The 140,619-nt window shown below is 52.8% G+C and overlaps 3 protein-coding genes and 1 long non-coding RNA gene across 11 annotated transcripts; 1 reads left to right on the top strand and 3 right to left on the bottom strand.

The window, feature by feature from the left end:
• Window positions 1-2,168: 2,168 nt before the first annotated feature.
• On the bottom strand, window positions 2,169-63,989 carry EDA (ectodysplasin A). Of its 8 annotated transcripts, XR_005255040.1 has the most exons (9): window positions 63,618-63,989; window positions 28,031-28,136; window positions 11,510-11,539; window positions 8,293-8,472; window positions 7,396-7,430; window positions 7,242-7,293; window positions 4,854-4,942; window positions 3,794-4,761; window positions 3,304-3,439 (listed from the first exon to the last, which is right to left on the bottom strand). XR_005255040.1 is itself a non-coding variant. In XM_038122819.1 (8 exons), the coding sequence occupies exons 1-8, from the start codon at window positions 63,891-63,893 to the stop codon at window positions 3,188-3,190; spliced, it is 1,011 nt and encodes a 336-aa protein (XP_037978747.1). In that variant the 5' UTR covers window positions 63,894-63,989; the 3' UTR covers window positions 2,169-3,187. The 8 variants fall into 8 exon arrangements, 7 of the variants coding, with proteins under 7 accessions (XP_037978747.1, XP_037978745.1, XP_037978744.1 ...); XM_038122819.1 differs by lacking the exon at window positions 3,794-4,761 and having other exon boundaries at window positions 2,169-3,439; window positions 4,854-4,933; XM_038122817.1 differs by lacking the exon at window positions 3,794-4,761 and having other exon boundaries at window positions 2,169-3,439; window positions 4,818-4,933.
• Window positions 63,990-74,098: 10,109 nt separating this feature from the next.
• LOC119695008 (SAP30-binding protein-like) lies at window positions 74,099-77,191 on the top strand. The gene is given in 2 exon segments (XM_038122772.1): window positions 74,099-76,864; window positions 76,866-77,191. Coding segments are annotated over 2 exon segments (801 nt in total). The 5' UTR covers window positions 74,099-76,354; the 3' UTR covers window positions 77,157-77,191.
• A 5,155-nt stretch (window positions 77,192-82,346) lies between these two features.
• FAM155B (family with sequence similarity 155 member B) lies at window positions 82,347-101,666 on the bottom strand. The gene is made up of 3 exons (XM_038122771.1): window positions 100,792-101,666; window positions 83,282-83,453; window positions 82,347-82,787 (listed from the first exon to the last, which is right to left on the bottom strand). The coding sequence occupies exons 1-3, from the start codon at window positions 101,569-101,571 to the stop codon at window positions 82,378-82,380; spliced, it is 1,362 nt and encodes a 453-aa protein (XP_037978699.1). The 5' UTR covers window positions 101,572-101,666; the 3' UTR covers window positions 82,347-82,377.
• A 30,938-nt stretch (window positions 101,667-132,604) lies between these two features.
• Window positions 132,605-133,276, bottom strand: LOC119712849. Its single transcript, XR_005259884.1, has 2 exons — window positions 133,035-133,276; window positions 132,605-132,790 (listed from the first exon to the last, which is right to left on the bottom strand). It is a non-coding gene; the product is annotated as an uncharacterized LOC119712849 (long non-coding RNA).
• Between the last annotated feature and the right edge of the window lie 7,343 nt (window positions 133,277-140,619).

The following is a 140,619-nucleotide window of genomic DNA, read 5'->3' on the forward strand; positions in this document are numbered from 1 at the left end:
TAGCCTGTGCTTCCTGGCCTTCCTGCCCTCCATGGAGCTCCAGGGCTCCAGCAGGATCTGTTGGAGAGATTCCCTGCTCCCCCCAAGGCTTTTGTGGGAGAAGTCTCCAAAGGATGTGAGGAATGAACAGCAGGACTGAGGTGTGGAGGAAGCAGGGGCAGAACCACCTGCCCAGGTCACATCTGGGCTCTGGGTGATGGGCTCCAGCCTGGCTGTTTGGGAGCAGAAGGATACCTGGTTATCCAAGTCCATCGGCTCTGCCCTTCCTTCCCTGCATTCCCAGGACATTGGGAAGGTGACTCCTGAGCAGCTCTGATCCCAGTGAGGGGACCATGCCTCTCCCACCCCTGAAGGATGGAGCTGTCCCCTCACAAAGCACAGCCAACGCTCTGCCGTGGCTGTACAGACCTTCCATGGGAGCTCCTGGTGTGGCTGGGGAGGGACATCCCACCGGGAACACCGAGCAGGAAAAAGCTGTATTTGCCAAGGCCACCTGCAGCCAGCTCCAAGTCCATGTCTCCAACTCACACTTTGGTTAGCGTGAGCACCAGAAAAAGCCTGTTAGCACGTTCCATTAAGGAATTGCTCCCTCCTGCCCTCCTCCTGCCCCCCAAGCACGCACCAGGAAGAACTTCCATGCAGGAATTGCTCTCTCCTGCTCTCCTCCAACATCCCGAGCACACCACAGAGGACAGCAACAGTGGCCTTTTACAGAGCAAAGGGATTCTCCCTCTGCCTCCCCCTGCCCACAGCCATGGAGCACATCCCAGATCCTGCCAGCGGGGGACAAGGAATGCAAACTCCATCCCCAGCTCTCCCAGCCCCCTGTTATTTATGGCTGCCCCCAGCCTTGCTGCTCGGGCCTGTTCTAAAGCAATCCTGTTAACGATTTGCTTCATGTTCTCACTGTACACAGTTGTCCCGCTTCATTCTTGTCACAGGAACATGTCCCTCTTAATCCATTTGAAAGGAAAGAAAACCACAAAGCCCAGTGAAGAGCCCCCAAGGCTCTTGCCCGTCCCACATGTCGAGGCTGAAGGGAGGAGAAGCCACTAAAAAGCCAGAGCAGTCCATTTGTCACGCAGTTGTTTCCCGAAGTGCACGGCTCCTGTGAATAGCGAGGCCGCGGCCAACGCCGCTGCCCCGAGGAATTTTTGTCTCCCAATAACTGCAACACTTGGCAAGGGACATCACTCGCTAGGGCTGGAGCCAGGAATGCTCCAGGCAGGGCGGAGGACCCTCCGTGGCCACAACACAGCGCTGGGACACGTCCCTCCCACACCCTGCAGGTGACCATGAGCCACCTCTGCATGCAGCTAGCACCAAGACCATGGAATCACAGGATTGGGCTGGGAGGGATCCTACGGAACAAACAGTTCCACGCCCTGCCATGGGCAGGGACAGCTTCCACTTGTCCAGGTTGCTCCAAGCCCTGTCCAAGTTGGCCTTGGACACTTGGATCCACAGCTTCTCTGGGCACCCTGTGCCAGGGCCTCATCACCATCACAGGGAAGGATTCCTTCCCAATGTCCCATCTATCCCTGCCCTCTGGCAGTGGGGAGCCATTTGCCCTTGTCCTGTCACTCCAGGCCCTTGTGCAAAGGCCCTCTCCAGCTCTCCTGGAGCCCCTTGAGGCACTGAGGTCCCCAAAACCTTCCCTGCTCCAGGCTGAAGATGTCACTTTGGGATTTGTCCCGTTTCTACACAAGCTGCAACTTCACTCCCCTCCTGAAAGCACAAACAGGCTCTGGAAAGAAACACAGGGAAACAAAACCCCAACCACGCTGAGCAAGTGTGAGCCAAGGGCTGAGACAACAGAGCAATTTGTGCCTCTTATGGCTCAGAGCATCTTATGGCTTTAGGTCTCCCCAGCTGAGGGGAGGTAACGGGACAGAGTTGCTCAAGAAGCCAAAAGAAACAATAGTGTCCCAGCTCCTCTATTAGTCACCAGAAATCAAGTTATGACTAGACTCAGCACGGCTCAGAGAAAAGAAAAAGTGGTGACCTCATGCTGGACCGGATTTTAAAATCCCATTTTTTTTCCTTCGCTAAAGTCTCCATCACCACTTATTTTAGGTAGAAGGGTGCCAAAAGGAAAGGGGTGGGGGGAGGAAGGCTAAAAACCACATCTAAAAGCAGGACAGTTGCTATTAAAACAGAAAAAAAAATTTCCTGTTTGAATATTTTATTCTTAAACATAACAAACTTCCTCCGAGTGTTGTCACAAGTACTTGTGGCTGCTCTACGTGGCTCGGTGAAGCCTGTAGAAATGTGTTCTGGTTTGCAAAATATTAATTAAAAAGAACAAAACAAACCTCCCCCCCCCAAAAAAATGAAACAAAACAAAAAACAAAAAAAAAACCAAAATACCCCCAACCCAACTCAACTTGCTGTAACAGCAGCAGTACTTGAAGGCAGCCCCCGCTGGGGCAAGGTTACCTCTGGGGTAAGGGCAGGAGCTGAAAGGAGCAGAGGCCTGGACCCGGGAATCAGCGTTTTCTTTGGGATTTGGTGGTTTCTGGAATGTGGAGGCAGTTTCCTATCTGCTAAGCCTGCTCTAGTTATTCCTCTTCCTCTCGCACTTCCTGCTTTTGCTTCCAAGCTCTAGGTCGAGGCACTTTTCCTCCTCCTCCTGAGGATGAATGTAAACACCACTGACCCTGTCTCACGCACCTCCCCTCGCCCCCCGGCCCTTCCAGCTCCCCCTGGGAAGGCAGGAAGCCAGAACCCCCTTCCTGGCTGTCGTGAGCGTGCACATGCAGGAGCCTGGCTGGGATTTTGGGACAGGACAGGGATTTCGGGACAGGAGTCCGTGTCCTCCCCGCTCCCTCCTGGGATGCTCTCGCCAGTGCCAACATCCGAGCAGAGCCCCCAGCTCTCCCAGCAAGCCTCGTGTGAAGGTCACAGAGCAGAGTATCAGTGCAGTAATACTTGAAATACTGAGACAAGGCACACCCAACAGCCTTTCCTCCTCACAACGCTCTCCCCACCAGCTTTTTGGTTTGATCCGAGTCTCCCCGCGAGTCACAGAGGACAATTGTGCTTCCTGCATTCACATATAGGAATAAATAGCTCTGGATCAGTTTCCTTTATGGCCGGATTACAGAACCCCTGAAATACTGATACGCTTTATGAACAGCAGCACTGGGCAGTTCCGTGGGTGTCCTTGGCCACGCCAAGTTCCTCTCTAGGATGCGGGTGCATCTCCCAGGCGGATGGCCCCAAAGAAAGTCGTGTGCTTGCTCATGTTGATGGAGATGTCAGCATGGACCATCTTCACGGCGATCTTCTGCCTGGCCTTGAGCAGGCACACCCCGGCCGTGTAGCAGGTGTTGAAGTTGGTCTTGCCGGTCTCGATGCTCCGAGTGCATTGCAGAAAGGGCTTCTCGTCCACCACCACCTCGTAGCTGGCAAAGTCGGTGAAGTTGATGTAGTAGACCTGACGTGAAGCAGGGAGGAGAAAGGTCTCAGCGAGGGGGTTGGGGTGTGGGGAGCAAGTGCAGTGTCCTGGGGGTGTGTGCAGCCCCTGCTGGCCCCGACACCTGCACTCACAGGTGACTTGTGCGAGGCAGGGAGAGCCCCAAACCAACCAGGAACCTCTTTTACTCCGCTTCAGACTGACCCAAGCATGCAAAAACCCCCGAATCCATGTGCCTAAGGCTGAGCTACCCTCCTGCTTATTCCAGGGAAGTGACACACCTGCACAGAGCCATGCAGGACCCCCTGCGTGCTACAACAGCTTCTCACCCCACACACAGACACACGCATTCGACTGAAGGCCTCTTGCACTTACCTGGCCAGTCCTGCTTCCTGGCGCCAGGAGCCTCCTTTAGTGGTGACATCAGAACTGCCCTAAGGTGGCCTGGGAGCTGCCTCCTGGGGAACTGGACTCGGTGCTTGCACAGGCACGAGCTATTACAGGGAAAAGGCTCCCCCAACCTCCACAGCTTGGAAGGAAATCACCTCACAGTGCTTCTACTGACTGAACTCCCTGACTTCTTCCAAGGCCCTGTGACTCTACTTGTCCTCACTTAACCCTCTCCCACACTCTGATTCCAAAGAGCTGCAGGAGGAAGACCTGTCCAAGGAGAAGTCAGTCTCAGGGAGCTGCTTCTTCCTGAGAAAGGAAATCCAGCCCTTTTGGAGGCAGGAGCTGCCTGAGCACTGAATCCCTTTTTTTTCCTTGATGGACCACAAACGATGAGGCTTCACTGGCCCACCACTGTGGCCAGCAATCAGCATCAAGCACTTGGGAAACAATTATACTTTGACCCATGTGGAGTTATATTTTCTGTCCCCATCCAAACCGGACATTTGTCACCAATTCCATGGAAGAGCACCTGACATCCACGACCCACTTCATCGCAGAGCTGGTTCTGGGGAGGAGCTACACGGAGCAGGGGGAGGCAAACCTGGGCTGGAATCTGGCCAAACCACCTGGGCTGGGAGTCCTGTGCTTCCAGAGTGACACAGCTCCAAAATAACCACAAACGACCAGAGTTCGGGTCTTTTAAAGCACTGAGCTCAGCGTCCTGCCTGCAGGGAGGTTTGGAAGGGCCAGGACATGGATAAGAGGGATAACCCCGGGACTGGCGGGTGTGGGGTGTGCTTTCAGTGACTAATGCCTGGCGGGCGGTGTCCTGGCGGTGACAGGGGTGTGACACTCCTCCCCACACCCCTCCTGAGCTGAAGCGGTTGCAGCTCCACACAAGCTGCTGGCATTTGGCTGTTGTCTGGAGCCCTCTCGTGGTTCATGCAAGGCTTCCACCGGAACACAAGAATAGGAGGAGTTAGCCTAGGACCGTACTCACTTCTACCTGACTATAGATGAAGTATGTGCCGTCCACCAGTACCTCCAGCTCCCCACTGCGGGCATGCAGCTTAAACACCTTGGGGTTCAGAGTGATGCGAGACCAGTCATTGAGGACTCCACCTGAAAGATCTCAGTATGAGAAAACGGCGGTCACTCAGTACCCGTCAGGAGGAAAAGCGCAGGAGCAACACAAACACAGTCACAGCACCACGGGGAGCAGGGAATTCACGGGGGATCCCAGGATTTCACACTAGGGAGTGGGAGCAGGGACTCCTCTCTAGCTCTGAGCACACCATGGGGCTACCTGTTCCTCCAACCCTGTGTTCTCAGCTCCAAACACAGCACAGGGCCTGTTGTGCTCTGCTCATCCCAGGGCTGGGCATGGGATGCCCACGCATCCTCCTGACCCTGCAGCTAAGCTGGTTTGATCCCTGTTCCCCACTGTGTCCATGGGAATGGTCATCACAGAACCATCATGGAATGGTTTGCGTGGGAAAGGACCTTAAAATTCATCCCACTCCACCCCCTGCCATGGGCTGGGACACCTTCCCCTAGCCCAGGTTGCTCCAAGCCCTGTCCAACCTGGCCTTGGACACTTCCAGGGATGGGGCAGCCACAGCTTCTCTGAGCACCCTGTGCCAGGGCCTCTCCATCCTCACAAGGAAGGATTTCTTCCCAATCTCCCATCTAAATCTAGCTCCTTTCAGCTTAAAGCCATTCCTTCTTGTCCTGTCACTTCAAGCCCTGGTCCAAAATCCTTCTCCAGCTCTCTTGGAGTCCCTGTAGGCACTGGAAGAGGTTCCCTGGAGCTTTTTCTTCTCCAGGCAAATGGAGGCCAGCTTTGGGTCACATGATTGATTTTAATTCTGGTGTTCCTTGACTTCACCATTCCTGACTTTGTAATTGGGATAGTTTGAACAAAACCTTTGCCTTTACAACTCCTAAGGTTTTTAAAAGCCAGAATAACAACAAAGTAGGAAATCACATCATATCTCACAACACAGCAATCCCTGACTGGGGTCCCTCAATATAGGGATTTATGGATCCACCACCCAGCCCTTTGGGATTACTGGGATAACCCAGGGACAGACTTTGCTATGAGCCCCAAACTGAGCCAATCTCTGTAGGTGCCTCAGTTTATCAAATCCCACTCTTTTCCTCCCAGTCTCCATCTACCTCTCCTCTCCCTGCTGGATGGGCCTTTCACTTAAGAACTGGACTCGATGATCCTTGTGGGTCCCTTCCAGCTCAGAATATTCTGTGCATCAGCTGGAGCTCGCCAGGCTGGCAGCTGGACAGCATTCCTGGCTCCCAGCTCTGGATTGTTCCCGAGCAGCAGGGAAGGACACTCACAGGGCATTCCCGCTCTTAGAGAGCAGCGTTCCCTCTGGAAACCCTCAGCATCCCCAGTAATGAAGGGATAATTGCTTTCTGAACGTAAGCAAACAGCAGCTTTTCCCTCACATTGTTCCTGGGAACGGACGGTTTCCTTTTAATTTTGGGGAGCTGCAAGCACAAAACCCTGTCCATGAGAAATTCCAGCTGCCAGTGCTCACAGGGAAAGCTGCCTTCCCACAGAAGCAGTGGCCAGCCCTCCCCATCCCACGCGTGAGGCAGGAATTCATGGACAGGGATCCTGCAGCCCCTTCCCGCTGCCCCCACCCTCGGGAGTCCCTCCCAGTCTGGGATTGGGGTAAGGATGGATGGATGTTGTCCCTGGCGGGCTGCACGTGGGGACTCAGGGAAGGGACAAGCCAGCTCCTCTCCAGCACAGCCAGAGCAGGGAGGCAGGAGGTGATGAATGAGCCCCAGCTGTTGGCAGGGAGAGCAGGAACTTGAGGAGAATTTGGATGGGGATCCGGGAAGGAGGAGGAGGAGAGCAAGGAGCTGCCTGTGGATGGGAAGTGGCTCGGCAGGATCTGGGATTAAAGGCTGTTGGTGGGGACAGAGGTGCTCAGGGGATCCCAGGAAGAGCAGGTGGCTGGACAACACCTCTCACAGTGTCCTCTCACCACTGGGCCTTCCCTGCCTTAAATTCCTGGGAAACTGGAGGAAAATGGGCAAATGGGGAAGAGACAGGACAAGGAGCCACTGAGGGCTTAAAATAGAATGAGGGGAGAAAAGGCCTGGTCATGGAGGGGCTGGGGGGCACAAGATGTACCTGGAGGTCAGGGAGAGGGAGATTCAGTGGGACAGAATTCCTGCGGTGTGCAGGGCAGGGATAATCTGGGAGATAAACAGGAGCTCAGGGGAAATGGAGGAGACTGCACACAAGACTCTTCCTGGGCACTCTGGGCAGGGGTATTGGAGGGCAGGGATGGGCAGGGATCATCCTGGAGCTGTGCCAGGGGATGGACTGGGATCCAGGATCTCTAGGGGTGCAGGAGGGGCTCCTTCCCAGTACCCCCAATTATCAAGAGATCCTTACCATTCTTCACTTGGATTGCTGAGCCTTGGCCTTGGAGATGGACCACAGCTGGCTGCAAGGGAGAGCATAGGGATCGGGGATTAACGGGAAGCACCGTGCCAGTCCACAAAAATGCCCCCCAAAGCTGGGTTTTTCCATGGAAAGATCAACCCACCTGGATGTCTCTGGAGCTGGCCTTGTCTGTGGCACCTGCAAAAGGCAATTCCACATCATCGGGGAGGAAGGTTGAGTGAAAAATCCCATAAAAAAACTTGTTTTATCCCAAAATAACCCTTAAACCCCCTTATAAATAACTTTTTACCCCAAAATAACACTGAAGCCCTACATAAATCACTTTTCTTACTCCATAATAACCACTAAACCTCTGTTTTAACAGGAGGAGGGATATGGGGAGCAGGTAATATTAAGATATATAAAACATACATATTAAATATTAAAAAAATATTTAAAAACACACAAGAAAAAAATACTCATCCTAAAATATATAAAACATACATATTAAATAGCAAAAAATATTTTAAAACACATAAGGAAAAAAAGACTCATCCTATATTTCCCTAGTTTATTCCTGGCATTTCTGTCCAACCATCGAAATTCTTTATTATTCAACAGGTTTCCACCAGAAGGAAAAATTGCACGACCCATTCCCTGATCCACAGCAGGAATAAAACCTCTTGGCTGCCAAGATGCCAAGTTTCCCTCTGCAGGTCATCCATTCCATCTCCCTTCCCTGGGAGCCAAATCCTAATTAAGGAGGAGACGCCTGTGGCAGCACAGCACGGAGCTGAGGGGCTCCTGCTGCTCCTGGCCATTCAGAGCCACAGAACCCCAGAAATTCGGCATGGTTTGGGCTGGAAGGAACCTTAAAGCCCAGCGAGCTCCACCCCTGCCATGGACACCTTCCACAGGTTGCTCCAAGCCCTGTCCCAGTTGGCCCAGGACAGTCCAGTCCTGCTCCAGGCCTTTGTGCCATGGCATCGGGGCACTCCGGTGACATCCCCGGCATTCCCGCCCGCCCAGCCCGGAGCAGAGGGCACGGATGGATCCTTACCTGAGGGGCCCTGCACGCCGGGGGGTCCCTGAGGGCCCGGTGGGCCAGGGGGGCCGGGAGGGCCCATGACGGTCGTGCCTGGAATCCCGGGGATGCCGGGAATGCCGGGGGGACCCTGCGGCCCGGGAGGCCCCGGTGGCCCTTGGGGACCATTGGGCCCTGGAGGACCAGCCTTTTTACCTGGAAAACACAAGGAGAGGTGTCACACGGGGCTGTGGGGTGGGTTTGGAGCTGCAGGAAATGGGAGGCTGGGGATGGATCGCTCCAGGCTCAGGACAGCTGCGGTGGGGGTGCCATGGCTCCACACCGTGAGGACAACGCTGCCAGCAGGGCAGGACCAGGTCACCACCCTGCAGGCTCCTTCCTGTTGGGAATTACACTGAAATGAGGCACAGGAACGCTCCAGGGACTCTCAAGGGATGGAGGCTCAGGGGGGCTCTTCCCACAGCTCCGGTCACTCTGCTGTCGGCATGGGGTCAGCCCTCAAGTCCCATGCCCCGGGGCTGGTCCCATCCCTATGGACCCGGGATGATCTCTGGGTGCAGCCAGGATGTCCCACAGCACGTTCCAATGCACCCAGACATGGCTGGGCTGTTCTGGTCCACATGAACCACTCTGCAGTTGCTCCATTTGCTGGGTTTCGATGGAAAACAGGGATAATCTTTCCTACCTGTTGCACATTAGGACTGGGAGATGATCCCCATGGCTTGGTCTCCTCCAGAGGGCAGTTCAGAGCTGAGCTCCAGCTCTTCCCCAGTATTGCTGGAGGAGCCCCTGTGCTGCTTGTGCCTCAAAATAATTCAATATTTTGGGCTTTGGATGGAGGCAGGGTCTTGGGAAGGACTAACCCCATCCAGGGGATGGAAACACGGGGGAATTGTTACAATCACAGATCCCTGACTGGTTTGGGTTGGGAAGGACCTTAAAGCCCATCCAGTCCCACACCCTGACATGCGCAGGGACACCTCCCACCATCCCAGGCTGCTCCAAGCCCTGTCCAAGCTGGCCTTGGACACTTCCAGGGATAGGGCAGCCACAGTTTCCCTGGACAATCTGTTCCAGTATTTTACCAGCCTTGTGGTAAAAATCTTCCTCCCTACCACGATCCTCAAACACCTCACACATCCCAAGGAAGAGAAATGACATAACCACAGCAGGCATGACTCCTACATACAGAGAGTGGGATGAAACAAACTCTGCAGGGAAAGCCTGGTCTCTGCTCTCCTGATTTTCCATGTTCCTGACAAAAACGATGTTCTTTTGATGTAGTTTTTAAAATGCCACTTTGGAACAGCTTTTCTGCCAAGGAACATAAACAGAGCAAAATCGCTTCAATTGCTGCCACAAGGTCCCCAGTAGGACAGAATTAAATTCGTATTTAGATGACAGCAGCAGTTGGGATATGAAATTATAGTTGTTGGAATAGTTTCTGAGTACATTTATGTACTTGTTTCTTTACTAATATCCTTCCTTGTAATAGACAGAAGTGTGAGGAAAAATCCATCTGTTTTAGCACAGGACTGGGAATCTCTGGATGGCCACTAGCCAGGAGCAAGGGCACAAGGACATCAGGGTGGGACAACTGCGGGCATAATTTAAATGTGCAGAAAATGAAGTTAAAATAAGTAGGGGTGAGTAAAGCCACACTGGTATCCTACAAAAAGTGGGAAAAGGCTTCAAGAACAAATCTCCACAGCAATATTTCTCTCCAAATCAGCAGCCATGACTTCCTACCTGAGCTGGCCACAATCCAGACCTCCTCTAATCCAGTACTTCTCTTCAGGATGATGCCCTGCTTTGGAAATGATCACCTTGAACAACACCCATTTTCCCAACACCAAACTCCTCTCACTGGCATCCCTCCAATCCAGGCCATCCCAAGGGAGGACTGCAGACAGGGAGTTGGGAATGCTGCTGCTGCTGTCACTCCAGGCTTCCCTTCCCAAGAGGGATGCACATCACAGCTGGTTTAACTCATCTGCCTCCGAAATCTGCTCTGCTACTCAGGGAGCTGCTGCTTGAGCAGCGACACAATCGCTCATCCCAGCCACACATTTCTGTGCCTTTCCCTCCTTCAAGGCATTTCAACCACTTTTCTGCATTAACAAACCTCACAAGACAAAATATATTCCATGTATCAACTGATAGCTTCCTTATCAGGTCTCCAAGGAGGGTCCCAGCACCCAAATCCCAGCCTGCCAAGTCTCCCATGTCCGTACCCATGCGCTCTGAAACCCAGAGCAGGCAGAAGCAGGGAGTTCTCCATAATCCTCACTCATCAAACAATGAACTGGAACTCTAAAAAGAATTAAATGTGACAATACCATAAAATTAAGCTACTTTATACAGCTGTATGCAATCCAGCTCCATGAGATCCCCCTGCCCCTCTGGAATTGCTCCGGAGGCTGCAGCCATCAGTTGTTATTTGTTGGGCTTATTGAACGCGGGTCGAGCTTTGTTAGGACAAACTTCTCCAACAGAAAATTTTACGCTGCTTCTCGGAGTAAATACAAATGAAGTTGCTAAGTGTGGCCTGTTCCCACCTCTCGGCTGTGGCTCTGGAGTTTGCATCCAAAGATTAAAGCCATTTGATGTGCTACTGCAGTAGTAGAGACATGGAAAACGTGACTGCTCGGATCCTTGGACTCGCTCAAACTCCTGGAAGTAAATGTGGGAGCCCATGTGTGGGACTCAAAGTGTTCCCAGCAGTGCTACAGGAACAAGGATGGCATCAGGAATCCCCCAAACAGGGCTGCCTGAATAGCCCAAATCCCAACAATCCACTGCAAACGGCCTGAGGAACATCACAAAACCCACAAAACCTTGAGGGCTGAGCGACACTCAGAAAGGGGCTCATAAAATGCTGATCTGGAGGTTAAAACAAGGAAAAGCAGAATGGAAAATGTGTTCATGCTGAGTTTGGTGGGTCTGAAGGAGAATCCAAGCTGCAAGTTGGCAGGATTGGGATGAAAGCCAAGGCTGGCAAACAGCAACAGCTCCTGGTGTTTGGTACTGACTCAACTCAACTCTTCAACTGGAGAATCTTCAGGATTACTTCTGCACAACATAATTAACTTCTTTCAGTGTTTAAGGAAGTTTTAAGGGTGTCATTCCAGCCTTTCCTGGAGAGGGAAGCTGCCATTGGTTTCTCCTTCATGTTGGCTGAGTAGAATTCACAAAGCACAGAAAGGAAAATTCAGTTAAAACTCAAACTTACCCTTTTTCTTGTTTTTCACTGAGCTTGGACCTACAAAGGGGAAAAAAGAAAGAAAATTAGTGAAATTCAGTGATCATTTCATCAGAGAAAATCCCCATTGCCATTTTATTTTCTAAGTGGACAATGGATGTATTTGTGGCCCATGCAGCAGCACAGGAATGGTCTCAGCTGAGACCAGTAACCCAAATTTCAGAGCATCACAGAGTGGTTGGGGTTTGAAGGGACCTTTAAAGATCATCTGGTCCAACCCCCTGCTGACTCCTTGTGAGCCAAGTTGTTTAAAAATAAGAACAAAACACTAAAAAACCACAAAAGCAAAGAATTATTCTGAACTGGCTGTTTGAAACAATGGGAACCCAAACCTCCCGAGCACGGAGAGAAAATATTTACAGTGAAGCTGAGAAATGACAGGACTTTGTAAGCAGAGGCTGAAGTGTGAAACATGTTCCACTGCTTCCCCAAGAATTCATCATGTATGGGAATTAACTGCAAAAATCCCCAAATACTCCCTTGCTATTCATCAGGGAAATCCCTGTAAAACCTGGGGTTTAGCACAGCAATGACTGAAATCACCTTTAGCTGAGATAAAATTATAACCAATTGAAAGTAATGAGGTTGCTTTGAGTCTGACGGGGTGGGGAAAGGTAAATTCCCAACAGAAAAACCATTTTCCTATGGATAGGTAGAGGAAAGACAGGGAAAGGATGAGAGAAATTACCCATCAACCTTACTGATGCCTTTCCAACAGGAATATTGATTTTCCCACATTGTGCTGTTGGGTCATGGGAAAATGATGGTACAATCTACAAAAGGCATTATCTATAAATGGGAGATAATATCATTTATACAATTTAAGGGAGAAATTCCTCCCTGTGAGGGTCTGGCACAGGCTGCCCAGAGAAGCTGTGGCTGCCCCAAACCCTGAAGTGTCCAAGGCCAGGCTGGACAGGGCTTGGAGCAACCTGGGATAGTGGAAGGTGTCCCTGCCCATGGAGATGAATGAGCTTTAAGGTCCTTCCATCTATATGATAATTTCTGCTAATTCACTATTTAAAATAATATTTTTATACTATCTTTTTATAACATTCACAGGTTGGACAACACATGGATTCCTATCAATGCCATCCCAGTATACCACTAGGAAGCCACACCAAATTGCAAAACCTTTTAGGCTGTACAACCAGGCTCCCGATTCTGCACTTCTGAGACCCACCAGTCCTCACTGCAGCCACCAGCCACTGAGGAACATTAGAAGAGGAAAAAAAATCCCATTTAAAGATCCCAGCCCATCCCAACCCAGCGAGACGCGAGCGGCTGTGCCTCGGCAGCCCTCGGAGTCACGAGAGTTTATTTCATGTTCCATAGATCCCACCATTAGCACCAGAACCAGAGTGAAAGTACAAATAGCTGTGGCCAGCCAGACACATTTGGGCTGGCTGGATCCAATTAGCTTCAAAGATGACTGGGAGGAATGAGAACCACATGGGATGTCAATGTTCGCAGTCTATATTACAACACACGCATCTGTTCCAGGCACGACAGAGAGAGATGTTATGGATCTGCAAGTGGAGCTTTCGACAGACACAAAAGTATTCCTGACACGAGGGGGGAAAAAAACCCAGGATTATTAAGCTTGGGAGCTTCTGAGTCTCGCTGGGGTTTGCATCTGTTCGCCTCCCGAAAGCAGGGGGGGATCGTTTAATTGGAGCGCAGAGCTGAAGCTTCTGATACAGCAGAATTTCCCTTGGTTCTGCTCAAAACGGGAAGTTCATGAGCTACTGCTCCATTTAGGCTAAAACGGTAATAAATTACTGGGTCTAAGCTGAGTGCCACCAAAATTTCAGATCAATATTCTTCTCGGGTGCTGAGGTGTTGAGGCATAAGTCTTGAAAACCTGGCTTGATGGATGTTGTCCCAATGTTGATATGCAGAGGAGAAAAATGGTAATTAAAAAATCCTCCCTGCCAGGGTTTTCAGAGGTCACAACCCAATAGTTAAACATTAGGCTTGTTAAAATATTTTCAAATACTTTTCAAAATATTTAAGCTTATTAAATGCAGTGGTTGAACACACAAATAATATCATTATCATATAATGGATACCCCATCCCCTGGAAGTGTCCAAGGCCAGGTTGGATGGGGCTTGGAGGAACCTGGCATAGGGGAAGGTGTCCCTGTCAATGGCAGGGGAATGAGATGAGTGTTAAGGTCCTTCCCACCCAAACCAGTCTGGGATCCCGTGATATATCTGACCCACTGGTTACCTCTAAACTGATGGTTAAATACCTACAAGTTATGCAAACTTAAGACTTTCCCACACTGCCAATCCCACCTCCCCATCCCACTCCTCCCAAGGAGAAGCTGTAGGACTCAAAGCCTGTTACCTGACCCACATTTATTTACTGTAGTTTTACGCATTATTTATGTAGTTTTGATTCCAAGGATGGCCTAAGAGAAAACTCCGTTTTTTTCCCACTCCAAGATGTGGATCACAGGTGTATCCATTCTGTTCCTTCACTGTTCTGGAATATGAAAAACCAAGTTACAGGATATCTCCTGCTGCTCAAGAGTCTACAGACCTGCTACCTTCATGGAGAAGGAAACTCATTTGACTTGAAGAACTTCTCACTGATCAATACCTCCCACACCTGATTTCAGGGACTTTGCCGTGCTGCAGTTGAGGAATTATTCCAGTCCCAATGGGATCTGAGAGCAACCCAACCTCTCAGCTGTTCCCTGGCACCTCTTTTCCCTTCTTTGCAAGTGTGCACCTTTATGAGAGCACCTTTCTGCTCCTCATGAATCCCTTTCCATACCCATCTGGAAGGTCCCAGAGATCCAGGCGGTCCCAGCTGAATGTGACAGCCACCCAAGCACAGTTATTCTTCCTGACTTCTGTCCTTCTTGCCACTAATCCCATCTCTCCCTTTCCACATGCTGCCTGTTCTCCTTTGAGGTCAAACCAGGCCCAGACCTCGGGAAGTCCATCCACTTCTGCTTTTCCCATATTTCAACTCGAATTAAATACATGTTTAAACTCTGATCCCTCCTTGAAGGAGCCATCAGCTCTGTTCACCCCCTTGTTTAGGGGGAGGGAAGTTGGCCAGAACTGTTGATACAGAAAAGGATTGGGAGAGCAGGACAGGCTGGAGGGCTTTGAAGGATAATAAGCATGGAATGAGATTCAGTCATACAAAATATACAGTCCTATAAAATATATATATATATATATATGGGAAATAATAAAGTGTTCTGGTGGATGCTGGAGGACACCTGCACGTGCTCAGCTGCTGCTGCTCAGCCAGGCAAGGCAGAAACACAACCCTAAAATGGGAATAACTCTGGCAAACATGGGGAAATCCTGCGGCCACTTAGCGAAGGGTTGAGGAAATCCTGGGAACAGCAAAGTCAATCTGGATCATCTGATACAGAAAGATGAATTGAAACTAGAGGAATTCCACAGAAAGGCTCCTGGAAGGGGCAAGAAGTGGGCAAGTGAGCTTGCCTTGGTGGCCACCAGCACTGGGAAAGGGGTGAGAACACCACTGGGAAAAGAAGGAGAAGACCTGGAGGGCTTCAAGAACAGCGCTGGCACATCCAAACTGCTCCCCAAGACTATGGAGCTGGGAATGAGAAGGCTTCCAAGGGGAAGCACAGGTCTGGAGGGGAGCTCCTGGCTCAGAGTGAGCCTTCCTGTGTCAAAGGCCATGGCTGGAAAGTCTCCCCAAAGTCTGCCAGTTACTTTGGAATGTAACTTTTGGTAATATTTTTGCCTAACCACCAAAGCCATCGCTACTGGAAACATTGCAGCTACCTGATCTGCTCCTACCACTGATATTCCCTTTCCCCGGACCTCCTGTAGGAAAGTCTCCCAAAAGTCTGCCAGTTCCTTTGGAATGTAACTTTTGGTAATATTTTTGCCTAACCACCAAAGCCATCGCTACTGGAAACATTGCAGCTACCTGATCTGCTCCTACCACTGATATTCCCTTTCCCCAGATCTCCTGTAGGAAAAGCCCCTGACTCTGCTGCAGTAACTCAGACCAGCTGAATCCCTCATCACAGGACAGGATTCCCCCAGGAAAGATGGGAGCAGGAATGCTGCACACTGGACACCCTGGCTGTGAGCAGCACTGCAGAGCTAGACCCCTCCAAAAGCTGATTTTTCACAACTGCTGGGAAAATATAAGAGGAGGACATCAGAAAAGGAGGGAATGTCAAGCCTGCAGGACGGGTAAACCTAGAGGGAAAGGCACAAGCAGGAAAGATGTCTCTACATGATGACAAAAGACCTCAACCCAAACAGAGCCACCACAAGTGGAAGGCTCCAAGCCATTCCAAGCCGCTCCAAACAATTCCAAGCCCCTTCTAGCAGAAGCACTTTGGGTTCTGATACAAACATCTCACTTGAAGCTGAGGGAAACCCTTGCAAGAGATGAGTTTTTGGTGTGCAAACCCCCAGCTGTGGCCCAGCCAACAGCAGAAGACATCTCCCCATGCTTCAGGGAGCAGGTTCCAGCCCCAGCTCCTGCAGCCATACCATCTGCTGGATCAATTCCAAGGCCTTCAGAAAAATCCCAGATGGTGATGCAACTCAAGGATATTACATGTGACATGTTTGCTCTCAGCAAGATTAATAGAGTTGACTTTGCCCCCCCCTCCAATCTCTCCTTCTGCACGCTACACACTGCTATGATTTACTCTAAATACAGAAATATCCCAAACTTCTTTAGGACATCTGCTGATATAAATAGGATATTAAAAAACCCCTGCATTCCCTTATTAGCTGTGTGTGTGGATTAACAAGAAATAGTTTAAATTCCTGCCAAACAGTTCCAACTGGTTTTATGGACGGGAACAGATCTTTGTAATTATGCTGATTTTATATCAAACCTATAAAAAGTTGACCATTATAGGAATCAGCCAAACAAAGGATACACCTAAAGAGGTGCTGAATGTGCTGGAATTCCCAGTTGCCAAGAGCAGAAAAAAGCCATGGAATGCCACAACCATGTTTTAGCAGCATCATTTGATCAAGGATACAACACCAAGTGATGTCTTTGAGGTGTTCATGCAGTTTGGGAAAGGTACATGGCAGCAGCCACCAGTTTTGGGTATCCATCCATCCATCCATCCATCCATCCATCCATCCATCCATCGGTGACTGTGCCAACCTGTTTTCAGCATTCATTTGGAATTATTGATCCTTCTCCTATTTTCCAGCACTGAGTTACTATGGAACATCCTCAATCTTCTTCCCTAAGTGTGACACTGGTTTGGGGACATGTAAGACCAGGTAATTCAACTGAGACACCTCTGTGTTTCCATGTCTGCTCCACCCTGGGAGATGAAAGGATGGAGGTACTGAGGAATCATCCTCATCCCAGGTTGCAGATTAGAGACAAAATCATGGTGATTAACGAGATATCAGCATCATCCAGAAACACCACATCACTTCTCACTCTTCCATAAAATAAACATTAAATCATTAAGTCACAGAATCATGGAATGGTTTGGGTTGGAAGGGACCTTAATGCTCATCCAGTGCTACTCCTTACTCATAGAACACCTTCCACTAGCCCAGGTTGCTCCAAGCCCTGTTCCACCTTGGCCTTGGACAATTCCCAGGAAGGGGCAGCCACAGCTCCCCTGAAATCAATTCCAACCCGTCACCAATCACACAGGGAAGAATTCCTTCCACATGTCCAAAAACTGCCCCTCTTTCAGTCTGCACCCATTTCTCCCTGTCCTGTCACTACTGTTCCCAATGACGAGTCCCCCTCTGGCCTCCTTGTAGGTCCTTTCAAACACTGGAAGTGCTGGAGTGCCCATCCCTGGAGGTGCCCAAGGAAGGCCTGGATGTGGCATTCAGCGCCCTGGGTTGGTGACAAGGTGGGGATCAGTCACAGCTTGGACTGGATGATCCTGGAGGGCTTTTCCAACCTCAAGGACTCTGGGTGAAGTCCTACCCATCAACCAACCCCTCTAGCCCTATTTGACCAATACCAAAGGTGGGAAGAGCAGCTTGGGTGTTCCTTGAGATTCCAGGTGATGATGAACCTCCTGCCATCTGGGATGTCAGTTTTCCCAATGAAGAAGAAACCTCCAGAACTCAGCAGATGCCTTTCCAGCACTGGTGCAGCGACATTCACTTCATTCTCATGGGCAGAAGAAATGTAAAGCTTTTCAAATATTTTTAAGTGTGGGGTTATTAATGCCAGATTCCAGTGGATTGGGGAAAGCTCCCAACACATGCCTAATCTAGAACATGTGGTTTCGGGGGAGGTTTGGAACCAATATGTTTTCAACATTTTCAGGAAATTTGGTCTATCCAGATGAAAGCTTCTTGGACCCTACTGAACTATCAGTCAGCGATACAAACACTGAAACAAGAGGAATATTTTCCCTTTTCCCTGAAAAAGAAAGTGCTTCTTTACCAACTCCAGAGAAAGCAATGGGTCTGCTGAAGAGCAGCTTAGGGATTATTGCTGCAGAATATTTAGAGAATATGATAAATGATAAATCTAGGAAAACATCCCAGAAGTAAATCACATCCTGTGCTACTCCAGAATTCTGGCGCATCTTCCCAAGGTGGCTTTTTGATGAGGAAGAGGGATCCTCTGCTGAGAGTGAAGGAAAAGTGCTGCCCACACAGGAACCCAAGCCGGGGGTGTGAACTAGAACTAACTTCAACAAATCTGAATACAGAGAATAGGTTTGGTAAGGGAATGGGGAGGTAACTCATGACACAAAGTAGGGAAGGATGAAACAGCACTGTGGGATGTGTGAGTCCATAGCACAGAGCCCAGGGCATTCCAGCTTTCCTCAGCCACCACTTTTCCTTCTCTCCCTGCTTTTGTTTCAACCTTGTTTTAAAACTCTTTAAAATTCACATGGGAACACAGCCACCCTTAATGGTCTTTGCCTGGTTACACCTTAAATCAAGATGTTCCTCAACAGCACGCCATAAGCCAGAGCTCCCTCCCTGTCCTTCATCCAGAGGGATCTCAGTCCCATGCCATTCCCAGAGTCACCAGAGGGCCATCACAGCCTGCTCCACCTGCACCACACAAGCCCTGAATTTCAGGAGTCTTTGCTTTGTGTTGCCCTGTCCCACTGTGGAGTGAGAGGCTGCTGAGTCCCCAGAAATGGCTTGGGGACAGTGGCATTCATGACTCTCTAGCCCTGTGCAGGACTGCCCCAGCCCAAAGCCGGTCTCCACCAGCTTGGGAGATCAAGGACAGTTTGCAGCTCATTTTGGACTCTTCTGAGGCACTCCCTTGGCTCCATCCAATTTTTGAGGCAATTCTTCATCTCTTTGATGGACTTTCCATGTGCCTCCAGGGGAAGTGTCCTGCACCGAGGTCACTTCTGGGGCTGCTTGGCCACAGGGCGTGAGAAGAGCTCGTGCCCCGGCACCAAGGGCTGGGAATCATCTCTCATGTGGTGCCTTAGGGATGAGAGTGGCCTTTGCTGCCTTCCTGCTCCTTTCCTCACATTCCACCAAAGGACAAACCTCCATCCATGTGTCATCCAGATGAGCAGATGCTGCTCCAGGAGCTCCATGGATCAGTAGCCTGCTCCCTCCCCATTCCTCTGATCCCAAACACCAGCCCCCAGTTCAAGCTCATCGGGCTGAAAACAAACGGAGGGAAGTCACAGCTCATCCCTGGAATCCCTGGAGAGACACGAGATGCCAGAGAGCCACAATCTCTCTTCTCAAACAGCTTCAGACCACGTAAGATCTCATCAGGAACAGGGTTTTTTTTGCTGTTGAGAAAGTTTTTTTCCCTCCTGCCAGTACTCAGAGTTTTTTGCTTGGCTTGACAAAACCCAGGACTCCTTGGGGAATCATTTGGTGAAGCTCCTAAGGGCAGTTAAACCCAAATTTACAGATAATGCCAATAGTGGCAGTAGGTTGTGATGTAGTTTACCTTGGTCTTTAATCACATCCAAGGGAAAAAAATCTGATTACTGCAGATGATCAGAGTCAAAGCGTGAACAGGAGACAGACCTAAGGGACAACCACTCATCAACCTGATTTTTGCTCCAGGTAAAGGTCAAAAGGAAAGGACAAAAGGAGCAGGATGAATTAGTTGTGCTCATGCATTCCACAGGTTTTTCCACCTTCAAGAGAATAATGAATTCAAAGGGCACCAGGTGCTGTCTGAAGGGAGGTGCTGGAGCAGGTAGAGCCCCACCAGCACTGTGTATCTCCCTCCTAAGGGCTTTTTGGCATGAGGAAAAATACAAGTGCAGGATTGTAGGAGAACCAGGATGGAACAGCACCTGTCCTTTAGAGGTCTGTCACCTCTGCTGTTGTCACCTCTGTCACAGTGCTGGTCTCATTTAGGAGGAGAGGCTGGATCCAGTCACCTCCTGGGGTCCTTTCCACCCTACAAACTCAACTCTGCTCTCCAAGAGCCAGAGCTCAGCTGAAAATCCCTCCTCCCTTCCTTGAGCAAGGCAGACGTGTCCCTGCTCACTGCAATGGGAATTTCCAAGGCTTTACAGGACACAAGGAACAACCAAGGTGATTTATCTCCTCCATCCCATCCAGATCCACTGTAGGAACAATGGCAAGGCACCAGGACAGGCTGCTGGCACCAGAAGGCTCTAAAAAAACAGCCCCAGCCTCTGAGTAGGTGCAAGAACACCACAGCACAAATGTGGTCACGAGCAAAGACAAAATCCTGCTCCCAATTAACTCCAGAGCCACTGTTGCTGGCAAAATCCTCCTGCACTGCCTCCTCAGAAACACAAAAAGCCAATCAAACAGAAATCTCCACCCTCCTCAGCCCTGCTCCCACATCACCAGTCCCAGCCAAGTTCCTGGGGTTCACACCAGAACCTGTGGCCATCATATTTCATTTTCCACCCTCTGGCTGGCTCTGGAAGGAGGATGTGATGTGCCTTTTGTTTCCCTTCAGGCATTTCGGTTGGATTCCAAGCGCAGAGCTGACAAAGAACATTCCCAGTTCTAATTCGAGGATCCCAAGGCTTTTTTTGGCTGCTGGCTGGAGTCACCAGGCTGATTTTCTATCCACCACTGCACCCTCTTGCTTCCTTTATCAATCCCACATATTTAAATCCAACAATTTGAAGCGTAGCGTCACAGCTGTGTTTTTATTTTGTTTGTTTTATTCGGTTGTTGCCTAACACAAAACACTCTGACATTTTCAGTCACATCCCACTAAGATAAACAACGAACATATGTCATGAATTCCAGCAGAAATGATTCCCAAGTGGGGCAGCAGCAAGGTTGGAAGTGGGAGTACGAGAGGCTCTCCCGAATTGTTTGCTGGATGTTTGAAATGAGCTCTTCCCGTGGTTATCCATAAGGAATCGAGGGCAGGTGGGAGGAAACCTCTCAGACAGTCTCATCCCTGCAGAACTTGATGCGTTTTTCCTCCTCCCATCCATAATCCTGCCTAATTGGATGGAAAACCTCCATGGCATTGAGCAGCTGCCTGAGAACTGATGGATTAATTACACGGAAAAACGCAGGGTCTATATCCAAGGATCTGCCCGTATGCATCCACACCTACTTGCAGCTGGATCAATCCAAGAACAAGGGAAAAGGAGGGAAAGAACAGGGGAAGAAGGGGGAAAAAGAAGGAAACCCAAGAGAGACCTCATCGCTCTTGTGAGGATTGGATGAATTTGATAAGAGGGAAAAAGAAGGGAAAAAAGTGGGGAAAAAGGAAACCCAGGAGTTTCCACTCTTTGGAAACTCAAGTGAAGTCCCTGCAGCAGCTGGGACACAGGGAATGGGCTCAGCCAACCCTTGCATTTATCCATTGAAAGCAATTAAGGCACTTCCCCAAATCCTGCTGGAATTAGTGGGATCAGATATGACTCCAACAATGTCTCCATACATCACGGCCAACAAAGCCCTCATGAAAACATTCAACCCCAGCCTCATTCACAGCTTTTTCCCCAAGGAATTCCTCACTGGAGCTCTGCAGCTCTGGGCTGGTGCAGCTGCTCTGTGACAGCCGAGAGGGTTCCAGTGAGTGCCCAGAGAGGGCACAGTGGGGACAATCACAACTGCCACCACCAGAGCAGCAGCTCCAGGTTTGGCTGCCCACAGAATCCCAGAATAGTAGGAAGGAACCTCTGGAGATCATCCAGTCCTAGGCAGGGTCACCCTTTGGAGCAGGTGACACAGGAACATGTCCCTGTGGGTTTGGGATGTCTCCAGGGTTTGGGATGACTCCACACCCTCCCTGGGAAGCTGTTCCAGGGCTCTACCCTCTCCATGGAAAGCAGCTCTTCCTCGTGTTGAGGTGGGACTCCTTGTGTTGTAGTTTATTGTCCTGGAGCCTGGCACTATCCTCTGACACCCTTTGGAGATATTTGTATGGATTATGAGATACCCAGACAGAAAAACAAGCTTATTCATTCCAAAATCTGCAGGAGGAGGATCCTTGCTGCTGGCAAGGGCAGCACCTGACGGGGGGCTCAGGTGGATCTGATCCAGTTCCACAACAATTCCTCCACTTGGAGCGACCAGACAGGCCTGGAGCACGTGCTGAGCCTGCAGAACCTCCCTGGCTGAGGGTTTATCCACTGAAATCAAAGCTGAGCTGCAAATCCGCCAGCAGGGAGACAATGGAGCCTCTCATGCTGTGAGAAGGGAGCAGCAGCTTCCAGAGGAGTCCGGCATTTCCAGCGCTCGGTGCAGCTCAGCTGCACTCACGGCTCAGCTGCAGCCACATTCCTGCCCCTCTGGAACATCTGTTCTCCTCTCATTAGTGCTGGCCCTGTTTTGTAACACAAGGAACTCTGTGAGACTCCTGAGGCTCAGTGTGTGACCCGGGGCGTTCCGAAAAGCCCCGGCTCTCAGGAGTGGAATTCAGACGGAATCACCAGTCACTTCCAATAACGTCGCTGGCTGCTCAGAGTGCAGCTGGAAAAGGAGCTGAGCTCTGGTCAAGTTTGAGCACAGCCCCTGGGAGCTCAGAATCCACCCACAAGTGCAGGCAGGGCAAGTGTCTGAAAGTGCCACCGAGGTGACAATGACCAGAGAATTCCTTCTCATCCTCAGCAAAGCCAAACCTCCCAGTGGCCACCCTGCAGCCTCAACCAGGGAAGGACAAACACTCCCAGAGCAGCTCCAGGGATGGATCAGATCAGCAGCACCTCATCACAGCTTTGTACTTCCAAATAATGAAGCAGAGTTCCTTCTGGAACAATCCAGATCCCAACTGGAAGGGCTGCTGAAGAAGCCAGGGGGCAAAGGGAGGTTGTGGATGGGTCTGGACACACCAACCATTATTGCACTGTGATCCCTGTGAGCCAGGATAATTCCTCACCCTGGACACCACACAACTGAGCTTGGGCCTCTCCCAGCTTTTCCTATTTAACATCCAACTGGGACAGCAACATCGCAGAGCTCAGGGAGGAACTCTGGACTTCAGCACAATCACAGAATCATAAACTGGTTTTGCTTGGAAGGGACCTTAAAGCTCTTCCCATTCCACCCCCTGCCATGGGCAGGGACAACTTCCACTATCCCAGGCTGTTCCCAGCTCTGTCCACCCTGGCCTTGGACACTTCCAGGAGCATCCACAGCTTCTCTGCACAACCTGTGCCAGGGCTGGAACAGAGCTGGAACCAGCACCTAGACACCACTCTGGGTTTTTAGGGACAAGAGCAAAACAGATTCCTGTTATCATAAGCCAGGGAATAACACAGAGATAAGGATATGTAAATAAGCTGCAGCCTTAATTTTGTCACAGTAATAACAAACACTGACAGCAACATCCCAGGAAAGAGATGAGTTTATCCCCAAAGATTAAAACATCACATTATTCCAAATTTCTCCCATTTAGGGGGAAATCACAGAGAAATTCTGGGGGAAATCAGTAAGAACAAGCACTTTGTGGTGAGCCTTTCCTTCTGGGGCAGTCTCCTGTGCTCCAGGATCCAGGAAATGTCCAGTATTTACTGCGTGCTCATCACCATGGTTTCGGAGCACAATAAGGCTCTATCGCCCTGCATCCATCTGTGTTTCTGGGAATGCCGGGGCTTTGGGAATTGTACGGGGCCAACACAAAGGCACCCATTGTTCTGGAGGCAGAGGGACGAACCTGCCCTTTCCACAGGAGAGGAAGCCAGCAGGAAAAGTTGCTATTGTGAGCTGGATGTTAAAAAAAGTGTGGAAACAAAGTCCGATTGCATCGTCAGTGCTGCTGGGTCGGGAAAGGGGGATGGCTGGGACAGGGCACCTGTGGGACTGGGGGCTGCCCGGGGGGAGCCACAGACACACTGGCATCAGCTACCTGCTAAACCATCCCAAAAACTTCCAAAATCCATCCTAAACACACCCTAAATGCCAGGCTGGCATCAGCTACCTGCTAAACCATCCCAAAAACTTCCAAAATCCATCCTAAACACATCCTAAAAACCAGGCTGGCATCAGCTCCTGCTAAATCATCCCAAAAACTTCCAAAATCCATCCTAAACACATCCTAAAAGCCAGGTTGGCATCAGCTACCTGCTAAATCATCCAGGAATCATCCTAAACTCATCGTAAAAACCAGGCTCTGGCATCAGCTGCCTACTAAACCACCCAGAAACCATCCTAAAAGCCAGGCTGGCATCAGCTACTTGCTAAACCATCCAGAAAACATGCAGATTCTACCCTAAACCAACCCTAAAATCACCCTAAAACCACTCTAAAAGCCAGGCTCTGGCATCAGCTACCTGCTAAACCATCCAAAACCGACCCAAAAACCATTGTAAGACCATTCTAAACCTCTTCAAAACCAACCCTAAAACCATCCTAAAACCACTGTGAAATCACCCTAAAACCACCAAGCAAATCCTAAGAGGGGGAAACTGGACCCACGTAGCTGGAGCATCACTTCCAAAGCTCCAGGTAGGAGCAGGGATGGGGAAGAGCTTTAAATCCCCCAGAATTTAATTTTCCTTTCAACCCAAAGCCATTTGCAGTGCTGGAGTTCTCCTCCAGGACTTTCCTCGGCAGGAAGAACTGCCAAAGTAGTAGGAACCAAATTGTTGTCAGCTTAAGGCCAGCCATCTGCTCAGCCTCTTCCCAGCTGCCATGCTCCCAATCAAAGCCTGGAGAACAATCCCTGATGTTTCTCACCAAGTTCAATATGAAAAAAAATCTAGGAAGGAAAAAAAAAAACCCAACAAACCAACAACCCCAAACCCAAAATGCAAAAAAAACCCAGAAACCAGGAAAGCAGCCCGGCAGGGATCTAACTGGGAACAGAGATGAAAGTAGGAGAAAAAGAAACTATTTTATTTGTTTAAAACAATGTTTTTTAAAGAGTCCTATTGACATCTGCTTTGTAAATGCTCTGTCATTATTTATAACCTCCAGAGCACGGAATTGTCTCTGGAGTTACAACCATGCTACTCCCAGATTTTGGCTTTGTTAGCAAAGAGCCAGCAGCATTTTTACTGGCACTCTGGGAATAGAGATCTAACATTTCATACCCAGTTTATTTAAAAGTGGACTAATTTAACATCCTTGATGGTTCCTTTTAGCACAACTGTTGCTAATTAGCAGCTCCAGAATGATTTGTTCATCTGGGAGCAGCAGCAGTTCCACGGCAGCATAAATACACCAGGGCAAAAGGGAAGGAGGGGGAAAGGAGAAAACAGGGAAGAGGCATTGGAGAGGGGCAGGTTTTGGAGAATCAAAGGAAAAGAAGCAACAGGTGGAGATGGGAACACTGAGGAGAAAAGAGGCAGAAAAAACAGAGTGCAAAGGGATAATCCTGGGCCTTGAGAAGCTGGAAAAATTGGTGGCAGTTTTTAAAGCGGTGCAAAAGTTGGGTCTGGTGGCATGGACTGCAAAGTGGCTTCAGGATGATGATCCCAGGACTGGGACAGGCACCAGCCCCCCGTGATCCCATGGGATGCCCCAGGGCTGAGGGGATGCAGGGACAAGGAGAGGGACCTTGGCCAGGACACGACCTCAGCTGCTTTAAGTGGCCCCAGGGCACCATGGGTGCAGGGCCACAACCCAAAATTAAGCAAACCCAACCATAAAACATGTCAGGGGTCAGAAGGCTGAAACCAGAGTCCTCCAAGGAGGAGCCCCTGAAATTCCAGAGTCCTGTTGGAAAGTGACAGGATCCAACTGATGGCTTTGCACACAATTTTCCTTGGATTTTTGAACAAAGAGGCACCAAAGCAGCTTTGTTACTCCCATGTCCCATCCCTGTGGCTCCGTGCTCTGGGCACAGCCAGGACCATCACCCTCCCCTGGCTGCACAGAACCAGTTCTGCCCTGTCCCAGAATCACTTCTTTCCCAGCAAAAGGCTTGAAAGCAAATCCTCCAAAAAGAAAAAGCTTTTGGGAAAGGAACCATGTTCTCCCTGATGTTTAGAAATCATCCAAGCCAGCCTGTTGCTGGTACCAGGATGAGCAGGACTGGAAGAGCTGGGAAGGGTCGGAGCAGCCTCCCTCCAGCCCCAGCCTCCATGCTCAGATCACTTTGGTCTTTCCCTGCATGTGTAAAAGCACTTGAAAGTTCATAAAATTAATTCCAGACAAATATTAGCGAGGCATCAAGTGGAAAGCACATCTCCTTCCTTCTGGGAATTTATAGTTCAGCCACTTTTATCTTTGGGAGGCTCTTTGGAGATCAAAGATTTGATCAACTTTCCCTTTGCGAAACTCACGAAGAAAACGGTGTTATCAGGACCATGACATGATTTTATTTATTAGTTTAATGATTCATTGCCCTGCTCTGACAGCAAGATTCCTTCACAAAGGTCTAAAACAAACAGCCTGAGCTCCCCAAGGCCGTGGCTCTGTTTGTTTCTCGATTTTATGGTTGTTACAAGGTCAAGCCCTGCCCTGACAGCTCCCACGTGTTAAGTGCAGCTCTAAAACCACCACAGCCAAACGTGGGGCAACCACTTGCCAAAGCCAGACGGACACAACCTGTCACTCTGGCAGTTTTTTCCCATCTCCACCACCTGTGGGGTCAAAATGCCTCATTTTCAAAAAGACAGAGGTAAGAATCACAGGATCAGTGGGGCTGGAAAAGGCCTCTGAGACCACCGAGTCCAACCTGCGACCGATCCCAGCCCAGAGTGCCATGTCTGGGTGTTCTTTGGACACCTCCAGGGATGGGCACTCCAAACCTCCCTGGGCAGCCCCTTCCAGTGCCTCACCACCTTTTCCAGGAAGAAATTCCTCCTGATGTCCAACCCGACCCTCCCCTGGAACAGCTTGAAGACATTCCTTCCTGTCCTGTCCCTGTTCCCTGGGAGCAGACCAGACATCCCCTGGCTGCTCCCTCTGGTCAGGGAGTTCTGCAGAGCCAGAAGGGTCCCCCTGAGCCTCCTCTTCTCCAGGCTGAGCCCCCTTCCCAGTTCCATTCCCCTCCCAGGACTAGATAAGGGTGGAAGTGCTCTGCACTTCTGGATTGACTCAATGAGCATCCAGGGAGCATCAGGGAAATCAGGGAACGGAATGCCAGTGATGAAAGGACAACACTGGGCACAAGGATGATGGGCAAAACCCTCCTCAGACACCAACCTTCAGCCTCCCTATCTCTCCTCAGCAGCTCTCTGCACATCTGGCAAGGCAGAAGCAGCCTGAGGGATGAAGTTAATCCCTCCCAACATCTGCCAGCAGCGCTCCATCAACTCCGCTCGCCTCCAGTGGGAACTTGCTACTAGACAAGCAACTGGTGAAGACACTGAGATAGATTTCAAGGAGACTGGGAAAAGGACTGGGATGCTGCCTGAGCCATGTGAGTACCAGAGCGACACCAGCTCCAAAACTGAGGGCCCACATGGGGCTGGAATCACTCAGGGAGTCTGTACCAAATGCATCAGACTTGTCAGCATTCTGGGCAAGAGGAATCCAGGGAGTTTCACCAAGCTCTTTCTTGGAGCAGAGCCACAGGGAAATGCTTTTCCACTGGGAAACTGCAAAGGTTTCAGGGGAGATGGGAAATTCACAGAGCTGGACTGGAACACTAATGATGATAACGGAGAAAGGACTTGGGCACAGAACCTTTCCAGAATCCAGTCCTTTCTCTGCTCCTATAAAAGGGGATCTGTTCTTTCCTGCAATATGGAAGCAGGAGAGCTCTTTCACGAGTTCATGCTCCTGTCATTGAGTGATGACAAACACAAAGAAAGAAGGAACCTTTCTGCTCTTCTAATCCAAGCTTTGTACAACTTTGTCTTCCCTTCACATGGGCTTTGGCCCCACCTGAGACTCCATAGCAACTCAAAACTCCCTTAAAGCAGTCACCAGTTTGGGATGTAGATATTCCCAGCTGTTTGTTGGATTGTGAAAAGCTCCTTGATGATTTTTAGTAAAGCTGGGTGTGCAGGACAACAAATAAGGGCAAACAATTACAAATTAAAGCCTTAAACAAGCACAGTTCTGGGAGTCAAGGATGGAATTCCTAAGCAGCATTAATTCACACAAGTCCTACAGCTGCAGAAATCAGAACTCCTGGAATTCCTCATCTGGGAGGGGACCAAAATCAATGAGAAGCTGAGCAGGACTCACCGTCGGGCCCTTCGCTGCCTTTACTCCTTTTATTCCGACGGACGCGTCTCCCTTCTTCTCCAACGTGCAGCTTCTCCTCGGGGTGGAAGAAGTTCAGCAAGGCCAGCTGTAAGGAGAGGGACAAGTTTAAGCATCTTTGCACAGCCGGTTCAGCCAAGCAGAGAGATTGGAACCTAAATGCCAAATCCTTTCCAGCAGGGATGAGCGGGAGAGACGAGGATGCGAGATGGCTGCTCATAGATCTCAGCTCATCCCAAGTCCCCTTGGAAGCAGTCTAGGACTTGGGAAAACTCTGCCTGAGGGGTTTCAGCACGGAGAATCCTTCCCCCAGAGATGGGGGACTGCAGGCTGCAGGGCTGCAGGGAGACCTATGGCTGGAAATAATCAAACAACTCAAAGGCCGATGCGATAATTCCTAATTTTTCTCTGCAAAACTTGCGCAATCCTGGATCTCCTTCTCCAGCATTACTCACTGCCAGTAAGTTTTGCCTCTCTCAAACTCTTCTCTGCAAGCCTCATTAGCTACTGAGATTCAAAGGTCTTCAGGGACCTTTAAATCCAACCCAATATACCACATAAATTAACACTTTAAACCTACAGCAACATTTGTAACACGAGATTTGCCAGGAGGCAAAAATTTTATGTAGCGACCTCTTATTCAGGAAAAAATTACTGCTGCCCTAAAAAGTCTTTAACAGATCAACATCCCGACCCAGAAATTGGAGTTTGGGGTGAGAAACCAGAATCCCAGCTACCCCCGGGTGCAGCAGTTCATCACCAGCGGCATTTTCCTGTTATTTCCACTTCATAAAAAAGGGAAGTCAAAGATCAATTAGGGACCAAACACCTTCTGTGTGTTACTGCATCCAACAGCCAGGGCTGCTCCGACTAGGATGGGGTTTTCTCGCTCGAGAAACCCGAGCTGCTTATTTCAGCTGTAAATACACAGCAAAACAAAACCACAGCCCGAGACAAGAACCAGGAGGCTTCAAAAAGCAGCCCCAAAGGTTATCGAACCCATCATTGTTCTGAGAACAAAACCTGGGGCATCAAAAGCATCTTTGAAAGAGCAGAGAAGAACAAACACCTCCCCTGAATTGCCGGGCTCGTTAAGCTCCAGCCCATAAAAGTCCCTATCAAGAGCAATAATCGCACAAGGCCCTTGGCTTTTCACAAGCCCCAGGGCTCTCACCTCCCCTCTCCCTCCCATTCCCAAGGTATTCCCTAGCACAGCTCCCCTCCCAGCCTCAGCATCCCAGTCCTTCACTCAGATTTTACCTCTGCATTTTGCTTTACTCCAACAAGCTCGGCTGCAGACTCACAAACTGAAATGTTTGGAAACCCCTTAGTTTCCAAAGAAGAACCCCCAAAGCATTTCTCAAATTCCCAATCTGTTGCTATTTCCTTCTGCCCCTGGGCAGGCAGGTCTGCAAAATTCCTGGGTGTTTGTCACTTCGATGATGTCGTGGCTGAAAGGACCCTGGAACGCTGTGGGATGACACAGGATCAGCTTCCCAAAATCCCACTACTGGGCTTTTAAACGTCCCTAAAAGGCAACAGTGAGTAAAGCTTACCTGCCTGAGGAAGGCCACTTACAGAGCTGGATGGACAACTGAAGGCTGTGGTTTACAACAAGGAATAAGGGATGAGAACAATTCCCAAAGCACCACATTCCCAACCTCCCACATCCCACTGCACTGGCACAGGTGTGGAACACTGGAGCAGGATGCTGCTGCAGGCACCACCAGCACCTTTCCTGACACACCACAGCACAGCCAGGGATGAGAAAAAGTGAATTTCTCTTTAAACCCCTTATTTAACTCATGTTGAGACATTGCAGAACTAATTGAAGGAATAAATTGCATTATAATTTGGGTTAAAGTGTCAATGAAATCCTCAGCGTGGCTTTGGAATGCTGCTATTGCCTGGATCATTCCTGGATTTTACAGAACAGGGTAACAGAGGCTGTAATAGAAACAGAGGCTGTTCCTCCAGGCTGAACAACCCCAACTCCACTGCTCTGCTCCAGGTTTTAATCTGATGTCACTTATCACTGACCACTCAGAAAAACACTGAATTTTGGCTAAAAGTAATCTGTCCATTAAACTCTGTATTTCTAGTCAGAAAGAGAAATGTCAGCGAGGGTGAATGACTGAATCACACCTTTAACTTAGAAAACAAACCCATGAAAGTAGCTAGAGACACTAATTGTGAACACAGCGGCTGCTGCTTTGGGACACCCGCCACGAAACCGTGTTTTCCAGGAGCAGTGACACACCCAACCTGGGAACGGCCACAACCCGTGTGAGCAGAGAGAGGGGCCCATCCCCAGGGTGGACCTTCCACAGTGCTGTGAATTATGGAAGCAACAACAGCACTGACCCTCCAGTGACTGGCACGGAGGGATCAGGGGTCCTGCTCGGGATGGAGGGAACGCTCAGATCTCTGGGAAGGTCAGGGGCAGCGAAGGGTGACCAAGTCTCTTGCAGCCACCCAAGCTCCCAAAGGCCAAGTGCCTCTCAGGGGATTCAAGGGCCCCGTTGTTCCAGGGCTGCAGCTGCCCGAGGTCGGGGGATGCTCGGCCATGAAGGGCCCGTCTGTGTCCGGCTCGGAGTCGCGGCCGGCTCCGCGCGGGTGCTTTTTCCATTCACCACCCCCGAGACAGCAGTGATATACTGGGAAGAAATTCCTGCCTGTCAGTCCCTGGCATAGGTTGCCCAGAGAAGCTGTGGCGCCCCTGGATCTCTGGAAGCACCCAAGGCCAGGTTGGACATTGGGGTTTGGAACAACCTGGGATAGTGGAAGGTGTCCCTGACATGGCAAGGGGTGGAACAAAATCATCTTTAAGGCACCTTCCTTCCTCTGCATCAACCCTGGGCTCATAGGGCTGTGCCACCTTCTGGGGAATTCTAAAAGGATTTCTTACCCAGTCCATGATTTCACTGAAACTCCTCATCCTTGAAGTCACAGAGAGCTGATTCTCTCAGCCTGAGCACTTTTAGAGACAGAGAGCTTTTCGGGAGTCAAGCACACACGGCTTCTTTTTTGGGAGCAGGTATCTTCCCTGCACAGTCCAAAGAATCCCCATTTCCCTCCTCCTCCACGCTAAAGCCCTCAAATCACCCTTAATTTTAGAAACACCGTGGGTTTAATCAAGAGAATCACTATAGGATGCAAAAAGGTCAAAAAGCCAACACAGGAAAAATCTCAGGGGAAGGCATTCCTCAAAATAACCTGGGAAACAATAGCACAGGCACCGCTCGCCGGAGGGAATCGGATCTGCCTCGGTTTCTCTGGGCAAAATAAAGCAAAACAAAGGCACACAGAGCTGGTTTTCCCTGCAGAACCTGCCTGGGAACATTGGACAAAGCTGCTGGAGGATGGATGTCAAGGGAGCACAGGGGGAACTGCCAAAATAACAGGGCCTCTGAAACTCATTTGTAGGATGGACATTCCACACTCCATGCTAGTAAGGATAAAGAAAGGTATTATAATTTTTCATTAAATATTATTTGTCTTGTCACCCCAGGCCCTGGTCAAAAGTCCCTTGAAGAGCCACTGGACACCAAGGGAATGTATTTCCAATGGTCAAACAGCTTCAAAGGAAGAAAAGCAGAAAAGTATAACTCACCCCATGCAATTATGCACAAAGGGTGGATTTTTCCTTAGGCTAAGTTGGTAGGAAGAACAAGTGTATTCTTCTTGCAGAAGGGAAAAACACCCAAACCTTTAGGTGTACAAGGCCTTTTGGGTGAAAAGTGAAAAAAACCAAAAGATTTTTCTGCCTCTAACAGCTCCCACTTCCTCCTGACAAAGCAAGTCCAGCTAAAGATCTCATCCAGAAGCCACAGCGCAATGTCTTAAAGCACCTCAGAAAAAAAGCATGAACTCACCCTCTTGCACGAGTGTTTAACGGGATTGCTAAAGTCAAATTCCCTCTTCCTCTGCAGTTTGGGAGATCTGCAGAGTGAGGAGCCTAAGAACCAGCCCAGGCTCTGCAGCAGCATTCTCTGCAAGCAATATTGTTGTTTTTCTGGTGCTCTCAAGTTCAGCCTGTGGTTCAGAGGAGCAGCTACTTGAATATCAGCCCCATTGTCCTCCAGAGCTTTGCCTCTGGTCACACGTGGTGAAAAAAAAAAAAAAAAAAAAAAAAGATCAAGTAGATAATTTATATTCCACCAGCTCGGAAAGAAGCTCGAGGAGTAGCTTTGCTTTATTGAAAAGAAACCCCATCCCACATATTTTAAGAATTGTTTTTGTCATCATTTCTTGCTCCTCATAAAAATGCAAGGAGCAAACGAGGGAACAATTCCCATTTCAACGTGACAGAACTTTGACACCGCGTCTTGTCTGCAGGACAAGCCACAGCCCTGCCTGCAAAACTCGTGGAATATGATCAACACCATGAGGGGAGGACCAGAGATGGAGAGAGCAGAGATGGTACAACCTCCCCTACCCACCTTCCTCCCCAAACCTGGTACTCCCAGCTGGCTGTGGGAATCCTTGCCAGGGCTCTGGAGTAGGCTCCACACGATAACAAACCCCTTGCCTCAGCTTTTGCTGTGTGAAGCTCCAGTTTGGTCCTCACCTTCAAGAAGCCCAGAACTCCTCTGGTCCCTGTTGCTTCATCTCTGTCATCCTTCCCTCCCAACTCCAGGCACATTCCTGCTCTTTCCAGCTGTTCATCCTGAAGCCCAGGATCCCAAAGGCACAATCCTTCACCCTGGAGTTGATACAAAATCCCAACTCTTCCTCATTCCAATCTGCACTCAAGGATTCTCACTGGTTTTCAGACACGACAGGGAACTTCCAAAGCATTTTCCACCCAAAGCTGTTCTATCATCCCAAACCACCAGTGATGCTTATCCAGGCAGGAAGTCTGGCTGGGAGGAGGGACTGAGCTCTGGCCTAGGCAGGAGCTGTAACAGAGCCACCTCCCTCCCAGCACTTGTGAGGAGCTTCACAAAAATGACAGCCAAGGAGGCAAGGGAGCGTTTGACCACTAGAACAGAGAGATGACCTTGGACTTGGAGATGGACCATGGAATGCCATGGCCTGGGGGCACAGCACCTGCCAGAGGGCAGGAACTCCCCTCTCAGCACATCTACACACTAAACATGTCACCAGTGCTTTTGGGAACAGGATTTGAGATGCTGCCAACATGCTGAGCACTGGGTCCAAATCCTCTCCCAAGGACTGTGCAGTCCCAGTTTGGAGAAGGCCAGGGAATGACACTCAGGTCTTCCAAGCACTCCAGTAACAGACACCGAATGAAGACCAATGGAAGAGGAGGGAACAGGTTTTCCCAGGATTTATTGGTATTTTACATTCATTACCCAGGAAAGCCACAGTGTTTTGCAGGAAAGAACCCTAAATCCAACTGCCAGTTCTCAATCCAAGCCAAAGCGATGGACATAGGGAATTACCTGCCTTCAGAACAATTAAAACACCTTATAAACTTCTCTTCAGATCCAAACCCTTCCCAAAACCTTCCCTCTCTCTTCCTCCTTTCCATGTGGAACTGGGCTTTAAGCAGATCTATGACAGCAGTGATCACATCCTGCAACTCCAAGTCCAAACAGGAATTTCCTCCTTTCCTCTAATCCAAACCTTCCTCAGCTCAAACTCAGCTTAGTTCAGTAAGCAGCATCCCAAATACTCACATTTCCACCACTGACCCAACTGAACACACCACTTGATTTTTACTTTCAATCAGCTCAGGGAACCTGGAGCAAATGCAGGTAAACCCGGCAGGTAAGGACAGGGCAGAGGGGCAGGCAGGTGGATTTGCTCCTCATGGGAGGAGTGAAGTGTACCTTTGGAAAAGGAAGGTTCCAGCATTCCTTGAGACAGAGAGAATAACCTCTGGAACCCTCAGAAACACTTTCTGTCCTAAACTTCCACAGAAAATTGGTTTCAGTGCAAAATGGAACCAGGTCTACAGTCCAAATCCCTGGATTCCACACACCCCACAACTTTCCCTGACTCAATCACCAAAATCGCCAAATTTGACCCCAAACCAGCCCCACCTCAACCCTGGAAGACCACAATTTGTTAAACGAGGCTGTTTATCCATGCACTTGTCTAAGACGCCTTTCCCTGGAGCTGCCTTGTGCTGGAGGGGAGCTGGTGGCTCCCACAAGGACTGTGATGGGGGGACAATGCCACGGAGGTGGACACGGCTCCAGCTGAGCGACGGCTGAGGCTTCCCATTCCTTGCACCTGCTGGCACTGAAGGGAAAGCTCAAACACAACCCAGATGTGAGCAGAACAAGGTCAAAGCTGAGTTTAACACTGCACATGAAGACACCTGCAGTGAATTTTTTACTGGTAGCAGGAATAAGAGATTCCTGCTTCAGGCTCCAGGTCCGGCACAGCAGAGCCACGGGAAGTTCCTTGCTGGGAACAGGCTGATTAAATGCTGAGAGGGATCAATGTCAGCAAGGTAAGGAACTTAAATCAGTTCCTTTTGCCTCCCAAGGAAATCAAATTTAGCTGTGAAGCAGCGCCAGGCAGGGATCTGCTGTCTATTAGCAGGAATTCTCAGTTTTTCACATTTTAATTAGCTTTTGTAGCCCTTTTCAGGCCAATTTTCAGCCAGCTGGGCTACGCCCCCCTCCAGATGGAGGTCATGGGTTCTTCTCCTGCATTCCAACAGCAATTCCTTCCTTATTTGAGCAGTTATATTCCCAAAATATTAATGCATTTTATAAAACACAGCAGACACTTATTTGGGGGAACCCAACCCTCAGCAATTCCGTATCAGCCACAGCTCCTCTTACATCCTCCAGATGCACCATTGCTCTTGCTTCTCATGATCTGAAGCTTCTCCAGCACATCCAGGACAACATGAGGTCAACAGCACAATCCTCCTCAAGCCAGAATCCCTCTTAAAAATATTCCCCAAATAAGGAGCTGCTCCAGCAAAGAGCTTCAGGGCCCTGCTGCTTCCCTTGCAGCACTTCTGTTCCCTGCAAAATAAAGAACTGGGCTCTCTCCAGCCTGGATTCACCCTTGGGGCTCCTCCTTAGGAGAAAAACTCCTTTTGCCAGGTTTGAAAACACTTTTAGGAATACCTGGAAGGTCCCGCTAGTCATGGCAGGAACAATGACCTCAGCTGCTTCCACAGCCAACACAACATGGACCATAACGTGCACAGGGACCATTCCCAGAGGATGCTCTGGATCACCTCCACTGAAGGTGCTTCTTTGCCACCCAGCTCCTTCAACTCCTACCAATTCCAGATGTTTGTCAAGAAACAGGAGCACTGAAATCCCAACATCTGGGAAGAGCAGCTGATTCAATGAACAGTCCCCTTTTTGAACCTGTCTCCAAAGCAGAGAAACACTCCAGGCGGCCAAGCCACCTCTTCCTGCAGGAAGTGACCAACCAGATTCTGCTCTGGAGCTTTCCATTGGGAATGTGGCTGCAGGATCCAAATCTATGGCATTTTTCAGTTCTCTGGTGTTTGGCCTATTATCTCCATTCTACATAACCCCATTGCCCAGAGTGGGACAGCTGCAGCAAAGAATTGGTTTGGATTCACTGATGGAGATGGATCCATATGGGAGAAAGTTACAGGAGAACATCTGTCAGACACTGGAGCTGATGAACTTCATTCTGCCCTTGCTCTCAGACAACCCCTCCTATTGGGTTTTGGGGGGGAAATCTTCAAAAATCTTCATAATTTTTAAATATTTCTGCTGTTCAGATAATTGAGCTGTTTAAGGAAGTGTCCAAGGCCAGGTTGGACAGGGCTTGGAACATCCTGGTCTATTGGAAGGTGTCCCTGCCCATGGAAAAGGGGTGGATTGAGATGAGCTTTGAGGTCTCTTCCAGGACAAACCATCCTGGGATTTCATAATTCTATGCTAAAGTTTTAAAAACATTTTTTCCTTGTTCCATAACAAATCCAAGACTTCCTGTCTGAGAGCATTTTTTTCCCTTTTCAGCATAAGGGCTTTAAAATCCTCTTTTCTCAATCTGAATGTCAAATTTGGCCTTCGGTGGGGATTAATTTTTGTGACGTTTTATTGGAAGAAGAAGAACGGAAGGGAAAGAAACAGGAGGAGGGAATCAAGTAGTCCAAATTGAATTGAATTAAAATGAAAACAAGTCTGCTGAAAATATAACACCCCCAAAATAATGCATCCATGAAACAGTGTGGATAAACATCCCACTGCAGCAACTGGGAAATAATCCAGTTATTACCCAGCCATCCACATCAAGGGTGAAGGTTTTAATGGCAATTCCCACACCTGCAAGGATGCATGGAATTGTGGTGGGAGACAGTGACTGCCTGGTTAATTCTATACAATAATCTGCTCAAATAAATTACGCTCTGTTGCCTAATTAATCAGATCCCCTGCAATTAACGTCAAGGAGCCAATGACCTCATGCAGACAGGATTAAGAGCTCTGCAAGGCTCCGTTCCGGGCACAGCCAGGGGAACAAGTCCCCGCAAGGCAGGGCTGGGTGCAGTGCCAGAGATGCTCCTTCATGCAGGAATTGCAAAACTCCAGATCCTACAGGGACTCCTTGGAAGCCAACTGGACACAGCATGGAAATGGGGGGAAGAGGGAATGTCCCCTCACGCCCTGGGTCCAGGGAGAACCAAGGGGCTTCTCAGCACTGGAGAAGCTGCCTCCAGATAAACAACCTGCTTCCCAAAAATTGGATTATAGAGACATGGAATGGTTTGGGCTGGAAGAGACCTTCAAGAGTATTTGGCCCACCCCTCCATGGGCAGGGACACCTTCCACTAGTCCAGGTTGCTCCAAGCCTCATCCAACCAGGCCTTGAATATTTCTAGGGTTGGGGTATCTACCTCTGTTCTGGGCACCCTGTGCCAGTGGTGGAAAAAACCACTTTTATTATAAAAAACCTCAAATTCTACTGCTGTTTAGTCCCCTCCTAGCCTGGCTTCCCCTGCCTGTGTGAGCTCAGCAGCAGGAATTGTCTCCTCTGGAAGTGAGGACACCTGGAGCAGCTCCCACAGCCATGGCACCCACCGAAACCACCGGCATGAGGGGAAAAGAACACCCCAGCACTTCTGGGATGGACCCCTCCAGAAGCAAACCTGTGGCAGCCTGACCCACCTGCCAGCTGTGCCATCTCCTCACCCTTGGAATGTGCTCTGGGATATGTGAGCAGCTGAGGGAGTCAGAGGAGGCACATGGGATCCCTGGTGGCTCCGTGGAGTGCCTGGAGTGGTGCCGTGGGATCAACCGTGAGCACCGGGCTGGCTCTGCCCCACCATGGCCTGTGCACTGGAACAGCACAACCCTGAGCTACGAGGGATGGGCTGAATCAGAAACACCACGATGTGCTGTGGAAACTCTGGGAAAAGGAGCTGGGAGGAGCTCAGGAATGTGATCCTTCCAAGCTGCTATCTCACAGCCAGTCCCTGCACTGTGCGCGCTCCAGGCCCAGCTTTGGGGCCACCAAACCCAGCTCCACTTGCTGCTGCAAGCACCAGACAGTTCCTAATCAGAACAATATTCCCCCACTCCGTCTCCACATGGCAACAGCTCCGTTTTCCATCCAAACAACCCATCCCAAGCCCCCACGGCCTGGCCAGTGAGCGCGAGCAGCTGGCACGGCACGAGCAAGTGGATCGTGAAGCTGCGCACGGGAATTCCATCATCTTCCCAGCAAACAAACCTCAACTACGGCACTCCCGGGGCTCTGGCTGCGGGTGGGAGCCACGGCAGCCCCAGAGCAGAGGCAGAGGTGTGAGTTTGTGCAAGCCAAGCCTTTCTGAGGCGGGCTTTGAAGTGCAGAGCCCGACGCACATCTTCAAACAGCGCCCGAGGCTGCACAGCAGCATCGGCTCAGCGGCTCCCGCCATGCGCCGCAGCCCATCCAGATGTTTCCAGCCAAGCAGCCAGGCCAGCTGCTGCACAGCTGCCTCGTGTCGGGCTGGGGCAGCTCTTGGGAGGGAGCAGCGCTAGCTCAACATCCCCTATGACATGTTCTGACTCTGTGAGGCTGAAGGAAAAAGGTTTTGTGCTGGCTGAGTTGTTTGTTGAGAGGAGTTTAAGTAAGTAATAAAGGATTTCATATTTCAGCTCCTGGATGGTGCTCATGCCTCTGCAGCAGATGGTTCTCCATCCTATGGTAAAACTGAGGCACTGGGAGGTTAAAAGAACCCAGAAGGTTAAAAAAACTGGAAGCTTAAAAAAAAAGTGGAGACAGAAAAAGAATTTCATGGGCAGGTCTGTCCATACCCAGTGGCTAAAATGAGGCTCAACTGGCTTGGACTATCTGGAGCTGGCCAGCAGCTTTTGACCCTGGAAAAGAGACAATTCCAGCAGCAAAGGGTGGGGAATTCAAGACCATAGGATCCCAGATTGGTTTGGGTTGGAGGGACCTTAAAGCTCATCGTGTTCTACCCCTTGCCATGGGGGCACCAGATCAGGCAGCTCCAAGCCCCATCCAGCCTGGCCTTGGACACTTCCAGGGCTGGGGCAGCCACAGATTCTTTGGGTAACCTGTGCCAGGGCCTCACCACCCTCACAGCCAGGAATTGCTTCCAAATATCCCATCTAACCCTGCCCTCTGGCAGTGGGAAGCCATTCCTTGTCCTGGCACTCCAGGTCCCACTCCAAAGCCACTCTCCAGAGTCCCACAAAACTACAGCACACAACTTGGGGTGACACATGAGCTGGAGGGGCACTCCACACACTCACCAGTAACAGGAAATGCTGCTGTGGTGAAGGAAAATTAGGAAAACAACCCCCTCCTGCAGCCAGGGACTGTTTTCCTACTTCTCTGTGCGAGACAAGCAGTGACATCGCTTGGGGCTCAGCATAAGAAAAAAAAATAAAATACTGTTTACAGAGAGAATTTTGCAACCTCTCCAAATGTCATCCTGGGTCATATTTTGCCCATGATGGGGACACAAAACCTGAGGAAAACTCCAAAGGCTGTGGAGCCCCGGGGTGCTCCCTGTGGCTCCTGCCTGGACATGGAGAGGCATCACCACGTGCTGGAGAAGGACCCACAAACCTTCTGAAGGCTTGAAACTGAAGAAGGATGGAAAATGCTTAACTTTTGCCAGGAAAAAGTATCAAATATATCCTCCTAGGATTTTTCAGACAGCTTGGTTTGGGTTTGTTTGTTGTATTATTTTGTTGGTTTTTTTTCTAAAGCTGAAACTGGTTTCCTAAATCATCTTGGACAGACAAACAACCAGAGACATCACACAATTCAATACCCAAACAAAGATGAGTCCACTGGTCAACTTTTGCTACAAATTGAGTGGATCAAACCCTTTATTTTTCAATAATGACCAGCCATGCTGCCTGCAGAGCGCCGGAAGGTCAAGGGCAGGATCTGGCTAAAATCCCATTCCTGAGGAGCAACAACACCAGGCACCAGCTGGAGCCACCACTGTGGGATTCCCCGGGGGTGATCAGGTTCAGGATTTTTATTCCCCTGACCCCTGGGATCAGCCAAGCTGGGAAAGGCTCCCACAAACCAGCTCCAAACGAGAGGGATATTTTACCATAACCTTAAATAAACAAGAGCAGAGGAGAGAGAGGAGATGCTGCTGGGAACTACAAAGGGGAACTGTAAACACAACAGCAGATAAAGCAGATGGATGTTTGAAACAACCATTGCACTGGAGAAAACACATGGGATCCGTCCCCAAGCCCGCAGGGAATGAATTTACTGCAGCCAGAAACCACGTGCTGCAGTCAAATTTCCATTTATAACCATTACCTGCTAAGCCTGAAAAACCCACAAATAAAATCCAGGGCAGCAGAAATTTGTAACGTTGCAACAGGAAAAAGCAAATGACTGAGGATCCCATGTGGAGAGAAGGATACTGGGAATGCTGCTGCAGGGAGCTCGGGGTGCCCAAGGGCAGAAATGCATCTGGTGGTTTTAATTCCCAGAGAACTCGGACATCCAGCACCCAAAGGAGAGGGAAATGCTTGGTCTGGATCACATCAGCCTCAGTTCTGACTCTCCTTTTCTTTCTCCAGCAGAGAAAACAATTTGATTTTTATTATTAGCCTGGAGAGGTGCAGGGTGGAGGTGGGCAGTGAGTGAGCAGAGCAGGAACCAGCCTCTGGTGAGAGATCTTCTGGAAGTAGCAAAGCACAGAAACTACCAATAAAACAGCCTTATAAAGTGGATTATTTGGGAATGACACCACCATTTAACGATGGTATTTTGGTAGCAGCACCTTCACCTACAGCTTGTGGCTGAATTTTTTAATTTAATGAATTAAACCATGGCCAGGGAGGCAGGAGGAGAATGTATTGCTTTGGACAACAGTCAAATAACAGAAGCACACACTGGACTAATTGAGACACACTTGGCACTACTGGAATACACCAGACTCCCAAAAAAAACCCATTCCCCACTTCTCTTTGCTCTGCCTACACATGGCAGCTCCTCACACAGGGCTGGGATTAAAGGGGGAACATTTCACCAGTGTGGGAAAGGGATCCTGAGGTACATGTGTGATCCTAAAGAAATTCAGGGAATTAATGAGCAGCCTCCCCTCCTTCCCAGATGCTCCCATATATCACTGGGCATGGAGAGCACAGAGTCAGACAACTTTATGCAGCAAGGTCACCTTTCAAAAGGAGAAGCCACCCAAGGCCTCTTTCAACTTTTAGAGTGGAAGAAAAAAAGAGAAAAGGAGAAAGAACATCTGAAAGGGATGAAAACCCCCAAAATTCACCTCACTGCTAAAAAACAACTCCCCGTGGCCTGAGCGTGCAGAGCCGCCAGCACCCCCTGAACCTGCTTCCTTGTGGGATGCCAAAAGAGCTGTCAGTCTTGCATTCCCAGAGGAGAGGAGGGATTCCTGAACCAGCTGTCTGTGTGCAGACAGCTCCAGCAGCAAGTCCCAACACCTTCCCCTCCGGCCCTGCTTTCTGGCCTCACCCACAGCCGTCAGGGGCTCTTTGTCAGGCCCCAAGTGTTGACAAATCCTGTTCTGCACAGCTCCCCACCACGGGAAGCAACAAAAGGCTGGGCTGTGCTCCTGTGGATTAGCTGCTCTCATCCCTCTAGCCAGGAGCTGTGCCTGTTCCGTGTATTCACCAGGGTAATTCCTTAGCCAGGCGTGAGGCAGAAAACCCAAGGAAAGACAACAAACAGCGGCTGCTCGTCCCACCCCGCGCTCCACCAGAGGCACCAGGAGAGCAAAAGTGGTCTTCGCTTCAAGCACAGCCTCAAGCTGTGCCAGGGGAGGTGCAGGCTGGACAGCAGGAGGAATTCCTGCATGGAAAGGGTGGCCAGGCATTGAAGGGGCTGCCCAGGGAGGTGTGGAGTGCCCATCCCTGGAGGTGTCCAAGGAACACCTGGATGTGGCTCCAGGTTGGACTGGATGATCTTGGAGGGCTTTTCCAACCTCAGTGGTTCTGTGTGATAGGTGAAAAAGCAGCACTTACTGCAAGCAGAACACTCTGGGCAGGGAATGTGTGAGCAGGCAGCAGTAGAAGCTGCTCCTCCACCTTTTTCTTTGTTTGGCACCTCCAGCACCTTTCCTGAAGCCTCAGCTTTGCTGCAGCTAAAGCTCCATCCATGTTCCAGCATCTCCTCTTGACACCAATGCCAGCTCACGTCTTTTAGCAGCAGTTATTCACTGACAAGCAGATTTTGAGACATGTCTCACGTGGCACTGGAGTCTTTCCACCAGCAGTCAGGGCAGCCAGCTCTTCCCATCACAACCAGACCCAGGGAAAAGTGACCCAGGGAAAAGGGAAATGTACTGGCACAACCTGGTCACAAACACTCAAAGCCTAGAGTGCAAGATCATGTCTCCCCAGGAGCACTATGAAGAATCCCAGAATCCCAGACTGGTTTGGGTTGGGAGGGAAATTAAAGTTCATCCAGTTCTACCCCTGCCATGGGCAGACACCTCCCACTAGCCCAGGTTGCTCCAAGCCTCATCCAATGTGGCCTTGGACACTTCCAGGGATGAGGCAGCCACAGCCTCTGAGGCTCTGTGTCCATGGAGATGTCCATGGGCTAAGGATGGACAGTGCCCCTACCCCAAAAACCCAATGTATGTACACAATACATAAATGTAAATACGAACAGCAGCCTCTTTACCAACACTGGTACAAAACCAATATAAAACCAGTTCATCCCCAGAGCAAGACTCCACTTTCCCATCAGCAACACACACAACCCCCCAACACAAACACAACCAGATCTGGGGCCATCACTCAAGCCTGGCTGATGAATAATGTTGGGAATAATCCCTTTAATAGCAGCTCTGCTCCCCGTTTCCCTCCTGGCCCTGCCCAGACACGCTCCCAGGCTGAGCTGCTCCCCCGGGCTCTGATGTGGAGACACCGAATCCCACACTCACAGGATGGTTTGGGGTGAAAAGGGACCCATTTGGGGTCACCTTTGTCACGGGGCACATCACTGACCGGCGATAGCCAGCCAAAATTTCGGTGTCCATTGCCTGAGCCAAAAAACCTCACTCCTGTCCCCACCAAATTTCAACATCATTCTCAATGTGTCATTTCCAAAGAAAAGGAGAGGCTAGAGGAACTGACAGTAAATACAGGGAGGATCTGTTCTTAAAAAACACTGCTAGAAAAAACAAATTTCCAGTTCAAGTCCTGTGCCTCCGACACGTAAGAGCAGCTTATCATGTTACGAAAACCCTCTAATTTGAAGTGAAAAAACCCTAAACCACACAATTATCAAACTGCAGGCATTAAATCCTGTGTCTTCCCTAATTTCACAACTCTCCTTTTGTTAATCACTGATTAACACTGCAAACCCCAGCAGAGGGCCCTACCTGGCCCTTTACACTACAAAGCAACTGAGAATAGAGGGGAAAAGCTTTTTTCCTTCTCCAGAATCTCCAGTTTGGGTATAACAAATCCCTCCTAAACCAGCAAAGTGTGCTGGCACAGCAAGATGGTCCTTCTTACCAGTTTATCCCAAAGTCAAATAACTCATGCTAAATTAATTCTTATTTTCTGTCGAGCCAATGCTCAGAACCTGCAGCACCCAGTGGCTGAAGGGCTGGATTTCTCCTGGCAAACCAATCCAAATAATCATATAGAGAATAAAAACAGACCTAAACAAGACAAAAACCTCGTGGATCCTTTAACTTCTGGAGGTTTAGTAGGGAAAGAGTGAGAAGCAACCAGTGGAGCAATAGGAGCCAGAGGTAAAAATAAAAAAGCTTAAAAAGAGAGAATACACCAACATGGAGAACTCCAACATGGAGAACTCCCTGCTGCAGCAACAGAAATTCATTAATTAATCTTAGTTTGTGCATGACCTAGCCAAGAAAATGTGATTTCCAGCACTGCTCCTCGAGGTGTTGGTGCATGCCAGCTTTATTTATTTTAAAAAGTTGCTTTTAGTTCACTTATCTCAGTTTTTCCGTGTCCTCTACAGACACAGGTCCTTGGTGGTGGTTTTCACCCTGATCCAGGAGGGATTTCAGGAGGAAATCAAGGAGGGAAAGCCACTATAAGTTTATCAAACTGCCCAGGAGCTGGCAAAGACCTGAAGTTTTCAATCTGCTCCATCATTACCCCAATTTTCATGCTACAAACCTTTGGGACAGACCTTTTTAAGCTTCAAAACCTAACCTACTGGGAAATATCCTCTACAGCAACATCTCACTGAAGACATTTCGGACAAATCCCTTGGGATGGAGAACAGGAACCTGAGGATGACCCTCCAAACCCCAACTCAGCACCTCAAAGATCCAGGGAGAGGCACAGATGTGCTGAACTCTGCCTGTTAGTCAGAAAGCAATCAGAATTCCTGCTGGATCAGCTCCCGAGGACCCACAGGCTGTAAATCCCGGCAGCCCCGACCCCAGGGAACACGTGCTCCCCCCAACTGATGCCTCCAGCAGCTCAAGCCCAGCTCCTGCACCACGCCAAGCCCTGGTCCCAGACGCTACAAATTAGTTCTGACTATAGAAATCCCAGCCATAACGCTAAACCCAAAATTCCAAACAATAGAAGGGAATCTAAACCTCACCCAGAGACCATTTGCTCACAATATAGTTTTTTATAACGTTTGCCGCATAAATCACAGCAGAAGTGGCCTGGGTTTGATGATTTCATTTGAGGGTGGACATGGAGACGCCTCTTTTAGTGTCATAAAAGACTTTTCCAGAGCCACCTTGAGTGCTCTGCAGCAGGAGGGGATGTACCGCCACAGGAGCCCCTGGAAAACGCCTCCAGCCCTTCAGGAATGCCTGGGACACAGCACAATTCCCAACCCCTTCACCCATGGATCAGCCTCAGACTGATTTTCCAAACCATCACAGAATAATCCTGGAATGAGTTGGGTTGACAGGGACCTTAAAGCTCATCTCATTCTGCTCCTTTCTCCACCTTCCACTATCCAAGGGTGCTCCAAAGCCTTGTCCAACCCGCCCTTGGACAATTCTAGGGAACACTCCTGTCAATCTGCCTCCACCCCAACCCCACAGTGCCTCCAAAATATTTGCCAGAGCATGGAAAAATGGAACAGATGGACAGCAAAGGCACCATGCTGCCTGCACATGTGCTGCCAGCAGCGGCTGATGCAGGATTTCGGGATACCTCTCCCACCCAGAACAGTTGAGTTTCCCTTCAGCAGCCTTGTCCCAGTGAAATCCCAGCTTTCCCCCGAGCTGCTCCGGCAGACTGGGACGCCTTTTTTTCATTAAATCCCTCCTTCCAAGTTGAGAGCTTTTCCTAAATTTAATTTGAGTGAATCACTTTCTTGCCAAAGGAAAAAAACAAATCAAAGGTTTATTCTGATGCTATTGAATTCAATGCCTGTAAATTTAATTTCTATCTGTACTTTTGTTTAAACATTTTATGGTGTTAATTACAACAAACCATGCAAATTAGGCTGCCAGTGGAATAAAAGGCCTGTTCTAACAGATAATAAATAGCTCTCAACCATAAGCTCATTAAGATGCTGTTCAAGTGCGTGCTCCGACTCCCAGGTTGAGATCAAAATCTGCATCCTAAAAACAGGAGGATCTTTGGGGCAGCACAAGCTGCTGGCACGGAATATTGCATTCTTTCCAAAGGAAGATGCTGGAGCAAGAGGATGGTCTGAAATCCAAACCCTCAGTGTCTCGTTTGGGGCTCCAACAGAGCTATTTTAAACAGGTACCATGAATCCTACACATTATTCCTGCTTATCCATGAGAATTTAAATGTCAAGCTTGGTGCAAATTAATTATTTCTTTGGTTGAATCATTGATATCCTCCAAGCCCTGCTGCCCTGACCCCCTTCCTTAAATCCACAGGGAAAACTAGCTGAAGTGTCAGACACATTCCTGGCAGTCCCTGCAGGGGAAGCTCAGCACCTTTCTGGTCTTCCACAAGGCTCCATTTTCACCACCTCAAAGGAGGCTGGAGCCTAACACAGAGCAAGGGAGGGATAGAGAGATCTGAAATGGCTCTATCTTTACAAAACCTGGGAGAGATTCCATGGACACAGAGTGAAGTTCTCCCTGCCAGCTGCAGGTCAGCCTCAGGACACGCAGGATTTTGAGGACATCTGGTTGATCCTCCCCTTGTGATCCAAGAGCCTGGGAGAGAGGAAGGTTTCCTGCCTGTCTTGTGGGCCTGATATGCTGCTGACACTGAGACAGAGAGGAGTTACCACTTCCAACTGGGAGCAGGTGATCCACTGACAGGAATTCCAGCAGCCAATATCCCAGGGAAAAAATGTGTGCCTATGTGTGGCACGTGGACACCTGCACATCCCACAGGGATGTGGGAATGTCCTCCCACCCAAGGGGCAGCTCTGAGCCCTCACCCTGCAGGGAGATGGCTGCAGCCACAACCAGGGAGGGATGGTGAGATCTGGAAAGGAATGGAAGTATGGACAGTGAGCCAAGGAAAGCTTTTCTTCACAGGGAATGTAAACAACGTGGTCTGTGCTCCGGACCTCGCCATCCTTAACTGGGATCCATCACCAAACTGGCCAAGCACCAAGATCCTGCCAGTGCTCCTTCCCTCCTGCCTTTTGGAAGGACACCAGCCCCAATGCCAGATGCAATTGTCCCCCTGATCCTCATGGGATGCAGCCCCAGCCTGAGGAATGTCCCTTTCCTCTGGGCTCATCCAGAGACGAGGATGTGGAACATCTCCACACTGACAGCTCCCAACATCACAATCCCCATCCCACTTTCTGCTGGAGACAGGGTGTGCCTGCAGCCCAGCTCAGCAAGGACAAACAGCTTTGATGCTCAGTTTGCTCCTACAGGGAATCATCCCCCCTCACCAACTGGGAATTGAAGTAGTTAAAAACACCAACCATGAATCCAACGAGTTTATCCTTAACACCACCCCTGGCTGTTCTATGGATTCATGTCCTACCCAAGGAAAAAGATGGATTTACCACAGAGAGGAGACCACCACCCGCAGCCCCTTCAGGCACCACCTCCCTGCTTTCCTCAGCAGAGCAATCCTGGGCAGAGCACCTCCAGCCACAGATGTTCCAACCACACATCTGGCACATCAATGGCTTTCCTCCATCCCTCTGCATGGACAGCGACTCCTTGATCTCCTGATTTAATATGGATTTCAAAACAAAGCACAGGCAGGTGTTTCCCTCCACAGTTGGGTTTTTGGCTCTGTTTGAAAGGCCAGAAGAGCTCAGAGAGCTTTAGGCAGAGCTCTGGCTGGAGGTGGTGGCTCAGGGCTGTGCTCAGGAGATCCAAATGGAAAATGTTGGCTCAGCCAACTCTGCCACTTTGGCCATGGAGGTCCTCAGCACCAACATCTCCCCACTTATGAATGGGGTGAAATTCCCCAAACCAACCATCTCCTGCTGCTCTTCAGGGCTTTTTCTGTGTCCAGAGAGGAGAACAGAGCTGGGAAAGAGTCTGAAGCACCAGGAGCAGCTGAGGGAGCTGGGAAAAGGCTCAGTCTGGAGAAAAGGAGACTCTGGGGGCATCTTCTGGCTCAGCACAACTCCCTGACAGGAGGGGACAGCCGGGGGGTCGGGCTCTGCTCCCAGGGAACAGGGACAGGAGGAGAGGGAACAGCCTCAGGCTGGGCCAAGGCAGATTTAGTTGGATATTAGGGAAAATTTCGTATGGAAAGGATTGTCCAGTCCCGGCACAGGGGTGGAGCCTGTGCCTCTCCATCCCTGCAGGGGTTTAAAAGCCATGTGGATGTGGCACTTGGGGATGTGGGCTAGTGGTGGCCTTGGCAGTGCTGGGAAAGGGTTGGACTCAATGATTCCAGAGGGCTTGTCCAACCTGAATGATCCTGGGATTGTCTGGAACAGAAAATGAGGCCAAATCCAAGGAAAAAGGGGTTCTTTGAAGGGGAGGTGGGTGCACAGAGCAGCACTGGGCCCTTTCAGGACCACTCAGAGGTCTGGAGAAGGTTGTGTCAGATCAAGCCAAGGGTGCATGGAGGGGTGAGATGCCTCCAGCTCCCATTCTGGAAACATAAGCCTCATTTATCCTTCCTGGAAAAGAATGGGCAGCCCCAGAGAGGTCTGGTAGGTTGGAGCTATAAAAGAGACAGGCAAAACATAGCCAAGAAGGAATTTTCCATTCAGCATTAATTAGTTTCCATTAACACCCAATTCCACGGCTCACTTTTAGAAGAAAAGCTCTTTTGTTCCAATTCCAGGGGCTGAAAAGGGCAATGAAGGGCTGAAAATGCTATTCCCAGAGAAACAAGAAGCATCAGGGTTTGTATTCCTGATATTCCTGGGATTTGAAGATGTAGGGAAGTCACTTAAATGCAGAGCTGGGTCTCCTCCTGCCAAGTAATTCTGTCATCAATATAGGAAATTCCAGAGAAAAGCAGCAGCTGCATGAGCATCTTCAGTACTAAACTCTTTCCATAGTTTAGGATAATTATTTGGAAAGAATCCTGGAATGGTTTGGGTTGGAAGGGACCTTAAAGCCCATCCCTTATCATGGGCAGGGACGCCTTCCACCAGACCAAGTTGCTCCAAGGCCTGTCCAATCTGGCCTTGGACACTTCCAGGGATATAAAATGAACGTTCCATACTTGGAACAAGGAAGGAAATCCAGTAGGATCAGATTAATAAGGAAATAACCAGAAAGGTGACTCTGCCCATCTTCACTAAAGACCAACACTCCAAAAAATTAAATTAAACAAGTGCTGAGGCTTTCCTCTCCTCATTTCAAACCTTTTAATGCAGGATTTGAGAGTTTTTCAGGGATTTCCAGCTACATGCAGTGCAGGGGATGGGAGTCTCCATTTCCAACTGAAGTGGCAGTAGCCAAGCCTGGGCAGGAATAAAGAGGAGCAGGGAATGCTCATCCCATTTCCCAGGCAGCTCACACAGGGCATTGCAGTAACACAGAGCTCAGAGCCCCTCGTGTGCCCTCCAAGAGCCTGAAGACAACGTGGGGCTGGAAGAGCCAAATCCTCAACCCCTGGGTGCCCCCCTTCCCTCCTCAGGGCTGGGGATGTCCCACTGGGAAGGCAGCTCAGGAAGGACTGGGACACACCAGGAAGGTTTCCACAGCCCAGGCACATCCAGCAGTTCCCACTCCCTCCAAACCCTGGCATGGGGGGCACCCCAACCCCTGGGCACCCCTGGAAAGCCACCAGGCACCACATTCCCTGCTCTGCTCCCTCCAGCTTGGCAGGTCCCACATATCCATGCTCCACTACACAGCCCAAAATCTGCTTTGCTAGGGGTTTTAGGTTGGGGTTTTTTTGGTTTTGGGTTTTTTCTTTTTTTTTTTTTTTTTAATTTTAATACTATGTTTAAAGTTGTATATTGTTCCAAAGTTTCCTTGTTTCATGTCATTGTTTGTTACTGTGCTTGAAAGTTGGCACATATTTGTTCAATTAAAGATTTATTTGCACTATTTGTTGAATAAAGATTATTCTTGCTAAAAGCTAAATAAAGTTTCATAAAAACTCACACGTCCCATAAACAAAATACAATGTCCTTTCCAAAAAAGCGTTGCACAAAACATTTCAAAATCACTCAATTCATTAGACAATAAATCCACACACAAAATAACCAGGCCTTGCCAGAATACATCATAAAATCTCATTACAACACTTTCAGGCCGGGGCTTCAAAGCAGGAACACAAAGGCTCCACCAACCCCTCAGCCTTGAAAAATCGCTGGCGGCGTGGCCGGAGCGAGTCCCTGGCACCTCCCGAAAGCTTTGGCACCTCCAGCAGCACCCATGGGTGCCAATTCCCTGCCCCCCGGCCACTCTGGGTGGCTCCGGGCCAGCAGGGCCATTGTGGTCAGAGTGGGGATCCCGGGCATCACATCCCAGCTCTCCCAAACCACGGGAGCAGATGGAGAGCAGGGCTTCCCAAATCAGCACCACACGAGCCCCTCTGGGCACTGCAGCAACAGGAGGAGTTTCCAAACCCACGGATCCGTCCAGATCCCAGCACAATATCCAGGCTGGGGATGGGATGTTTTGAGGTGAGAAATAAGTCCTTGAAGCCTGAGCTGAGGTTTGGGGCAGAGAGTGATGTTACAACGCACTTAGGGAATCCCAGCCATGGACGAGCATCCCCAGACTCAGAAATGCTTCCAAAGGAAAATGGCAGCCCCGGGGGTTTGGTTGACCTGGCCAAATGTCAGCCCTGACCATGGCAAAGGCAACGGCAGCACCGGCCTTTGTCACCCCAAGGGCATCTCAGCCTGGCACACAAGAGGACAGTGGCACTGCTGCTATCACCATCACCAAAATTAGCATCATGCAATATCCTGAGTTGGAAGGGCCCCCATGGATCAACAGTCACCCCAACAATTCCACCCTCTGCATCCGTGGGAGTGTTATCCAAACCCTCCTGGAGTTCTGGCAGCCTTGAGGCCCTGGCTATTCCCTGGGGAGGCTGTTCAGTGCCAAAACACCCTCTGGGGAAAGAACCTTTTCCTAAAATCCAGCCTAAAGCAGTTTCAAGTAAACCTTCTCTGCCGCCAAAACAACGCTGTGGCATCACACACAATCCCTGACCCTGAGCAATCCCAGTCTGTGAAAAGCTGTGAAAAACTGGCATTTTCATTTACAGCTCCACAACACCTTGACTCTTCCCTCAGCCAGAATCTGGAAGTTGGAGAGGTTCTGGGGTTTGTTTCCCTGGCTTTCAGTGCCAAGGGCTCTCAGAGAGCAATGGCCATGCACCGGCTGTGCTCCCTGCAGCACAAATCCCAAACTTTATGGATGCACTTACCCACTCCCCTCTGAGCAACAGCTGTCCATGTGGATTTGGTTAGTTGGGAGCAGCTACTCCACAGCAGCACTGGAAGAAGCCCCCAGTGCCCAGGAGCCCTCAGCAAATCCCAAAAGAAAGGGATGATGGAGCATGAAGGTGACGGCAGTGCCCCAGCCTGGCCTGGCTGGGTGTGACAGAGCACCCAGGCTCTGCTGAGCAAGGGAAACTCTGGAATAACACTAGGAAGACCCTGCTGAGAGAAGGATGAGGCTGTGGAATTGCTTTCCAAGAAAAATGGAAGCAGAGCTGGCTCTGCTGCCTGAACAGCGCAGGGAATTAAGGAAAGGACCAGAAAGGGGGTGGAATGAGATGATCAGCAAGGCCCCTTTTGACCCAAACCATTCCGTGGCTCCACAACAATAGAGACTACAGCACAGATGCCCCATCTCCTGAAAACCCAGGACATATTTTCCACCTGGAAAAGCTCCTTGACTTCATTATAATCAGCTGCTAAAGCTCAGGACACAGGAGGAAGGACGGGGACAAAGGCGCCCGAAGGACAAAGACCCTTGAAATGGGTCTTGGTGAGAAGATCCGAGGCACACAAAGGCTCACAGGGTTAAAACTCTGCTTTTTCCTGCCTCTTCAAGCACATAATCACTTGCTTTAGTTGCTAGAGACGCCTCTCTCCCAGTTCTTGGGGAATATATTGTCTCAGCAGGCAGAGGGGGATGAACTCATCGTGGTTTCCCAATCCTGACCAGGGGCTCTGCGAGCTACTGGCAATACATATAATAAGTTATTATGCAAATAAAAACTGGACCCGGCCAAGGGAAATATGCTGGCTCTTCAAGTCCCATCTGCATCCCAGCAAGGATCTCAATGAACTTTAAAATCCTTATTGTCACCACAATGGGCAATATTATATTCTAGTTTGGATCTGTTCCTTCGGAGCATTAGCTCTCATTTGGAGATATTTTTAGATTTTCCTATCCCACTCCTCATTATGAAACACTGAGCTGCAGATTGATTTATTTCTTAAAAGCAAGTTGCTGTTTTCCCAATAACAGATTTAACAAATTTGTTCCACCTGTTCAGCTATGCTTCCAATGTCTTTTTTGTGGTTTCATTGAAGTTTTTTTTAATCCAAACCTCAAAGCCTCTAAACTCAGCATTAAAAGACAAGCTCAGCATCATCACTACCACTCACAATTCAAATGCTGCTCCAAATTACTGCAAGCTTTCATTTGTAAGTCGATACAGACACCAAGATTATGGAGCTTAATGGCTGTGGGCACAAACACACACTCTTCCAAGGGCATTCTCCTACTGGAAATCCTGCCTAGCTGGAGCAGGGACTCGCTGCCTCATCCCCTCCATGTTCCTCCCTCACCCCAGCTGACCCCAGCCCCCAATGGCAAACAGAGCTACTGAAACAGAAATTAAGTCATCCTATATATTAAATAAGTCTATGTTCACCAGAGCCCCTCCAGCCCAGTGTTTTCCATCGTTTTATGGAAGAAGCTGTGGTTGCCCCATCTCTGGAAAGGTCCAAGGCCAGGCTGGAGCAACCTGGGATAGCGGAAGGTGTTCCTGCCATGGGAAGGGGGTGGTCCCATCATGACCCACCCCACTGCTTCTAAGAACAGTTCATTTGCTTGAACAACCTCTTTTTGTGCAGCCTTAATTCACAACTGACCATGTGAGAAGTCTCAAAAGAACAATTTTTAGCTTTCCCGAACCATTCCTCAGCAAATATTTTAGGAGCAGCAATTCAGGGCAGCAATTTCCTGGTGGGTGATGGGAGTGCACAGGTGTGCACAAGAGCTGGCCAAAAATTCTGCTTCATTTATGCGCAAATGGTTCTGTTGTGGAGATTTCAGAGGGGAAAGAAGAAAACAAGGATCCTGTATGAAATAACCCGTGTTCTTCCAATCTGAGTATGTCAGCACCGAGCAACGACAGTGGAAGCCTGAGAAAGATCATGGAATCATTGAGGTTGAAAAAGCCCTCTGAGATGAGGGTCCAACCACTCCTCCAGCAATGCCAAGGCCACCACTGACCATGTCCCCAGGTGTCACATCCAGCTACAGGGATGGGGACTCCACCACTGCTGTGCCAGGGCTGGACAACCCATTCCATGCAAGGTGTCCCTTAACACCTCTTGGCCAACAAAGCCCAACCCCTCTGATCTTCTGCAGATGCAGCAATCAGCACCTCCTGAGCAGCCTGACAGGCTCCTCTTCCCCATGGACACCAACCCTGGCAGATCTTGGTGGGAAAGCCCACAAGGAGCCCAAAGGCAGCCCACCCCAATGAGCAATTCCCGATCTCCGAAGCGAGCGGCACAATGCACTGGATGTAAAGATAAATTGAGTCACTCCTCATCCTCCTGCAGCTCCAGCTGCCCCACACATCTCCACTGGCTCTCCAACAGAGCTCCCTAAATCACTCACCCTGTGGGGTGAAGCCCTGGCTACACCAAGCCCAGCTGAACCAACCAACCTAAAAGCCACCACAACAGAAGCTGCCGGGGACACAGGACCAACAGGGCATCACAGAGAACATGGCCAATCTCTTCCATCTCTAAACCACCATAAATCTTCCCCACAGAAGTTCAAGATCTTCAAACCCAGAGAAGTGGCCTTAAAAAAAAACCCCAAACATCCAAGCAATGGCCCTGGGTTTTGTTCCATCTCAGGCGCCCGTCAGGCTGACACGTCCCGACACGAGAGCCCCGGGGCCAAAAGGGACACGGGGACATCCAGCTCAGCCACGGCTCCTCCTGCTCTCAGACCTCTCCCTGGAGCACAACTGCCTCCACAACCAACCTCTTTATCAGCAGGAACGTTTCAGTGTTTCAGTCGGGTCCCTTTCGGGGTAAGAGCAAAAGTAAAATCCAGGGAAGGCGGATTTCTGGAGCAGCAATAACTCCAGCTCTGTTCTGGGGACGTCAGGCATATTTCATGGGAAGATGTCAGCTCCTCACATTTAATGCTGACACTGTCATTTGCCCTTCAGCGAGAAGAAAGGCATGTAAGCAACACAAACCAAACTGAAATTTCCCCATTGCAAAGCATTCCTGCCAGGAATCACAATCCCAGTGTCATGTTTCTTATGCCCTTCCTTCCACAATAGCCCTCGAAGGCCACACTTCCAAAATTTTATTGCTCAGAATTCCTCATGCCACAGTTCACAGAGCATCCTGGACACCCTCTGGACCAGTTTCAGGCCAGTGCCTTTCTATATCAGAGTGAAATCAAAGGGAGCAGCTGGACCAGGACCAACTTAACAACTTTATTCCAAATTTTTTGTGTCAAAATCCCTCTGTTTCTCACAAATGCAGTTTTGCTTCACTCTCCAAACACACACAACCAGGACAGAGGGACTGGTGGATGAACACGTGACACAATACCCTCACAGAACCATTTATTCTCATTTAATCCCTATTTAATAATAGTTCAGACCAATCCAGCCCCAGCACAAGGGGAGCCCAGCTGGGCTGAGGGCTGAGATGACTTTTGGGGTCTCAGGAAGGGCTGCCCCTTCCAAAGTCAATTTTTACTGCCCAACCCAAACATTTTCCTTTAGCTGTTTCTAACTCCCTCTTCACCAGCCTCTAAGAGCCTCACAGAAGTTAGAAGTTAAAACCTTTCCAATCCCAGGGTTTTTAAAACTCTGATTCAGGCACTATCTCACCACATTTGGCCTCGCTCCAATTAACCCCTAAATGCCAAGGAGTCAAACAAAAAGCAAAAATCATTTGTTATCTCCAAGCTGCATCTGCTGACAAACCCTGCAGTGGGGTTTTTGTTGCTATTGTTCTCCAGGTTTGGGCTTTTTGAGCCCTTCATGATAAGAAAATTGTTCGGTAAATATGTCAGGAGCCCTTCCCTGTCAGCCGTCATCGCCTCAGGGTGTGTGATTGCTGCTCACAGACATCAAAATTTTTGCTATTTGCCAGATTTCAGAAAGCAAACGTGGATCCCCTGGGAGATACCTGGCTCTGCTCGTGCACCAACAGCAGGAATTTTTAACTCCTTCAGTACCTGATCCAGCTTGAAGCCACATGGGATCTTCAGAGGGATCTGGCTGAAGGGTAGCTGCCTCAAACACCCCATGAAGCCTTTTAGCAGGATCATAATTTATAAATTAGGGTTTCTGTATCTTCAGAGATGGAGAAAAAAGGATTTTGAGTCAGAAGAACCCAACAGAGAAGCTCATGGTCAGCAAGTGGGGGGCACACCAGCCCAGGGGTCCCTGGGGGTCTTCTCCTGAACCTATCAGGAACCTATCTCCTGAACCTACACAAAACCAGGCTCAGAAAACCTCTTTTCTGTAATATTCCAAAATCCCCCTGGGTCCAACATTTAGGTACCAGAGGAGAAGAACTTGAGTTAATCTCAGCTTCATGTGACCCTCAGCCTCACCTCAGCAATGGGACTGCAGAGGGACCCCACAGCCCTCGTGTGAGGTGCTGCTGCCTGGAGCGGGGTGAGGACGGACAGAACTTTCATATCACTTCCCAACAGCCCAGTTATTCCAGAAAGCAGGAGAAAAGCTGCCTGGCAGCATAGGGAGGAAAGAGTTGACAGCTCCTTGCTGCATCCAGCGTCATTTTCCTTGGCAAATCCAGGCTGTTGTTGGAAACACACGCCAGACGCCGGGATCGGAGCTGAGCCTGCAGGAGCAGCACTTGGGATTTAACACTTGAAGACCTCAACTTCCCAGAGCTCCTCCTGCAGCTCCATCCCAGCCAGGACAGGGACACAGCACATCTGGAATTGTCCAAGCCCTGCAGCCACGCAGGGGAGTGTGAACGACCTGCCCAGAACCTGTGCTTGAAGTCAAATCCTGCCTTTATTGGGAATGTGCTGGCTCCCAGCATCCCTGGCAGTGGCACAGAGATTCTCCTGCCCCTCTGCTGCTGAGCCTAAAATAACAACCAGCCCCTGGGGACACAGGAGAGATGCACTGGACTGAGCCCAGAGTGCTGGATTCCATGCAGAGGATGCAGGGATTACACCAGACAGCACTCCTGCAGGTGCTGAGCATGGAGGCTCTCCCATCTCCCAAGCAAAATCCACCCTGCCAGCAAGAGGTTGAGTTTTTCTCTTGGTTTCAGTATCTCACCAGGCACAGAGGCCAAGCTTAGCGGAGCCAGGATTAGTGTTGAGCTCCCAAGGCTCAGCTGAAGCCTTCAGCTCAAGGACTTTTCCTGCACGCATTCCCTTTCCAGTGAATGAAGAACAGAATGGATTGGGTGGGAAGGGACCTTAAAGCCCATCCAGTGCCACCCCTGCCACAGGCAGGGACACCTTCCACTAGCCCAGGTGACTCCAAGCCCCATCCAACCTGGCTTTGGACACTTCCAGGGGTGGAACAGCCACAGAATCTGTGCCAGGGCCTCACCTCCCTCACAGGGAAAAATTCCTTCCCAATATCCAATCTAAATCAACCCTCTAAGTTTAAACCCATCACCTCTTGCCCTTCCACCATCAAGTCCTGCACAGTGCAGGAATCTCTCCAGGAGCCGTGTTCTGAGCCAAAACAACTCCTGTCAACCCCAGGCTGGCAATTAAGATTTTATATTCCTTTAAAATGGACAATTGCCAGCTTTCAACTTTGCCTTCCTGCCCCCCCAAGGAAAAAAAAAATCCCCTTTTGACCTTAGAAATCTGCCAGAATTTACTCTGAGGGCAGGTGGAGGTAATTCCTGCTGGGCTTCCCTCGCCTTGGGATGGGATCTCCCCCCTTCCCAGCAAGAGTTAACACCCCAGACAGACAGAGCAAGCACCAACAAGCCCATCCACAGCCCCAAGGCAGCCAACTACTCATTGAGTTCATTATCACTCAAAAGATACAAACAGCTGCAGTAGAAAACCCAGCTCTTCATCCTGCTCTCGAAATGCACCTCATCAGCTGCACATCCAGCGATTCCCTGTCTGATCCCATTTTTCTGTCATAGGTTATGTTTTATGGGAAAACGTGAGGAATTCAAGTTTTCCAGGCAGAGCCTTCCTGCAGCCCCGGGAACAGCAGCAACTGCAGTAAAAAATTAAAATAACCCCCTGATTTTTCAGTCTAAGCTGTTCCATCCTCTTGGGTTGGCAACAGTTCCAGCTGCCAGCTTTAAATGCCTTATCCTATTTTCCTATCCCATGGGGAAATTAGAATAAAGTGCTGGTTAAGGGAACCAGTAGCTCAGCAACTTGTTTGCAAAGTTGAAGGAAATAATTGCTCTGAAATGATTTCCTGCATTAATTTCACTGAGCCTGGCACGTGGAGAAGACTGGAAGGATCACAAAGGTCTGTTTAGGTCATTTAGTGCCTGCCCCACATCCCTGGCCCCACACTTCCCTGAGAAACCCAGGGAAAGCTGCTGCTCCCTCATGGATCACAAAATATAAGGAAGAATTCAAAGATTTAGTTATTAGCAGAAAATAGAAATTTTATTATCAAATAAGAATGAGATTAAAAAATCTGATTTTTTTTTTTTTCTGGACAGGGCATTCTGATCTTCTCGACTCTCTGGGAAGGAATGTCAGAATTATCCAGTTAAAACAAGAATTGGAAAAGGGAGAAGAGACAACTGGGAAGATGCCCTGAGAAGCTGCCCCATCCCTGGAAGTGTCCAAGACCAGGCTAGAGCAATCTGGGGCAGTGGAAGGAGTCCCTGCCCATGGCAGGGAATGGGATGGGATGAGCTTTAAGGTCCCTTCCCACCCAAACCACGCTGGGATTCTGGGATTAAGCAGCACAATGGGGTCTGTCTGACACAGCATCTCCCCAAGCCTCCCACCTGCAGATCATTTACAACCACGGAGCCTGTACCTGCTCCCAGGTGGATTTGACTTTCAGCCCAGCTCAGGGAACACCTTCCCTGTCTCCCCCCTCCCTTTGTGCCTCGGGAGAGGCTGAAAGCCCAGAGGTGACAGGAATTGCAAAGAGGGATTAAAGGACAAAGGCAGCACTCAGGGACAGCACCCCGCTGGCCTGGCACACAGGGATTTAACCCTGCTGTCCCACAGGGATGGGATTTAACCCCTGGGACACCGGCACTGCCCGGGAGGGGAGCCAGGAGGGCTCTGAGCTCCCAGGGGCCATGCAAGAGGCAGCTCTGGCAGGAGGCAACTCTTCCCTGGTCCTCTCCTCTTGCCTCCTGGGAGCATCCAGCAGCTTCCAGCCATTGTGGCCACTGTCCTGCCACACCACGCAGTGACCACAGCTCCACACAGCACAAACAACCCCTGTCTTGTCCACCACGGCAAAGCTACGTCGCACAACAGCCACTGCCAGGAAGCCACCAAGCTACAGGCCACCACGGCAAAGCCACGGAACGTGGACCCTCCTCATGGACATAAACCCACACAACATGGAACATGGACCCTCACACAACGGAACAGACACCGTCCCCATGGACATGGACCCTCACATGATGGACATGGACCATCCCCATGGACATGGGCCCTCACACCATGGAACACAAGCCATCTCCATGGACATGGGCCCTCACACCATGGAACACAGGCCATCCCCATGGACATGGGCCCTCACATGATGGGCATGGACCATCTCCATGGACATGGACCCTCACACCATGGAACACAGGCCATCCCCATGGACATGGACCCTCATACCATGGAACACAGGCCATCCCCATGGACATGGACCCTCACATGATGGACATAGACCCTCACACCATGGAACACAGACCATCCCCATGGACATGGGCCCTCACACCATGGAACACAGACCATCCCCATGGACATAGACCCTCACACCATGGAACACAGGCCATCCCCATGGACATGGGCCCTCACATGATGGACATAGACCCTCACACCATGGAACACAGACCATCCCCATGGACATGGGCCCTCACACCATGGAACACAGACCATCCCCATGGACATGGGCCCTCACACCATAAGGGTGTGATCACAGATGATTTCCCACACCACACAAACCCTCCCCATGGACACAGACTCTCACCACATGATGCCACCTCATGTCACACACTGCCCGCAGCTGCAAAGCCACACAACTCAACCTCACACCATGCAGTGAACCCCGATCCTGATGGGATCCTCCCAGTTCAGCAGATTCTGGGATTCCACTGCAAGAGCCACCCCCAAGGAGTGCATCTCAGCTCCATCCCCAGAGCTGAGGTGCAGCCAGGCAGGAGGATGCTGACAATTCCATTTGGAAGGTGTTATAGGGCTAGCACCCCATCAATAGGGTCCTGCATCATTAGGACTTTGCACTTATAACAGCGTTTCATTGGGGCTTAGGGAAAGAGCTCTTTTCATCCACACCCATCTGGGAGTGATTATTCCTGCTGTAGTAGCATCCAGGCCCGACTGGCATCGGCACCATTAGCACACAAACCCAGAGTTTAACGAGAGAGCACTTACCACTGAAACCACCCCATAAAGGCACTTAGCCACGTTAAAATTGCAGCCAAATCTCCCACTTAACCACGGTAAAACTGCAGCCAAATCTCCCACTACACCACGGTAAAAATCACACCAAACCTCCCTGGGATTCCACGCTTGTGCACAATGGATCCTGACAGATTACTCCTCTTCAGGGGCTTCCCACTCACTCACTGCACAGAGTTTACTCAGTGCTTCACATCCCCCAAACCCCTCGCAGACCCGTACCTTCTGCAGCCAGACACCTCTAAAAATAACATCCTCCCCAAGTGTTGAAAGATATTAAAATATAAAGCCATTAACATATAATAAGACTGGAATGAGAGCTCCGCATGCTCTGAAGCTCTCAGGGTTTGGCTTCCAGTCAAGAAAAATATATTGGATTAGTCTGAGAGCAAAATTAGGCTGGTGTGCAGTTTAATTAGCATTACAAGACACTACATGTGTATGGGAGAGCAGGGAAGATTTATGTTATTATGTGGTAAGAAAAATAATGTTAAAAGGTTAAAATAATATGGGGTTGATATGGCACTATTTACTCTGGGGTTAAGGGGAAGATAACTTTGGAATGCCACTGCATGTTGTTAAAATCCCAAGTTCAAGGATTTGCCAGGGAACTCATTGAAAAATTGTGGAAAAACCCTGCAATCTGGTCATGGGTCAGTCAAACACTGACTCTGGCAACAATATTCTCCATCAAGGAACTCAGTTAATGCTGATAAAACAGCCTGGTCCTCAGACAAAGTCACAGTTTTTCTCCTTCATGGAATGAGCAGAAAATAGAAAATGAAACCCCACATCAGCAGTGGAGGAGGCCGGGGCGGGGGGCAGAAGGAAAGGCACCCTTGCAACATCATAAATCTGGGAATAAGGACTTTGGGAAGGTCCTGATGGAGTTGAAGGTGTCCCTGCCTGTGGCAGAGATTGGACTCGATGGCCTTGAGAGGTCCCTTCCACCTCACCTTCTGTGATTCCACAGTTCCCAGGGACCAGCCAAGCTGTTCCCACCCAGCCAAAGGTTTCTTCTCAGACAGGAATTCACCCCACAGCACCTGCAGGGATGCACCTCCAGCCCTTGGGGAAGAGCTCCCACTGGATTTAATTTCCCAAAGGATGCAACACCTCCCGCAGCCACTGCCACGCTCCTGCCACTCTGCAGCATCTCAACAGGAGGAGTTCTGGATCCAGGCCAGATTATGAATATTCCATGCACAGGCACAGCAGCGGGAATAGAGAATTCGAGTTGTGAATGAAGGTAACCAGAGCCTGACATTTGCCACAGAGCTCTGCAGGCTCCCTTTATTGCCCTCTGAGAGCTTCTTCCAGCTCCAAGCAGGACCACAAAGTGGAAATTGAGGGAAAACCCACAGTGAGGGCACATCCCTAATCACCATCTTCCCTCTGCACACAACCCAGCCTTTCCCTAACCCGGGACCAGAGCCACGAAATCCCAACACACAGGCCCTGAGTGGGATTGAAAGGTCAGAGCCCACAGGACCTGTGCTGAGGCTGCTTCCAGAGGAGGCTGGAGAAGCATTTCCAACAGGAGCTCTGCTCGAAGCTTTCAGCACATTGGGCAGGTTTCAGCTGGGATGCAGGAGCCAGACACAGGATGAAGACGCTTGGATGAGCTGCAGGTATGCTCAGGGTGGGAGAAGCCTCTGGAGCAGCTTCCACACCTTTAACGCCTTTGTGCCAACCACGCCAAGAGCTGCCTCTTACTCTGGAGCCAGAATTAACCAAAAAAAGGGAAAAATAACTGCAATTTCACACTGGTGAGGGAAAAGAAAGGAAGAAATCCTTCCCTGTGAGGGTGGGGAGGCCCTGGCACAGGGTGCCCAGAGAAGCTATGGCTGCCCCTGGATCCCTGGGTGTGTCCAAGGCCAGGCTGGACAGGGCTTGGAGCAGCCTGGGCTGGTGGAAGGTGCCCCTGCCTGTGGCAGGGGGTGGAACTGAATGAGCATTAAGGTCCCTTCCAGCCCAAACCACTCCATGAAAGCAAGGATCAGGAATACGGATGCGGGCACTGCTCCAAAGCGGGAACATCCCTTGTGAAAAAGGTGCGAAGTGGAGACTGAGATCAGACACCTTGGCACCGGGAAGGTGAAATGCCAGTAAGCAAATTGCTGCTCAGCACATTTTTTTGAATGACTCAGCACCTCCTCTCCCTCCCCCCCACCAGCTGCAAGCGCCTCCACAATTAGTTTGACAAAACCGATGGCTTTTGATCCCATTCCCAGGCTTTGGAATTTTTTATCCACATCTTGGGATACTCTCAGGGCACACATTTCACCCAGCATTGGCCAAAAAACAAGTTTTGGCAGAAATGTGGCAGAACATGGATTTGGCTGGAGAAAAAGCACGGGAATGATGCTCTGCACTACTCAGATATTGCAAGGATGATTTTTTGACAGCAAAATACAATTTAACTTAGGCACAAAATCCTATAAAGGGACACAGTGCCCTGATGTGGATCTCCAGAAGCAGAGCCCGCCTGACAGAATCCCTCTCCCATCCCACAGCACACCCATCCAGAGGGATTATTCGGATTTTATACCGCCAGCCAAGGCTCCACCGCTCCCCAAACCCTCTCTCACACCTCTGTGCCACTGAAGAGTCAATGAATTAAAGCAGCTCTAACAAACTCCTCATCTCGCAGCCAATGCGGTGATGCAACACCCGGCGGGTTCTGGGACAAAGATGTGGAACTACAATGCCTCAACCTCTGCCATGAAAATCTGCCCTTCTATCCCAAATGAGTTACATATTTGGATACCCTGTGAGATAGGGAAGTGGGGCGTTATAGAGCTGCCAAATCTCACTCCTGTCATGAGGTCATTTCTGGCACAGGGCCAGGTGAGGTTTCGGGCCAAAATCTCAGCGCTGACCATCGCTCCCCGTCCTTCCCCCCATGCTCCTCTTCCTCCTGCCTCAGGTCAGAAAGGGGGGGGGGGAATAAAATAATTTAAAAATAAAGAAAAAAGGGTCAGGAAGGGGAGTGTCTTTTGGGTTTAAATCAGTTTGTACAATCACAACACACACAGCACTCGGCCTCTTCACTGAGGAGACCTCAGCAGCTGAAGGATGTTTGAGGCTCACAGCACTGTGGTCATTGGTCCCCCCCAAATGAACTCTGACCATGGTCCTCAGGAGAGAAATGTCATTGATCACATCTCTTGAATTAATTATTTAGTAATTTCAGCCCACTTTATGCAAGCATCACATGTATGGGATCAAACTTTGGGTTTATCAGCAGTGCAGCTTGGAAGGACTGCTGGGAACCCCAAAGCTGGACAATAACTTTCTAAATAAAGCTGTTTGCAAACCCTTCATTTCACTGCTTTAATCACGGAAGGGATGCACTCACAGCACCCCAGGACACCCAAAGCGCTTGTTTTCAGCTGCAAGGCAGAAAAATCAGCAAGAAACGGGCGAGCAGCACCGCTACAAATCCCATAAATCACACGTTGTCACAGCAGCCGTCCCAACTGGAGCGGCTTGGGACGCTGAGCCTTCCTTCCCCATGCCCCTACTACCAGCAACCTTCCTCTGCAACCCAACTGCTTCAATGCACCCCTAAGAATATTTCAACTCAAGCCTGACAGGCCAGATGTAGAATAAAGAAATAAATAATAGCGTTACCTTATCTGGAGTCCGTCAGCTGCAGCGAGCGACGCTCGGAGCTCCGTCCGCATCCAGAGACAAATTATCTAACGCTGTAATTTATGAATGCCTCAAGTATTTGCCCTGGTATTTCATTATACACTCGCTGGAAAGAAGAGCTCGAAAGACTAAACAGATCCAGCACGATAACACGAAAGGCACTCCAGCCGCGCGCTATTCCAAGGCAACCCAGGAATCCCAGCACGACATCAAACCGCTCCGGCTCGCTCTGTGTTGACACTGCTCGAGGGGCAGCGAGGGCAGAGCGATGACCCGGGAGCTCGGCTTCCCTCCGCTTCAACGCCGGGCTTGGATTTCTTATGGGAAGCTGCGGGAGCCAGGCAGCGAAGGAAGCGCAAGCCCGGCGCTCCCGGGGGCAGCCGAGGCCGGCGCGGCGGAACGGCTCCCGCTGCCAAGTGGGAGGAAGAGCTCCAAACTCGCCGCTTTATCAAAGCTATTTTTGTCCTTCCCCCCACACACTGATAACCAGCAAGGCGAGGACCGCCGGGGTGCCGAGGAAGGGCTTGGCATCTTCCCCGAAACCCCGCTGCGACTCCGCGCCAAAGCCACCCGGCACCTTGGGGGAGCGGGCCATCCGCTCGGGAGGCTCGGAGGGGAGGAAACTCCTTCCTCCAGCTTATCCTGCTCGCAGCGAGGTTTCGTGCCTGGAAAAAATGAGCTAAGTTTGCGAGAGGAGGCCCCAGCTCCGCTCCGGCTCTCCCAGAGGCTCTCGGGACAGGCGACCCCCCCCAAGGGCTGGGGACACCGGCGGGGACAACCGGGAGGCTGCTGCCCACCTGTCCTGCACAGGCTGAGCAGCTGCTGCGGGGGGACACCGAGGCATCGCCCAAAAGATGATGCACCTGGGCTGGGAGAGAAGCAATCACGAACGCAGCTCAGGAGGAGGGAGGGGAGCGAGCGGAGGCCGGGCGGGACCGGGACCCAGAGTGCCCGGCGGGTGCGGGGCCGAGCCGTGCGGGGCTCCCCGGCAGCAGCACCCCGCGCCCGGGGGCACCCCGCAAGGACCGGGGCAGAGCCGCTGCCCCCGGCCGAGGCTGGGCTATCGGGACACACGGCGGGTCTGTCGCGACAGGGAAACTGCGAGCGGCAGGTGGAACACAGGCGGCCCCGCAGCCCGTCACCCCCAGCCCAGACGAGCTCCCCCCGCACTTCACCCCCGGCACCGCGACTCGGGGCTTTCGCCCGTTTATCCACCGAACTCCCCCGAGGGGCCGTTCCGGAGCGCCCCGGGGCGCGGCACCCGAGCGCGGGGATGGAGCCGGGGGATGGCCCCGAGCAGCGCGGAGCCCCCGCGGTCCCCCCGCCCCCGGCCGGACCCACCTGCTGGCGCCGCTCCGCGCCCTCGGCCGCGCGCTGCGGGCGGCCCCCGGCCGGGGCTCCGGGCGCTGCCGCCGTCCCGTCCCGGCGCGGCGGGGCCGCGGGCTGCGGGCCGCGGTCGCGGCGGAGCTCGGAGCGCAGCTCCAGGTAACAGCCCAGCGTCAGGACGTGCAGCGCCAGCGACAGCGCGAAGAAGCCGAGGAAGAGCCGCCAGCTGCCGCCGCCGCCGCAGGCGCAGCCGCGGGGAGCCGGCGCCGCCGCCCTGCGCTCCGCGCCCATGGTGCGCTCGGGCGGAGCGGCGCGGAGCGGCCCCAGCGCTGCTGCTCCCGGGGCGCGCCGGGCACCGCGGGCTGCGCGGCCGGGCCGCCAGCGCCCCGCCAGGGGGCGGGGCCGGGCCGCCTGAGGGGCGGGGCCCGGCGGGGAGGGGCGGGGCTCGGCCGCGGCAGCGCCGCCTCAGCGTCCGGCCGGGGGGCGGGGCCCGGGCAGCGGCGGCGGCATTGAGGGGCGGGGATATGCAAATTAGAGGGAGGGGTCAGAGTGGCTGGAGCCGCGCCCCGCTGCGATCCCGATCCCGATCCCTTATCCCTGATTTCCATCCCTGTCCCGGTACGGACAGGAACGGTGATGGGTGGGCCCGTGCCCAGTGCGGTTCAGGAGGGCCCAGTCCCGCTTCCAGTCCCAATCCCAGTCCTGATCCAAGTCCCAGTCCCCGCCGACATCCCCATCCCCAGCCCCATCCCGGTACGGATGGACCCGATCCCGGCCCCGGTGACCGCAGTCCCGCCAGTCGCTGTCCCCGCAGCCGGCGGAGGATTCCTGGCAGCGGGCGCCACCGATCCCCGGGCAGGGACAGCGCTGTCACCGCTCTGCCGGGGGCACGGCCGAGCGCGGGGTGCCCAGGGCTGTGTGAGTGCTCTCCAGCTCTTTAAAGGGTGATTGTCACTGCTGGAAACTAATGGAAGCCTGGGAAAGAGTGAACCAGGGAGAGGAGTGGATTGGGAGAGGGAAGCACGGTGTCGAATCACACCTGGTTGGGTTCGGAAGGAGCTTAAAGCTCATCGGAAGGAGTTGGCAAAGCCTGTGCTGGCTCTATTTCCAATCAGGGGGTTTAATTGATAGCGAGAGGGATAATGAGATGATTAAGGTGCTGTGTGATGCTCACAGGCTGCCAGGAAATTTGAATTGAGAAATTAGAGATGTTCTGAACAAACTCGAGAGGTGGCCTGAAGAGAATAGGATGTGATTTGGGAAAGTAAAAGGGAAAAAGGAATTAAATACGAGGTGTTAATGGCCGCAGAGGAGGTGGCACTGCAGAGGAGGATTCCCGCTGGTTTTGGAGCATCACATGAAGCAGAGCAGGTCAGCAGCGCTGGGAGATGTCAGAGCCACCTCCAGGAAGGGCCAGCACCAAGGACTGTCCCCAGCACACCCCTGGGATGGGTCCTGGTGAGCCCCCCTGGGTGGGCTCCGAGAGCTGGGTGGTCCCGGGCCAGGTCTGAGCTCCCAGACCTGGGGGCAGGGTGAGTTTCCCACGAGGCTGTCCCTTCCATGAGAAACCCTTAAGAGTCCTGGAACACATCGTCTGGGCATTTGTGGGGTCTTCATGCCACAGATCACAGCCAGAAAGAATCCCACGGTGGCCTTGTCCTGCCTTTGGGGAGGAGGACGACCTTTTCCAGCCCTTCCTGGCCTTGTTTTCCTGCAGTGGGGTTTTTTTCCCCTACAAGTCCTGTGTCGTAGACATGAAATTCCATGAGAGTATCTGTTTTCATTTAAGAAAGAAATGTTTCCCTAATATTTGGGAAGAGCAAAACTGGAAGCATCAAGCGCTGCCAACCCCAACAACTGAGGAGCAAAAAGCAAACACAAATGAACCCTCTGTTCAAAACCCTGTAATTATTTCAGGAACATTTATAATTATTTGAGTGCTCAGTGTTGTTACTGGTTTTCATAAAATCACAGAATACCCCAAGCTGGAAGGGACCTGTAAGGATCATCAAGACCAACTCCTGCGCCACCAAAATCCTGTTTCTCAAGATGAAAATCCCAATCCAAATCCTACATGGATCTACCCACACTTGCAGCAGCCTCATCCCACTTTCCAGAGTCATTTAGGTTGCTTTGAAGGTGAATTTTAGAGGTCAGGTCAGCCTGGGGCTGGGTCAGGGGGAAGAGGTGAGCTCTCCATTACTGCCTTGATCTCATCAGGGGTTTAGGCCAAATCCTCAGACTGAGGGATTTCTGCCTCCTGGGGCTGACCAGCGTCCCAGTGATTAAAAAGGAATCCCATGTAATGATGAAATTAAAGCATAATTCGTAAGTGGGATCCTCACACCCAGACCAGTCAAGCCCCACAGCCCGTTTCCAGTTTCTCCAGGATTTTGTTTTGATTCCTCTTGTTCTGAGCATTCCCTCCTCTTCCTCTGCCATCCCTGAAAAACTTCATCACGTGCATGAAGAACCTCACAGGTTTAAGCTGTTCCTTGTCTCCTGCCTGTGCTCCAGGAGTCCTGGTCCAGGAGAAGCAGGAGCCAGAGGGTGGGGAAGATGCAGAAGGGACAGGGATCCCTGATGCTCTGGATGGGGAAATAAAGAGCAGTTGAGGGGGTGCTGGGGAGGGTGGGCAGAGGCTGCAGAGGAGGAGAACACACAGGGGAAGTGTCTGGAGTGACTTTTTCTCTTGATTTCCAAACTTGCTGGGTTTTTTCCAGCATTGCCTTCCCATCCCAGCAGGATTTAACCACAGGTGGGAGGAAGCTGCTGCAGCTCAGGAGCTCTCCCTTCCCTTTGGAATGGGTACATCTCTGCACAGCACAGGTGGCAGGTCTGAGTGCCCCTCTCCATGTGAATTCCACAGATCAGGGAATCTCTGAGTGATGTAAAGCAGCTTTGAGCCCATTTCCCATTTACATTTTGGCAGCAGCTGCAATTCCTGCAGCGGCTGCAGAGTCAGTTTAATATGTGTGACCTAAAAGCTTTGGAATTCCTGACTTTCTTTTGAGGAAAGCCATCCCTTGCTCTCTCAGTGATGTTCTCAACAACATGAGTACAATAAAGTCTCCTAAAACCTGAAATCCTGGCACTCCAAGAGCACATCCACTGGCGTTTACAAGCCCTTAGGAAGGAGAATCCTGATTTTATGGAGCCTCCATCCAGCACTGCAGTTTCAATTCCTGTTCCTCAGTGAGATCTAAGATGTTCCATACAATCTGCTTTGTTTTTTCAGTAACTGTGAGCTCTGTCCATGCAGGAAAGGTAATTGTGTCCAACTGCTTCCATAGGGGCAGGGATTGAGCAATATGTTCATCTTAGACCAGCAAGATGTACTAAGGAGCCACATTCATGACTTTTTTCCCGACTCTGCCAGGGACTCTTCCAAAATTTCCCCTCTCAGGACATCACAGTGTCTCTGATCATTCATCTCTCCCTCTCGTCTTCCTCCGTGAATTCTCACAAGGAACACTGAGTTGCTCAGAGCAGCTGTGGCTGCCCCATCCCTGGAAGTGCCCAAGGCCGGGATGGAGGGAGCTTGGACCAGCTTGGGATAGAGGAAGGTGTCCCTGCTCATGGCACAGGGTGGGATGGGCTTTTTACAACAACAGCAACCAAAAAAAAAGCTGTATTGACTCTTGCTGGGCTTATTTTCCCATTTCCCCCTGCACTGCTGACTTTTAAGGAGCAGCAGCACATTGACACCTCGTTTTCCTGCCTGGCTCAGGCTTTGCTGTGTTTTGAAGGACGATGAGGCCTGGCAGCCCCAGGATTCCATCCCGGAGCACGCAGGAGGAGGTTTGGCCAAGGAGGCCGAGTTCAGCCTAAACACAACTTCTTGCAGAGGGGGTGAGGAAGATGCTGCTCTTGGTTCTGTTGTATGTTTATTTATATGTTATTTGGTGATAATGAGAACCAAATGTTCGGGACCTATTCAGTTCTTAAACTTTTATAGACTCATTGTCTTGATTTTCAACTGTGCAGCCGTCTCCGAGCCCCTGCCTCCCCCGGAATGGTGGCAGTGCCGTCGGTGACCAGGCTCAGCTGTGCTCTTACTCATCCTGGCTGGAACAATGATATTCCACACCACGTTATTCAACCTCCCCGGTGCCTCCTGGCCCCCTCATCCCGACCCCTCGGCTCCCACATCCCGGGTCAGCGCTGGAGCCGGCCAAGACATTGTCCTGGGGGTGCCACTTTGGGGCCGTGCTGGTGCCAGGGAAAGAGGATACCATCTGTGCCTCGAGGAGCAGACGTGCCACATGAAAGATGCTCTGCCAGAGAGCCCAGAGCCCGCTCTGCCCCTCGGATCGCTCACCAAAAGGCAGGGAAAAGGAGGAGAGGGGAAAGGAGGGAGCTGCACCCTTAATGCTGTGTTACCAAGAAGCTTTACTTCTTGGGTCCAAGAAGAAAAAAGTTCTTCATTCTGCGTGTTCTCCAGTTTATATAGTCTCAACAAAGCGTGATCTTAAATAATTGACTATACCACAGTAACTTATTATATTTATTGGTGCAAAGCAATTAATGTCAATAGAACTGGCAAAAGTTTTACAGGAATTTAATAAGGCACATGTACACATCTACTTATGCACGTAGTCTAGCTTACAAAGATTTTCATGTATTTTTTAATAAGTTTTCATGCTGACAGCCTTGTCTTCTTCCTTGCTATGAATACACTCAAAAATCATCAATTGTTACTTCTTCTAGCTCAGCTTTGCTTGCAGGCCAGCTGCCAAGCCCCTCCATAACACTGAGCCTGACCAGGGACCACAGCGAGGGGGCTGCTCTCCCTGCCCCTTGGCAAGGATTTCTCCAGCCTTCCTGGTGCCATGGTGTTGTTGGGCCCTGGGTTGGACTCAGTGACCTCTGAGGTCTTTTCCAGCTTCATGGATTCTGTGCTTTTCCAGGCCTGTTTGCCCAGGAGCACAGCTCTGGATTTGGGGCACCTCGGGGAAAAGGTTCCACCCCACAGAGCCACACTCTGTCCAGGTGGGAAACCCCTCGAGCAGAGCCCTCCCCACCCAAACCATGACTGCTCTCACTGCACAAGGGTTTGCAGCAGCTTTGCCACACCCTGAGAGACCCTTCCAGCACCTAAAGGGGCTCCAGGAGAGATGGAAAGGGACTTCGGACAAGGGATGGAGTGACAGGACACAGGGAGCAGCTTCCCACTGCCAGAAGCACGTGGGATTAGCACCGTGTTACGGGCATGGGAAACTGGCACCTCAGTGCCACCACTGGTGTCTTCTCCAGGCAGGGGGAATTCTGACAGGAGAGCTCCTGGAAATCCCCTGCCACAGGTTTGTGGCCCACATGCCCATCTCAGCCTCTTTGGCTTTTGCTTCTCTCTCTTTAGAGATGTAAATTCCATGGATGATGATTTGAGCCTAAAGATGCAATTTCTGCATTAAGAGAGACAAATGTAAAGGGACTGAAATCCCTTACAGATGAAGCAGAGCCACAGCTCCAGCCCCAGTAGAGAATCCCAGGATGGTTTGGGTGGGAAAGGGCCTTAAAACTCATCCCATCCCACCCCCTGTCACAGGCAGGGACACCTTCCACCAGCCCAGGGTGCTCCAAGCTCTGTCCAGCCTGGCCTTGGACACTGCCAGGGATCCAGGGGCAGCCACAGCTTCTCTGGGCACCCTGTGCCAGGGGAGAATTTCTTTCCAAAATTGTATCTAACTCTGCCCTCTGTGAAGTTGAAGCCATTCCCCCTTTTTCTGCCACTCCAGGCCCTTTTCCAAAGCTCAGTTCTGGCCTAAACTCAAACTTTCAAGCATTTTGGGTAAGGCAGGGCGAGTCCAGCATTAAGAACTGAAGCCCTGGCTTTAAAAAGGGTAAATCCAAGGAATTCATATCAAAGCAGGAACAGTCATAAGGAGAACATATGGAAGTGTCTTTTTCTGCTCACAGTGATTGGAAACTGCATGCCCAGGCCCTGATCCAGCTACAGGACCCCACATCCGGGGCTTAGTTTCCAGGTGACCCGGGATTTCAGCGATTTCCAGCCTTGGGATTGTTAATGTGAGATGACAGCAATAACCAGGGAAGGAAAACCCCACGTGTTTGTTCTTCCCAGCATGCCAGCACTTGTGGATTTAAGTGAGGAGAAAGATCACAAGGCTCAGACAGAATATCCTCCAGAACACAGCCCTAAAGCAGCAATTTCCTCTGCGGAGCCCGTGTGAGATCAAGGCAGGATAAAGCACTCCATGTGAGCCTGGCTGAGGGGATTTGGGAAGGGGCAGGAGCCATTTGTTGGGGATGGGATAGTAAAGATGAAATTGGGTGTTACAGAGGGACCTTTCCAGAGGGAACAGCTCCAGCTCCGAGTGCCATTTGCCTTCACCTCTCCTCCACGAGAAGGCTCCTGGCTTTGGGAATGCAGCATTCCTAAGCTAAACCTGCTGATAGGAACATGTGCATTTCATCTTCGAACGAATAAAGAAATGATTGAAAAATAGCAAACCCTGTAATTTTGGTGAGGAATAATTCCCAACGATTGGAGGCAACGCGCTCCGGGATGGAAGGGCCGATTCCTCTGAATCAATGGGATGGAAACATCTGCTTCATCTCACGGAGATCTGAAGAGGTAAGAGCTGACAGATCTTTGTGGGAATCTCTGCTATCTCATTGTATATCTAAATTACATTAATTGATGTCCAACGTTGATGTTTCGGGTAATTCTCGTGGATCTCACAACCTTCTGTTTCAAATTCACAGTCTTCCACCACTCAAACTATTATTATTTTTACCAGTCCCAAGGGTGTGCTGGAGTCTCTTTGGTACAAATTAGAAAGGCTTTTATGAAAAACTCACAGTTTATGGAACAGAGGTTCCCGTTGGCTTCCTGACCCCGAGGTAGTGACAGCTCCCACCGGAGCCTCACCCGCAGCAGGCGTTTTAGCACCGTCCCCAGTGCGGCCTGGGAGCTGACATGGGGTGAGGAACAGCAGTAATTTTCCCCAAGAGGGACAAAAAAAGCCAAATGTTGACAAGTTTATGAGTGCAAGCATGTCAGGGGATCTCCTGGCAGCGAGGCTTTGCTCCAAGCCTGTGCTGGGCTTACCTGGGGCTGGCTGTTCACCTGGGCTGGGCTCTGAGCCCAGAGAAGGGATTTGGGGGAGACAGAACCCATTCTGCAAGGACCAAGAGTGGGGTAGAAATGACTCAAAGATCCCAACCCAAATAATTCTATTTATAAAAAACCCAAACTCAACAAGTTTTGGAGAAAAGATCAAGCAACACAGCTGAGGGAGAGAAGAGGGTGGTTGGAAGATGCTGAGACTGGAGGAAGAAGAGTCACAAAATCCCAGGATTTCCTGAGATGGAAGGGATCATCCAGTCCAAGCCCTGGCCCTGCACAGACACCCCAACAATCCCACCCTGGGCCTGGGAGAGTTGTCCAAACTCAGGTCTGGCAGCCTTGGGGCTGTGCCCATTCCCTGGGGAACCCTCCCACTGCCCAGCACCCTCTGGGGGAAGAACCTTTCCCTAAAATCCAACCTGAACCTGCCCTGACACAGCTCCAGCCATTCCCTGGGTGCTGTCCCTGGTCTCAGAGAGCAGAGATCAGAGCTGAGTGCAAGCCCTTGGAAAGGTGACACTGACAGGGGGAGGTGGAGGCAGCAAAACCTTCCTCTTGCCCATCGAGGGCTTCTCTTCACCGCAATTAAAGCTGAATTGATGACAACATGGATTCTTCAGTGGGGAAAACACAACAGTGAAACCTTGATCTTCCTCAGGTGTCAAAACAGATCCAAGGCCACGATCCAAAGGAGAAACCAGGGAAAGCAGAGCAAGGGAGAAAGAAATCACCCAGTGAAACCCATCTGGCTCACAGCATCCATGGAAATCCACACAAACCCACCTTCCACAGCCCCTCCAGGCCCTGCTGGGGCAAAGGGGGCTGGAATGAAAAATTAATTGTAAGCTGTTACTTAACACAGATTTTGAGACAAAAAGAAGAGAACAAAGGAGTCCTTCAGGCAAAAAATGTGGAAAATGACAATCATTAATAACGTCAACTCCTCACTCCAGGATTTTCATCAGTTGGCTGAGGTGGCATCACATTGTCAAGTCACAAAAGCCATAAACACACCCAAAAAACCTGATTGATGCCAGAAAAATAAATGCAGAACTCACCAACATCAGGAGCTCCAACTGGAATGTATCCAGAATGTCCAGACTTGGAAAGGCCTGGAATCATCCTGGAGTTTCCTGGTAGGTGGAAAACACCCTGAAACTGCATTCCTGAGAGGAGGAATCCTCTCTTCAGAATTCTTCATCTCCCATAGTCAAGTGTTGGTGTGAACAACAAGGATCTCAAGCACATTTTTAGAACCATGTTTCTGGATTTCCATGAAGCCCAAGCTCTCCTCTGCTCAGGGAGGCTGGAGAAGCTGCAGGAGGTCTGAAATTGTTCAGAAACACACGTTTGAAAAGGGTCCTTTTCCTTTTTGATAACCCAGAAAGCAGGAGCTGGTGTGCCATCTATTAAACTATAAATAAAGACATAAAAGAAGAATTCCTAATCCTCATCCAAGAAGGGCTGAGGTTCAAAACCCAGACCCCACCCAGGACTTCAGCATCGGGAGTGTCCCATCTCACACCTCAAAACATTCCCAGGCCTGGACTTTGATTTGGGTCTGCAGCCCTTTGTGTTGTTTTCTCGGGGGTGCAGCATTTTCCAGGCTCTTTCCAGCAGAATTCTTTCCATGCTGCCCATCGCAATTTTTATGGAGTCACGAGGCAAATTTACAGCTGAGAAACTTCTCCCTGGCCCCACGCTGCCTCCCAGCTTTGATGTGCGCAGCCCTATAGCCATGAAAATTCACATCCACTTAACTCAATCCCTCCTAATCAAATCCTTGGGAATCAGCACGTTCCTGGGTGGATTTGCAGCTGCTGCAGCAGTTTGGGCACCACGTGGCCACCAAAACCCTTTCCTGGGAGCTCAGAAGTGGCACCACTGCTCCCCAAGCACCCAGGAGAATGAGAAATGGCAGCAGGATTGCCAGGATGCATCTTGCAAGCAGCATTCCCAAAGGAAAAGGTCCTAAACACCTTCCTGAAAAGGCTGATGCTGCATCCCAACACAGCTCACCAGCCCAAGCCCTTGCAGGACCCTTTTATGCAGTTCCTAAAGCCCAGCTGGGGCCCAGAGCTCTCAAACTGGGGCAGTTTAGGGCACACCCAGGAGGAATCACTCTGGGATTGGGAATCGCTTGGGCTCCTGTAACTGCCTGCAGCAGGACAACCTGAGGCACCTGGGGCTTCCTGGGGACAGCTCCAGTGGGTGCTTTCCTGTCTGGAGGGATAAACGCCTCTTCAATCCTCTCTGGGCACCCTGTGCCAGGGCCCCACCACCCTCACAGGCAGGAATTCCTTCCCAATATCCCATCCATCCCTGCCCTCTGGCAGTGGGAAGCCATTCCCCATGTCCTGTCCTTCCATCCCTTGTCCCCAGTCCCTCTCCAGCTCTCCTGGAGCCCCTTTAGGCACTGGAAGGGGCTCTGAGCTCTCCCTGGAGCCTTCTCATCTCCAGGTGAGCACCCCCAGCTCTCCCAGCCTGGTCCCAGAGGGGCTCCAGCCCTTGGAGCAGCTCTGTGAGCTCCTCTGGACTTGCTCCAGCAGCTCCAGGTCCTTCTGATCTTGGGGTTCCAGAGTCTAAGGCTCTGAGTTTGGGGTTCCAGAGCGTGGCCTCACCTGAGCAGGGCAAGGAGACAGCACCCCCCTTCCTGCTGCCCACACTGGGGAAGTGCAGGCCCCTCATTATCACCCCCAGCCCCTCTCGCTGTGCCCCTCCAGCCCCCCAAATTCCCCCTCCTGTGCCCCCAACTCTCGGCCTTGGTTCTCCAGCACAGCTGGTGTCTCCCCCATTTGCCTCCTGCACCAGTCTGTTGGTTTTTTTTTTAAACATTTATTTCCATCCCCATCCAATTTCTTCCCCTTTTCCTGGTTTTCTTTCCAAAGAGAGGGTTTCCAGCTCGGGATGGGGATGGCCACAGTGTAACTCCAGAGCTTTGTCCCGTGGCCTTTCCCAGCCTGGCACGCAGCGCTCAATTTGGAGCGCGGTGTCCTCACTCTGTTCCATGCCGAGCTCTGTTGTCCAGAGGAATTAATTCCAGATTATGTGTGGGTGTGGACTTCAGCTGGGCAAAATTTGGATACCCTGGTTGAGTCATTATTGTCTGATGAATCTCTTGGTGACAGCCTTCGCCCCTATTGTTCTGAGGTGAGCCCCGTGGCAAGAAATGTGAAAGCAAGAAACAAAAGAATATAAAGAAAGGTTACGAAATCAAATTCAGTTAAGGCAGGGTTATTGTCCCTCCATCCCGCCTCTCTGGCCTCCAGTTGGGATTGGATTTGGCAGGAAAACAACCCCCATGGGACAGTGGCTGGGGTTTAGAGCAGGTTCTGGGGGAGCCCGTCCCCGTGGGACCCTGGTGGCCCCAGTGACACAGCAGAGACAGGGAGGAGGAGTTATCATCAATTCTTAACATTTTATTTCTTTACTGGGTTAAACAAGGAGCAGAGAAAACCTCGGCCCCAAAATACAACAGAACTGAAAGCATTACAGGTACAGAGACTATTGAACACAGAGAGTAGTAGGATAATATTTTAATACAACTGAATTATAGCATGGGATTGTGTTTTTGTTGGGTTTTTTTTGTTTGTTTTTTGTCAAACCAGTTTGGAAAATAAATGTAATAGGAACTAGTGCAAAAAAGTTCTAAACATGAAGCACAGTGTATAAAATGGCATAAGAAAACTGTCCCCTCGAGGACACAGTCACTTTCTTATGACAGAAGGGAGAAAGAGAAACAGAAGGGGGGTGGGAACAGAGGGAGGGTCCAGGAGGCGGAGGAGGAAAAGCTGGAAAGAAAGAGAAACCGGGCCGGGGGATTAGAAAGGATACTTTGACTTCAGCAATGTTGGTTTGTGTTTCACCACCACGCACTGTTAAAGGACCTCGTTGGGGTCGGGCCGAGCTCTGTCACCACCCACATGGCACAAGCACTTGAGAAGGGTTCGGGCACCAGCAGCCTGGGCGCTGCGGGGGTCGGGTGCCACAGGTCCCCCCGAGGTCCCCACAGGTGCCCCCAAGGCCACCCAGCACAAGGCAGGGAGCCCCAGCTCGGACACGCTCCAGAGGGAGAAGGGCACGAGGGGCTGGGCTCTCCTCCTGCTCTCCCTTCCCACATCCCTCCTTGGCTCCCTCAAGGACCAGCACATGGAATTTGTTCCCAGTTTCACCCCCGTGCTCAGACGGTGGCGTCTCCCTTTTGAAGGCATCCTGAGGCTGTGTCCGAACGGGAGGCTCAGAGGAGCTGGATTCAGTTTGGGCTGGAACAGAAAACCAAACCAAACCTCCACCAGAGGGATGGCTGGGGATCCCCAGAAATTCCTCCCAGGCATCAGCATCTCTCATTCCCACGGGGAAGGTGTCCCTGCATTCCCAAGGTGTTATCCCGGCCTGCTCAGCCAGGATTTGCTCCAGCCTGTTCCCACCATGGAGCCACCCAGCCTCCTGCCCTGGAGAAACTGGCTGGATGCTATTTTAAGGAGAGCTGGTTGGAATTCCTTACAAATTGCTATTCTCTCCCAATCCACTGCCGCCCATTCCAACTCTGTGAGCAGAAAAAGTGTGATTGATTTTTTTTTTTTTTGCAACTTTTTTTTTTTTTGGAAAATGAAAGGTTTTGTGGGAAAGGACTGTTCTGGATGCATTTCTCAATTTGCAAAAAAAAAAAAGGGAAAAAAAGAAAAAAATTGGTCATAATGATCAATCTGGCTTGTTTTGACAAGTTTCAAAATTTTAAAAAAAATCACTGTCTGGCTCTTTTTGTCTTTTTGTTTTGCAACTTAGGCATGTCCAGTTCCCAAATACATTTAAAAATGGTAAAACCAACCCCAAATTTCATAAGCCAAACCTAATTCTTGGGGTTTTTTTGTTGAGTATCAGTTCACAACAAGCAGAGCTGTCGACCTTCTGAGCTGAAAAAGGATCATCCTGAAGTGCTAAAAAGGCTGGAAACCACTCCTGGCCTGCCTGGAACACAGGTCCTGCAGATGTGGAGCAGGAAACTCACCCATCTCCTGCCCAGGCCTTCGAGAGGGGCTGAGAGCTTTGATATAACCCCAACAACTTTTAAAATTTATTATTCCTTATTTTTGTATGATCCTCAATTAAAAATGGTCCATCCCCCACCACAGTCTTCCCTTTGCTCCCTTCCTCCTTCCTCACAGAGACATGCAGGGCGGGGAGGTCACCCAAAGAGCCGCCTGGACCAAGAACACCCAAAAAGAGCTGCTAAAATCCTTCCATTCCTGGAATAAAATGGACTCATGGTCGGAGCTGTGCAGCTCCAGGGCTGCTGCGATGCAGGGGCTCTAAGCAGGCTCCTTCTGTGGCAGAAGGGATGATTTTGGGCTTGTGTGATGGTGGTACCTCCAGCTGGGAGGCCCATGAGCTAACTTTTGGGCTGAAGGAGATCCTTAACGTCCAACCTGAACACCTGACATGGCCCTTCCCAGCTTTTCCAGCCTAGTTTAAGAGAGATCTAACCCCCAGGGACGGGAAGCCCCAGGGAAGCCGGAAAAGCTGGTTCACGGAATTCCCTGCCTGTCCTGGGTTACAATGTAAGATGTAACCAAAAGATAGGCGGGGCAGTGTTCTTTATCTTCTCCCGGTAACTCCCTCCAGGGAAGCACCAGCCACTCGTGGGGAGCCATCTCCACTAATGGGCAGCAGGGTCCCACAGAAGGACTCAGGGAATCTTACCATCCCATTGCGAGAGGCTCCACCCAGGGGGAGGAACCAAACATTCCTGCCTGGATACAGTCTGAGGCCTGGAACACCACGGGAGCGCTACCACCGGATTCCCAGAGGACAAGAGCTCCATAACCGCCACTGGACCTCCAGAGAAGGACCTTTCCAGATCTTTCCACAGGATCACTGCCTCGACAGAACCACATCCATCACAACAGATGACAATTCACAGACTGAAAAACCTGAGGCTGCTGACCTAAAGGAATTCCAAGAAGTGGAGGAAAGAGATCCTCAGGAACCAGTTGCTTCTTTTTCAGAGAGAGTGTGGAACATGTCTCCAGATGAGATCAAAATCCCTCCTGAGCCTCTTGGCAGATGTTCTAACCAATTGCAGAATAAAATTAAAAAGCTGTATGAGAGGAAAATGAAAGAGGGGATGGATGTGAACTGCATCGTCCAGAACAAAAAGGAATTTCGCAACTCCAGGCATCTATGAAAAGCTGATCCAGTTTTGTTCCATTGATGAAATTGGTACAAATTACCCAAAGGACATGTTTGATCCTCAAAGCTGGTCAGAGGATTCATATTATGAGGCACTAGCTAAAGCCCAGAAGACTGAGATGGACAAACTGAAGAAGGCCAAGAAAGAATGTACAAAGATTGAATTTGTGACTGGCACTAAAAAGGGTACAACAAGAAGCGCTGGTTCCACAACCACCACAACACCCAGCACCACTGGGGGAGATGCCCAGAAGAGGAGGAGGAGCAGGTGACAAATGCTGAGGAAGGGTCTCAAAGAATGACCCATAAAATCACGTAATCTCATTGTGAGCTCCCCCACCCTGAGGGGAGGAACCAAACATTCCTACCTGGATAGAATCTGAGGCCTGGAACACCACGGGAGCACTACCACTGGATTTCCAGAGGACAAGAGCTCCATAACCGCCATGGGACCTCCAGAGAAGGACCAGATCTTTCTACAGGATCAACAGAACCACATCCATCACTCCAACAGCCCCCATTTAATCAGACTGCTACCACCACCCTGCCCAACAGGCTGTCAGGTCATGTTCTGACTCTATCGGTGCCTCTGTACTACTGCCTTTTCTTTAATTTTCCTACTAAATTGTAGTTGTGACTTGGAATCTCCTGCTGGTTTGCTTCCAAACTAGTACACTGCCTTATCACTTTCTGGCAGAATCCAGGAATGTTTCTATCCTGACATTGTCTCCACCAAGCCCTACAGGCATTCCTTTCCCAGACAGCAGCAGGAATGGGATGAGGATGAATCACAAGCTGAGGGTAACTTGGGCTATGGGACCTCACTCCCTTTGGCTCTTTGGAAATCATGGAATCCCAGTGTGGTTTGGGTTGGAAGGGACCTTCAATATCATGCAAGTTCCACCCCCTGCCATGGAGGGACACTCCACTATCCCAGGTTGCTCCAAGCCCCATCCAACCTGGCCTTGGACACCCCCAGGGATGGGGCAGCCACAGCGTTTCCAGGCAACCTCAACAACCCATCCCAAGCCACCATGCTCGGTGCCACCAGAGTCCAGGGGACACCTGCAGAGCTCAGCACAGGGACACTCCATGGCCTGGCCTCACAGGATCCTGCCCAGGAGCAGCAGATATCCAGGATATCCCTTTATTCCCTTCCTCCAGGCGGCGGCCGAGCGTCTCCCGGCCCCGCCCGCGGCCCTGAGTGGCAGTGAATGAACTGCCCTGACATCTCCTCTTGAAGCAAAGCAAAATGTGTTGAAGATAAACCAGTTCCAGATGTTTTCCCAGTGTTGCCAAGTTACTCAACATGTTCTGCTTTAGTTGTCAGATGCTTTCAAAGCGATTTCCCTAACTCCGAGCACGAATGGTGAGGGCTCTCCCTGGGAATCTTCTGCCTGGGGCTACCATGGATCTGTATTTTCATAAGAAAAAGACTCAGCTAATGATTAATGTTCCCCAGAGGAAGCGGGGCCTTTCTTTGGGATTTTTCTTCAGTTATTTTTAATTAATTTGTACAACTGGCAGCTACATGAAAGTGCAAAACCCGGGAATAACGCTGGACCCGACTCTTTTTGCTCCTTCTCTCTGCCTACACCTGGAGCTTGTGGAGACATCATCATCCCTCACTTCCCTGGGGATGAGAAACCCCCTCACCAAGGAGGAATCATTGCTTCCAACTGGGAATTTTCTCTGAGCAAAGAGAAGTTTGTCCACTGAAGGGAAAGCTGAGTTTTACATATTAATCCCAACATGGGGCATCTTCTTTGGAGAGAAGAGATAAAATCATTGGATGAAAAGGACAAAGCCCCTTGGGTTTAAATTCCTGGTAGGATAAATCATTTGGAGCTCATGTTTTCCAAGGTGGCATTGGGAATGTGAAAGCATTTGCGATTGCAAAGGGCCCCTGCTCTAGTGGACACAGGGCTTGGGGTGAAGCATCCCTGGACACACGGGGTAAGGAAGCCCTTCTCCTCCTCATCCAGGCACATTCCCTCTTTATCCAAGCACACTCGCTCCTTTTCCAGGCACATTCCCTCCACTTTGCAATAAAAGTAATGCCAGTGGTGTTAAGTGAGACAATGTCACCGTCTGCTTCCCGGGCTGTTCTCTCAGAGAGCAAAGCCAGAGAACTCAGGGATGGAGGATTAGGAGGTTGTAATGTCAGACCAAAAGCAGGAATTTTATCCGATGGGCTCCTGATGACGGACTGCTCCATACACCACTTCCAGCTGCTCCTGCTCTGGGAACAGCCTTGTCTGGATCCATTTAAGCAGATTGGCAAAGTGTTGAATGCAGCATATGGTGCCCTAAAACCACAGAACTTATTGACAGCAGCCCAGACTCACTAAAGAAAAGACCTTCTACAGCCTCGCTCTGGGAAGACTCGGCACTTTCCTCCCACTTGCTGCAGGTAAAGCCCGTCCCACGCTCCCAAAGCGGATCCGCATCCCGTGTGATCTCTCTGGCATCTCGTCCTCTTGGGAACACTCCTCGGGAGCTGTGGCCTGGAAAACACATGGATCTCCTGTCCTGGTGGCCTCCTCACCCCTGGTGGATGGGGCTCAAAGCTCCCCAGCAGCCACCCAAACCAGCACAGTTCTGAACTGGCTCCAATTCCCGATTCACTGGGATGCAACATGCGCTCCTGAGCAGGGAAGCCTCCAGCTGGTGTTAGGGAAGGTGAAACTGTTTCTCACAGCTCCCAGGTTATCCCAGCAAATCCCTGCCAGCATCCCCTGACGATGACTTAGGTTGCTGGATCTCACTCCTGCAGCTCTGTGGAAATCATGGAACGGTTTAGGCTGAAGGGATCTTAAAGCCCATTCTGTTCCACCCTCTGCCATGAGCAGGGACACCTCTGACTTGGACCAGGTTGCTCCAAGCCCTGTACAACCCGGCCTTGGACACTTCCACAGCTTCTCTGGGAATCCCACACCACCCATCACCACCCCCAAGCCTGGCCTGACGCTCCATCACCAGTAGGACACAAGGGCTTCAGGGCAGGGAGAAGGATGCACATCCCTCAGGGTGGTGCCGGATCCGGATGTGGTGCGGGGACTGAGGCCGGGCCACCCCGTGCCCGCCAGCGCTGCTCCGTGTCACACATGACACAATGAACAGGGCCAGTGACTCAGGGCCACTTGCTGACGCACCACACTGGGCTATTCTTCTCTCTCCCGATGAGTCGCTCCAAGATTGGACACAGTCTATCTCCGAGAGAGGCGCCTGGAATTAGCTTAACTCTTGGCAGTACAGGAGAAATCTAATTTCCTTCGGGATCCGGCTGTCTGGAGGCAGGGACAGGGCTGTGCTCCCTCCCCTGGCCTGCCTGGGAGCTTTTGCTCCTTGTGAGAGCAGCTCCACAACCCACTGCTCACAGAAAACCAAGGGATTGGGTCCCAGCTTGCAGAACTGCTCCACGTCCAACTGTTCTGACTGGTGTAAACTACGCTGAATTTACATGGATGTCATGAGGAATGGCCAAAGGAGAGACATCCTAGTTTTTGGGTGGCAGTAGCGAGGGAATCTGCTCGGGAAACACTCTCCATCTTCCATGTTCACCACCTCTCCCACCCCAAAAACCATGGGACAATGGGATCACAGGCCTCGTCTCTGCAGGACTTTGGGAACAGGCAACTGGTAGTGTGTAAACATCACCCCAAAGCTCTGAGATTCAAGTCAAAGCAGGAATCAAACATTCAGCTGCTTCTCAGAGCCTCTTTGGTCTGGAAATGGGCTGGAAATGTCAGGAAACCTGTGCTTCCCACGAGATGCCTGGTACTTCCTTCTTCCAGCCAGGCAGGAAGTAGCTTTGCTCATGGGGCTCTGCTCACGGGGCTCTGCTTGGTTTTGCTACACCTCAACAGACCAGAAACCACAAAACTCCTACAGGTCATCAACTCTGGGACTTCTTGAACCCTCACAGGGATCTGGAATCAATTTGGGATGCAGGACATTCCTCCTGCTACATCCTTGTTTCCTGCAGTGACCCATGCAGGGCTCTGCTCTGTTCCTGTCAAGAGCCAGCCTGGAAACAGAGGGACCATCCCAGCCCCTCTGGGAGCAGGGAGTGGGCTCACACCCAACTCGGGACCTTGTGCTAAAACACCCTCTCTTCCTTCCCTGCCCACACCCACGACAAATTACAGCCCCTGGTGCCCGGCCTGGAGGCACCACCTCACAGTGTCCATGCTGGGAACAGTTCTGGTGGGTGGGTGGAGAATTGGGAGTTTCCTAGGAAATGACCTGGGGATCAGATCCTAGGGATCTGATGTTTGTTTGGGGCTGAATCCCTGGATATGCTGAGCTCAGGTTAAAAAATCCACCCCAAGTGAGCCGAATGAGGCTACACCAGCCAGCACCTTGCCCAGCCAAGTCCAGCTGGGCTCCCAGAAATTTCCGGATCTGGGGGCATCCATGGATTGAAACTATTCACAAAAACGCTCCTCCCTAGCTGGGCTTTATTAGAGCCTCTTTGTGTGGGAGACTCTCCCTCCAAGCCAGATTTCTCCAGCCCGTTTGCCCAGTCCTCCTGCCATCCAGTCAATGATTTGTAGCTGGGAAGCATGGAAGGATGCCTTTGGGATTCCCTGCATCCAACTGTTGCCACGTGGGATCCCTCTCCCTCACAGCCTGTGTGCTGCTGGAGTCACATCTCCACAACTCCTCACTGAGACCAGTCCTACCAGCCAGGGAGGACAACAAAAACGGTTACACCAAATCATCAGGACACTTTGCAAAGTGGGATGTGGGAATGCTGGGGACATCCCTCCTGCTCCATGCCTCCTCCCTCTCCTCCTCCTCGTATGAAGCAGCAGGAAAGGCCAGGCTGGAGGAGCAGGCTGGGATGCAGTGAGACCAACCCCGAGCGGTACCACAGTGCAGTGTCACAGCGTCCCACTCCTGTCCCCAAACGCCATCAGAGAGGCAGCGCCGCACTGAGGACACTGCGCTCCACCAGGCTGGTTCTGCCCCGAGCCCCAGCGGCATTTCCCTGGGACAGGAGTGGGCCAGGCTGTGCCGGGAGGTGCTGCCCCTCCGCCCGCTCCCTCGGGATTCAGACCCAGGAGAAAAGGAATGAGGGCTGGGCTGACCTTCAGACCTCGGCACGGCGCGGGCGGAGGAGGCGCGGGCACTCAAGGCACTCGCGGCAGCGGCCGGGGGACACCCGGCAGTCCCATGGGGACACCCTTCGATTCCCAGGGACCCCTCCCCGCGGTCCCCCCGCCTCCGTGCCGTTCCTGCCCTCCCGGCGCCTGCGGGGCCGGGAATGCTGGCCCTGCCCGAACCCTTCTGGCGCCGGGTCCCGCAGCCTGTGCGCGTTAGAGACTCTTCACCACGGGGATGCCCCGCGCGAGCAGCTCTTGGGGGATGTGCGGGGGTGCGCGTGTGCCACCCCCAATCCCGTGCCTCCCATTGGAGGAATAGCATGTGCCCCCCTTATGGGAAAAGATCTGGCGTTCTCCTTGGAGGTCGGCTCTGCCCTCTGTGTCACTCGTCCCGGGCCACGCTCTCCTCCAGGGCGGGCGGGGCCTCCAGGCCGAGCCCCCCGGCGCCGCCGTGCACGCTCGAGAAGGACACCATGGTGTGGAGGAGCATCAGGACCAGCACGCATAGTCTGATCCTGCTGCTGCCGAGGCGAGACCCCGCAGAGACCGGCAGCAAGGACGGGGAGCGAGGCTGGTGGTACTGGTGGTACTGGTGGTGGTGGTGGTGGTAGAGGTGGTAGTGGTTCTGCCTCTGGTGATGGAGGTGGGGGTCGTGGCGGTGGAAATGGAGCGACTCTGACGCCGTGGATTTGGGGGATGTGTCCTCGTTGCTGTCTGGGGGGTGCTCGCAGGAGTCCCATTGCACCTCGCAGCACTTGGCCTCCTCGTCGGGCAGCTGGTTCTCCAGCAGCCCTGCAGGAAGGAAGGAAGCAGGAGGAAGGGGTCAGCGGGACACGGAGGATGAGGCTGCGGAGGAAGTGAGCGCTGGTGCCCACCAGCTGTGGGATGGGCACACCTGAGAACCAGGACATGGGACATCCCCTGGGACTGGCCCCAGCACATCTGTGAGGCTGCACACACCAGCAAGGCAAGCTCAGGGCTCCCCAAATCCTGCTCACAGTGGTTCAATATCCCCACCCTGCTTTAATCCATCACCTGCAGCTCCCTCCACGCTTTAGCTTTCAGTCAGAAGTAGGACTTTCACCTCCTGGGCTGAGATGTTGCTGTGCCCCCATTAACCCCTTACCCTTGAGATGGTCACGTTTTGGCATCAGGCAACGTTTCCACACTGCCCCTCCTCCCACTCCACCCCGGCAAGCCTTCCAAACCCAGGGAGTGGCTTGGAAATTCCCCAGGGCTCACCACCACCCCCGCCCCGTGCCCGGTGTGAGCCCGGCCCTCCTTACCCGTACAGATGAAGCCAGGCAAACCTCCATAGATCAGCTCATCATTGTCCGGTAACACGAAGGGGCACCTGGTCTGCACCTCCAGGCAGTATTGCTTGCATGGGATCCGCTGCCGGCACTGCTGCTGGGTCACGTTGAAGTACTCGGAGCACAGCCACGCCTTGTAGACAGCCTGGGGGAAAGCATGGAGAGGGACACGTCACTTCCCAAGCACCGGGACAGCTGGAGCATCGCAGTGTGGAAGGGGACGGGAGAGCTCCCAGCTCTGGTGGGAAATGCGTGTTGGGGTCATTTGTTGAAGAGCGGTGGATTCGAACAATCCACTGGAGTGTAACAATGGTGGAACTGGTCTATCCAGCTAAATCCACCACAGAAATAAAGCTAATTACCACATGGAATAATGTCCCCTACAGACAGGCACTGTGGCAGATTCTGCCAACATCAGTGACCCAAGAGCTCAGTCTGTCACACAAAAATTCAAATGCTGCCTATCACCTGTCCCAGATCAGCCTCCTCATCCCCAAGACATCCCACTGCTCTCCTGGGAAGGGGAGGATTCTCACCTCCTCTAAAGTGCCTTGGCCCCCACCAGCTCTGGACATGGGACAGCAAAACACATCATGGGCTGGTCTTTACTGGAAATTTCCTGCTGGAAAAGCTGCTGGACAGAAGCAGCTGGGATGCAGCACACACAGCCACTGCACCTCAGGCTTGTCCCTCTCTGCCACCAAACAACACCTTCCTCACATTCCCCACCAGGTCCTGGGAGAGATTCCTGATTCTCTGACATCTGGAACTTCTGCTTTCTTTTGGCTCAAGCAGAAAACTTGTTCATTTTCCATGGATGTTCTGGCACTGGGATGTTCCAGTGGTGCAGGTGTCTCCATGTGCTCTGTTCACCTGCCTGATACTTCAAGCCGTGCTTGGCAACATTTCCAGAAGGAAGAGCACCCTGGGGGTTCAGCTGTGACTGCAAGGCTGTGCCACATTCCCTGCCTCTCCAGCCTGTCCAGTCCTGGGTTTCCCTCTTCCCTTCCAGCCTCCATGTGCTTGTGCCCACGGCAGAGAGCCGGGCATAGCCCAGTCGGCTCAGTCACAACCACATTCCCAAATTTCCTTTATCTCCCCAGCATCAGGCATGGGGGAAGCTGTTTGTTTCTGCTGGCTGTAGCAGACAGGGAGGGAGAGCTCCCATTTCTCCTGGTGTGCATCATTCCTCAGGCTGCAAGAAACCCATGGCACTTCCAGCTCATCCATGAACTCAAGAGGGCACGAGTGACAGCACCATGGTCATTCCACAACCACATCCAACTTCCTTTGAAACCAGCTAGAAAGGGCTCCCTGTGATTCAAAGGGAATGAGTTTCCCTCCTCTGCACGCTTAGAGAAACCCCCTGCTCCGCCTTCCAGCTGCATTTTCATTTTCTTGAGGCTTTAAACCCATCACTTCTTTGTTTCCCCATGTTTTTCATAGATCCTTATCATCGTTTCTTTGGCCCATGGTGGTGTCTCAGGATTAAAGCTGGTTGGGAAATTCTTGGCAAGTTATTTTAGTTTGTTTTTTTTTTCCTGTAAAATGCCAAATCATGAAAGCCAGAATTTTCACAGAATTATGTTAGCTTTGGTGAAACGTTCATCCCAAAAAGTTTAATGGGCACCAGGACACAATTTATGGAGTGAAAATTTTGGAGCAGTCCCCAGTACCGTGTCCAGGGCTGGCCCCTGGGATGTGGGAATGCAGGTGCTTGCTCTCCTTGTCCTGTTGGATGTTTATTACTGGGACACAGTGGAGCGGCTCCAGAGGAGGGAGTGACTCTGCAGAGTGTGAGGACACAAGCAGGAGAGTTTCCATGTCTGGATCTGCATCCCTGAACATGGAAGTGTCCACAGCCAGGCTGGATGGGGTTTGGAGCACCCTGGGATAGTGGAAGGTGTCCCTGCCTGTGGCAGAAAGTGAGACAGGATGGGTTTAAGGTCCCTTCCAACCCAAACCATGCTGTGACTGCATGATCTGCCCGAGCTGATTCCCTAGAACCAAGGAGGAAGAAGCTGTGCTCCGGAAGGGCCACAACCCCCCGTGCAACACGTGCCTTCCCTGACGGCCTCTGCTCCCTCGGGGACAGAGTGTGGAGCAAGCAGACATGGGGACAGCAAGGAGGACACAGCAGGACCCCTCAGCACACAGCCCTCTGCAGGCACCACGAGTTTCTCTCTGTTGGGAAAGCAGGACCTGTCACTGCAGCTATGGAACCTCAACAGGATGTAAGGGAGGGTTAGAGAGCTCAGGGGACAGTGACACCTTACACTGATGGGACACAGCACCAGGGCGTGCAAAACGGGCTCCAAAACAGCCACTGACTGCCCTGCAGGTACTCAGACAGGCCACATCCTTATTCCAATCTGAGGACTCAACAAGTCCTTGCCTGGACATGATGCTGTTGTTCCCACACGCTCCAGACAACTCCAGTGTAATGTGGAGCAAAACAGAGAGAGGCCTTATTAATTACTTTAATTATTTGGGCTGCCTTTAGAGCAACAAGGAGAGGGTGTCCTGAGAACTGTGCAACCCTCAGTGTGTCCAGCAGCAAGCAGCTGGATGAGCTCCTCCTTCCCCTGGTGACCATGCAGGATTTTGGACAGCTGGTGTGGATGACCTGCTTGGATTTGAACTGGCTGATGTCAGGTGGGTGAATTCCCCCCAAAGCCATGAAGACTTCAGGATTAAAATCTGGATGGATTAACTGAACCACAACCAGCCTGCAGTTTCAAGGGAATTGTGAATACACAAGGAGCTGGATGGACATCAGTGGTGTGCCCAGTCCCATCTGGGATGGACACCCTGAATCCATCCCTCCAGCTCAGCCTCTTTTCCAGCCCTCATCTGCCTTAGGATAAACATCTCCATCACTGGGACTTCCTCGTGTTTCCCAAGGAGGTTGTTTTACAGCACTTATCTCGCTGCCTACAAGTTTTCCTTCATACTTGACCTACATTTTTCCATCCAAAAGTTCACTCCCTTCAATCATTCCCTCCACCATTCCCTCTCCCTGCTCCGTGTTTACACATCTCTAATATTTGCAGATGTCTCACGCTCCCCCTTTAGTCACAACTCAGGCAAGCTCGGCTGATTTACTCACTCCCATTTCCTGCCAGTCTTCTTCCCAGCTCCGACTCTCCCACGCTGCTTCCCAGATCCCAGTCACATCCCAGCTCCCACCTGGGCTCACATGCAGCCTGGCATGGAGGCTACACTGAGTGCTCCAGCAGAGGATTGTGGGTGTCCCCTGAGCTGTCCCAGCTCCAGATTTGGGTGGAAAAGGCAGCTGGAACAGGAGATTTCCCAGAGCTTTGTAGGAAGCTGACTGGGTTCATCCTGCTCTCATGTGGAAACAGCTGGCACAAGCAGGCTCTGCATGGATCCACACATATCCCCCCTAAAATGTTTGTGATGATTCCCATCAGGGAAGTCTGGCAGAAGGCTGGGGTCACACACAGGGACATTCCATGAATTTAATGAAAATATGGAAGGAGATACTGCAAGGAGCTGGGGAGGGCAGAGCTGGAGCACTCATCCAGAACCTGAACCAGGATTCCCTGGCTGCCTCCCATTCTTCCTTCTCTTTCCCCTTGAGGGACACTGACCCCAGCCAGCCCTTGCCATTCCCTTGTGGCAGATCCTCCAGGTGCTGCAGCAGGAATTCCTGCAGCTCTGCAGGATGGGAACTGCCTGTATTTACTCAAAAACAGAGACATCCAAGACCTGCTAGTCCAACAGGGCTCTCCCAACCCACTGGGATCAGGCTAAGACACAGATCTCCAGGAGATCCCAGTGGCCTCCTGTCACTCACCCCCAGAGATCCATGTCACAGACTAGGAGCAAATTCCCTGGCATGCTCAAGGTTTTGGTATCTCCAACCTTACCCCACACAACCTCCTTAGTTCTGCTGTTAAAAAGGACATGTGAGAACTTAGGACAGGAAGAAATTTGTTCCCTGCTTAAATCAACAAGGAAAGCTCCCTGGTGTCCATTCTTGCCCTCTCTGGATTCTTCAGGAAGCGGGTTGGGTTGCAATCAGTGTTCCTGCCATTCTGGTTTGGCTTTTGGCAGATCTCCAGCCTGGCCAAGTAAATTAAAGTGACCTCAACTCCAAAATAGCTCCAGTTTGGTGCCCTCTTCCTGCATTTTTAGCTCTGGAGGACTGGCTGCATGACTCTGAAAAGCACATGAAATTTGGGTGCCTAGGAAAGGAGCCAACTTCAGACACCCGATTTATATGGAAGGAAGAGGACAGGCTATCTGTCCACATTGGAATTTTGGAGGTGGGATGAAAAAACTCATCCTGAAAGACGTTAAAAAAACCCAAAATGAATTGGATTTCTAATAGTGAATTAGGCTGTCTGCTCACACTTCCAGAGGGATCTGGAAGCAGCAGTCAGAGGGATGGTGCTTTCACAGGGAATTCTGTACCAAATGGGAGTTCTTCCCTGCCTGCACTATTCCCTCTGTCTCCTGGCAGAACCAGGACAGCATTCCCCACCAAACAGCTTTTCCAAAGTCTTTCTGTGTCCTTAGGATTTCTGCACAAATTTGGCCACTTCAAGGCCAGTCCAGTTGCTGCCAGTATGTTGGAAACACTGGCACTGCCTGTGGAAGGATCCCAGATCCATTTTGGGAGACCCGAGGAGCAGGAATGGAGCAGCATTCTCAGGACACAGCACCACTGCAGAGGATGCAGAGCTTGGGATGCCCACTGGCAATGCCAGCTGTAATTAACACAACAAACTGTTGTTTTCCCATCTGAACAGGAATCAATACTTGGGAAGCTTCCCCAAGGAAACTCCTGCTAATGGCACAAACATAATAAACCCTTCTCATTAATTAGTGGCAGGGGTTGGGGCAGCATCCCCAGCCCAAAATGCACTTCTCTGGAAGGGGGAGATGCAGTCTGGAAGGCAGAGAGAGAAACAGGGAGATTTTCCCTCCTCAGGAGACCTGAGAGTGTGCTTGGACCAGAAGCGAGGATCACTCTGGAAGCTGGGCTCTGCTATCATGACTCTCCTCCTTTCCCTCTTCTCACTGGGCGCACCCAGCTCCCAGCAGGGACGGGAAGAAAAATCCCTGCCTGCCCCTGCCAGACCCCCAGCCTGGAGCAGCCCCCTCCCCTCCCAGAGCAGTTCCTGGGACTCACATTTCCATCCTGGTCTGAGAGGAGCATCTGGAGTGGCTGTGCCTCATTAATCTTGGACCCAGGGAAATGAGCACTGCTAATGAGCTGCTCGGGCAGCTCTCCAAGCTCTGGCACACGAGGATGCAGCGCGGGAAGCAGGACAGGCTGGGGGGGGAGAGAAGAGCCCCCCTGGATGGCAGAGGATTAAGGGAATACTGAGGTCCAGGGCCAGCCAGGAGGAGTCACAAACACATCTGCAATGTCCAATTACCGCTGTATTCAATTAACTCAGACAGTAACAATGTGGAGCTTTAAACCAGCTTTTTTTAGGCTTTTTTAAAAATTCTCCTTGCTATGGGCTGTTCCAGCATCATCTCTGGAACAGCTGATTTTTGGTTTCTTTGATAGTTCTGGAGTTGTTATCCCTGCCTTGACACATTCACATGCTCTGGGTTAGGAGAGAAGGGACAAAAACACCAACCCAACCCTAAACCCCAACAACTGGACAGGATTATGGGATTTGTTTTGTTTTTCCTTCATTTTTAATATAAAGTTGCCTTTTGCCTGGCGATGACAGCACTGGAGCCGCAGCTCCTCCGTTTCCCAACCAGGGGAGCCTCTGCCCATTGTACCCAGCTCCAGAGGGCACTGGGATGGGGCTGCCAGCAGGAATGCCTGGGACACGGATGTGCATGGGGGAATGGGGATGGATGCACACAGGCTGCAGGGAATGGCACTGGTGGGAATCCCAGCTGGAGTGGGTGCTCCTCAAACACCACTGGAAACTCCACAGAGAGCTGCTGGGCTGGCTGGCACGTGCCCATTCCAGGTTCTCCACTACCCTGCAGCCCACACCTCTCCAGGGCTGGTTTGCCCAGAAGCTCTCCCCCAGCCATCCCACCCATGACACCAGTTTGCATCCTGATGCTGTGTGTCGTTCTGGGCACTGGGGGGTCTCGGTCTGGCACCGACCAGGCTCATCCTCCAGAAAGCTCCTGGGCAATGGAATGTCCCCTGTGCTCCTAAACTGTGCCTTCCCACCTACATCCCACAGGACCAGACCATATTCCTTGACCTGAGTGATGAAGTCACTTCCAAATCACCTGGAAGCAACTTGTCAGAGCTACTCACTCACATTCAATCACCTCATGAAGCAGCTGATAGTTTTAAAGTTTAAAACTTTTACTTTCCATTTTAAAAATAAATCATTTTAGCTTTAATTCCCAGTTCTTGGATTTAAGAGACTGTGTGAATGCTCCTTCTTTTAGAGGGAAAAGTCCCAAATTTCCCCCTCTAAGCCACTCAAACCCAGTCTGAGACACACAACTCCCCAGGTGCTCATAGGTCAAAACTAAGAGAAAATAGCTTTAAAGTGTGACCCCCACACACCTGACACGCTCAAGGCTCAGGTAACAACTGTCACACTATGTCACAACATCAGGCATCTCAACACATGCCTTGGGAAGGACTGGAGTAGGAAAGGACGGGAGAACCAGCACCCCAACGTGTCTCTGCAACCCCACACCCACCCCCAGCACCCACAGGCGATGGGCTGGGGGGTGGCAGTGCCAGCTCCCAGCTCTGGGAATGCTCTCAGGGGACAGACACCACAGTCACAGCCTCCTGGCTTTGCTCATCTGCTCACGGCACTGAGGGCTGCAGCGTGCAGAGCCCAGGGAAAAGCCTGGTCTCATCCCAGCAGATGCCACACTGCCCTTGGAACAAGCCCAGGAGGAAGAGCTTGAGCTCGTGGTTGCACCGCAGCAGGAAGCATTCCCTGGAAGAGCAGAGCTCGTGGACTTGCTTTGGACACCTCTGACAGCTCCTGTGCTGGGGGGACAGAGCACATGGCACGCCAACACGGCCGTGTGCCTGTGCCTGTTGATTAATCACAGCAATTAATGGCACAGCTGGATGAACAGGAAGGCAGTGACCACTGCCAGGCCCTCCTGCTTCCCACAGCCAGTGCCTGTCTCCATGCATGTCACAGGCTGCTCCATGCCCTGCCCAGCAGTGTCTGCAGCCCTTGCCCTCCCACCACAGCTGCCACTTTTCCCAGTGCAGGCTGGGATCTGGCTGGAGGTTACCCCTGTCCAGCCACCCAGCCCTGCCTGACCACTCCTACAGCCCCAGCCCATTGCAGGAGGCTCTTGATCCTAGACCATGGCTATAAACATCCCAATTCCCATGGAATATTTCCATTTCATTATCAAACTCCACCTCGGCGTAGATGCATCCCCTCTGCAAGGGAGGAGAGCAGGGGTGACAGTGCTCTGCTCACGGATGGGAGCTCTCATCCCAGCATTCCTGATGCCAGTCTCCTGTTCAGCCCCCACTCCTCACATCCTGGGTGTGTCCCCTCTACTCACCCTGGGAATTCCCTGGCAGTGCTGGGACAGGGTGGCCCAGCCATGGTGGGCTGCCCGTGGGCACTGCTGCCAGACCCCAGGCACAGCCAGTCCCAGTCCCAAGATCCCAGCCCGGGAGCATGGTGAGGCCCCAGGGACCAGCACTCCCAGGCTGCAGTTAATCCAGGCTGCTGCTCTGTGCTCTCCTTTCAAAAAGGGTCTTGGCTGGGCTTAAGAGAAGAGCGGCTTGTCAGGAAGGCGAGGCCAGCTGCAGTGTGGAGGTCTGTGTGGGAAGGGGGTGGACACCAGGAGACAGGGACAAACAGCTGGTGGCCAGGAAGAGAGCAGCTCTCCCTGACATCTGGAGGGCTCTGTCCTTGTGACACGACATGGCCATGCCCCAAGGTGGAAGAGGGGAAGCCAGGCCTCCAGGGTGTCACCACACCCTGAGGAAAGTTTTTCCCAATATCCCATCTATCCCTGTCCTCTGGCAGTGGGAAGCCATTCCCTGTGTCCTGTCTCTCCATCCCTTGTCCCAAGTCCCTCTCCAGCTTTCCTGGAGCCCCTTTAGGCACTGGAAGGGGCTCTAAGGTCTCTCTGGAGTCTCCTCTTCATCAGGTGAAAACACCCAGCTCTCCCAGCCTGGCTCCAGAGGGGCTTCAGCCCTTGGAGCAGCCCCATGGCCTCCTTGGGAGTCGCTCCAGCAGCTCCATCCTGTACAATCCCTCACCTGGCAGCCCCCAGTGGGTCAGACACCAGCCCATCCTACCAGCCCAATGACTTAAAAAGTAATTAAAGACCTCTGCAAAACTGAAGCTGAACACAATGGAGTTGGGGACAGAGGGAAAGTGAGGTCCCTGCAATCCATTAGGATGGCTTGAGGAATTCACTCCCATTAGATCCTGCTGCAGCTAGGGGCTTAGCAAGATTCAAAAGTGGATTAAACATTTATACAGCTAATGAGAACATCCTGTTACATTAGATAGGATATAAAAAAATAAAGGCGAGACACTTCAGTGCCACGAGCCATAAATTACCCACCAGTGATGGGGGCGAGGGAGAAGTTTCTCTGCTCATCCCCTTTCCAAGGCAGTGGTGAGGCTGGAAAATTGTTCTCAGCATGAAGTGAGTGTCCAGCCCAGCAAGGGCTTGTCACAGCAGGGCTGTCTTGCATCCAGTGCCTGTGGAACGGCCCAATTCCGTACTCTGCCAGGAGCCCCCCGTGCAGCATCCTGTGAGGTGTCACTTGGCTTGAGTGGGAATGGGACAGGGGATAAGGCAGCAGGAGGAACCTGGTCCCTCATGTCATCCTTGTGCACCCCACAGAGACGGGCAAGCAGCAGGATCTGGCCCATCCCTGCTCCCTCATGGAGCAAAGAGCGGGAAGACAGGAGCATCCTGGCTCCTGGGCACCTTCCACGGTCACAGGAAGTGCAGTTTTTCATGCTCATGCTGGGTCTTGTTACCACCTCAACTCGTGCCCACAGGTCCCTTAAATGCAAGCAAAGATGATTTTGAGATGCTTATCAGCACTCCTGGCAGCTCCTACTGCTGGAGACACACAACAGGCCATGGCTCATGTCAGACCCGAGAGCTGCAACCTCTGGTTTTCTCTCCCTGGCTGAACAGCACTTGCAGAAATCTCCTGCTCCCTTGCAGGGAGGAAAGCCCCAGGATAGCTCTCAGTCTCCCTGGTGAGCAGCAGGCAGGCGCTCCCGGCTGGCATCGCTCCTCAGACAGAGAATCCCAAGGGATGAGCTACTGCAGGGAAACCCATTCCTGCTGCTCTCCCCTGGAGCGAGCCCAGGACGGGCTGGGGCTCTCCCTGTCCCTGTCCCTCATGCTCCACAGAGTGGGAATGCTTCCCCTGCATTCCCAAGAGCAAGGGGTGTTTGGAGAGTGGTCCCAGGACTGCACTCTGAGCCAGGCTGCCACCCCAGAGCTCCTGGAGCTTCCTGACAGTCTCATTTGAACGGAGAGCAAGGAATGATGACAAACAAGCAACACAGCATGGCAGGAAAACACTACTCCCCGCCCACACAGGCAGAGACCCCCGTAGATTCCTCCTCTCCACATCCAGCTCCATGAAAAATGATACAGAAGACAACCAGCTCCAAGGAATATGACACTGAAGACCACAAACAGGTCTGAAGGGGGCTGAACTCATTACATTAAAGACACAAACAAGCTCTTGCTCTGCTGGCACTGGTCAGTCCTTCCCAAACTGCGGCTGTTCAGAAAATTCCAAGAAAATTCCACTTGCCTCCTCTCCCTCTGTAACCACCAACAGTGGGGAATACTTGGGACTGGTGCCTGTGGGCTCAGGGTGCTCCAGGCTCCCTGATCTGGGCAAACTCAGGAGCTGGCACACCCTTCACCAGGAAAACCCCCATCCCAGCCACTTCCAGGCCCCCTCTCCAGCTCTACCTTCGCTCTCCTGTCCGTCCGCAGCCTCCACCCACCAGCAGCGCTGCAGAGCTGCCGTGCAGGGATAAGATTCCAGCCAAGATGCCAAACACGTGTATCTGTTACTCCCAAGAGGATGAGCAGGGCAGGTGGCATTTCCTTCTCCAGCCAGGACCAGGAACACCAGGATGCTGGCACAGGCAGGGCTCTGCAAAACCAAATCCTTGCCAGGTGAGGCCATTTCAAGCTGCTTTTTGAACAGAGTGGCCACGTTGGTGGCATCTGGGGGTGCCAATGCTGCCAGCACTGCTCTTCCTGTGACACCCCGGGAACACGGCTGGGAGAGAGGCCCCAAGGAAAAGCCAGGAGCTGGGAAGAGGAGCGAGGCTGAAGCAGGCGAGCCATTCCAGGCAGGCAGCTGCTGGCTCTGCCCATGGGAATGGGGCTGGAGCAGCGTGGACAGATGGATACTTCTTGCCCAGGCAGCCTCCGTGTCTCATTCACAGATTTGCTGTCCCTGAGTCATTGCCCTTCAAAGGACAGCAGAGCTGAGCTCCTGCGTGGAGCCAGGCATGAGTCGCATCCTAATGGCATCCCGGTGACAGCGGGAATAGCCCCCGGCAGCCAAGTACATCCTGCCTCTGTCACCTGCCTGCCCCCACCCTGGAGGGCAGCTCTGGAGCTCACAGCACAGGAAAAGCCTGTGGGGCATCCCTAGGGACAGGCCTGGGGCTGTGGGATGTTTTACAAACTCTCTGTGTGGGATCCTTGGCACTGCCCAGCACGGGGGTCAGGCCAGGCCATGTGTGATCCCTGCTAGGCAGAACGGCTCCTTTCCTGATGGAAAAGAATCCTGTCCACAGGCAGGGACCAGGTGAAGCCCGTTGAGAGGGCAGGTCCAGCTGGGTTCAAGCAGACATCCAGTGCATCCTCTCTCACCTTCCAGGGCTGGTTTAGGAGGTGCTGCCTGCTCTCCCTGGGATGCGTGCGGGGCTGGAAGTCAGCGTGGCACCAGCAGATCCCTTTATCCATGGGGGGCATGGATCACTGCCTGGTAGGAAAAGCAGCGTGGCAAGACAGCCTGATCTGGACAGCCACAGGCAGCCTGTGCCAAGGGATGTGCACAGCAAGAGGGCTGGGGGTCGTGTTGTTTTCCCAGATCTCACACTTTGGTGGTATCACCTCATGTGCTGCAGAGCTCCTGACTCCCTGAGCCTTCCCACACCACACAGAGCAGCCAGATACTTTCCATCTCCAGCTGCTGAGGTGGCATCTCTGAGGAGCTCATCCCACCCTGCTGGTGAAGCCCCTGTGCCCACTGTGCTCCCAGGGATGGGCACACATAGAGAAGAACGTGGGCTTGCATCTGGCACTGATGGCAGCAGGCACAGCTGGGAGCACACAGAGCAGGAGCTGGTGCTGGAGCCTGTGGCACTTGGAGCTACTGGTGACAGTTTGATGGAGAGAGATGTCACCCTCCCTCGCTGTCCCTGCACCATTTGCCACCCTGCCTGTTGCTCCATGGAGACCGGCTGCTGCCTTGGGAAACTTGTGGCCTGTCCCTGCAGCACCACTGACAGACACAGGTGAGGACAGGCAGACAACAAGGACTGACAGACAACCAGAGTAAAGGAGGCAGCCAAAAACCACCCAATATCCCCCGTAAATCCCTCCCATTCACACCCTGACCCCACCAGAGGCCGCTTCACCACACAGTACTTGTGTAGGTTCAGCCTCCCAGGCAGCTTGAGATGTCTCTACCCCAAGCAAAACTCAGGACTGTCCAAACACCATCTGAGCATCCCCACTCCCACCTGGCCTGCAGCCCTCCCAAGACACAGGTACCACTGGCACATTCCTGACACCTCTACATCTTTTATTCCAGGGGGCAAATGCCTTCCATCAGTTCAGCTTTTGTTTCTCCTGTTTTCCAAGCCTTGATCTCTGTTTTCAAGCATTGAGGAGGTACCACACACAAGGCACTGGAGTTGGGCTGTGCCAGAGGCTGCAGCCACAGCACCTGCAGACCAAACCCAACATGATCCTTTGGCCCAAATTCTTTATACAACTGAAGCACTTATTTGTGCAAGGCTGCAAAAAATTCCCTTTGTTCCCATGGAATGGGTGGGGAACATAGAGCTGCACACTTGGCTAAGCTCATGCATGTGCTCCTGCTCAAGCTGCCAAATGACTGCACTGATCTGCTGGAATTACTTTCGAATTCACTCTGGAACCTTTTTTCACCTCATGAAACACCTCACTGCCCAGGCTGGTTGTGGAGAGGCTCTGGAGCTGACACAGGTGTGTGGGAGCAGCCTCTCCCCTCCTGCTGCTGCTGGTGCACCAAATGCTCCACAGGAGACCAGGTCCAAGGTGCAACTTTGCAGTCACCCATCCATAGATTCTCTGGAAGCCTCACTTCTAAAGTAACTTAGCAACCTTAAAAAACCTAAAGCAACTTAGTAACTTTAAAAAAAAACACAAGGTTTTGGTGAAACCACTTTTGCCATGGTTCTCAAGGAACCTTCCCTCTGTGCAAGGAGCCATCCAGGCTCAGAGCAGGAGTGTACCAGGTTTAGCAGCATTTTGGATAAGCCCAAAAAAACTCAACTTGAGCTACTTTTGTGAAGGTAAAACGCTGCTTTGGTTCTCCCAAGGGGTGTCCCTGGCACTGGGATAACCCCAAGCCATGGTGTTCCCAAAGCTCCTTAGGTTTCCAGAGGATGCTCCACAGGGAGGGGCACTCTGCAGGGACGCTGATTGCTGATGCTATTCCTGGTCAAACAAGAGCCAGAAAACAGGACCCCAGAGGGTGCTGAACCTGAGCACTGGGGATCTGCTCCCTGCTCCGTGTGGGATGTGCCTGGGATGATGCCAGAGCAGGAACAGCCTCCATTTCTCACCACATCACTGCGCACCGGCGGCACAGAAACACCAGCAGAGCCTCGGGAGTGAAATCCTGCCCTGCCAGGGGTACCGGGGAAAGCAGAGGTGCAGAACCAGATCCCACAGCCACGGGCTCGTGCACAGAAAAACCTGATAATCTAATCACATCTGAGATGCTACAGGTCCTGTCCAGCCCAGCCTGCCCAGCTCTGCTGCCAGCCCCCTCCTGCCTGTCAGCCTTTCTCTCGCCACAGCTTTGTTTCTTGCAGCCTAATGACTCCTTAATTCCGCAGCCTTTGTCCCATAGATCTTGATTTGCCCCAGCACTGGTGGGAGGGGGCACTTTTGGGAGCTGTTGGGGTGGGAGCCAGCATGCAGAGCTCAGCCTTGGCATGAGCAAAGCTCTCATCTGGTGTCTGAGCTGGAGCAATACTGCTCTTTTCCTGTTTGGAAAGATGGGAAAAGGCACAAACGAGCCCTAAGCATCCCTCAGGGCATTGCTTTGGAGGAACAGCGATTTCCTCCTGCACTAAGCCCTGCAAAGCCTGCACTGACAGTTTGAGTGCTGCTGCTGTCCACATTTCCTGATGGATATTCAAGTCCAATATCCACGTCCCCAGGCCGTGACGTCCCCAAGCCCCTTTGGAGGATGCTCCAAAGTGTCCCCACAACTGCTCAGTCACCAAGTTCACTGTGTCTTGCAGTGACAAAGGGTACAAGTGACACAGCAACAGGCGAGATGGAGGCGGCCGGCAGCTGCTCCTGACTCAATTAATGACTTTTCCCTCTTATGTGCAGAAAAACACAAGCGTTTGCCACCTTTTATCCACATCGTCCCTACCTAGCACCATCACCCAGCAGCTGGCAGGCAGATCCTTGCAGCATGAGGTGAAATGTATGTGAGAAGATGGATGGACCTCATGAACCACTTCCCTCTCTTCCTCCTGCCACAGGATGCCGGTGCCCCTGTCCATGAGCGTCCCTGAGGGAGCCAGACCCCCAAAATCCCACCAAACGGGAAATGCAAACAATAAACCCCAGAAGTGAATCTTCATGGTTTACTGCCTCTCAGCCACAGGGATTTCTGCTCTTAGTTGGAAGAGTAACAAATAAAACATTTCCAGGGAGTGATTGGGAAGTTGAGGGTGCTGCACAGGAATAACAACATATGCAGAAAGTGGGATCTGCCCAGGAACGATCCCCAAGCAGAAAATAAAAAGGGAGAGTATGACAGCACTGAGTAATCTCAGCAGCTGAATTACACACAGACCCCACCATTTCATGGGATTCCTATCTCTCATGGAGACTTTGGTCCAGTCTTCCCCAATCTCCGGGCACAGACAGATGTTGCAGACAGGTAGAGAAATTATAAAAGAAAGGCCTCATAAAATCAGGCCTGCTCTGTTAAACCAACAGCTAGCCTGTCATTTCTTCTAAGTGCAGCTGGTACTTTGCAAGTTCCCATGTGAAAACAATCTGGGTATGAACAGTTTGTTAATGTAACAATCTTTCTTGGGTGAAAAATAAGTGCACCTGCACTTATTAGATCTGTTCCATGAGAACCCACAAAAGAGAAATGTAAGCAACTTGAACCTTAGCACATACACACAAATCACCCTCTGACCAACAAATGAAGTAGTAAGAAAACTACCAGGTAACAGATGTTGCACAGGGGGTCTGTGAAAACTGTATAAAATAAGTTATGTGAATAAAGATTTGGCTTTTCCCACATGAAGAAAATGGAGCTCAAGTGATTTATTCCAATAGACAGATCTGGGGTTGGGAAGCCTAGGATGCTGTTTCCCCTCCTGGCAGGACCTGCTTTTTCTCCCTAAACCTGAGGGCAGCTCTCAAGATGATTTTTTATCAGGGCATTTTGTGTCTCCTGAAACCAATCCACAACACTTACACGCTTCCAAGTTTTTAGCTCAGGGTGAAACCTGCTGCCATAGGAAGGAACTGGCAGCTCCAGTCGGGATTTGGTGTTGCTGTCGTTTGAAACCAGGTGGAAAAAAGAGCCAAAATCACCGGAGTGGTTTGGCTGCCATAGAGCTCCCTGTGAGCTGTCTGCTGAGCCACACTTCTCAGGCACCAAATTCCAGAGGGATCTGTGGCTCAGCAGAGGGAGGCTGTGTGCAGGTGAGCTGGAGCTGCTGTGCTTCCTCATCTTCAGTTTTCCAGCTGCTGTTACAGAATGGCAGGGATGTGAATGGGATGCAGCACTAACCCTCCACGCTCAGCCCTGCTCCCACGGTCCCATGTCCCAGAATTATCATTTGAATCCTGCTTCTCCAGCTCCAGAGCTCCTGAAGCCAGAATCCTGCTGTGAGGGCTCTGCAGGAGCTCTCACACTGGCCAAGCTGCACGTTCCACTGTTTTCCTCCACTCCTCTGCTGTTTTCCCATTATTTGCTCTCAGATGTTATCACCATCAAGCAATAGCTTTGCTACCCCTCACAAACAGGTATTATGCAGCATCTGGATGGGAATCACAAAATCAAACTGCTTCCAAAAATCCCGCCAGCCACATTTTTCCAAGGCAATGAGTAACTGTAGTTCCTGCTCAAGTCCAGAGAACTCAAAATCAGACCAAAACTTGCTTGTCACCACAATGCTGGAGGGGTCTGGTATTAGCCTCAGTTCACAGAGGGGGAACAGCCACTGAGAGGGAAAAGCTGAGTCTCACGGATGTGAAAGGCTGGAGTAAGACACAAAAATATGGAGTGAATGGCCTTAAACAAAGCAGCCTGGTTTTTCAGGAGCAACCAAAAGGATGGGAGCTGTGAGGGCTCCAGTGGGAGTGTGTAGCACTGGGCACTCCCATAAGAATTTCCCAGTGGGTGGCCCAGAGGAGGTGCACAGGTTGTCCCTGCTGCTCCTGTCTCCTGTTGCTTCCCAAGTGCAGCCTGAGGAATGCAAGGCTGGAGCTCACAGATGCTCTAAGGATGCACTGACACGACACAGAACCAGTTCAGAGGAACGGGTCCTGCCACTTCCTCCAGCTCTGCATCTCCCCAGCACATTTCCTGCTCTCCCATCAAGGATGTTAAACCCAGGGACAATTAATGGAGACTCATCAAAGCACAGCTCTGTTTCTACACACTTTGGAGTCCCAACATAATGATTATTTTCTCACCTCTTTCGCTTCTCTCTCTGGGTCTCCCAGCAGAGATGGAAGCTAAGCCTGAAGTTGGAAAGTTTATGCTCCACCAGACATGGCACAGGGAGATCCTGATCCTGCTGGGCCCCTGGAAGCAGGAGCAGCACAATGGACAGCACCCTGTGGAAGTGGAGCAGCAGGACCAAACTACTCAGAGCAGGCTGAATACTACGTCCCTTGGAAACCACAGGGGGATTTGGGAATCAGAATGTAATTACCTGCCTTGGGCCACGTCCAGAACACAAGCACAAGCTGCTGCTCAAACCCAGCTCCCCACAAAAGCGACCCTGGAGTAGTGGCCAGGATCTCACCAATGTGCCCCTGCTGAAAGACACCACCTCGGTGTCCCAGTGCTGCTCTTGGTGCTGCTCCTGCACTTTCCCAGGGCATGAACATCACTTCTAGAGCTGCTCTGCAAATCCAAGTGTCCCTCAAAACTCCTGTCCCAGAAGAGGAGCAGCCAACCCCGTCGTACTGCCAGGGAGGAAGCTCTGCCACCATCCCTGTGGGGACAATGCTGTCACACACCGCAAGCTCTGAGGAAGGGAAGCAGATTTAATTATGGAGACCATTGCACTTCTCAGAGGTGACGTCTGGAAGGAGCATGCACAGGTGAGGCAGGCAGCTTGGAGCTGGGGGAAGCTGGAGGCACCACGGGCTTGTAAGAATGAGCATCCAGCAGAACCACACTGGGTCCAACTACAACTCTCATCTGGGAGAGGAGATGGCTCCATACTGGGCCTCGACCCCACTGATGGTGGGAGACACAACCAACCCATCAGCTTTCAGAACAGGGACTGTGCCCCGGGGCTGGGGACAGTCAGTGACACTGCGGGGAACACCAAGGTGGGAGGCACAGTCCAGCACCCCTGGGCAGGAAGGGTGTAAGAGCTGGAAAACAGCTGCTGCGTACAGGGAAGGGGCCCTGGCACCATGGTTCATCTCAGGTCACCGTTGGTCTAATCACAGCTAGGTAGAACCCTGGGCTGTCCCAGGAGCAGCAGCAGGTCTGAGGCAAAGGTGAGGGGCCTCACGTGTGCCCCAGCTCAGCCCCTGTGTGCACAGGGGTGCACACAGAAAGGGGAGTGGGTGAGGTTGGTAGGGACTGGGGTGTCAGGAGTGAGGTACTTGGATTGAGGTGGCATGTGGGGATTGGGGTGTCAGGATAGGCCTGATGGGTGTGAGCTGTTGGATTGGGGTGCTGGTAGTGGGGCGTTATGAGTTGGGTGCTCAGACTGTGTTGGGAGCAGGGTGTTGGGAATGGAGTGCTGGGAGTGGGATGACAGGAGCTGCCTGTGTGTGCACAGGTGTGAAGGGATGTGCAAGTGCTCATTCAGGCCAAGTCTTGCTTTGCCTTCTCTGTCCCATCACCCTGCCCCAGCCTTCGCAAGGGCTCCAGACCTGTCCCACCACCACTGCCAGGAGAGGTCTGGGAAGCAGAGGCAGATCCCAGCCTGCGGGCAAGTGTGAGAGCAGGGGGACTACGTTACCCCCACACCACCAAGCCTGCTGTGACCCAGCTCACCCGGGACGCCCCCTCGTACCTTGCAGTCCGTCAGGCAGGATCTGACCGAGTACTCTTCCGATTGCAAGTACTTCTCAAGCAAGAGGTCGAACTCCTCGTATTTTTCCTGAGCGTGTTGGTCCAGCCGCTGGTACGCCTGGACGCAGCTGCTACAGGCCTCCCCGTCCAGCGCCCCGGCCGCCGCCACCACCAGGTCCACCATCAGGTTGTCCAGGCTGCAGTCCAGGCCGTCGGGGCCGGCCATCTCCCGCAGCAGGTCCCAGATCGTGTAAGTATCACAAAAGGAGAGGTTGAAGTTCCTGAAGTAAGCCTGCAGGAAGGTCCTTTTGGAGGAGGGCGAGGCGAAGAAGGGCGCGGCGGCGGCGGCGGCGGCGGCGGCGGCGGCGGGGGGCGAGCGCAGGGGCGCTCCGGGAGCCCGCGGGCGCTGCGGGGCGAGCAGCCGGGCGCACGCCGAGTCCAGGTCCCCGCGGGCGGCGGGGCAGGGCCCGCCGGGGCCGCGGCTCAGGTTGCCCAGCAGGGCCTCGCAGCTGCCGCCGCCGCCGCCGCCCGCCGGCTCGGCCGCCAGCAGCGCCCGCGGCCCGCGGCCCCGCGGCCGCTCCCGCGCCCGCAGCTTGGCCCCGGCGCAGAGCCACAGATGGTCGGAGAGGAGCACGGTGAAAAAGAGGAGCGAGGCGAGCGACAGGCGCCATTTCTGCGCCCGCTCGGGGTCGGCCACCGGCTTGTCGCTGCGGCGCGGCGCGCAGCACACGGCCCCGCCGGCGGCGCCCCCGCGGGGGGACATCCAGGCGCCGCGGATCATGCCGGGGGCGCGCGGGCGGCGGGCGGGCAGCGCCGCGCTGCCGCCGCTGTCACCTGCCCCGCACCGCCGCCATGCCCGCGCCGCCCCCGCCGCGCCCCGCCGCCGCCGCCCGCCCCGGCCCCGGCCCCGGGCATGCCCCGGCCGCCCTCACTCGGCTTTCCGCTTGCCCCGGCGCGGTGCCGGGGCCGCGCCGCGCCCGCCGCCGCCGCCGCCCGGCCCCATCGCCCTCAGTCTGTCGCCATCTTCGGCCGCGCCGCCAACACCTTGAGGAGCCGCGAGCGCTGCGCCTGCGCGCTGCCTCCGCTCCGCCGGCACCGGCACGGCCGCGGCCCGGCCCGGCCGGCGCTGCCGAGGTGCTGAAGGACAGCTCCGCTCCGCCCGGCCCGGCCCGGCCCGGCCCGGCCCGGCCGGGACACCCCCGCGCCCGCACAGCCGCCGCAACGCCGGCGGCAGCTCCGCGCTCAGCCCCGTCCTCACCCCCACCCTGACCGTCGCCTCATCCGCACCCTCAGCCTCAGCCTCTTCCTCAGCCCTTCCCTCATCGTCGCCCAACGTCATCCTCATCTCACCTTTGCCATCATCTTCACACTCATCCTCATCCTCATCCTAACCCTCACTTGAATCCTCATCCTCATCCTCACCTCACCCTCACGGACTGGTCCCATCCCATCCCCGGTGTCAACAGCTCCCAGTGGAGAGGGGCCCTGGGGGCTCCAGCAGCAGCCACACACACGGTGCTGTCCCCCAAGAGCAGAGCCTGGTGTCCCCTCACTGCCCACACACCCTCAGCCGCACAAAGAGCCCCCAGTGATTCCATTTCTGGGGGACTGGGAGAGAGATATCACCAGACAGCAAAAGCAGCTTCCAGGGACATCCCTTATTCATGTCCCTAAATCCCTATAAGGGGGTTCTTGGCATGGCTAAACCCTGAGAGACCATCAGCTCCCTGGGAGGGGAAAATAAAGAGCAGCTGAGGGAGCTGGGGGGGCTCAGCCTGGAGTAAAAGAGGCTCAGGGGGATCTTCTGGCTCTGCACAACTCCTTAACAGGAGGGGACAGCCGGGGGAGTCAGGATCTGCTCCCAGGGAACAACAGACAGGAAAATAGGAAATAGCCACAAGCTGCACCAGTGGAGGTTTAGGTGGGATATTAAGGAAAATTTCTTCACTGAAAACATGGTCAGGTGTTGAAACAGACACCAAGGGAAGCAGTGAAATCACTGGAAGTGGTCAAAATCATGGGGATGTGGCACTTGGGAATATGCATTAATGATGGCCGTGGAAGTGCTGGGGGTGATGGTTGGACTCACGGTCTCTGAGAGCCACTCCGACTTAAATGATTCCATAATTTTATGGACACGAAACCCCAGTGTACACAGAACAGAGGGCAGAGCCTGCTTGGAGACTTCTTCTCCATCCACAAAGCCATCCTCAGCCTTGGGCACTAGCCCAGCTGTGGGAATTGGTTCCTGCGGTTTTCCTCAAGCTCTGTCCCAAGGTGAACCAGCTCCTTCAAGGCCATGGGGTGCTGGAGCTGGTTACCCAAGCTCCCTCAGCAGAGTGGGGTCCTGCAGGCACAGGGAGACACCAGAGGCTTTATCCCTCTCCTGCTCATCATCCTAACCTGCGAGGAGAGCAAGCCCCCTGGGAAAGGGGCTCTCACGGAGGGGCTGTCGCCTCAGCTGGTGCCATTAGTCACAAAGGCCACGGTGTGTGAGCTGCTCACGCTCCAGCAGCTCAGCCCTGGCTGAGGCACTGAGGGAGGGAAATACCTGGTGCGGAGCCAGGAGAGGTTTTACAGCCGGAACGAACAAATGTTGAACATCACCGGGAGTGATGTAAGGATCTGCAACCCAGGCTGGAGGCTCAGCTCCTCTGAGCCGTGGCACACACACCTGTGACTCCCTCAGGGGCTGCTTCCCTCTGGCTCTTCCACCCCATCCCTTCCTGCTCCTCCAGCATGTCCACAGCCCTGCTGGGAGGAGAGGCTGGCATAGCTGGGAGCGCTGTTCCTGCAGGTCTGGGCTTCCTGGGGTGGGTTTCTTTCCCAGCACTGTCTGTGCCTGCTCTGTGCACAAGGGTCAGACTGGTGTTTGAGGAATCACTGGATGGTTTGGGTTGAAGGGACAGTTAAGCATCACCTTGCCCATGCCCCTGCCATGGACAGGGATGCCTTCCACTAGCCCAGGTTTCTCCAAGCCCATCCAACCTCGCCCTGGACACTTCCAGGGATACAGGGGCATCCCCAGCTTCTCTGAGCAACGTGTGCCAGGGCCTCCCCACCTCCCCACCCTCACAGGGAATAATTTCTTTCCAATATCCCACCTAAACTTCCCTTCTCTTTAGTTTAAAGCCATTCCCCCTTGTCCCATCACTCCATGTCTCAGGGGGAGTGGTGCAGGCAGGAGATCAGCACTGTCTTGTCCTGTCCAGGTCTAGGAAGAGCTGAGACAGCAACAGAGCCCCTCCAAGCCTTGTGCACCCCGTTAGTTATGGGACTCAGAGCCCAGCTGTCCTTTCTTATTTCCTATCTGTCCCCACAAAGCCCCACTTGTTCCCACCCTTTTTCAGCTTTCTCCCCAGCCTGAGGACTCAGCTTTCTTCCTGCCCCAGCACCCCTGGTCCTTTTGTGTACCTGGGGCTGAATGAAACCAGGAGGGAGGCCATGGAGAGGGTGTCCCAGGGGTGCAGAAACACTCTGCCTGTCCCTGACCTCAGCTCCCCCGTGCTCCCACAGGGCCGTGACAGGAGCTCATCACTCCCATTCCCATCGGGAGAGGTTCATCCAGCACGGAGCCTGTGCCCAGCTCAGCACGACCTGCTGAGATCAGGTCTGCAGGTCCTGAGATGAGGCTGCACCAGCCCTGTTTGCTGACGGCTCTGTTTCCAGGGCACAGCGCTATTTCCACCCAGGAGTTTCCTCTGCCTGGGAAAACATTATCTGCTCCTCCCACTGCCTGCCAAACCAGCGCTCGCACATGACCCTTCAGGAGAGAACAGCTTTGCTCAGCCCTCCTCTGGCTTCTCTCCCTCTACTGCTGCTGCTGCTGTGCTAAGGGCAATGTTGTGTGGATGTTTTACTGCCAGTGTTCCAAGGGAAATGTGATTTATGACGTTTTTCTTACTCCAAGCAGATATGGACAGGCTGGCACTCAAGTCCTGGTTCCTCAGGTGGGAGAGGCAGCTCTGCCAGCCTCTGCCTCGGTGCTCGGGAACATTCCCTGGGGAATTTGGAGTTTCCATGATTACCTGTGAGGCAGATCCTTGGTGGGGATAATTAGGGAGGAAGTCACCATCAGCACGAGGTGTTTTCTCACTTCCCACTGCTCCAGCCAAGGCTTGGCCAGGCCTTGGCAAAGGGCTTCAGTGATGTGTTTTTATGGGATTGTGATCACACCCTTTGTTTGTCATGGGGTGACATTCCTGGCAAGCCCGTCTGCCCCCCAGCTCCCAGGCAGGAGTTGAGGGACACCCCCAGCTGAGGAGGGCACTGGGGTTTTGGGGACTCTCCCGAGGGATGTCCCCAGGGTGGGATGCTTTGCTGCAGCCGGAATGCAGCTGAGATTGCTTCGTACAGAGGGAGAGGCCTTAAGAGCTCCCCAGAGAGTGAGTAAATCAAGGAGAATCAGATCTAATGGCCAAAATGTGGGGAAGGAGTGGACATACTGGACATTCCTGGAATGAGGCTGGGAAAGGCGGGGAAGCGCTTGGTGCCGTGTCAGACGTCAGTATTGCCCTGCCAGTGCTGCCCATGGGACTCCCTTGTCCCCCGCTGGCACCAGGCTGTGAGGGGACAGCTGCCTCCAAGTGGGGGCTCAGTGACCCTCTCTCCAGGGGTACCACATGGTTTTTTTGTCCCATCAGCACTGCCCGTCCCGCTCCCATTCACAAATCCCAATCCCAGCTGGCTCCGCGCCCTCCCGACCTCGGTGGCCTCGTGTGGCGCCGCGTTCGGAGGCATCCGCGGCATGATGACAGCAGCGTCCAGCCCTGCTGCTATACGGCCCTCCCGGGACCGCCCGCCCGGCCCGCCAGGCTCCTCGGGAAAGGGCTCTGATTGCTTCAGCTCCCGAACAATGGGTGCTGGCGGGGGCTCTCAGCCAGGCTCCAGGGCATGGGCTGGTTTTCATAGAATCATGGGATCATTGAGGTTGGAAAAGACTTCCAAGGTCATCAAGTCCAACCTTTGACCGATCTCCATCTGGTCAACAAGCCCAGGGGACTGAGTGCCACATCCAGTCCTTCCTTCGATGCTTCCAGGGATGAGGAATCCCCCACCTCCCTGGGCAGCTCCTTCCAATGCCTGATCACCCTTTCCATGAAGAAATTCCTCCTGATGTCCAACCTGAACCTTCCCTGGCACAGCTTGAGGTTGTTTCCTCTCATCCTGTCCCTGTTCCCTGGAAGCAGAACCTGACCCCTCCAGCTGCTCCCTCCTGTCAGGGAGTTATGGAGAAGGTCCTCCCTGAGCCTCCTTTTCTCCAGGCTGAGCACTCCCAGCCACTCCACGTTCTCCAGACCCTTCTCTCTGTTTGGTGCCTGACCACCCTCCATGGGAAGAACCTTTTCCCAATACCCAACCTAACCCTCCCTGACACAGCTCCAGCCACTCCCCGGTTAGCAGAGAGAAGAGCTCACTCCTTGTCCCTCACACTCAGCTGCCATCAGACCATGGATCTAAGGGGTCTGGAGAGTGGTGGCAGAGGTGGCACAGTGGCAGAGGTGGCACAGCAAGCTCTGACAGCTGTGAGCCAGGGGCACAGCTCCCCTGGCCGGGCTGGCTGCAGCCCCATGCTGCTCCCAGCTGTGAGCGCTCGGAGCAAGGGAGGGGAGCAGCGAGAGGGTTTTACAGCCCACAAGAGCAGATGTTGCTAATTGAGCCTTTGAGTTCCATGCCAAGCCATGGCATGGAGGCTCTGCCCGGCTTTCAGAACCACTGCCAGGTCCCTGGCTTTGAAGACGGTGGGGGTGGGAGTGGGGGCTGGTGAGGGGGGTCATGCTTGGATATTGGATTGGGCACAGAGCCCGAGGCCAGGCTGATAGACCCCGGTCTGCACCAGCTACTGCTGGGAAGCTCATCCTGCTGGAGCAAAGGAGCTCTGGAGCGATGATCCTCAAACCTGCTCCTCAGCCAGGGCTGGACCAGGACAGGTTAATGACTCAGAGTGGAGGAGAAAGTAACACCCACAGACACGGGTGGCTTCACAGTTCCCTGTTATTTGGTGGTTGAAGATGAAGAAGCCCTTGTGAGCGATGCCAGGTCCTGGAGCTGCCTGAGTAGGAGAGAGGAGCCGACACCAGGCTCCATCAGAGCATCCTGGGAGACCTGGCACAGGGTGCCCAGAGCAGCTGCGGCTGCCCCTGGATCCCTGGAAGTGTCCAAAGCCAGGTTGGACGGCGCTGGGAACAAGCTGGTCTGGCGGCAGGTGTCGCTGCCAGGGCAGGGGTGGGTAGGGCGGTGTTTCGGGTCCCTGTCCCGGTCGCTGCGGGGCTCTGTCCTGCCGAGGGTCCCGCTCCCGCTCCCGCTCCCGCTCCCGCTCCCGCTCGGGGTCGCGCCCGGCGCCGCTCCCGCCGCCCGTGCCTGGCGCTCTGCTGCCCTCGCGCGGCCACCGCCGGCACCGCAGCGCCCGGACAGCGGGGACAGTGCCGGGACAGCGGGGACAGTGCCGGGACAGCGCGGGGAACAGCGGGGACAGCGCCGGGACAGCGCGGGGAGAGCGGGGGAACAACGCCGGGACAGCGCCGGGACAGCGCGGGGACAGCGGGGAGAGCGGGGACAGTGCCGGGACAGCGCCGGGACAGCGGGGACAGCGCGGAGACAGCACCGGGAGAGCGCAGGGACAGAGCGGGGACAGAGCAGGGACAGCGCGGGGAGAGCGGGGGGGTACAGAGCCGGGACAGCGCGGGGACGGGGACAGTGCCGGGACAGCCGAGACAGCGGGGACAGCGCGGGGAGAGCGGGGACAGCACCGGGACAGCCGGGGGAAAAGCGCGGGGACAGCGTGAGGACAGCACCGTGACAGCGCGAGGAGCGCGGGGACAGCGTCGGGACAGCGCGGAGACAGCGGGTACAGCGCCGTGACAGCGCGACCCGGTGTCCCCGAAGGACCTCAAAAGAGCCCCCAAACACCCAGCCCATGGAGGGAACAGGGGTGCCACCCACCCCCGTGGCTTAAGGCCAGGTGTCCCTCTGTGCAGCGCGGGCAGCAGTCCGGGAGGCTCTGTCCCTGTGCCCACAGCCCCGGCGGGGACAGGGCAGGGGTCACCTCGAGGGGCTGTGGGGCTGGAGGCAGGGCCAGAGCTGGGCACACTGGCAGCGAGGTGAGGAAGGAGCTGAGGCTGAGCTTACTCAGAGCCACAGGCAGGGGTGTGGGGAGCCCCAGGTGAGGCTGCTCAGGCTGTGACAGCCCCGGGGGCTCAGGGACCTGCACTCCATCCCTGTTCCTTCACTCTTCCCCTCCTTTCCCCGTGCCATGTGCCTGGGGGGGCTCCCCTGTGTAGAAATGGGGTGGGAGTCCAAAGAGGTGTGAGAGGATGGAGGGCAAGTAGAGACCAGGAAAAACTGGGGGCCGAAAAAGAGGGGGAAGCCAAAGAGAGGTGAGAGGACGATAAAAATGTAGTGGGAAATAGAAAATGTAGTGGGAAATTGAGACTGAGAGGCTGGTGAAGAGTGGAGGTCGCTGAAAAATGGGAGATTGAGATGGAGCAGGAGCCTAAGGAATAACTGGAGACCATTAAATTAAGTGGAGACTTAATATAAAACTGGGGCCAAAAAAGGGTTGGAAGGCCAAGGGGGATTGGGACGTGGGGAAAAAAATGAGGGGACAAAGGGATGCTGAATAAATAACGGAGCCCCTAAAAAGGCGCACGCTGGAAGGCAGTGGGAGGTGTGGCTTGGTGGTGCTCCCTGCCTGCCCCGCCCGCTTTTCCCTCCCTCTCCCAGCCCTTCCCTGCCCTTCCCAGCCCCAGGGCTCCGTGTCATGGAGCCGGGCGTGCACTAGAGGACAGCCGAGCTCCACGCGAGCGGCCCGGGAGGATCCCCCGCAGCCCATGCCCTGCCCTCCCGCACCTCCAGCCCGTCCATGGTCACCCCCAGCCCCGAGCATCCACATCCCGGATCATCCCCACAGCTCGGAGCATAGCCCGCAGCGTTCCCCACCCCGGAGCATCCCCACAGCCTGGAGCATCCCTGCCGGTCCTGAGTCCCTTGGCAATCCTGAATATCCCTGCCAGCCTCAAGCATTCTTCCAGCCCCGAGCACACCTGCAGTCCAGAGAGCCTCTGGCAACCCTGGGAGTCCCCCTGGCAGCATCCCTGCAGTCCCCAACACCTCTGGCAGCATCTCTGCATCCTTGGAAACATCCCTGCAGCCCCGGGCATCCCTGACAGCATTCCTGCCAACTGCCTGGATCATCCCCCAGCCTGGAGCACAGCCCAGCCTCACTCAGGACTCTCGGGCCTCCTGGACCCAGAGACTGAGAGGTTTTGGGCTGCCAAAGATGAAATTGGGGGGTATTTGGTACTTCTGCTTGTCCGTGGGGTTTATAGATTCTTGTTCTTTATTTAAATCCAGAACAGGGAGCAGCTGCCTGTGCAGGAGCTCTTGTGGTTCACAGCAAATGTGAGAAATGTTCCCTTTTTCCCCAGGTTCAGGTCAGGTGGGGTGTGGGCTCTGCACACTCGGGGCTGCAGCAGGCCCTGCTGCTGGCATTAAAATCCAGGAGGAATGAAGGGATACAGGACATCCCAGCCATGTGACAGGCACACAGCCCTCACTGGGGGTCCCCTCCAGCCCCCCTCCTGTCCCTGCAGAGGGGGCTCCCAGCTGGGATCTGGCTCTGCCTCCCAGATCCCATCTAGAGCCAGAAAGTGTTTCCTGATGTGTAACCTCTGCTTCACCCCCTGCTCCACGTGGACGGGGCAGCTGTGGCCTCACAGCCTGTCCTGTCCCCACACACCCATGATGTCCCCATGGTGCCTGTCCTGTCCCCACACAGCCACAGTGTCCCCATGGTGCCTGTCCTGTCCCCACACAGCCATGGTGTCCCCATGGTGCCTGTCCTGTCCCCACACAGCCACGGTGTCCCCATGGTGCCTGTCCTGTCCCCACACAGCCACGGTGTCCCCGTGATGTTCCCGCAGTGTCCCTGTTCCTCTGCTGCTCCAGCTGGACAGGGGACGGTCCCTTGCCTCACTCCCACCCCTCAGGGGGTGCTCCTTCCAGGGAATCAGCTCATCCACCCCATCTGCCACACCAACAGGACTGGCACCACCTTGGGATGGCTCCTTGGGGTGGGCAATCCCTTTTCTCATGGCCTGCTCAGGGCTGGCAGTGCCACCTCAGCTCCCACACCCCTCATGCAGCAGCAGAGCCACGCTGTCACCCCTGGATGTCCAGGATTGCTGTGGGGCCAATCCCAGGAGCATTTGGCTGCCTGGGCAGCGTGTCCTGGGCATGGGGACCAGTGGGGGCCGGGGTGTGCAGCCGCTGCTCGGGGCGGAGAAGCAGCTGTGTTTATTTTCCATCTGCTGCAGGGAACAACAAGGGGAAAGTTTTGGTTTTTTTGGGTTTTTTTTTTGTTATTAATTTTATTTTTTGGAGGCTTTGTGTGTTCTTCACCAGCCAGAATCCGTCATGTAAACATCCTGCAGTGTCTTTAGGAGGGGGGAGGTGTCCGGCCTCCCACTCTGCAGGGCTGTCCCTCCTGCCCACCCCCCACCATCACAGGGGGCACAGGGGAGTGCCACCATCCCTCCAGCTCAGCATGGCTCCTGTGACCTGGTCACCCCAAGGATCCCCAGGAATCCCCGGGAGTGCAGGAGACATCCTGGAATGCAGGAGACATCCTGGCTGCAGGCTGCTGCCAGTGCCAGCCCTGAGTACAGCACCCAGCAGGCAAATACCTGCCAGGAATGGCTCGTGCTGTCCCTTCAGAGAGAGACGAGGTGCTGCCTGCTGGGGGGAGGAGAGAAGGGCACTGCCCTGGGGTCGGTGGCTTGGGATACCCCAGGAAAGCTCCCAGCCTGCATCCCGTGGGCAGTGGAGTCTCAGCCAGGGAGTGCACGGGAGGCAGAGAGGGTGGGAGGCTGAAGGGAGGAGGCAGGAGAAACACCAGGATTTGGGAGCACGAGGAACCTGAGGGCTTGCTCCGAGCATCCCACAAGGCTCCTCTGCTCCGGGCAGAGCACGGGCATCTCCTGCTGGGATGTGGGGCTGGATGAACCAGCAGAGTGTCCCAGGCAGTGTCCAGAGTGCTGGGACTGGAATCCCAGCGAGCAGGGACTCCCTGACCCTTTCACCCCCTCTGCAGCCACAGCCCCACATCCCCTGCCCGCCCAGCTCCCGCTGTGACTCCTGGGGGACACGGGTGCCACGGGGACATGGAGCAGGAGGCGCAGTGCTGGTGGCACAGGTGTAAGACTCTGCCCAAAATTGCTTTCTCATCTGCCTCACGATCGTCGAGAAAAAAGGACTGAGACCACCGAAAGAAAAAGGATCCTACATCCTGGTTTGGTGGGGGTTCGCCAAGTTCCCGGGACTGGAACTTGAGTTATTGTACCTCACGCTACACTGCTCCCAGTGAAAAGGACGAGGAGCATCTTGACCTTCCTTCGCCTGCACCGCTCTGTAACAATGGCCTGGAGTTTTCCACCCCCAAGCCTGGCTGGACTCTCTTCTGGAATTACCCTTTGGTGGTCTCCACAGAAGACTCTACAACCACCGTGGCAGATGGACTGAGATGGGAGAAACCACTCCCTCTAAGACTGAGACATGAAATCCCTATGTGGACAAGACTCTTTTTCCTCCTCAAGGACTGAAACCTGTAATCTGGGGGGAGGAGGGCAGTGTGTGTGTGGGGAGAACAGCTAACTGAACTGATCATGTTTGCCTGCAGGCAGTGAACCAGGAAAACAATAGCTCTCCCCACTGTTGAGATTACAAGACTATTGTGCTCTTTCTCCCCCTCCTTCCCAACTTTTAACATAAAAGGCCCCTCAAGTCAGCTAGCCTTTTGAAGCTTCCCCAACGTAAAGGCGACTCCTCGACTGGACATCGACTGGACTTCGAAGAATTGCATCGCCTCTATGTTGGTAGATATACCTACTCTGTCTTTCCTTCCTTTCCTATAGGGTTCTTCCTTCTCTCTCTTTCTCTCTCTCTCTCTCTTCAATTCCCTCCAATGCATTTTGCTGTGATTGTTCAATAAAGTACACTGATTTTGTTGCTGCAAACCCCCTTGCCGTGTTGGTGTTTTGTACCCTGAGATCAGATAACGAACCATCACAATCTCGTCCATAAGGGCGGATCGTGACATAAAATTGGCGTCACGGACAGGATCCTGGTTGACAGACTCCACTTGGGACTCTGTCTCTGGGATTTCACAAAAGATCTCTCGGTGCAAAAGGGGGAAAACTGTTGTTGTTGTATTTGTCTGTATTTGGACTGTTTGGGAGAGAAAGGGGCATCTGAGGAAACTAAACAGGGCCTCCCAAACAGGTTAGCCCCTTTGCCTACTCAGGGAAGTGAGGGGAAACACGACAGAGGTTGTGTGTTTAATTTCCCTGCAGTAGTTTTGATCCTCTCACAAAAACCTGCTTTTGTTGTTGTGTTTGTCTGTATTTGGACTGTTTGGGAGAGAAGGGGCGTCTGAGGAAACTAAGCAGAGCCTCCCAAACAGGTTAGCTCCTTCGCCTACCCGGGGAAGTGAGGGGAAACACGACAGAGGTTGTGTGTTTGATTTTCCCCGCAGTAGTTTTGATCCTCTCACAAAAAACTGCTTTGTGTGCATGTGCATGTGTGTGTGTTTGGACTGTCTGGGAAGGAAGAGACTCTCCTGAAGAAACTAAGTAGGGCCTCTCAGACAGATTTTGTCTCTTCAACTACCCAGGGAAGCGAAGGGAAACACAGCAAAGGCTGTGCGGTTTTGTAACTTAAGTTGTACCTCCCTGTCGTAGTTTTGGTCCCTTCACAAAATGACTGAGAACCTCAGTGTAAAAGGTAAAGCTGAATTTTATGCTCTGCTTGGTAAATACAATGCCGCACCTTCTACAGAAGGAGAAGAATGGGCAAACTGCAATTGGTCTAATTTAGAAAATGTTATTAATAAAATATGCTCTCTGCAACATGAAAATAGGCTAAAACTGGGCAAAAATAAGACTATCCTCTGCTCAGTTTTGGGAGCCTGTCTCACAGCAGCTGTAGAAACCCGCTTTAAGCGGAAAAGTGAGGAAAATGCAATAATTGGATCCCTCCAAAATCTAGTTGAAGTTTTGCAAAAACAGTTAGATGAAGCAAGAAATGAAAAAAATTTATTACGGGCTGCCTTGAGAGAGGAACGTGTTAAAATCTCACATAATGCTGATTCCTCAAAAGAGACAGAGGAGAAGGAAACTCCTCACAGTAATCAAAATTACCCTAAAAAAGAATTAGCTCTGATGAAAAATTGTGGGGATCACTGCTGTTCTAGTATGGAACCTCTAATTACAACAGAATATAACTATATCAATGATGAGGATTTTGACCCGCACATAACCACCAAGGAAAACCCGTATACTGCTACTGAATTAACAAAACTTGCAAAGGAGTATGAGCTTCTCTCCCACAAATCAGAAACAGAATACATATGTCAAGTGTCTCTCACTGGGGGGGATCAAAAGTCCCTGACTCAGTGCACAGCTCATTGGGCAGAGGGGCTTAACCCCTTGGAAAGGGGAGACCTTTTAACCATACCTGATACCCCTGACCAACTCCCGGAAAACATTCACAAAGCTGGCTGCCTGCAAATGATTCATGAAAAGAAACTAATTCCTAGTTCTGAGTTACCAATGCAATCACCTGTAAAGCCTGAAATTATGGCCTCTTTAATGCAAGGGCTCCCAGGAACATTTGAACCTATAGCAATTTTCCCTCAAAAAACTATAGCAGCCCTGGACCCTATCCATCCTCCAGATCCCTACCAGGTGGAGTGGGAACTTGCCTCTTCACAACTATCGGTACACATCTTGCAGTGGGGTTCTGAGGGCCCGACAAAACCTGTTTGTTTCTATTCCCGTGGTTTCAAAGATGCTGAGAAAGGATACTCTACCTGGGAAGGGGGGTTGTCTGTGGTTAGCTTAACTCTTATAGAAGTGGATAAAAACTTAGCAGTACCCAAAACTGAGAGCCTGGGTAGCAGCCAAGACAAACTTGCCTCTGTGATTAAAGCAACCCCTCCTTTCTCCCCCGCTTCTGCTAACAGAGAGGAAGAAAGCAGCGCACAAGTTAAAATACTGTTAACTATTTGGACTACTTTCCAGCATGAGGGACAAAATTATTTCCTTGTCTGTATTTATACTGAGTCCTATGCTGTGTTTTTATTTGTGTTGGTCCAGGCCGATGCTTTAAAAGGAGTTACTGGAGATAGTACTGTTAAAGCATTGCAGGGATGGTTTGGAATTTTCCTAAAACCACAGGAAATTCAATCTGATCATGTTTCTCACTTTACTGTCCAAGATGTGCAGGATTGGGCAAAAGGTGAAGGGGTTAAATGGATTTCTCACACCTCTTATTATAGATGGGGGGTCAATGGGTGTCCCAAAATCACTGCTTTTCGCCCAACAGCTCTAAGCATAATTCCTTCACTACAGGAACCAGATGACTTCAAGAACCCAGCACATTGCCCTGGACAACCTGTTTGGGTGGACTCCCCTGCTACAGGGGAAGTACCACTGATATTAAAAACCTTTCTGACAATTCCATCGTTCTAACTTTTCCTGCCTCTTTGTGGCAGAGTTTGTTGTGTTTGCTTTTACAGAAGAATTCCGAGGGACAACATGAAGACCTGATAAACCATGACAACACTGGCGCTGGACAACAAAAATAATGTTTTCCCTTCCCTTTATGGTAACACCAGGTGATGATATTACATATAACGTGTAAATTATTTGAACTTAAGTAAATTGGCTGCTATCAAACGTTTTGCCAAATTGGGAAAAAATAAATATAGATGACCACAAATTGGTGATTGATGCACTAAGTGCTACTCAAAACAATGTCTCTTTAGCTCTCAGCTGTATCCAGGCTCAACTGTGGATGCAGTCAGTTTCTGCTTCAATTATAAGAGAAGGGGAAGAAGGCACCTTTCCTACTGAGATTCGGAAAATAGTTTGGGAAAGTGCCACTGATTTCGAAAGAGAATTCCAATCCTGGTGGAATCTGGTGAACTTTACCTATGACCCCATTACAAACACTGCCACAGCTTTTGTGTTAACGATACGCAATGCTTCTGTACATTTCATATTCCCTATTATCCCATTAGGACTGAATCACGGCGGAGCCATTCTCTATCCTTCTGGACATAGGGAATGGGCCCGCCACGTTAGTAACAAATAGCAAACTGTTAACCTGGAATCTTGTATTGTCCGAGAACAACAAGGGTTCATCTGTGAAAGCAATGCAATAACCGCTCAGGATATTTGTTTAGACACAGAGCAAAACATCTGTCATTTTGAAATTCATCCTAACGAGACTTCTAAAACAGTTTTAATATACATAGGCAACGGATGTGTATGCTTTAGAACTGCTTGTGATATTGTATTTGTAGAAGATGTATTCGTAGATACCAGTAATCATTCAAATTTTTGTGCTTGTAACTTTACTAAGATTGCAGGATGTGATTTTTCCTATGAAGCTCCGGTTACGTCTCACTACCTTTTGCAATCCAATTACACGCTGATCCACAAATTAGAACCCACTCCCATCGGGATGAACCTCACATTGGTAAGACAACTGTTGCTCCACCAGGACCTGAGCGAGATTTTGGAAAAGATCAAGAAAAACGGACAAAAAACCCTGGTGACTGTTCATCACAATGTAAAACAGATACACCGTGTTCTAGAAAGAGTAAAGAGAGATGCCGAGCACCAGTGGTGGAACACTCTTTTCGGGTGGTCACCAACCGCCACAAGTGTCCTGAATACCATGTGTCATCCCATTGTTGTTCTTCTTATTCTAGTTTTGATTGGTTTTGTTCTGTCCATAATCTTGTTTGTAATGAATTGGAGGATGATGAAACGGCTAACTAGGCTGACAGCTATAATCAATGCTCACAACTTGGCTGATGTTTTCAATACTGTAGACATTCCTAAGACCGTTGACACAAAATGGGTATAAACTAGAACATGTATTTTGGAACAATCATTAGTTATCTTTTAATGATTTTGTAAGAATTATTCTGATTCATAGTGAATTATTTGGATAAAATCATTTTAGAGATTATTTTCTAAATCAATTGTGATTTTATTTTGCTTTTGCTTTTTAATTGTTTATGATTTATTCTGATTGTTTAAGAATATTGTTTTGAATTGATATTAATCATGTTGAACAATTGTTTCCCTTCTTTTTCTTTCTCTCTCTCTTTTCCTATTTTCCATTTTCTTCTTTTCCTCTCTCTTTCCCCCTTCTGTCATACTGTCTCTGTTTTCCGAGGTATACTACCAACATATGAGCCCCGCTGATGAAGACAATCGTGAGTCACGGGGTGGTGTAAGACTCTGCCCAAAATTGCTTTCTCATCTGCCTCACGATCGTCGAGAAAAAAGGACTGAGACCACCGAAAGAAAAAGGATCCTACATCCTGGTTTGGTGGGGGTTCGCCAAGTTCCCGGGACTGGAACTTGAGTTATTGTACCTCACGCTACACTGCTCCCAGTGAAAAGGACGAGGAGCATCTTGACCTTCCTTCGCCTGCACCGCTCTGTAACAATGGCCTGGAGTTTTCCACCCCCAAGCCTGGCTGGACTCTCTTCTGGAATTACCCTTTGGTGGTCTCCACAGAAGACTCTACAACCACCGTGGCAGATGGACTGAGATGGGAGAAACCACTCCCTCTAAGACTGAGACATGAAATCCCTATGTGGACAAGACTCTTTTTCCTCCTCAAGGACTGAAACCTGTAATCTGGGGGGAGGAGGGCAGTGTGTGTGTGGGGAGAACAGCTAACTGAACTGATCATGTTTGCCTGCAGGCAGTGAACCAGGAAAACAATAGCTCTCCCCACTGTTGAGATTACAAGACTATTGTGCTCTTTCTCCCCCTCCTTCCCAACTTTTAACATAAAAGGCCCCTCAAGTCAGCTAGCCTTTTGAAGCTTCCCCAACGTAAAGGCGACTCCTCGACTGGACATCGACTGGACTTCGAAGAATTGCATCGCCTCTATGTTGGTAGATATACCTACTCTGTCTTTCCTTCCTTTCCTATAGGGTTCTTCCTTCTCTCTCTTTCTCTCTCTCTCTCTCTTCAATTCCCTCCAATGCATTTTGCTGTGATTGTTCAATAAAGTACACTGATTTTGTTGCTGCAAACCCCCTTGCCGTGTTGGTGTTTTGTACCCTGAGATCAGATAACGAACCATCACAATCTCGTCCATAAGGGCGGATCGTGACAACAGGGCTCTGGAAGAATGTGGTCAATCAGCCCGTTCAGATTGCCGGTCCCTGGTGCTGAGTGGGAGCAGGAGGGGAGGGCAGCCCTCGCACCAAGGCTGCTGCCAAGGCTTCATCAGCAGGTTTGTTCCGAGTCGTGGCCAGCCTGATTAATCCAGGCTGCCTCCGCTGGGCTGCTGATTCCTGAGCCTGCTAGAGAGCACATTTGGGACTATTATGCACAGAAAATTGTGCAGGTTCTGGCTGAATTAGCCGTGTCCAGGGAAACGGAGCATTCCCCCGGCGGCACGGATGCTAACGGTGCTGCAGCAGGGCCGGTGCCTCTCTGTGGGTGTCAGACACACCCGGGGGACAAACCCCGAGGCTCCAAGGGACACCAGCCCTGCTCTGAGTGGGAGAGGGAAGCCCAGCTGCTGGCTCAGAGCATCATCCTGATGCTCTGGTGGGGGGGAGAGGAAGAATCTGCTGAAGGAATCAGCACCCTCAGGCTGAGGGGCAGCTCTGTGGCTGGGGTGAGGGCTGTGGGGACATCCAGCCTTGGGTGGGGACATCCAGCCTCCAGTAGGGCCATCCCACCTCCAATAGGGCCATCCAGCCTCCAACAGGGCCACCCAGCCTCCGTTGGGACCAGAAACGCAGTCGCAGCACCCAGGAGCGTTTGGCGGCTGCAGCTTGGCTTTGTTTACCCTGCAACTTCGGCTGTGGCTGGAGTTTGTTAAGGGGTCAGGGGGGTTTGGGTTGTTTTCCTGTACTTTACAATTTCCTATGTGGGACTTTATGAGACGAGAGGGCGCCTCCAGCCACAGAGACACTTTGCTTTGGGTTAGAAATGGAAGGAAGGGAAGGAATAAATGCGCCCAGGCATCACCTCCCCCTCCCTGCCGCCTCTCTCTCCCTCACTATCTCTCCTCAGTCCCTCACCAGCTTCCTCTGGCTTGGGGGAACCTTGTTTAAAGCAAACACAATATATTTTTAATGAGGCCTGTTAATTAGCCCTGGCCCCAGCCCGCTGCACATGGCTTCCTTGGAGCTGGGCCGGGGCTCTCCAGAGCTGCCGGCGGCTCTTGCAGAAAATCACGGAATTGCTGAGGCTGGAAAAGCCCTCTGAGATCAGTGAGTGCCACTGTCCCCCATGACTAACCATGTCCCCAGGTACCACATCCACACACCTTTTAAACCCCTCCAGGGATGGGGGTTCCACTGGACAGCCCTTCCCATGAAGAAATGTTCCCCAATATCCATCCTAAAGCTCTCCTAGAGCATCATGAAGCTGTTTCCTCTTGTCCTGTCCCTTGTTCCTAGGGAGCAGAGCCAGACCTGCTTTTTCTGCCCCGTGTGCAGGCTGAGGGCAGGTCCCCATGTGCCAAGGTGACATTCCCCCTTGTCACAGCAGGCTCCTGCTGGCATTCTGCTCCAGGCACGGGCAGCTGCTGCCCCAGGACCTGCCCCTGGCACTTGTTTTTGCACAAACACTGGGGCTGCTGCATTGATAAGGTGCCAGCAGTGCTTTTCCCTGCTCTCCCAGGCCCTGAGGGCAAACATTCCTGGCATATTTGCCATGTTCAGCTCAATACAGCATCCTTCAGAAAAGAAAAAAAAAATCAAATAAAAGAAAATCCGGTTCTTCCACTGCTCCCTTCAGTGCTCTTTTACACTTCAGCCCCTTCGTTGTTCCCTGAAGAACCCTCTGGACGGGGAGGCCTGGAGAGCTGCAGCCCTCGCCCGACTGGGGGGAGCTCAGCTGGAGGTGGGGACACTGGAGGAGCCCCCACTGTGTCCCTGATACCCTCAGGGAGTGGGGAGAAGGGAGCTGGAGGTGCACTGGGGCAGGTGCCCGTGAGGCTTGTGGGTGCAGGGACATGGGGAGGGTGGCACGGGGTGGCCTCATATGAGACCTCAAAAGCGGGGAAATGGTTTCTCATTGTGCATTTTTATTAAGTTAAACAGAGCTCAAGGATTCCCTGGCACCAGGTGTCCAGGGGCTGTGTCCACTGTGGTGGCACCAGACCTGTCACCCCGTGGCTGGCCCAGCAGCGCCACCTGACCTCATCCCCTTCCTCTCCCTCCTCAGCAACCACCCTCCTTTTGTGCCCTTTGTTCTTCCACCAAATCTCTCAACCCGCCCTCCTGCAGGTTCAGAAACACTTGCTTTGAGGCAAGCAGGTGACTTCCATCCCAAAACCCCGTCGGGAATGGCCCTTCCTGGGGTGCCACTCCCGGCGCCGCCCGTGCCGGGGCTTGCCTGGAGCTGCTCCCGTTCAAAGGCCACCTGGCTCCGGGGGCGAGCAGCTTCAGAGAGCTCTTCCAGCTTGGGAAAAAGCCTCCCAGGCTCTTCTTTCCCAGCTGTTTTTGCCTCCTGAGCCCCGTGGATGAGGCTGTGCTGCTGGCACGCTGCTCCCCCACCCCGATCCTGCCACCTCTGCCAGGAACACAGCCCCAGGGGTGGGGTGGGGTGGGGTGGGATGGGATGGGATGGGATAGGGGCCATGGATGCCCCCAGGATGCAGGTCTGGGGGAGTCCAAGGAGCTGGAGGAATGGGGAAGCAGCCGGAAAGAGTTTGGGCAAATCCCTGCTCCTGTGGGCAGCTACCCATCCCACCCCACCAGGACCCAGCAAAGCTCACAGCTTTCCCACTCCCATCCCCAAATCCACCCCCAGGAAAGTGATGTTTTTGGAGGAGAATGAAAGGAAAGCCAGGGAACTCTTGCTGTGCTAATTCTGTCAGGGAGCCAAGGAATATGAAGCACCCCTTTGTTTTTTGGAGCAATTATCCTCCACGATTTGGCTTTTGGTGTCTCCATGCGTGTGAAATGAAGGATTATATCCCCCTTATCCATGGGGAGATCACTGCCTCCTCTCCTCACTGCCCTGTGCTCCCACCTTCTCCTCTCCCCCATTCCTGGGCTGTGCCACACTGGGCACCCAGTCCAGCTCCCCCTGCCCGGCTCACCGAGTCCAAAAGATGCAGAGCATCCCTAAAAATGCAGAATCCCAGAATCACTGAGGCTGGAAAAGCCCTCCAAGGCTGAGTCCAACCTGTGACCGATCCTGGTCCAGAGCACTGAGTGCCACGTCCAGTTGATCCTTGGACACCTCCTGGCATGGGGACCCCAAACCTCCCTGGGCAGCCCCTTCCAAGGCCTGACCCTTTCCATGAAAAAATTGGTCCCGATAATGAATCCTGGCCGTGGATGTTTGCTGCAACAGAGCATTCTGGCTGTTTCCCCAAGCCATCACCTGCAGCACCCCAGCATCTCCCTGGAATGGATCCCCCTCATCCCAATTCCCGCCCCAGCAGACCCGTGGCTGCCACTCCTGGACCCAGCAGCGAAGCAGCTGCTGCATCACTCCAGGGAGTCTCTGATGCTCTGGAACTCCAGGGTCCTCCATGGCCACAGCCCCACCCCGAGCTGTGTGATGGGGAGGCAGGAGCTGTGTGCTCCCTGCGCTGGCCTAGATCCCACCACGCAGATTTCCAAGCTCCAGGGATGGGATTGGGGCTGGCAAATGCTCTGCAGTGGCCCCAGAGCCTCCCCCTGCTCCGGCCACCCCCACACTTGGCTCTCCATCACAGCAGCTCCTTCCACATCCCATTCTGAGCCAAAGGCTCCCTGAGACCCCCCTTATCTCTCCTCAGGGCTGCCAGGGTTTACAAGGGGCTTTACTTTAAAGCACAGAGCAAATCTGACAGAGTGTAAAAGCAGAGCCTGGAATGCTGCAGGGCCAGTGGATGCTGCAGGGCCAGCCCTGCCTGGGGACACAGCTCTGGGGTCCCCTCCGTGATGCTGCCAGCCTCAAACGTGACACTGGAAACAGCTGCCAGAGAAAACATTCCTGGGTTTGCTGGATGAAGGATTTGAGCAAAGTTCCTGCCTTTCCTGTCCTCTGAAGGGAGCTGATGGAAAAGATGGAGAGTGGTTTTTCACATGGACAGTCAGTGACAGGAAAAGGGGAAATAGTTTTAAATTAAAAGATGGGAGATTTACATTGGCTATTATTAGGGGAAGTTCCTCCCTGTAAGAATGGGGAGGCCCTGGCACGGGGTGCCCAGAGAAGCTGTGGCTGCCCCTGGATCCCTGGAAGTGTCCCAGGCCAGGTTGGACAGGGCTTGGAGCAGTCTGGGCTGGTGGAAGTTGTCCCTGCCCATGGCAGGGGGTGGCACTGGATGAACTTTAAGGTCTCTTCCAACCCAAACCATTCCATGATTCCATGATTTAGCAGCCCTCCCATCTGTCCTTCTCCCATGGAAGGGACCTTTGGCCTCCCATGCACAGAGGCTGCGGCAGGGAGAAAGCTGGAATGTTCTCTGTGTCCCTGTAGGAACACACGTATGTTCCCTGTAGGGAAACCATAACAGGATAAACAAGGCTGAGCTCCTCGGGCTGTCCCACATCCAGCTCTGGGGAGCAACTCAGACCCCCCTCTCTCATCCCTCCTGCAGCTGCAGCTGCCTCCGGTTTGCAGAGGGTCCGGGGGGCCGGGAAAGCTGGAAACAGCCTGGGATGAACAGGACGTGAGCAGCAGCATCTGTCCGGCAGTGCTGGGGCACAGACACGGCGCTCCTGGGGGGCCAGGGGAGCGGGCTGGGAGCCAGCCGGGCTGGGGGTGCCGGGGGATTGCAGCAGGAGCATCCTGATCCTGCAATTCCCAGTGCCCCCTGCACAGTGTGACAGCAAGACAGGCTGGGAGAGCTGGGGGGGGCTCATCTGGAGATGAGAAGGCTCCAGGCAGAGCTTAGAGCCCTTCCAGTGCCTAAAGGGGCTCCAGGAGAGCTGGAGAGGGAATTGGGACAAGGGATGGAGGGACAGGATGAGAGGGAATGGCTTCCCACTGCCAAAGGGCAGGGATGGATGGGATATTGGGAAGGAATTCTTCTCTGTGAGGGTGCTGAGGCCCTGGCACAGGCTGCCCAGAGAGACTGTGGCTGCCCCTGGATGCCTGGAAGTGTCCAAGGCCAGGATGGACAGGGCTTGGAGCACCCTGGGCTGGTGGAATGTGTCCCTGCCCATGGCAGGGGTGGAAGGACACCCTGGTCTGTACAGCCCTTTCCAACCCAATGCAGTCTGTGATTCCATGGCTGCCCGTGCAGAGGCTCCAGGCTCACTCCCCACGCAGCTGGGGTGCTTTGCCTCCCTTTCCTCATCATTGCACAGGAAGGTTTGGAAGCAGCAGCTGCAAAAGTGAGGGTGAAAAACAAGAACCTGTGATTTAAATTTGGGGGTTTTTATCTGTGTGAAGGTTCTTTGTGCAGTCTTGGAGCTGGTGATCCTGATGGGAGCTGCTGTGATTCCAGGAGGATTCAATGGCAGTTCTGCAGGAGGTTTAGTCCCAACAAAAGAGAGGAAGAACAAAACCAGCTGGAGGAAGCAGTGGAACCCATTTCCTATTGGAATGGCTGGGAAGAGCAGGAATCTCTGCCCAAAGCAACGCTGGGCTCGTGCAGTGTCTGGCCAAAAATTAGCCTGATTGTTTATTGAGCTTCCCACAGGATGAGGACCTGAGCAGAGGAACTGCAGCCCATGGAAGGGGACACAGCCCATGGTGTGTGCAGGGGGTCCGGGTGCTCCCCAACACCCCACATCCCCACCGAGCAGTGGATTTCCTTATCAGAGGCACCTGGCAGAGACCCAGCTGCTCCAGCTCCAATAAAGGAGCTGTCGGCTCCATGGGATGGGGGTCTCCTGGCACAGGGAGGCGAGGGACGAGCCAGCCCCTCGGCTCCTGGCCGTTCCTCGGGAACATCTCTGCCTGGAGGCTTTAATGACAAAGCCAAATGTGTGTGAGGAGGTGTAAGCCAAGGAGCCCGTGCCAGGTCCTGCTACCTACTTAATACCTGGGGCCTGTGCCGTGCTGACGATTCCCACCTGGATAATGAATATTTTTAGCACTCTGCTAGAGTGCTTTTAGTGCCCAGAGAGGCCGTTCCTGGCCGGCTCCAAAGGCGGTGCTGGGGCTGCTGATGTTATTCCAAGGATGTCTTCCCCTATACAGATCCCAAAGGACTTGCAGAATATCCTGATCTCTTTCTCTTTTGTGATGTTTTTTTTTTTTTCAACTTGCTCTGATGTAAGCGGAAATAAATCCTCCTCTTTGGAAACAGGGAAAGCTGCCGGGCCCTTCCCGGCTCCGGCACCGGGCACGGAGCTGGGACAAAGGGCAGGTCTGTCCCTCCTCACCCCGGGGCTGAAGGAAAGGCCCGTGCTGGGAGCAGAAAGGGGGGTTGGCCCCTACCCTTTGGTGGGAGCGAGGGGCTCCATCTGGAAGCACTAAGGACGGGGGAAAGCCGAGTTTCCAGTATTGTGTTTGGCTGGGATCTTGTTGTAGCGACTGCTGTTAATGCAAATCCCGGGGTGATTTGCTCCAGCTCACTTAGCGCGGGCGCGAGGCGAAAAAGCTGGATTTCTCCAGCTGGAGCCAGCAGCCAGGGCAGAAGAGGAGGAGGTGGAGGAGAAGGAGGAGGAGGAAGAGGGCGCTGGGATGCCCAGCTCCATGAGCTGCCCTGAGCACTTCAGAAATGAACCCACTGGGGTCTCCTCATGACCCCTAGACATCCCTCTGGGGTATTTACTGGGCTTTTGGGATTATATTCCCAGAATTTTTGGCAGTTGCTGTGGTTGTTGTTTATACCCATGACACCAGGGGATGAACACCCACCCTGCTCCCCAGGAAAGAGCCCTCGCTGCCTGAGCTCTGGGGGCTTTGTGTCCCACCCAGGGGCACCCACTGCCTGCGCTCCTCTGCTCTGTTCATCCCTCTCAGAAGAGCTTTCTTCCTTGCAGGTTTAAGTGGGAATTTGGGATGGTTGGTGATTCCTGAAGGGAAGCCTTGGGGGTTGGCATGGGCAGCTTGTCACAAGCACCCACAGCCACTGGAGGCAGGATCTGCTTTTCCAAACAGAAGAATTCCTCAGCCCTGGAGCACCCCCACCACTCTCTCCTCGGGTTACTCAGCTAATCCCGGCGTGAGAGGCATTGCTGATAACTGGGAGATGCTTCGGGTGGGAGGTGTCGGGATCCTCCATCCCGCGCTGGAGCACACACGTGGCAGCCCCAGGGTCACTTCCCACCTTGGGCAGAGCTCTGGAGAGCTTCACCCAGGAATGAGAAAATTCCCTGTGACATGGGGAGTGAGCCTTGACACCTCTCCATGGCCGGGGGCTGGAGCTGTGGATTGCTGGAGAGGGTGTTCCTGCCCTCCCAGGAATCTGTGTCCTGGCCCTTCCCGCACCCAGGGCACGGCCAGGGCAGCAGGTGACAATCTGAGCAAAAACTGATCCCATTCCAGGTTCCTGAAGTCACTGTGCCTTTGCAGTGTGCTAATTCCTGGGCCCGCACAATAATTGATTCCAGATCCCGGAGCGGTTTTGCAGGAGGGTGATGGATCTTGGCAGCCCTTCCCACCTCCAGCACGGGGACCCTGCAGCTGCAGTGGCACCAGGGCACAGCCCCTGCTGAGGGAGGGGTGGTGGGAAGGGCATCATCTTCCTGGGATGCTGCAGGGCTCAGATCCAAGCTGGAATGGCCGTGGGTGGCCATTCCGTGCATCCCACCTCCTGATCCAGCTCATCCTCCCCGGCTGCTGCACGTGTCCCCCACCGCAGGGACATCTGCTCCTGCTCTTCCCTCCCCCGTGCAATCCAGGCCGGAGGTGCAGCTTCAATCTTTCCACGGGTTCAGGAAGGTCAAAGACTTTTTCCGATGGTTCTCACCGGGCTGTGCCTTCCCCGGGATTGCATCAAGGCAGGAGAGTGCTCGTTATCCCCCACATCCGACCCCACGGTGAGCTCATTCCTTGGCCGGGCTGTTCCCATCCCAGATGGATTTATTCACCCCTCTGCCTGTCCCACAGCACGTGGATCCCGGGGGGGTTTCCTATGGATCTGCCCTCCAGGACACCACTTGCTGGAACATCCACAGTGTGTGGGTGGGGGGTGAAGCCTCCCTGACCCCCTGCCCATGCACCAGAGCAGGGGGGTTCCCACAGTTCCCAAATCCCGGCTCTTCCCGGCCATCCAGGGCGGCGCTTGGAGCCCGAACGGAGCCGCTGCGGCTGGGGAAGGTTGTGCTGGGGCAGAGGCGGCTCTAGCTTGTTTTTCCCTCTAATAAAAAACTAATAAAGGAGAAAATGAAAAAATAATTTTCTGGAATTTGGCTGTGTCTGCCTGATTTCCTCTGTCCGATCCGCAGGGATGTGGATGTGCTGGCATGTGAGATGTGGGACACTGCGGCATGGATGCCTCAGGGCAGGGATCTGCTTCCCTTTTCCCCTTTTCCCTTTTCCTTTTCCTTTTCCTTTCCCTTTTCCTTTTCCTTTCCCTTTCCCTCCCCATTTGTCTTCCCCTACTCCTTTCCCTTTAGCTTTTCCCCTTTTCCCTTTTTCCTGCTCCTTCCTCTTGCTCTTCTCCTTCCTCTTCCCCTTCCACTTTTACATTTCCCTCCCCCCATTCCCTTCCCCTTCTCCTCCTTCTCCTCCCTCTTTTCCTCTTTTCTCTTTCCCTTTTTCTTCCCCTTTTTCCCTCCTCCTGCCACAGGATCCCACCTCACACCAGGCCTGTTCCATCCCTCCTGCATCCCATCTTTTCCCTGCTTCCCACTCAGTGCCTCCTGCCCTTTCCACCCTCTCCACAGCCACCGTCACCCCTTGGCAGGGCCCAACCCCCTGATCCCCCCTTGTTGTTGTGTTGGGCTCGCAGCATTCCCGGGTGTAAATCCCTGCTCAGGGCCCATCCCGCGTTATTTATGCTCCCGCCGGGACCCCGCGCTCTTTTATCCTCCTCTTTAATCCGAACCAGAGAGGGGTTTGGCTTAACCCAGTCTGCAGCATTCCCACTCTGGCCCCTGCCAGCCCTGCTCCTTGGAAATTCAGATAAGGGGAAGATTTATTCTGGAGAGGGGGGGGGTTAAGGGAGAGTCACTTTTGGGGGTTCTTTGAAGATAAATTTAACTTGTTCTTATCTGCTGCACTTAACCAAAAGTTAACGCTGGGGGGGCTGTTGGAGGGGGTGGTTTTAATCTTTGGCCTCTTCCATTTTGGGTTCATTCCAGGGACATCCATCTCTCCGGCCAGGTAAAGAATTCCGGTCCCTGCCAGCACTGGGAGAACTGGAGATGGCTGTGGATAACTCTGGGACCCTGACCCTCTGCAGCACTGGCTCATCACCTCTTTGGGGTGGGGGCGGCAAGGGGGGGTCCCGGCCCTGTGGGGCTCTAATCCCCCCCAAATCCAGTGACAGCCCCACCCCCACCCTGGGCTAATGAGCACAGGGCTAATTAGTGTGCCACGTGCTCAGGGCCCGGCTCCGGGCGCCAGGGGTTATTAAGGTGCTGCCAGCCGGGGTGACATGGAGGGTGTGGGGGGTCCCCATGCTGGGAGAGGGGTTCACAGACCCTATCCAGGAGCTGTGCCCTTGGCTCGTCCCAGTCCATGAGGATCCCTTTGCCAGACGTGTCTCTGCCTGGGTCTGGGGGCAGAAGTGCTCCAATCCCTTCAGACAAGCATCATTTTTGGGGGGACCTGAGCAGCTGCAGGTGACATGCCTGGGATACCTGTGCTTGTGTCTGGGCAGAGCACATGAATATTTTTTGGGGGGATTTTTTTTTTTTTTTTCCCACAGTTTCTTGTGGTAGGAAATTCTGGCCCGAACATTAAAGATTTTCCTTGTGTGAGCAAGAAGAGGATGAGGAAAAGAAAGTGTGGAGGAAATCTTTGCCTCCTGCCTGCTCTCTATGCAAAGGCAGCCACGGGTTTGCTGTTCCCTGTTCCCACATCCCTTTCCTGGAGCCTGCCTGGCACCCTGGGCCCCCATCCCGGGAACGGTGACCATGCCTGGAGCAGCCACGTGTCACTGCAAAGGCCACTTCCCGTGGCTCGCTGGGATGGTTGTCCCTGACCTGTGACCTCAAGGTCAGCAGGTATTATCAACCCCCCCATTCCTGGGGGGAAAGGAGCCCCCGGCCTGCCCAGGAATTCCCAGCCTTTGTGGAGTCAGAGCATCCCGGGATGGGCACTGCAGCTCTGGGTCCCTCTGCTCCAGGCCCCTCTGGGCCAAGGGCTGGCTCCTATCACTGATTCCCATCACTAATTTATGTCCCAGGGCTTGGGCTGCCTTAATTCACCCGAGGAGGGAGGGCAGGTCCTGGCAGCAGCCGTATTTCTGCCAGAGGTTATCTGGGAATTCCGCCTGGCTCTGCCGGGGGTTATCTGGGAATCCTGCCTGGCTGTCGTGACCCTGCATGGGCTGAGCTGTGCCCTCCCCTGCCAGGGTCCCACTCATCACCCCAGAGCACTCCAGGACTGTCACCTTCCCCCCAGGGTCACTGGATGTTGACCTGGCACAGATTGTGGGACAGCTTTGGGGCAGGAGAATGTGGGAAAGCAGGGAGGGAAAGAGTTCTGGATGTGGATCCCAGTGGTTCTGCTTCCCAGCAGGGATTTCCCACAGTGTCTCCCTTGGCACAGGGGCTGTTTAAGATGCTCCAACCAGCAGGAAACAGTTAAAAGCAGCCACAAGTGTCCAAAATCTAAATAGAAAGGGCAAATGGTTGAGAGAAGAGCTGAGGAAGGGATGAAATCCACGACTTTCCTCAGACTGCACCAGCAGCTCCAGAGGCTGGATTGGCTCCTATCCGTGGAGCAGTGATGTTTTCCATGTGCTTTGTGCTCTCTCCATGCACGGGGCTGGGTGGGAAGTGCACGGGAACCATTTCCTCTCCTTGCCACCCCCCTGGAAGGTGGATGCTGGTGGGGCAGCAGCAATCCATCAGGCTGAGGACATTATTTGGGTTTCAATCAACTGGAAACGAGGGAGTACCTGCGGAACAGGAGCGGGAGGGGGCTGCATGTGGCTGCTGAAAGGTCGGGGGCCCCGGGGATCTCTTGCCTTCTCCTGATAAATGAAGGCTGTGTGTTCCAACCCCATCCGGTGTCAGCCCCTCTCCACCAGGGGACGGGATGGGGGCACCTTCCTGGATCTCACTGGGGCATCCTGCAGGACTGGTTAAGGGTAAGTAAAGGTGTCCCCCTGCCCTAGCTCCTTGTGCCCCCCTCGTGAGGCACAGCATGTCCTTAGGGATTGAATTCCCAGCAGGCGGGAAAAGCTCCAAGTCCCCACATCTGATGTGGTCAGCAGTGACCTCATTTTCCAAATCCTTTGCTGGAGGAGCTGCCCTTCCTGAGCCCCAGGAAAGGGGATGTGGTGCCAGCGAGCCCCGTGGGGGGCTGTGGGTCCTGTCCCCGCAGTGCTGAAGGACAGGATCCCCCCGGGAGCCCTTTCCCACTCGCCAGCATATTGCAGGCGTGGCCTGGATGAGCTGGGAGCATCCCGGTGAGTAGGAATGTCCCAGACAGGACCTCAGGAGTGGCTTTTGGTGGTGGCAGTGCCAGGGTAGGGAACAGGCAGGGATCAGGCAGGGAACGGGCATGGAACAGGCAGGGATCAGGCAGGGAATGGGCAGGGAATGGGCAGGGATCAGGCATGGATGCCATGAGCCACAACATTTTGGGAAATCCAGAGTCCTTCCTTTCGGGGGGACATGGGAAGCCCAAGCCCTGCCAGAAAGCAGCAGGCACAGCCCTGGAACTTTTCCAGCAGCGAAGGAAAAGGCGAGGGAAAGGCGAGGCCGAGGGCAGGAGCCTGCGGAATGGGAGCTGCAAAGGTTTCTTTCAGCCCCGAGGAGCAGAGCTTGCCTGGAGGCAGGAGAAAGGACGGGAAATAGAGTAGGCTGAGGCAAGGGTAGGGAACAAAGTCCTCCAGCACTTCAGAGGGAGAAGCTCTGCCAGGGAATTTGTGCCTCCACGAGAAAGCCACAGGCAAGAAAGGGAAGTGAAGGTGGGAAGGACACTGCGGAGGAGAGGGAGGGTTTTCTGTGACAGAGTCCTTTGGAGCCAACGTCCTTGTGATGGCAATGCCAGGGGTGAGGGGCTGCCACTGCCAAGGAGAATCCCAAAATCACCCGCCCCAAGGACCACCAGCCTCTCCAGGAGTGCAGGAGGATGGAGCAGCTCTGCTGCCAGAGCAAAGGGATCGGGCTGGGAAGTGGCCAAGGAAAAACACAATTGTTAAAAATGCCGATTCATCAACTTTGTCAGGAGCAGATCAGCACTATTTGCCTTTTTCACTGCAAAAAAAAGAGAGAGAAAACCTCCCCAAATTATTGAACACGTTTTTCTGTTTCAAAACCCCTGAAATTAAACTTAATGACAGGAAAACATATTAAAAATAAATGACCATCGTGACTGAAACAAAAGCTTAGGAAAATCCAGGGGGAGAGCATTTGGGTTGTCCTGAGCTCCTCTTTGCAGATATTTTCCCTTCCCCCACATCATCTTTTAGCTGCTTTTTTTTGAGATGTCACATCCCCAATGCCCAGTGTTGCAGCTGGGGATGGATTTGGATGGAGGGGAGCCCATCCAAGAGGATGATGAGGACAAGATGGGGTGGCAGGAATCCATAAAGGATCCTGGAATGTTGGGAGGGGTGGATGGAGCTGTGAGCTGGGAATTCTACCTGCACCTCTTGACTCACTTCAAGCCAACATTGAACCCGTCTTGAGTACTGCTCCCGGGCTTCCCAGAGAGGGATTGAAAAGTCCTTGAGGCGCAACGAGGTGCTAAAGTCATAATGAATAAGGGTTTAATTAAGCTTGTGGTCCCCAAAAAAGACCTTGGTGAAAGATGGGAGCAAATCCCACCGAGGGAATCTCAGCCCTACAAAGAGCGAGGCTGTGTGAGACCTGTAATGGCTCTACCAGAAGGGCTCTCCCTGGGACAGAAAGTGAGAAAAGATGCCTTAATTGCTAATCCAGAGGAATTCGGAGCCATAGGCACAATGTCCCCTCCCCGGCGCTGGGAGGACCTGCAGGGAACTCCTGGAATGATTAATCATGGGACAAACTCATTATAAACACAGAGAGGTGAACCCAAAGACTGGAGGCTCCTCTGGAAAAGGGATTTTAGCAGGGGAGAGGAAGGGGTTGGAGCAGCTCCCAGCAGTGATGGCTCTGGGTGACCACGGTGGCCCCAGGGAAGGGCAGGGGTGGCCTTTCCTGGCTGCTGTGGGGAAGGGCTGCTCCTCAGGGAAGATCCCTACAGGAACTCACCATGCTGGGGGCTGGAGCAGTGAGTTCAGGATCTGGGGAGCTGGTGGATGCTCCATTGGCCGTGCGGGGTGACCACAGGGCTGTGGGACATCCCTGACAGCGGGACATGAGCCCCAAATCCTTCTGTCCCATGCAAGGGAGGGCACATCCCTGCAGGACCTCAGGGAAGGGAAGTGCTGGGGGGATGAGGGCAGGGAGAGGGGCAGGAAACTCCAGTGGGAGCCCGCTGGGAAATCCTAGAATCCTTTAGGTTGGAAAGGATCTCCAGGACCACCAAGTACAACCTTTAACCCAGCACTGCCAAAGCAGCCTCTTCGGGGAGCTGAGGGTGTCTGGAGAGCAGGGGGGCAGAATGGGGACCCCTGAGTGCCACCAGCCTGCAGCCGGGAGGTGGCCAGGGCTGGAAGGGACGGCAGGAATGGCAGGAATGGCAGGACAGGCAGGGCTGGCAGGGCTGGCAGGACAGGCAGGACAGGCAGGACAGGGAGGACAGGAAGGGCTGGCAGGGCTGGCAGGGCTGGCAGGGCTGGCAGGACAGTGGGCAGCATCCTGCCCTCCAACCCGCTTACTCAGCAGCATCGGCGCAGCCTCAGGTCGTGTTTTCCCATCTCCTCAACACAGCCAGGGGCCCAGGGAAGCTCCCAAAGCCCCGGGCCGTGTCTGGAAGCACTTGCTCAGCCGGAGCCCGGAGGGTGGGGAGGGACGGGCGATGAGTGGAGCCGTTTGTGCGCTGGGGACGCCCGATTTAATCCTGACAGGACCTGCCCGCGGGGGAGATCCCGGTGTCCCGGGGATTCCTACGGCTGCCAAGCCGATCAAAGATGCCTCACGCCTCCGGGGGAGGCGGCGGGGTGGCCGTGCCCTGGCCCCAGGCAGCCGTGCAGGGTTCGTGTGGCTCTGGGGTTGTTTTGGGGCAGAGCTGGGGGATGTTCCTGTGACTGGATTTTCTCCCGAGCTGGTGGGAGCAGCTGGTGAAGGTGTGGCCGCTCCTGCCCGGCTGCTCCAGCGTCCTGGACAAGCCCCGTGGGGTGTCCCGTGTCCCGGGAGAGGAGACCTGAGGGAAGGAGGGCTGGGATGTCCCGACGCTGAGATGGCTTTGGTGGCTTTGGGATGCTGGGATTTCCAGACATTTCTCTGGATCGGGACAGTTGTGCCCTGGTGCGCTGACCCGGGGAGGCTGCGAGCGGGGCTGGAGGGGCAGCAAAGGTCCCGATCAAAGCCGGGTCGCTCCTGCCGGCACCCCGAGCCCCCAGCGCCGCCGGGTAATGGCTTTCAGGTGTCCCACGGGGAGCCGGCGGAGGGAGGTTCAAAGGGAGAGGTTCAAAGGCAGAGCGGGGGCTCCTGAGCGAGCCCGGGGGTGCGGCAGGGCCGGGGGGCTGCGGGGGGCACGGGGAAAAGGGGGGGTGTGACACCAGTCTGTCCCCCCTCCTCGTGCCAGCCGAAGGTTGAAACCTCCTTTTTGCCATGGAAAGGCTCGGGGGGAGAAAAATTCAACCAGGAACATTTTTATTTTCCCCTATTTCACTCCAAAACCAATGTCCTAGTCCCTGCCCTGCCGATTTTGATGAAAGACTCCGAAAACACGATATCGCCCATATTTTTTTATGTGTAGGGGAAGTGTTGGCCATTTTCTGACCGGTCTCACTGTTTTCCCTCCTCCCGTTTTTCCTTATCACGGCCGAGCCAGTTCCCCACGTGCCAGGGCTGTGACATTGGCCCGAGGTGGCAGAAGCCACACCAAGAGCGACAAAAAGGAGGAGTGAAAGCGGTTTTATCCCCCGGGATGGATGTGAACACCCTTCACCCCATCCAGGGATGCTGTGGAGAGGAAAAACACAAGGAAAGAGCCCAGGAAAGGGGGATCCAGAGCTGCCGGGGGGAGGGGGGGCGATAACCAGGGTGGATTTGGGGTGCTGCTGGATGGCGCTGGTCCCCCTTGCCCGGCGGAGACTTTGGCATCCGGGGGCGATGGGGCTGCTTTGGCAGCGAACACCTGCGGGGCTGGGCCAGGGAAAACAAAGGTGAGGTGTGGGATGGAGGGCGAGGGGTTCGCGGGGTCGGCCGGCTCCTTATCTGCCGCACTGTTTGCTCCAAGATTAACCCGAGCCCGCAAGATGCGAAAGTCCAAGGAAAACCAAGGCTGGGTTGGGATGATCGGGGGCCTCTCCCCCTTCCCCCGGCGGGATGGCCGCGCTCTCCGGGAGGGCTGGAGTTTAAAGTCCAGGCGATTGCAGGGTGATTTACGACTCATTATTCTCTGGTGCAAGAGCTGGTTAATGAGCAATCAGGGGCTGGGCAGGCGGGGGGAAGGGGGGAACTGCGGGGCATTCCCCCGGGGAAGGGGCTTCTCTCCCGGGAGAGGGAACAGCCAACAGCGCTGGGAAGGCAGGGGAAGACCATCCCCAGCCCCCTCAGCCCAAGGACAGGGCAAAGAATTCCTGGATCTTTTCCATGTTTTACACACCCCCTGCCACCGCGTTTGGCTGTTTCCCCATTACTTTCCAATCATGCCAGTTATCAGGAGCCCATTTATCTGATAATCTGGGACTTGGAATCATTCCATGTTTTTGTAGTACGTGATAACACTTCCCATCCTGCTGACTCCATCAATTTGTCTGGAATGGTGTGGACGGGAGCAGGAAGTGTTCCTGGAGGAAGGTCTCCCAAACCGGGCCAGAAGCAGCTGGATTATGGTAAAACCTGGAAGAGAGGGAGGCGGCTCCGCTTCACTCCTTGCTCACAACCATTCCTGCCCGGTGAGGGGATCTCACCCCCAGCGGGGTCTCGGAAGAGTTAGGACGGAACAAGAGGATTCCCCGCACCCCGTGCCCTCAGGGCTTTGCCTGCCCTTCCCCACAGACTGCGGCACAAACACTCGCCGATAAAACATCCCATAAGTGAACCCCAGGGCAGGGAGGGAGGGGAGTGGGAAGCTGAGCCAGACCTGCAATGCCTTGGGAAGACGCCGCAGGGAATGGCTGTGCCCGGAGCATCCCAAATCCCTGCCAAATCCAGGGCAGGAGCGGGGCAAGGCAGCCCCTGGCTGACCCCAGCCCTCCTGCAGGATGGTGGATCCCGCCTGACTGGCAGGTTCTGGAGCTCCCGTGCGCATTCCCAAAGCTTTGATTCCCGTCCGGAGCAGTCCCGCGGGCCAGCCTGTCCCAGCGGGGCGGGGGACAGCCGGTCTGTGGCTCCGGGGACAGGGCCACCATCAATCTCTGCCCGGGAGGGCTCGGATGATGATGTGCTGCCCACGGGTCACCGCCTGCGGCCAAAGGGCTCTGCCCGGGCTCCGGCTTTGCTCTGGGAAGTGGCTCTGGAATAAGAGCCCCTGCTCGGCTCATCCCACCTGCAGGGAACGCGTCCGTGGGGGTGGGACAGCCCCGGGGCTCCCAGCCCGGAGCGGGGGTCGGATCAGTGCCACGAGGGATTCTCAGAGCTCCCACGGAGCAGCCAGGGGGAGATTCCCTGCCTGGGGTGCCCGCAGGGATGCCCTGCTGACGGTGTGGGATGCTCTCCTGTCAGGAGTGCTCCCCGTTCATGTGGGATGCTCTCCTGTCAGGAGTATTCCCCGTTCATGTGGGATGCTCTCCTGTCGGGAGTGTTCCCCTGTCCATGTGGGATGCTCTCCTGTCGGGAGTGTTCCCCGTTCATGTGGGATGCTCTCCAGCCTGTCAGGAGTGCTCCCCTGTCCATGTGGGATGCTCCCCTGTCTGGAGTGCTCCCCTGTCCGTGTGGGATGCTCTCCAGCCTGTCGGGAGTGCTCCCCTGTCCATGTGGGATGCTCTCCTGTCAGGAGTGCTTCCCTGTCCGTGTGGGATGCTCTCCTGTCGGGAGTGCTCCCCTGTCCATGTGGGATGCTCTCCTGTCGGGAGTGCTCCCCTGTCCGTGTGGGACGCTCTCCAGCCTGTCAGGCGGAGCTGGTGGGGCACAAGCTGCTTTTGGAGATGCCAAGCAAGAGCTCCCGTCTTTCCCTTGGATCCACGACTCCATTAAAGCAGTTTTGAGCTCAAAGGTCAGCACAAACCCTCGACTTCACTCCGTGTCTCGGCTGCAGCGTCCCCAGCCCTGCAGCGGGGACCAAAGAGCCTGTCCCAGCCACCGGGGTGACAGTGGTGACACCAGAACTGCTGCCACCACAGGCAGCAAGTGGCTGGTCCGGGGAGAAGCGGCGGGCACAGCCCAAATCCCGAGATCCAGAGTGCTGGGGGAGACGGCCAGCTCCTCCCTCCCCATCCTCCTGTTCTGTCTGGGCTGCAGCTGTGGGGAACGAGCAGCAAGTGGCAGAGCAGGGATGGAGGGCCCAAATCTAATTTAAGTCAGTGCATTAGGCCAGGGATTATTTGGCTCAGGGACTGCTGGCTGTGAGAGGATCCCGGGGAAATGCTGGGTTTGGGATGTCGGGAAGAGCCACCACTCCCCAGTCGGATACACTGTAATTAATATCGGCGAGGAATTAGGAGGGATTTGGAGGCAGAATGGCCTGAGATTAAGCCAAACAGCAACGTGATCTCAGCTTTGTTAGAAATCCCCATCCTAAAGGACCGGTGCTTCCTCACAGCAGCAGGGCTGGGAGGCTGCCAGGAGCTGTCCCCCCTGTCCCTGGTCACCCAGGCGGCTCTGGGACCACGCACAGTCCTGGGATCCCCCCTCATCCTGCACCCACAGTGCTTGGAAGGGCTCAAAGTCCTCACGTGGTGCTTCAGGAGCTTTTCTTAGTGGCCTTTCTTAAGTCCCCTCTGACGATGGCAGAAGAATCCTCTTCCCCTCCAGGGATCAGATATCAGGGAGTTAAGCAAGAAACAGGATCCAAATCCTCCAGTTCCTCTCTAAGCTGCCTCTTACAGAGCTGGGTGCCTCCAGGCCGGTCCCTCTGCCTGACCCTGTCCCTCTGTCACCCCTCACCCGTGTCCCTGTGTCAGGGGACAGCTGGAGCATGAGATGATGGCTCTTCTGTGGGGTCAGAGAGCAGCCGCTGCTTCTTTTGGGAAATTTTGGGCTATTCTGCCATCCAGGACATTGCAGAGAGCCCAGGCTGCAGGCCCAGAGGCAGGAGGGGAGAAGGAGGAAGAGGAGGAGGAGGAGGAGGAAGGTGGGCACTGGGGCTGCTTTACCCAGAGAAATCCTCATGTTTGACCCTTTTGGGGGGGGTCACTTTTGGGATCACTGTGGCCCCACTGGCTGTGGAATTACAGCAGAGCAGGAGGAGAGGCCCTTCCTGCTCCCCCAGCCCTTGGCCCTGCTGGTGCTCCAGGGGCATCACGTCCCAAATTCCTGCAAGATGGAGCTGCAGGATTGATTTCCAGGATTGATTTCCACATCCTGCTCCTTGCACGTGTCCAGGTGCTCTCCCCACAGCCCAGCAGCCCCAGCTCTCCGTGCCCTGGATTCTCCCAGTCCTTCCTCTCCACACGCTTGGCCCAGGCTCTCCCTCCCTGTGCCAAAGTCAACACGGCCACGGCCACAGCCCAGTGGTGACGGTCCCCAGCAGCCCATGGACAGGTAGGAAATAAATAATGTCGGGAGATAAACAGAGCAAACACGGCCCGGGCTGCTGCATTTCACACAATATTTGCAGACCAGGTGTGTCCACCCCACCCTCCTGAGTCACCCTGAGCAGGGTGTGGTGCCCTGGGGGCTCCCCAAAGCGCTGCTGGGGGTGCAGCCCCTGCTGTCCCCAGCTCTTCTCCTCTGTGCCCCTAAAGGGACACCCAGAGCACCCCCAGGTCCGTTCAGGGGAGCGCTGCCCCCTCAGCAGACCCCGCTGGTCCCTTCCATGGAGCACCCACACCAGGGTGGATGTCAGGAAAAATGGGGGCCCCGCAGCACCCTGAGGATTCCCCAGGAGATCATGGAATCACAGAATGCTCTGGGTTGGAAGGAGCCTTAAAGATGATCTTGTTCCAATCCCCTGCCATGGGCAGGGACAGCTTCCACCAGCCCAGGTTGCTCCAAGCCCCATCCAACCTGGCCTTGGACACTCCCTGATGCTCCTTCTGGAGCCCCCAGTGCAAGGTGACGTTTGAGTCAAAGGAACTTTGAGTTCTTTGAACCAGGAACTGAGTTTCCAGAACATCCAAGAGGTTGAGGAGCATCTTCAGGGACCTCAGCTGACCCTGGTGAGCCCACAGCCAGCAGCAGGAGCAGCAGGAGCTGCTGGCGTGTCCAGGAATTATCCCAGAGCAATCTGGCTTTGTCCTGCCTTGCTCCCAGCTTTGCCTTTTCCTTCTCTCCTCACATCTGGCCACATGTGGCTGTGTCACTGCCACACCCCGAGCCTGCAGACCGTGTGTTCCCTGCTGGATTAGGGAAGAGCCTGAAGTGTGGATCACATCCCAAATCCAGCTCTTGGTGTGGCAGTGACAGATCCCTGGATCCAACAGGGAGCTTGGAACAGGCTGGTCGCTCTGGCACAGTCTCCAGGGAAGTGCAGAGAGATCCCAGGGGAGCCCAAGCTGCCCCGTGGTCCTGCTGGGATGGTGAGGGACGGCTCCTCTCTCCCAGGAGGGGTTTGGATGTGGCAGAGATGCTTCTCCTGCTCCTTCCCAGCTCTGCCATGGCACAATTCCCACAGAGCTGGTGGGGCTGCCCTGACATCCACAGAGTGACCCTGCTCCACCACAGCCACATCCTGGGGTGCTGCTCCTCCACTCTCCATCGTGGTGGCTCCAGGGTGTGGCACAGCAAAGGGACACTTCCCTTCCTCCATCCTGCTTTGGGCTGCCTGGAGAGGTCAGTATTCCATGGATGCACCGTAAAACTTAAACTCAACTTTTTTTTTTTTTTTGGGAAAACTCACAAAACAGGGCTGAATTCCTGAAAACAAAATCATTTGGGAAATTCCTTGAAGCATCATGAAGTGCAAAGGAAAAAAGTCCTGCAAAGCACAATGATTTTTTTTTTTAAATCACCTGGAAAATTCCTAGAATTCCTCATTTGAGGAATTTCTAGAAAACGTTGGAAGAATCTGAGAAAAGTTCTTGGCTGAGGTTTCCTGGATGGAGAAGTTTCTCAGAAGTATTTGGAGAATTTCATACCGACATCCTAGACTGAGGAATTTTTTGAGGGCTCTTGTGGAAGTCTTGGAATTCATTGGGATGCTCCTAGACAGGTTGCCGATAAGGAAATGCCAGAAAACTTCCGGGAGACAGAAAACTCCCGGGAAAAATGGAAGATTCTGGGGAAGTTTCTAGGTGGAGGAAAGTCAGGGAAGTTCTAGGGCGTTCCTTGAAATATTTCAGATTGAAAAAGTCTTATGAAGCTCTTGAACATTCCTGGAAATGTTCTAGATACAAGTCATAGGAAATTCCTAGGAAGCCTTGGCGTTGCAGGAAAGGAACGTGCCCTCCCCAAATCCACAGAACAAAACCCTGTAGGAACTGGTGTGCTGTGGCTCCCAAGAAAGCTCCAGGAATTTCCCAGGAGGTTCCAGGTGAAGGACTCAAACATGATGCCCACCCTGATCCTCTTTACTTTCCATGCCAGGTCTGGCAGGATTTGCCTGGAGCTGATCCTGTTTTTCTCATGGATGCAGAGCTGACCTTGCAGATGTGATCTCAGGGTGCTCAGAGGTCTCCACTGGCGACAATTCCCACAGCTCCATAAAGCCGCTTGGTGGGAAAAGCATCAAATCCATTATCCAAGGATCACGTTGTCAATTTTCCCATTCCAAACCTCCATAACCTTATTTGTTTTATATTAAGTTATTAATATTCTATATTGAGTGATTAATATTATTTAATTATTTTATAACTTTATTTTATTTATTTAATTATTATCTTCATCCCCTTTTTCCTGGCTCTTGACTCTCTCCACACAGGTGTTATCCCAAACCCTGGATCAATGTGATCTCCTCTTTCCCTGGCATGGATCCCTCAGAGAGGCAACACATGAAGGAAAAAAAGGACATTTCCCCTTTTGTTCTCTTCCCTTGCTCCAAGAGTTCTTAATATTCCACTTGCCTTTTTTGACTCCGGCTAATCGTGGAGAGGAGGCCTTCAAAGGGGCTCGGCAGCGTCTCCGAGATCTCGTTAAATCCCAATAATTGCTGATACGGAGCCGCTGCGCGTGCCCGGCTGGGGGAAAAGCTTTTCATGTTCATTACTCTGCAATTATGAGCAGGGAAGTTCATCTGCCATTTTATTGCTCTGCTCCATACGATCATTCCATTCCCCTGCAACTCCTCAGTGCCAGGAGTGATTTGGAGCTGCTCCAAAGCGCTTGGCTCTGCTCTTCCCTCTCCTGGATCATTTTGGGGGGCACCGGAGGATGTTTCTGGCCAAACTCCTGTGGGACCTTGTTGAAAGTCTTCTCTCCTGCACAAACAGGCTGTTCCCCAAATCCTGCCACCCTCAACCAGGGATTAACATTCCCATTTATCCCTGGGCTGCTCTTGCCTCACCAGCCAGGGCTGAGCGACCTCGCAGAGACCTTTCAGAAACCCCAAATATTGCAACTTCTTTGCTCCAAGCCTTGTCCAAGAGCTCTATTACTGTAATTAAGGTCATGTTACAGCATGGCCAGTGTGGACACACCAGCCCCAGGACTGCCAGGGCTTGGTGCTCATCCCACTTTTCTCCTGGAGCACCTGCAGCTGGAGACTTGGCAGGTCTCTGTCCCAAGCAGGGCATGAGCTGAGTGACCTGGAAATTCATGGACACCTTCAGCTGCTGGGGCAGGAGGGATTCTCCTTAGAACCACAGAAGTCCTCTGGGACTGTGCAGTCCAGCCATGCCCCAGCACTGGGGCACCACTGACCACGTCCCCCAGTGCCACATCCACACAGCTTTTAAATCCCTTTAGGGATGAGGACTGTGCCTGAGCTGGACAACTCTTTCCATCAGAGGTTTTCCCTGATATCCAACTAAACCTCCCCTAGCAGGACCTGAGGCCGTTATGTCTCATGTTGTCCCTTATTCGCTGGGAGCAGAGCCTGACCCCTCTGACTGCCCCCTCCTGTCAGGGAGTTGTGCAGAGCCCCTGAGCCTCCTTTTCTGAAAACTGAACCCAGCTCCTTCAGCTGCTTCTGGTCCTCCAGCCCCTTCCCCAGCTCCACTCCCTTCCCTGGACATCCTCCAGCCCCTCCATGCCGCAGCACAAGAGCAGCAGAAGGCGGAGAGGGGTTTGGGAAAAGCTCTTTGGACTTGACAAAAGCTCTTGAGGCGCTGCTGATGGTCCTGGCTCCTTCGGCCCACACCTGCCAAGGTCGGACAACTGGAAGGAAGGGGGTGGCCAAAGGGCCTCTTTTGATCCAGTTTTTCCCCCTTCTTGAGTGAGGAGTTTGATGGGAATGGGTTTAAAGTAAACAGAGGCGTCCTTGGGGCGGCCCCGCAGGGCTGGCAGGATCCGCCGGGGTTGGCGCTGCCCCGGACAGGGAAGATGAGGCGTGGGATAATTCCCAGCATCCATGGGATGTTAGTTTTCAGACTTCATCAATAAGACTCTTCTCCTGTGGCTCCCCAAAATGTTTATGGAAGAGATACAGGAAGGGAGGAAGATCAAACCTGCTCTGGCGAGGCCTTGCTGGCTTTATCTGTGGTTTATGAGGTGACCAGACCTTGGCGGCTCTGTTTTAACTTGTTTTGATCTGGCCGTGCTTTATGACGATTATTCTGAAATGTTTTGACAGGCACGAGCCTCACCCGTCTGGGCTGCTCTGCTGGGAGTCCCGGGGCAGCGCTCCCACAGCCCAGCTTTTCCATAAAAACCCAAAAATCCACAGGGGAACATGATGCTCGTCCCGAGGATGTAGCACCCATGTCCACCCACCTGGGAAGACTTGACTCGCTCATGGCCCTTCCTCTGCTTGCAGCCTTTGTGAGGTTTGCTGGTAGTGCCTTTCTGAACTTTGGGAATGGTTTTCCAACAGATGTTTGGGCTGTCAAGTTGCATTTTTGGTTTTTTCCCCAAAAGTCTCTCTCGTTTGCACACATTTAGTACTTTTAGTTAAAGAATTCCCAGCTGCGAACCACATTTCTTGGAGGATCATTCCTTTGTGTTTCCAGTGAAAATGGGAACATTTCAATAAATCATTCTTGGGTTCTTTTAAAGTTTTTTTTATGGACAATGCTTGGAGCTGCTGGCTGGATTTGAGGACAAGTCCGATGTGCCCGTCTGGAGGGCGGCGGGGTGAGCTGAGCTGGGCTCCCCAGGCCAGGGGAGATGTGGGAAGATGCTGCTGGTTCCCAGGGATCAGCAGGATTACATCAGAGGCAGCACCTTCCCACCTCCTGTTTACAGTCCTTCCAGCCAGGTCTCCATCTCGCAGTCCTCAGGAGCTGGAGTCTGGAAATAATCATGGAATCACAGGAAATAATCATGGAATCTCAGCATGGTCTGGGTTGGAATTCACCTTAAATTCCATTGTTATGCTCCAGCAGGGCTGCTCCAAGCCCTGTCCAGCCTGGCCTTGGACACTTCCAGGGATCCAGGGGCAGCCACTGCTTCTCTGGGCACCCTTCAGGCCCTGGAAGGGGCTCAGAGCTCTCCCTGGAGCCTTCTCCTCTCCAGGGGAGCACCCCCAGCTCTGC

This window comes from Motacilla alba, chromosome 4A (assembly GCF_015832195.1).
Source record: "Motacilla alba alba isolate MOTALB_02 chromosome 4A, Motacilla_alba_V1.0_pri, whole genome shotgun sequence".
NCBI classification, from domain to species: domain Eukaryota; kingdom Metazoa; phylum Chordata; class Aves; order Passeriformes; family Motacillidae; genus Motacilla; species Motacilla alba.

Excerpts from the sequence above, each read along its gene's own strand:
- FAM155B (XM_038122771.1), bottom strand. The coding sequence starts at position 101,571 with ATGATCCGCGGCGCCTGGATGTCCCCCCGCGGGGGCGCCGCCGGCGGG. Across the intron at positions 83,454-100,791 it reads CCTGCCTGACGGACTGCAAG|GCTGTCTACAAGGCGTGGCT; the intron begins GTACGAGGGGGC and ends GCTTTCCCCCAG. Across the intron at positions 82,788-83,281 it reads GCCTGGCTTCATCTGTACGG|GGCTGCTGGAGAACCAGCTG; the intron begins GTAAGGAGGGCC and ends TCCTTCCTGCAG.
- EDA (XM_038122813.1), bottom strand. The coding sequence starts at position 63,893 with ATGGGCGCGGAGCGCAGGGCGGCGGCGCCGGCTCCCCGCGGCTGCGCC. Across the intron at positions 4,943-7,241 it reads AGCAATCCAAGTGAAGAATG|ATCTTTCAGGTGGAGTCCTC; the intron begins GTAAGGATCTCT and ends TCTCATACTGAG. Across the intron at positions 3,440-4,811 it reads TCATCTATAGTCAGGTAGAA|GTCTACTACATCAACTTCAC; the intron begins GTGAGTACGGTC and ends GCTTCACGTCAG.